At 44.6% G+C, this 119,074-nt stretch overlaps 1 protein-coding gene across 2 annotated transcripts; it reads left to right on the forward strand.

Moving 5' to 3' along the window:
• The first annotated feature begins 2,317 nt into the window (after positions 1 to 2,317).
• KLF7 (KLF transcription factor 7) lies at positions 2,318 to 75,239 on the forward strand. 2 transcript variants are annotated; one of them, XM_054044574.1, is made up of 4 exons: positions 2,318 to 2,839; positions 45,159 to 45,774; positions 62,291 to 62,414; positions 69,401 to 75,239. In XM_054044574.1, the coding sequence occupies exons 1-4, from the start codon at positions 2,669 to 2,671 to the stop codon at positions 69,450 to 69,452; spliced, it is 963 nt and encodes a 320-aa protein (XP_053900549.1). In that variant the 5' UTR covers positions 2,318 to 2,668; the 3' UTR covers positions 69,453 to 75,239. The 2 variants fall into 2 exon arrangements, with proteins under 2 accessions (XP_053900549.1, XP_053900550.1); XM_054044575.1 differs by having other exon boundaries at positions 45,159 to 45,587; positions 69,401 to 69,438.
• The last annotated feature ends 43,835 nt before the right edge of the window (positions 75,240 to 119,074 follow it).

A 119,074-nucleotide genomic window follows, 5' to 3' on the forward strand; every position in this document is an offset into this window, starting at 1 on the left:
ATATGAAGTCAGTGCCAGAAAACAGCATTCCCCATAATTTGGCCCTGATTGTCTCTTTCTGTGCAAAAAAAACTCGGAAGGGGACGAAACACGCGCAAAAATCATTACTGCCAGACAGTTTACTTTATACCTGAACATTACTGTGAGCTACACTTACGGGGCCAGATCCTCAGCTGGGGTAAATCAGCACAGCTCCACTAAAGTCAGTGGAGCTATTCCAATTTACATCAGCTGACAATCTGGCCCAGGAACTCATGTTGGGTTGCAGAAATAGATGGTGGCTAAATGTGTTCATCTTATTCACGTAGGGGCAGAAAAGTGGTGATGCAACTGTTGCAAAACCAGATGGCCTGAGAGCACATGGCAGCATCTGTGGCAAAAACTGTTTATGTTGATAACCATTCCAACTCTCACACTCATGGGTCCCTAGCAAAAGGGCACTGGAGGGAGCTCTGCACGCTGACTGATGGCAGGATATGGCCCTGGCTGCGCATCTGACGGGACTCATGGGCCCTTTGAATTTAAGGGAGACAAAGAGAACGTATTTCTTCTATTACTGGAAAAAAACCATCATCTTTAAATTAGCACAGTCCCACTTCTGCAATCATTCCAAAAGCAGAAATGCAACTCTGCCCAGCTCCAAGAGCAATTTGGGGAAGCTGCCATCACACTAACCATTTACGGTCAAACAGCTCACTAGCTAACCCAAACTAGTATGCAGGAGGATCAGGTAACAGCTAAGCCTGGTTAAATGCTTTGATGAATCTCTATTGACTTAATAAATACATGTACATTTATGGAGGTATTCCAGCCTTATTAACATTCAGCACTTCTTGCTTCTCAGAGGCTGCATTATCCTTCTTTGGGCTAGATACCCACAATATACACAAGTATCAGAGGGGTAGCCATGTTAGTCTGAATCTGTAAAAAGCAACAGAGGGTCCTGTGGCACCTTTGAGACTAACAGAAGTGAGGTTCTTACCCACGAAAGCTTATGCTCCCAATACTGCTGTTAGTCTCAAAGGTGCCACAGGACCCTCTGTTGCTTTTTACAATATACACAGACACTGGGCACGTGTCTAAAACTCACTCCCAAATCCTTCATATTCCAACAGATTTCACACACCTGCTGTAACGCTATTTAGTCTTCCCCTCTCACCCCTTACAATTTACACATCAGTCTGACGTGCCCTCTCTCAATCAACTGTTGACTGGGAATCGGAATTTTTCTACAGATCCTCCCCCTTCAGTGAGCAACATGGGAAGAAAACAAGCAGGGGCGCTCACATGGTACTCCGGGCAGAGCTGAGTTAGGGAGCTGGCGAGCAGAAGACTGGCTGTAGCTAAGTCTGCAGAACAGGGTTAAATCAGAGAGCCTGGATTTAACTATCTGCTTTCCTTCTCTGATTACACTGAATGTCTTTCTTCCACTACCTCTGCACCACGTTCTCCCCTTGTTCCAGTCAAAGATTTTTTCCCGGTGGCACGTTCCAGAGAAGGGCTGATACTCTCTCCTGGGGCGGAACAAACAGCTAAATGAAAGAAACCAGCAGCCAGATCCTACTTCTTTCGGAATAGGAGTTTTGCCCTCCCCTCCCGGCTGTGCCTTGTATTTTAAGAGTGGCGTTTTTCTCCTTACACTGGTAAATAACGAGCAAGTCCTTCTCCCCGAAACATTTGGCTTTTGCAATTAAGATGCCACCGGAGGCTGCAGCTTTCAGAGCCCTGGTGCACCCTTGGTGGGATAGGGAGGGGGTGATGTTGTGGGTCCTTTTGTGTGCACGCTGCTGGCCCAGCTCGGCGTGGGAGCCGGGCACGGGGAGAGCTCCTACCTGCCGTGTCTCTTTACGGGGCTCTCTTTGCAAACCTCCCCACACTGCTCGCCCACAGCCAGAGCCCGTGTCTCTCCATCACCCCCTCTCCCATCCCCAGGCAGGCGCGCGCAGCCGTGCGCCCCTTATATAGCCCTCTAAAAATAGCTCGCCTTACACTGCCTTGTAAGGCAGCGGGGAGATCAACCCCCATCCAATCCGCACGGCCCTTCCGTGCCAGGCTCCGCCTCCGACCCCTTCTCTTTGGCCCTCATTGGGCTTCAGTGACTTCATGGGCTCCCCCCACCACCTCCTCTTCGCCTTACATGGTCACGCGTTGTCTTAATGGACAGCTTCCTTCAAGAGCTGACGGCTGCGCGGAGAAAAGATGGGAGGGGGACGAAGCGAAGGGGGGGCTCTGAGCTTGCAGGATTGAGGCGGGGGGGGGGGGGGGGATTGGCTTTGAAAGGGGGGGACAATGGGGGCTGAGAAAAAAAGCGATCGCGAGAAAAAAAAATGCAACCTCCCAAAAATAAAGAGCAAAGATTGCACTGAGCAGCGAGCAGCAATGCAGAAATAGATGGCAGTTTCGTGTCAGTGAGTTTGCATTCCCCCTTCCTGGTCCAAGAAGTGGAGTGATTAGAGCCCTGGAAGGGAATTGCATTTACTACAAGTGGAAGAGTCCCCCCTCTTTTGCTGGCTGCTGTTTGCACTGTACATATTGGGTGCATCTAGCCAGTCTCACTGGGTTGTTTTTTTTCCCTCCCCTCTCTTTCCTGAATTGATTTTTTTGGGGGTACAGTGTGACAGAAACAAAACAAAACAAAAAAGGGACATTGGATCTATTGTTGTTTTTTATGCTCAAAAACAAAACCCCACCACAAACAAACACAAAACAAAACAAAAGGGTTTTGTTCAGCAGCAGCATGGATGTGTTGGCTAGTTATAGTATATTCCAGGAACTACAGCTTGTCCACGACACCGGCTACTTCTCGGCTTTGCCATCCTTGGAGGAAAACTGGCAGCAGGTGAACCATTTAAATTACTCCTGTCAATCTTTTAAGTGCAGACAGTCGGTGCGTCGAGGCTGCATTTCTGATTTTATTTTATTTTTCTTTCATACTTAATTTGGAGGTTTTTTTGTGTGCGGGGCTAACACCTTAATATATTTTTTTGCAGTTAGAAACAGAGCAGTCCATTCAAAGCTGTCTGCATTCAATAGGGTGACCAGATGTCTCGATTTTATAGGGACAGTCCCGATTTTGGGGTCTTTTTCTTATACAGGATCCTATTACCCCCACTCCCTGTCCCGATTTTTCACACTTGCTGTCTGGTCACCCTAGCATTCAATCATATAAACACACCAGGCAGTATCTGAGATCCGGTGAAATTCTTTGGGTTTTGTTTTTTATTATTATTCATAAAGCTTAGTGATTTTTTTTGTTCTTTGAAACAAGGCTGATCACTTGTTCCAGCCAGTGTTGACAACTGGCAGCTGGTGGAAACTGAACAGATCATTCTTTTTTTTTCAGGTAATTAGTATGTGTCAATAAAAATCCTACCTTAATTTAGAGATGTGGTGGGGGTGGGAATGGTATCAATAGCAAAAGACAGCAAGTGAAATCTGGAATAAGAAAGATGATTTATTTTTGAATTGTTCTGAACAGATGAAACTTCTTTTTGTATCTTAAACTGGCTTAAGACAATAACACTTCAGGCTGGTTTCAACCACCAGGGTGTATTGAGACACTATAGGGTTAATATGCAGAAGGAACTGGAGTACTTCTAAAGGTGGAAATCTGGTATTGTGAATGCATTAAAAATGATGGGTGACGTGACTAAATAATATCAAGGGGAAGAGTAGTTTATAGAGAAATGGGCACGGTGGGTAAAAGTCATGACCAGCCCAAATACAAACTGACCATAAATAACTATCAACTGGGATACTGGAGGAAAAACCAGGGGACTCCTCATTATAGCAGGATACAAACTAAGCTACTGTGTTGCTTGACGTGATTACAGGTTTGTCAGATTGTCAACATTCTGTAAATTAGTGTCTCTTAAAAAAATCGACAAGTCTATAAGAATAGTCAGGTGTGGGTAGAATGGCATGTGGCACTCATGTAACTTACATACCCCGTGACAGAAGCAGGTTAAGACTAATGAGGGCTGGATTTCATTTTGCATTGATCCAATGCAATATTTGCCAGCGCAAGGCTAGCATGTGTTAGTTCTCTAGTAAGTGGGCGGTAGGATTTTTTGTTTTTGTTTCTGGGTGGATGATAGGACTCCAGGACAATCTGTGGCATTGTTACCTACTTGGGCTGTGCTTGGATACTTGGAGATTTACCCAGTAAAATTATATTGACTTCAGCTTTCTTTTATGAAAGGCTTACTGGAAGCCACAGGGCAAACATTTTCAGATTTCATTTGCAACTGGACAGTCCAACTTTGCTTAATACTCCAAAGGGGGAAACACTTTTTGTTATTAATATTCAGTCTGCACCTCAGTGACGGTCACATCTGGTTTCCTTTAGACTTTTAACATGCTAAATTAAACTGAAGCGGTTAATATGATTTCATTTTAGAATCCCCATTTAATTCTGCATTGTCCTTGCTGTTGAATCAGTTGCATATTAATAACAGTCTAGACAGTTCAATGTGAGATAATCTGTTGACATAGCCAGCATGCCTAAGGCAGATACTGTATGTGATACTTTGTCTACTGCTGCCTGACTTCATACAAGAAAGGGAAGCAGTTCACTTTCTGCAATAGTGTATCAAAGCAATCCTATTGTAACAGCTACATTTTAAAGGAACACCATCACTTAAAAAATCTAGCTAATTTTTAGAAAAGGAGCTAAGACCATTTTCACAGGCTACCTCTTCCCCTCAGTCCCCTGGCCAATCCTTGTTGTTTTATAATACATCCTATTTTTATAACGTTTTTCCTCCCCTGTTGCTGTGTGAAGTTTCCACGCAAGCAACTGGGGGAAAACTGGCTGACACAGGGAACAGTAAATCTGACTGGTGCACAAGGTGCTGTCAAATGTACAAAATAAACCAACTGAAAAAGAGAGGTGTTTTTTTCCTCCTAATCTCTTTCAGTTGTCATAATCTTAGGTTAAAAAGCTTTCAGGGATGTGTGTGTTTTCCATTTGTTTCCCTTTAAAAGTGGTAATCTGGAGACCATGCTTTTGGGAGACAGCTAACTAGTAAAGTCTGTCTTTGCCTCTCCTCTTCCCGGGCAGTAATCCATTACATGGAGCCCCCAAAAGAATGTAAAGTAGCCACCTTAATTTTAAGTGAAAGCACTTGAACTGATCATTCTAACATCTCTTCAAATGAAAACCCTGTGCAATATAAATACTACAGTAATGATCCAGAATACTACCTCTTCCACCAGCAATGCAGCAGTGTTTTGGAAGATAATTCTAGTATCTTTTAAGTTGGCAACAGTATAGTTGTGAGGATGAAGGGTAAGATTCTTTATCACATTGTCAGTAAAAGTTGTTTCTTGTTTAACATGCTTATAACACTCGGGGTAGAGAGGTTAGTGTATGCCACTTTAAAAACTCCTTGTGAGTGATATCTCCTTCTATACTATAAAGACACATCTGGGCTGTTGATAGTTTTACCCTAAAGCTACATGAAATTGTTGACACAACCTTCTTCCTTTTGTCCCTAGTTTGGCCTACTGTTTTGTGACTGCTTGGTGAAGTGTGTAGTAGGGACAGTTGCATGCAACTGCTAGTGTTTCCGATTATGAAATGTGCATCACTAATTGCAGTGATGGCTCAGGCTGGTTGCTAAACACTTGCATGCACTCAACTGATCTCTCCTCCCCTCCCCCGCAACAGAAGTGAGAGGAAGTGCTCTGGTCAAGTGTAGTATCTGTTCTTATTAGTTTAATATCTGTGCTTCTCTTAATTAGTGTTGGAAGTTAAATAAGACCGTCATTAGACAGCCCAACCTGTAAGTGCAAAGTGAACAGATTTTTGGTAGGAGGAGATTAAAAATGTATTTATATGTGTGGATTTCAAGGGGGAGGGGGAGAACATAGCTTAAATTGTAAACATGGGAATGCTTGTGTGTTTGAAATTTAAGATGGAATCTGAAGGCACTGTGTGTTTAGATTATTTTCATGTACATTTTTATGTGGGGGTATAATCTTTGGTGCCTAATTCTTGTTAACTAATGTTGCAGTTCCTTAAGGCCTGATTTTTTGTCAGGCAAAACTCCCCTCAGATCAGTGGGAATTTTGCCTGAGCAAGGAATGCAGGATCTGGACCACAATTCACCACGATATTGCTATTTCATTGACAATAGATGTGGTAGGGACTCAGAATGTTTAAAAATCAGGCCCAGGGTGTATTTCGACTGCCCGGTAGCTCAGACAGATTCTGGAGATGGCCCTCCAGTGCATCACTGTGGCTCTCATTTGAACCATCTTCATTGGTATCCATTCCTATGAGCTGACTACATGTTAGGAGCCTGTTCAGAGGGGGAAGCCCGAGCCGGCATGAATCCTCCCTGCCTGACCTATGCTGTAAAGAACCCCGGGTTCACGTGCCCTGTTATTGTGAGGTATTCACCAGATGTGGCACTCTGGGAATATCGAATGAGACCTGTAGAGGGTGTGAAAAGCGGGTTTCAACCAATAAAAGGCCAGGAGGTCCCTTTGATCCACAGCATGTTACCCCCAGTGGAGGGAAGGGATTCGGAGGGATCTGCCTGATCCTCTGCAGACACCGGACTAGGTGAGCTGTGTGCAGAGGGGATCATCCACTTGAAGATGTGCAGCTCCATAGGAGGGAGGCATCCGGTGCCCCATGACAACCACCCCTCCCTTCGTTGGGCTTTAGGAAGGACTTCCCAGGGCGCAGGATCCACCAGTGGGAACGGGTCAGGGAACAGCCTGGGGCTGCATTCCTTTTTCTACAAGGCCCCTCATCTCCTTAAAGGAGGACCCCAAGGGATAGCCTCTGGCATGGAAGACTTTGGTAGTGCGACTAAAGTGGACCCCTGCTGTCAGAGTAGGGGAGCCTGCCCTGGAGGATGGGCCAAGGCACAGGGTCTCCATGCTTATGGCCTCAGTCTTCCAGGTATCAGAGGGGTAGCCGTATTAGTCTGGATCTGTAAAAAGCAACAAAGAGTCCTGTGGCACCTTATAGACTAACAGACGTATTGGAGCATAAGCTTTCGTGGGTGAATACCCACTTCGTCAGACGCATGTGACGACGAAGTGGGTATTCACCCACAAAAACTTATGCTCCAATACATTTGTTAGTCTTTAAGGTGCCACAGGACTCTTTGTTGCTTTTTACTCTTCCAGGGGAACTCTGAAATTAGCAGAGTTTGGGTGTCAAGCCCTTCCCATTCTCCCAAGTTTTGTCAGGGGTGGGGTCATAGGTCCTATTGGCCGGGAGGACTGGAAACAGGATCTCTTCTTCTGATAAAAAGAAATATGATTCCAAACATAGGGGCTGATGCTTATAGTCTGATTTGAATTCCTTCTCTCTGGGATGATTCATTAGTTCTTAGATGAACTAAGCTTTGGTTCCTCTTACACTAGAACAGGAAGAAAGGATGAGTTGAGACATTGGACTGGGACTCGAGAGATCGGGGTGGGGGAGGGGTTGGCTCTGCTGTAAATGCCCTTCCTCTGCCCCCCAGTGTGTCCTTGAGCAAATCTTTGTGCAAATGTTTTCCTCTCTGTTAAATGAGTGATTATAATACTTAATAATACTTACTGAGGCATTGTGAGGCTAAATAGTTTAATGCCAGGAAAGTGCTTTGAGATCCTTGTGCAGTGTAAGTGCAGCATGTTATTATGATGTGACTAATCTAGAAGAACTCTGTTAGTTGATTCTGATTTATAGTTGGCAGATGGGGTCAGTTTCAGGCCTGAAGGAAAAATTTCCACTGCCACTGGAAAGGAATAAATTACATTGTAGAATGTTCCTATCTCCTCACTGTCCTCAGTGTTCTAGTTTAATGGCATACTTGGCCACAACATAAACTAAACCATCTCTTCTAATATTGCTATTTCATCTTGGTTCCAGTCACAGTGAAACACATTTCTACGTGCTTATAGTACATCAGGCCTCCTGAGGATAACGTGCAGAAATGGTTGACTTCCAAGAACAGCCACATGTGTGATGCAATGTACTGGGACTGGGAGCCATGTTCAATACCCGCGTACAGGCTCGCTGTCTGCTAAAGGAACTGAAAGCAGGCTCCTGGCACCCCCCAAAAATAAATTTAAAAAAATCAAATCAGGAAACTGGAGCCACTGTTCATATCATATTTTACTTACAGAAAACCTTGTTTATGTTAAAAGAACAGGAGTACTTGTGGCACCTTACTCCTGTTCTTTTTGCAGTTACAGACTAACACGGCTGCTACTCTGAAACTTGTTTATGTTATCACTTCTTGGCACTTAGTATTGCTGGTATAAATGTGTAGACCCGAAGGAGACCTGCAAACTCCATTATAAGGGTAAAATAGCTGATTTAATGTGTGACTTGTGTGTGATCTTCAGATTGGGTACATGTATTTCTTTTAATAGTGTTGGTACTAAATGGGAAAACATTCTCTATTATTTAGTATAGTTAAAAAGATACAATTACCAAATGCATCTTTTTTAGAGTGGAAGCTCATGGTCATGAAATCAAATGGGTATTTGTGCTTTAAAAAAAATAATATGGAGTCCACACACACACACACACACACACACACACACACACACACACACACAAAAACTATTCTAATGTGAGATTGTGCATGTGTGTATATATACAGCCCGCCCGCCATATACATACCCCTGTCTCTTTCTCTCTCTCTCAATACACACATGCGTGCACACACACAGAATATACACAGACTACATAGAGGTACTATCATGTTGAAATGTCAGGAGGTTTTCAGTTCCATGCAGTTATAGCTTCACATTTTGGCTTTTCAGGGTGGAGGTGAATTGTCTTTAATATTTTTTGTATATTGTTGAATCCTTTGAGGCCTCATTACATGGTTCTCCATTGAGGGGAACCCTATTCTCTATTAGCACATATTTCACAGGGCATGGGGAGGAAGCAGCTTCCATTTAAATCTGTAACTATATTAAGTTATTTTCAATTCTTTGTTATAGAGAAGAAGGCAGCTTGTTCATCTTCTCAGGGTCATTCAAAGCCAATTGGCATCCGTGAGAGTTTTTCCATTGACTGCAATGCATACTGACTTAGGACCATAAAGCCAAACCAAGCAGGTGATAATGGAGTTTTGTAAGAATGGTGCTGCACTCTCTCTCTCTCATTCACATGCATCGTCTGTCCCCCTCCCCCCGGTACTTTCAGGTGCCTATGACTATCATCCTATGCTACAGCTTCTTCTAGAAACCTGCAAAACTTACCCCCTCCATCCTTTCTAATAGGAGTGGGCAGGCACGGCCCAGGAACGACGAGCGTCATTTCTGTGATTTCTACCCCCTGCCTTCAAACTTCAAGTGCCCCCAGAAAGTGTCCATTTCCTAGGCCTCCATTAGTGCATTAGTGTCTGCTAATGATATCAGCCATCATCTTGGTTAGAATGAGTGCGTATTTGGGGTCAGGACTAAGGAGCTCAATTGGCCCAGTAACTAGAATCTGTTGAGGAAAGAGCTCCTTCTCTCCTCCTCCCTCTCCTGATTTTGACTTGGCTGGAGAATGTGTGTGAGAGCCTGTGTTCAATTTCTGCTCCACCATGGGCTTTGTATGTGACCTTGGGCAAGTCACTTAATCTCTCTGTTCCCCATCTGTACCATGGGGATAACAGCACTGCTCTAGCGCCCAGGGGTGTTGTGAGGATAAAGACTGGGAGATGCTCAGACACTGCAGTGATGCAGACCTAAGAAAGCTAGCTCCTTCTGAGACTTACTACACTATATTCCCGGTGTTTAAGTTCCCACATCCGTTGGACTGATATCTGCTGAAACTGTGGGACAGCTCCCCGTCTCTAATAGCTCTCAGCAGTGCTCACACTCTTGCCTCTGGTTAAAACAATTGTTCTTACATGTAAACTTAATCCCTACCTTCACTGCTCCACCTCCCAGAATGTATGTAATTAGTTTATGACATCTTAGAGGAAACAGCAGGTAGAACTAACTTGACCTAAATTTTGCAGAGAGGTAGAGGTATAAAGGAAGGTGGTGAGTAGGAAACTTATGTCAGACCCCAAAAGAAAACAATCTATTGATCTTTCAACATGCTGTGGCATTTAAAGTTTTTGATTGGGATGGGTGCTTACTTTTCCCTTTTCTGTAAGTCTAAGGTACCCCCTTCTAATCCAGAACGGTTCCACACCTCGACACTCTTGTATGTAATTGTCTGTGCACTGCATATATTGCTTTAGAGCGGGGGTCAGCAACCTTTCAGAAGTGGTGTGCCAAATCTTCATTTATTCACTCTGATTTAAGGTTTCGCGTGCCAGTAATACATTGTAACGTTTTTAGGTCTCCTTCTATAAATCTATAATATATAACTAAATTATTGTTGTATGTAAAGTAAATAAGGGTTAAGAAGCTTCATTTAAAATTAAATTAAAATGCAGAGTCCCCCGGACTGGTGGCCAGGCCCTGGGCAGTGTGAGTGCCGCCTTTGGCACACATGCCATAGGTTGCCTACCCCTGCTTTAGAGAGAGCCATAAGGGCACATATGGCATTCTCTAAAACATGCAAAAAGATAAGGATATAATTTTCAAAAGCGCTTACGTCACTAAATCTCATTGAAAGTCAACAGTAATTAAGCACCTAAATGCCAAAGTCGTTTTTAAAAGATAGGACTTTGGGTAAATACTTACATCACCGAAGTCAGAGATTCCGAGGCCAGAAGGGACCACTGTGATCACTTAATCTGCCCTCCTCTCTAACACAGGCCACAGAACTTCCCTGAAATAATTCCTGTTTGAATAGAGCTTCTCTCTTAGAAAAACATCCCATCTTGATGTAGAAATTCCATGCTTTGAGGAGTTTAAAGCTTCAATCCCACAGCTGAATCGCCAAAGCTCTGGGCATTTGTGGATCCAACTGAAGAACTGGGGCCTAAAAATCATATCTATATCTATCTATCTTTCTATCTGATATACAGGGGAACAGTTCCGACACAAAACGAATTGAAGCACAGTGGCAGAGCATAGGAACAAAGTGGATTTTCAGGAGGGGTCTGAAAGAAAAGGACATTGGCGCACAGAAAATTGTTCCAAGATGTTCCAATAACTATCCAGATTTATAAATTCTTCTCTTATGTACAAGTATCTCAAGGTCAGCATCAAAGGGGCAATGCCGTCAAGTCTGTTTAGCCACAAATTTAGACCTTGCAAATAAGTATAGCTCTTACAAAGCCTACTATCGATAGAAATATTTCCACGGGAAGCAGAATTTTAAAGAAAAAAAACAAAACAAAACAATGAACCCAGCCCAGCTGCTGTTTTCGCAGGGCCAATGCTACAGCATTCCAGCGCTGTTAACTGAAAGTGAAAGTGACTAGTAATGAAAGTGAAAGTGCCTTTGTTGGTTTTGATTGCCCTGCTGGGAGAAATGCACGGAGCATGACAAATAAATTAGATTTTCAAAAATGCTTTTGCTTCTAATAAGCTAATGCGCTGTTAGTCATTTGGTTTTAATAATGTGAAATTTAAATGGGCAGAGTCCCTTTCCAAGTGCAAGCAACCACTTGGAGCTCTGCTCTTTTGGGCTCCCCGTCCCTTCCAGGTTCTGCAGTTCACTGACTGTTCCTCACCCCCACGCTAGATAGCCAGGAATCAACTCCCCATCAGATTTTCTTCTGCTGGTGGGAATGAAGAGAGAGGCTGCTGATTGTATCACTTGACCCTCTACCCCTTTTCCTGGAAGCTTGGGCCCAGTTGTCTGTTGCCCTGTGAAGTGTAAGGCTTGGCTCTGCATGAGGCTTTCACTTTCGTGCCAGTTCCTTCTTGTCCCTAACTTAGGAACCTGCTGTCCCTGAATGGTTTGAGGTTACTTAGAACCTTCATGCTGGTTCCTCTTTCAACTGTACGGGGGGAGATGAAAAGCTCCCTGTTTTTGTTCTTCTCCTGCAATTGCACAGTGGTTTTACCAATGCATTGCCCGAAGCATAGCTGACCCTACAAGGCTTAATTCTGCCAATGAACTGGTTGAAACTTTTTTGTAGCCATATATTGCCTTCCTTGTCAGGCTGGAAAACGCACACTGCTCTGCAAAACCAGCCCCCTCAACTGCAGCTACTAAGAGCTGCCATGTGAGTAAGGAAGTATGAACAAGGGTGGTTGGGGGGTGAGGGAAGGAAGATGAGCTGGTGCTTCATATGGAAAGCAACAAACTAGAAACTGCTTCGTCTCTGACTTGTTACCAGTGGAGAGGCTGCCTGCACTGTCTAATGGAATTCCTATGTAGTGCCTGTTTGGCGAAACCTTTTGTATTGTTGTGCGGATTGGATGGGTAGAAAGGTGTGGCGTGAGTGGCTTTTATTCTCTTTTTGTGCATTTGAAAACAAGTAATTGGGGAAGCAAAGTGCAGTGCATAAGATTGAATAAGATTGCTTTAGGGGGTATAAAAACCGAGCAAGTCAAGACAGGTTACACCACCGTCCCTGCCTAGGGCCTAGAAGAGATTAATACCAGTTTAGATAATTCTATACCCCTCTACTCTTACCAGAAACTCACCTCCCACTCCAATACTGTATCACATGTCAGGGCCCCACAAAATCATGAGTTTAAAAATGGGAGGTTCTTCTGGTTCTGAGCCCTTTGTGTGTAACTAGGTCATGTTTGCAGGCTTTTCTGCACAGCCATGAAAGCTAGAATTGTATTCATTTCTTAGAAACATGAAAGCTGAGATTCTCACATAACCACGTACCTCTAAGAGCTGGCATTTTAAGGGAAATATCATGTATTGTGAGATTGGCAATAAAATTGCCAGTGTTGGCAATACTGCATGTCTGCTCAGTATGAGAGCAATGAGGCAGCGATGCAGCTTAGAGGTTGCCTGTGTCTCAGGGTGGGGAGAAGAGAGGTGGATGGGTATGGGGTTAGTGTGACAATGATGTATGTGCTGACTGAAATAGCTTATAAAAGCCCTTTTAATGGCTTCTGTGGCTGGGAGCTTTGGGATAAGTGGATGTCACATGGTTCTGTACAAACTAAATCTAAAGAGGAATCTACCTAGTTTCCTGTGAAAAATAGGGCATATGGGAAAGTTCTATAGAATAGGAAGTGACAAGCTTTCTATAGGTTCTCTTTAAACCATGCTGTCGAATTTAAGTGTCTCATTCTTTCTCTAGAAGTTCTTTTTTTAAAGGTGATCACTCTGTAGGCTTTTCGAGTAATATCTATAGAAACCTACAGGTTTCACCTCTGTGTGGTTCTACGGGATCTTTCCATACAGAGAAAGGCCTGGTCTACACTGGGGAGAGGGAGAGGGGGAGGGGGAATCTATCTGAAGTCTAAGTCGAAGTACTTAGATCTGTTTACCACAGTGTCTTCACTGTGGTAAGTCGATTGCTGACGCTCCCCCATCGACTCTGACTGCACTTCTTGCTCTTGTGGAGTACCGGAGAGTGCTCGGCAGTCGATTTATCGAGACTAGACGCGATAAATCGACCCCCGCTGGATCGATCGCTACCCATCAATCCAGCTCGTAATGTAGACATGCCCTCAGTCACTTAAGTACTGATCCTGCACAAAGTTAATGGCAGCTTTGCCATTGACCTCAGTGAATGTATGATCAACCCTGTAGGTCCCAATTCAGTAAAACACTTAAACATTTGCTTAACTTCACTGACTTCAGTGGGAGTTAAAGCATGTGCTTAAGTGCTTTCCTGAATAGAGATGTTTCCCTGAATTGGAGCCCCAGGAATTATGATACTTCTAGGTTAAAGAATTCTGTCCACATAGAGCCATCTGAGGAAGCTATGCTAATTGCCTCAAATTCAGTTTGGGCTATTCTACAGCAATGCTCTCTAGTCCTCCTTTGTCATTCAGCCCTGATTTTCCACTTTCACAAGACGACTTTATGGTTTCAAAGAGTGACTCCTGTATTGATCTTTCTTGAAAGATATCAGATAGGTTTTAGGGTACCCTGATTAAATATTCTGTGTTAGATGTGCCGGCTTGCAGTAGGTTTTTCTATTTTGTTTTTATATCTGATATAAGCCCCAAGTGTTTTGAGAAAGAGCAGAGAAATCAAAATGCCAAGTTGAATCCTGAAGTGAGGAGTTCACCACTCCAAATATATAGTCTCTAGGTACTGAAGGAAAGGCAAAGCGTGCTTGCTGATCTACATAAAATGGTATTTGAAATATTTTTGTCCTACTACTGGCAAATGAAGAAGAGCATTACAAATGCCTTTTTCTTTTTAAAGATAAGAATTTGGGGGTAGAATGATGGGAAGATGGGCTGAGATTTTCATCTTGAAACACCTCAAAGGTCCATTGTTTTCATAAAGGGCTGAACCACCCACCCACTTTCTGAAAGCAGGAGCCATTTTTAAGTTGTCTCCAGTTGGGTATTAACAAAAATCACTAATGTCTTTGGAAAACCACAGTCATAATATTTAGGAGCTGACTGAGTGTGAAAAGCCCATTGCAGCATTAGACAGAAATTATTGATAACTTCATTGCAAAATGTTGCTGCCTGAGCTTCTTGTCCAGTCAACCTCAACCTTGATTTGCAGGGATCCTCCACTCAAACTCCATTTACCTTTTCAGCTCATCTGTATTTTCTCCTGAATCAATCTAGAGTGCAAATCTAGCTAGTTACACAGGTGGGACCATTAAACTGAATGCATATTCAGTTTTACACTTGGCTTTTGACTACAGTGGCCCAAGGTGCAGGCTGAATGCCATGAAGCTAAATTATCTATTGAGTTACCTAACCTCCCTACTGTAATCTTGTAAACTATTCTACTGTGGTTTAGCAGGAGAGTACATCTTGTAGTAAAACTCCATTTTTTGCTATTCTTGAAAGTACATGCTTAGTGTTGAGACCATATCCTTTTCTAATGTCCACTGCCACCATTGGGACATTTCATCTTAGTGTCTTGAACACTGCTTTCAAAGAGTGAATAGGATGTTGTCATTTGGAGACCCTCAACTTTGGGACACTCTTTCTTGCTGACTCTCCATCTTCATCTGGAGCTCCGCCCCAATTGCACATCCTTTTGTTTGTTCAGGTTTTTGCCTCTACATACTTGTTTCAGTTTGTTCAACATTTTAGGCCAGAAAAGACTTTAATAAAGGGTGGCACATTTTCATCTCTTTTTGCCTTCTATATATTTGAGGGGAAAGTAGTCTCATGCAGTCAAGAGACCTTGGGCTGGTCAGTTATGCATCATCCCCCCTCCCCCCCCAATAACATGAGAATAGTAATGCCTGCTCTGCAGAAGGGTGTTACTTCTAAAGTGCACCAAGCATGCTGCGGGTGAGCTGGCCCATGCAGACCATGCTCATTGTTGCCCCACATAGACAAGCCCTGATAGACGTCTGTGACTCTACATCAATTTCCATGGGCCTAGGCTGATTTACATTAGTTGAGGATCTGGCCTAACGTCTGTCAAGGCATTTGAGCCCTCTGTGTAGAAGGTTCTACAGACAAACAAAGTATAACTAATCACAGCACAGCAACTAGGTGCTTTCATTCTACACACTATGCAAGATACGGAGTAAACAGAAACAGGACAAAAATAATATGCTCACTTTAATGATTGTTGATAAAGAATATAGCTGTTCCTGGTCTTCCATAACTATTATTTCCAGTGGCATTTTGGCAGGAAATAGAGAATAACTTAACACTGTCCCTTGACCTTTAAGTCACATCTGACTGTTTGGGCTTATTTCTAGTGAGTATGGCCTTAGGAATTCTATAAACATCATTCGCACCCTTTTAGGTAACAAATAATGGGGAAGAAATACATACAAGCAAGGAATTTTCTTTCCGGGAAAAAGTGGTAGCTCTTCTTCCTGTGACGAAAATGTGTGTGGGGGTGAAGGGGCAGCGTACACACAGCCTAACCACATCCTTCTCCCACGTTGGAAGGGTGGGGAGCTATCCGGGGTGTACATTGCATCCCTTTGGAAAGGGATACATTTTTGTGCAATCAAAACCAAACCCCAGACTGCAGAACTTGTTTCCTCTCGCTCCCTATGGCCCTTCTAATCGGTGATGCCTTTCTCCACAGTTCTCACCAGCTCCTTTCCCAGCTGGGTTTCAACTTTATTTAAACCTGGCCCACTGTCCAGATGCGGCCAGGTAGCATAACAATATGCTAACAATGATATAGCTATAAAACCTTAACCCTTTCCTTGCCAGTGTGGGGTACACACCTCATCATGGGTCTTACTACAATTCTCCAGCAGGATATGCAGGACAGTCGGTGAGTCAGGCCCACGTGGAGGCACCTCTGCACTGCGAGTGTGGTGCAAAGGGGCCTTAGTGTAAATGAGAATCAGGATTTGGATTTATTCCAGGGTGGATAAAAATCAATGGTTTAAAAAAAGAAAAAAAATCGGATTTTTTGGGTTGTTTTTTTTTTAAATGCATCCAGCAATCATCCCTCCTTAATGCCAACTATAATAAATTTCAGAGCTAAGGGTGAACCATTTAAGAAATATATGTTTGCTGATGATGTTTTAAAGAAAGTCACACTAGTGAACTGGTGGAAGTCACTTAAGCACTTGGATTCAGAGACTGTTGAAGTGATAATCTCACTTTTAACAGCAGTAGCTTCTTCTGCCAGTGTAGAAAGAATATTTTCTTCCTTTGGACTAATTCATTCCAAATTGAGAAATGGTTTGGGACCTGAAAAAGCAGGAATGCTTGTTTTTCTTTTCCAGATTATGAACAAACAGGAAAATGGAGATGAAGACAACTGAGTTAGCTGCAGAAGCCAATATTTTAAATTTCTTATGTTGACCTGGCTGACATAGATTTAATTTTTTTAAAATATTTCATTTAACTATTTTTTAGTTAAAACATTAACAAAAACAAACCTAATTTAAAAAAACTTGAATGTTTAACTAAATTCAAAAATTCATATGCTTGTTTTGTTAAAATATTATATGTTTGCTGTTGAAGAAAAAAATCCAGAATACATAACATTAACTAAAACAACAAATAAAACAATTTAAATGTTTGTCTGGTGATGTTCTCCTCCTAATACAGCATGGCAAGAAAATCCTCCAAATATTAATAATTAACTTGTTGAATTGGAGATATTTATGAAGTCATTGGGGGGTGAACTATCTGCTTCAATTACCTTTGGTCAATGAAATAACCAAACAATCATTCATTTTCTGATATAGATATAAAACTCATCTGAAAAGTTTTCAAAATAAATCACTTAAAAATGTATAGTGTGTACCTTCTAAAAATGAAACCTACATCTATCTCTGAGTGGTGAAGAATATGTATTAAGGTTATAACAACCAACAAGAATGCACTTTTATGTAGAAATCTATGATTAAATCAAGTCTTCCTGACTAGTGATTTAAATCAAATCCACCCTGATTTATTCTCAGAAGATGTAGGGGATGCTGGGTGTGTGCACGTGCGGGTCCACACACAATGTTTCAGTTATAAAATCAGTGTCAAGAGAGTACATTGTATATAGCATCTGAAGTGGATCTAGAAGAAAACCTTTTAAGGAAAGCCCATGTTTATACACAATGGGTTTTGGATTAAATCAAAATTCTTTAAAGTCAATAAGGAATCTTGCCATTGATCACAAAAACAACAAGGAGTCCGGTGGCACCTTAAAGGCTAACAGATTTATTTGGGCATAAGCTTTTGTGGGTAAAAAACTTCACTTCTTCAGATGCATGGAGTGAAAATTACAGATTCAGGCATTATATAATCACATGAGAAGGGAGTTACCTCACAAGTGGAGAATCGTTCCTTGTTGTTTTTGTGATACAAACTAACACGGCTACCCCCTGATACTTGACGCCGTTGATCACAGTGAGCTTTGGTTCAGGCCCGAGGGCCTCTTCTGCCTATGGTTAGAGTTTGGCCCAGACGACCAATAAGTATCTGGAAAAGGCGAGGGTTCAGTCTGAGAATCCACCTGGCTGATTCTGAAGGCAAATGAGCTGGGAGCATGCAATGTGAAGGCCATATTGTCCACTGCCTTCAGCCAACAATAGTGAACAGCATAACCATCCGTAGGTCTTGTGTGTCAGTGCTGCAGAATTGGGCCCATAAACAGTGGTGCACATGTATAATTTTTTTATTCAGATAATAGAAATTGAACTGGAAAATCCCTGTTACAATCATCTAGTCTTCCTGCCAACGTGCCATTCCTTACTGTACACTGACAATACTTCATCCGGTCTAATAGACCTCATTGTTACAGGCTGAATATCAGAAAAGACTACTTCCCTTTCCTTAATTGAATCAAATTTCTCCTATTTATATTTCCTTTTACTTCTCTAAATAATTCCACTGCCTCCTTGCAGTTCAGACCATTCAAATGGATCTAGACGGTTCTCAGTGGTGGCAGATGACAGAACAAGGAGTAATGGTCTCAAGTTGCAGTGGGGGAGGTTTCGGTTGGATATTAGGAAAAACTTTTTCCCTAGGATGCTGGTGAAGCACTGGAATGAGTTACCTAGGGAGGTGGTGGAATCTCCTTCCTTAGAGGTTTTTAAGGTCAGGCTTGATGAAGCCCGGCTGGGATGATTTAGTTGGGGATTGGTCCTGCTTTGAGCAGGGGATTGGACTAGATGACATCCTGAGGTCCCTTCCAACCCTGATATTCTATGAAATCTTTATAGACTTATGTCTCCATTCTATTAGCTGTTGCTATACATAAATTAGCTCTCTCAGAGACAGGGCCGGCTTTAGGAAGTGCGGGGCCCGATTCGAACAGTTTCGACGGGGCCCCGACAGGGATGACTAAAAAAAAAAAAAAACACACCACCTTAAAAAAAACACGTGGGGCTTGTACTCACCGGGCCGCACTCCTAGTCTTTGGCGGCGGGTCCTTCACTCGCTCCGGGTCTTCGGCAGCACTGAAGGACCCACCGCCAAAGTGCCGCCAAAGACCCGGAGCGAGTGAAGGACCCGCTGCCAAAGACCTGGAGCACCGCCGGGTGAGTAAAAATTAAAAAGGTGCCTCTAGCCAGGGAAGGGATTCTCTGCCACTTGCCCCCCACTCTGGGCCACCCTGCCACTGGGCGCGGGGCCCGATTCGGGGGAATTGGTGGAATTGGCCTAAAGCCGGCCCTGCTCAGAGACCATCTTGTTAAAGGAGTGTGCTGTTCCTAACACCATTGGGACCCTGATCCCTGACTGGTGAAGTAGCTATTGCAATACAAAAGAATAAAGTGTTCTCCCCAGCTTCCTAATAATTCCTGTTGCACTTTTCTGGGCTCCTGCAATTTGTCTATATACCGGCCTTGTAGTGAGGTTCACAGAAGTGAATCTAATATTTCTAGGTGACATTGTCCTAGAGGTGGATCCTGCTCCATAACGTGTATGAGAATGCATCCCAAAAATTAAACTGGCCTTTTTATTGCCATCTCCCATTGTAATCTCACGTCTTTTCGGTGTTTAGGTCCCTTTCAGCATCTGACTGGCTCTCTCCTTCCCCTTGAGTATGCATGGCTCAGATTCGCCGAGTCTCCTAGATGTATTAGTCTGCATTTTTCATAATTGAATCACACCTACTCATTTTCTGCTCATGTCTCTGCTCACGCTGTGGGTCCCTTTATATAATCCCTTCACTGGCATTGTTTAAAGACAACACTTTGCCCTTTTAAGATTTTTCTCTGCTTTCTTTTTTTTCAAAGAGAGCTTTATATTACCTTCCTTGGGTTTTTAATTTGTGTTGAGTATTAGACTCACACGTGTTCTCTGTTTGTTTGTTGTTAAATTTAATGATGTAGATTAAAGTAACTAAATTGTTTTTAAATGTCAATTGCCCCCCCCCCCCTTAAGACAGAAAAGATCATAAGGAGAGCAAAGTCAAATCTAGTACAGATGATATCTCTTGTAACGTCCTTGCAAATAGCCAGTTCTGAATGCTGACCACTGATGGCAGATAGTGGAAAATCTCAGGGTCTAAAAATGTGACTTGTGTCTGGTTGACAGTCACAGTGTGTAGAGGAGCAGGGTTCCTGGTGCTAGAATTTTTGTTCCTTCCATACCAACATCAGCAAGTTGACACTGGACCTACCCCACTGTTTTGCATGTTTCTGCTTGGCCTTTTTGACAGGTGCAATATATATATTTAAACTAGACCATTGAGTAGGATACCTGAATCTCCCTGCCAGGATTGAGCGGATCTGCTTTTTTACTTTATCTAGAGGGTGGAGGTGGAGTGCAGTTTTTAATTCGGCTAAAGTGCTCTCCTAGCTGACCAGAGGAGAAAATCCAGACCCAGGAGTTGAGGATGTTGTATAACCTTTGCCTGAATATTAAACCTCCAGAGTTCTAGACCAGTAAGGCCCCAAGAAAGCATTGGGCTACTGTTGTTTCCGAGAGTGCTGCTCCTGCATGGACTACTAAAGGCTCCCCGCATGGCACTGCTAAGCCTAAAATACAAACAGAATACTATAAAGACGCAGTTTCAAGCTAGCGCTTTGGATGTTATTGCCAGATAGGCACTATGGACCTGTTCCAGAGGCTGCTGATAGGGTGACCAGATGTCCCGATATTTGGGGCTTTTTCTTATATAGACTCCTATTACCCTCCATCCCCATCCCGATTTTTCACACTTGCTGTCTGGTCCCCCTAGCTGCTGAAGTCAGTGGAAATCATGGGCTTTGGATCAGGCCTGACAGAGATGAGACTAATCCTGATCCAGCAGCCCTAAGGAAACGTCTGAGCCTGCTGACAGCATAAAGTGCCAGATGTTTTGAGCTTTGAGCCACTCTTTGTTGAGGCTGGCTACTAACTGCAGGCAGTAGAATCTCCTGTCACGCTCGTCTGTCTGTTTTTCTCTCTCTCTCTCTCTCGAGGAATTGGGGCTGGTTGCTATGGAGGCTTGCAAAAAAGATCTTCCCTGTTTTTAGGAAGACGTGTAGTACCAGTCTATCCTGTGTGAGGTGCAACCAGATAACACAGGGTTTGGCATCTTATGCTTGTAACAAAGCAGCAGGACCTCACTGGAAAATTAGTGCACACCTTTGGCTAGATCAGAGGAGCGATGCAGATTTACATTAGCTAAGAATCTGGCCCTATATAATTTGGACACACAAACTGTGGCCTGTTCCCTCTTCTCAGCAAAGCTTCGAGAGTGAGTCCTCTATTCTAGGGAGATCTCAAGGATACCGGTGTATTGGGAAGTATTATCAGAATCAAAGCTAAAGTACATCCTGCAACGGATTATCCTTTTGGGTTTGTTTTGTTTGCATTCCCCTACTAACCTGCAAACTTCAGCGGGTCTCCTGGTGATGAGGGCAAATTAATGCAGGTCTAATGTGAAATACTTATACTTGAGATGTTAATCTAACAGAAAGCTCTTTCAGGGAATGATCTTGTAATCACGTAGAGCATCTACATTGGATTTTTATCTGTGCCAGGCACAGGGATTCTGTGAATACACTTCGTGAACGACATGCCATGTGTCGGAATTACTTAACAGTCACAGCTACCGTTCCTATAGACCAGGACCATCGTGCAAACAATGCAAAATGATTTGTTAGCATTGAGGATGCCAAACAAAGAAAGTGGCTTAAACACAGAGGGAGCATGTGTCATCCTCAGAACTGATTGGCATGACTGCCCTGTTCCAAATACTGGGTGTTTCTTACTATTTCACTACTGACTGGGAGAGATGAAGACCCAAGGAGATTCTATAGGTCCAATAATCCAGCCAGTCAGTAACTACTAAGAAAGGCCAGATCCAAAAGGTAAAATGCGAAGAACATAATTGTGGTTGAAAGTTAAGATGCACGTTGGCTTGGATAGGTAGCTTAGTTTACAGCAGTTTAGGACTAGTAGCAAAGCAGAATTTCATCATCACTGTTCCATTAGATTTATAGTTTGGTTCAACAATGCAAAGCAAGGAAATCATGTGATTGCCTCATGTGACAATCTAGTACCTGATTACCACAGAGAGCACCCCGGGGTGCTGGAGCAATTTGTATAGTGGGGGTGCTGAGAGCCATTGAACCAAACTGTAAACCCTGGTCAATGATGGGATATTAAGTTACTACAGAGAACTTTTTCCAGAGGGTCTGGCTAGAGAATCTTGCCCGCATGCTCGGGGTTCAGCTGATTGCCATATTTGGGGTCAGGAAGGAATTTTCCTCCAGGGTAGATTGGAGGTTTTTCGCCTTCCTCCGCAGCATGGGGCAGGGATCGCTTGCTGGAGGATTCTCAGCGATTTGAAGTCTTTAAATCATGGATTTGGGGACTTCAACAGCTGAGTTAAGGGAGGGAATTATTCCAGGAGTGGGTGGGTCAGCTTTTGTGGCCCGCATCATGCGGGAGGTCAGACTAGATGATCATAATGGTCCCTTCTGACCTTAGAGTCTATGAGGCTATGATATAATGGAAACCACTTCAAGCCAGGGGATGTGGCAGCTCCCCCAGCACCTGTAGTTCCAGCACCTATACCTTTTATCTTGTAATCTTGCAAATCAAGCTTGGCTGGAATGCTCTTGCTGTCAGTTTTGGAATCAAACTTTGCAGGACCAGTAACAGCTGTCTCAGTAGCGAGACCCTTCCCCTCCCCGCTTCCCCCACTGCACCCACTTTTGAAAATGGCTCCTCCTCAGATGCCAGGCATTCTTGTTCGATCTAGTGGTCATGCTTAGCATTCACATCATGCCTTTTATTCATGGATCTCAAAGCATTGGGAAAGCTTCATTTTGCCTATTTTAGAGGTGGGGACACTGGGGCAACTCATGAATCTCTATGTTCTGTTGTCACACAGTGAGTCAGTGATACAGCTGGGAACAGATCAGTCTCCTGACTCCCAATTGTAATTAAATTATTTTTGTAATGGTCATTCTTGGCAATTTTGTGGCTGAAGCATGGGCTAGCGGATGAAATTGTGGCTGCAGTTTTGGCAGTAGGTTATGGGCCAGATCCCCAGGCAGCAGAAATCAACATAGCTTCATTGACTTCCGTGGAGCTCTGCTGATTCACACCAGCTAAGGATCCGGCCCTAATTTATAAACTGGGGGCAGCTTCGTATCATTTGTGTTTAATTTTTGTCCATCTAGACACTTCTGAAGCCCCCCCATCGCTGGAGTAACCAGCAGCAGCATGAAAGTACCATGCGGGTCTGGTGAAAGGTGCTTAATGAACGTGTTGCATAGAGGCAGGGCTAGGCATGTATGTGTGCACACACTAGCTAGACTTTTTACTTTCTCATTTGGGTTTTGAAAGTCTTCTCTGGGGAGGGATCTCTGGGTGTGATTCATTTGCCTCCTGTAGGGAACTGGTTATCACAGCCCCCTTGTAGTTTTTATCCAAGTTAGTCTGAAGCAAGGAGGGCAAAGGTGACCAGATGTCCCGATTTTATAGGGACAGTCCCGATTTTTGGGTCTTTTTCTTATATAGGCTCCTATTACCTCCCACCCCCGTCCCGATTTTTCACATTTGCTGTCTGGTCACCCTAGGGCTGGTGCACAGCTAGCGATTTCAGACATCTGCCGTGATGCCTCCTTCCAGCAGCAGATGAAATACCTTTCCTGTTTTGGGCTTTAAGGCTCTTCACACCTTGCTGATCTGATAATTTACCATGACCCTGACCCCTACCTTTACGCCACCAACAGTCTGACTACTCTCCACCTACCAGTCAGCTTCTCCTTTAAACACCATGAGTGTTTCCTCCTACCCTGACCCTTGTGTATTCGGGGAGGTGCAAGAGAAGGGAGATTCCCTGGTATAATCCCTACAGCCACTTCCTTATCCTCCTTCAGAGACTTGCCAGGGCCCTGAAGCCTACAAAACCTTTATGCCTGCTGCCGATTATGAAGGATCGTCTCTCTTCCCTTGCCATACTCTTACTAATTTCTCCATTCCTCTCCCTACCTGCAGTTACGAAGTGTAAAAACAACAAGACATGTAACTTACAAAGCTGTGCTGTTTTTCCAACATATTCATTTGCTTGTATGATGTCACCATCAGCTGTTTTGTGTCTTTTAGGCTGTAAGCCCTCTCTGACAGGGCTTGTCTCTTATCTTTGTTTGTGCAGTGCCCACCACAGTCCAGGCTGGCACTATTTGAGTGCTACCATAATATGCTTACTGCTAATAATAATCCCTGTTGCATTTGACCCAAGCCCTCCAGCATAATGGGAGTGGTTGCCAACTGTCATGATCTTATTTTGAGTCTAGTGATATTTGCTATGTCGTAAAGCCCCAGCTCCTGGAATCATGTGATTCCCCAAGACTCTCAGTCTTACACATTTCCTCCACACCTACAAAAAGTAAATTCTTAGCGCTCATGGTTGCAAAAAAAAAAAAAAAAAAAAAAAAAAAAAAAAAAAACACAAACAAAAAAAAACAAAAAAAACAAAAAAAACACCCCACAGAACTCCCCCCCCCCAATGTTATTATTTACAGTGTTGTGATAGCCGTGTTGGTCCCCACATATGCCGAAAGAACCTGCTTCAATACAGGAATAAAACCCTCTGCATACCCCTAGTTGCCACTTACCACCCCACGTTGGAACCCATTAAACAGTTACAACCAATATTCAATGGGAGCCACATCCTGAAGGAAATCTTTCCCTCTCTGGCTTTAGAACAACCCCTCCCCCCAACTCATTTTCAGATGCAAGCTCCCTACGGACCGAGACACACCATGTCAAAGCAGCACCAGCCTGCGCCATAACATGTAAAGCCTGCAGACATATCTTCCCTGCTACAGTGATCAATACTCCCTCCCTGTCAATATCCCTGGGTCCTAAACCTGCCTGTCACACATGGGGTACCTCATCCAATGCTCTAAATGCCCAAACAACAACGATGGGAGTGGCAGACAATCACTACGCTTTCGCATGAATTCATACAGATAAGAACACCAGGTCACCCATGGGTAAACACTTTTCACAAAGCGATCACTCTGTATCTGACCTCTTAGCCCTTGTCCTCAAAGGAAACCTGCAAACCACCATCCGGTATGAGCCTGGGCGCTTAAATTCATAATTTTGCTAGACATTCAAAGTCAGGGACTCAAAGACACTAGATTTATGGGTTATTACACCAATCTGTATCCCACTAATCCCCCCCACCCCCTCTTTTTTTGCCCTACAACTGCAGAAGTGTTAACTGCCCATTCCACCTTGAATGGTCTTTTGCAATATGTGTTAACTCCTTATGCTAAACAGTCTGTTCCACCTTGTATTTAGCTGTGACACACTGATTAAAATCCTAGAATCATAGGACTGAAAGGGACCTTAAGAGGTCATCTAGTCCAGTCCTCTGCACTCATGGCAGGACTTAGTATTATCTAGATCAGTGCTTCTCAAAGCCGGTCAGCCGCTTGTTCAGGGAAAGCCCTGGTGGGCCAGGCCGGTTTGTTTACCTGCCGCGTCCACGGGTTCGGCGGATCATGGCTCTCACTGGCTGCGGTTCGCTGTCCCAGGCCAATGGGGGCTGCGGGAAGCGGCGCGGGCCGAGGGATGTGCTGGCCGCCCTTCCCGCAGCCCCCATTGGCCTGGAGCAGCGAACCACGGCCAGTGGGAGCTGCGATCGGCCGAAACTGCGGACGTGGCAGGTAAACAAACTGGCCCAGCCCGCCAGGGGCTTTCCCTGAACAAGCGGCGGCCCCACTTTGAGAAGCACTGAGCTAGACCATCCCTGACATTAGTACATTTGCCAGACCTGAAGAGCTCTGTGTAGCTCAAAAGCTTGATGTTGATCCAATACAAGGTATTACCTCTCCCAGCTTGTCTCTCTGATAATATAATTTTTAAAGCCCTGGTGATTTTTAAGCCAATGTTGTGATATTTGGTGGACCTGACTCGGGATTTCGGAACCCTTGGGGCTTAGCAGTACTGGCAAAATTGGGCTCTCTCAAAAAGGAACTTGCGTATGGAGGAGGGGAGGGAAATGTTGTCATTATGAAAAACCTAACAATTTAAAAATGCTTTTTCCTTGGAGAATAGCCATAGTAATTTTCTTCCCCTCCTCCCAGGTTCAGTAGACACCAGCAAGCACTCCTGTCCTCTCTCCTAGTATTGCAGTGTTAATGTTGCTGCTGTATTGATTGAGTCAGGCTTCGCTGCCACTGGGGACTGTTGGGGGAGGGAGGGGGGAATTGTTTTTAGTCTTAGCCCTGTGCTTCCTCAAATGCATTTTTTAGCCTTTTCTTGGTAAAGGGGCATTTTGAGCTTTTATTTTTTAATTGGGTGGGGGTGCGGAGGACTTCGGGGTGCCCCATTGCTCATTGGCCTTCTCAGCCACACTTTCAGGTAACTCCTGAGGCTGCTCCGACTTGAATTGGCCACGTCTCAACTCGAGGAACGCTTGAAAACCAACTCTGATTCTGTGCCCTTGAGAAGCTCCTCAAGGAGCCTGTTAGCGAGCACTGTCAGCTGCTGGAATATGGATAAACACCGAGTTACGGGAACAGGAGAGGTTTCCTCTTTGTTGTTTTGCTCCCTTTCTAAGCAGTCAGAAAAGCAGAGTGCAAGAAAAACATGCCCAGGGTGGGGCTTTCCCGCCTCTCCCCAAGCTGCTATTCATGACCTTGTTAAGCAGCTTGGTCTGCCTCAGACAGCGTAAGTGGTAGTTTTAAGTGTAGGGAGAAACCAAATGTGGCTTTTATTTTTCCATATGACAAATTGCCAATCGCCGGTTTTACTTACAGTACATTTTGAGTTGTCTCTGGAGAACGCAGTCACCTTGAGGGGGTATTTATGAGGAAAAATGACATGAGAATTAAAGTTCTTAACACTCACATAAAAATAGCTTTATTGCAGATTTTTGTCTCCAGCCAGGATCTTGCTTCCAGGAATGGATGATTTTGTAAGGGGAGGCTGGCACTAAACAACTCTTGATGCTGCTTTGGCAGATGAAGTGAGGGGCGGGGGTGGAAGGGAAGGGAAAGTATGGCTGAGACATTAAAAATGAAGGCAATGCACTCTGCATGCACATTACAGCTTCCATGGCACTTCTCATATGAGCAGATGTTTGCTCTCCTACCCTTTGGCCAAAATCCTCCCCCGGACTACCTGTTTCCTTCCCATAAAAGATACGCAACTTCCCAGCAAGGGAATGTATTTGTCCCCTGCTCATATATTAATAATTATATATTTCTGGGGTTTGCCTTAGCTAAGTACATCATGATGCTGTTTGCCTCACATTTGGTCTTAGGGAAGTCACTTAAGCCAATATTTAAGTCTGGGCACCCAACTTGAGGCACTTGGGCCCGGACTTTCATAGGTGCTGAGCACCCACCATTCCAGTTGTAATTAAGGTGCAGGTGCTCATTGCTTGTGAAAAAAAATCAAGCTCTTTTGGGTGCCCCAAGCTAGCCACCTAAAACTAGAGGCACCCAAAATTAGGCTCACGTCAAACATTCCAAAAATGGCCATTATCCGTGTCTCAGTTTACCCATCTGTAAAATGGGGATAATTACAATTGTTCCACCCTGGAAAGTCCTTGATGTCTACGGAGAGACAGTGTTGTAAGTTATGGTTGCTGCGACTTTTAACGTGCTGCCTCCGGGAGCCTGAGAACAGATATGAAGTCTCTTGTGACACACAGGAGGGCTGGATAGTGACTGATCTTTATTTCTGGCCCCTGTTATATGAGGTAGGCGAGTTATGAGTCTAGTGACTACTGTGGCATCTCTTACCTTAGAAGAGCAGAGATAAATGGAGCAAGGCAAGCTAGTTGCAGTCCTAACTAGGCCTATGGTCTGGTTTGTGCCTCCTGCCCCTAATATGAGCTGTCAGCTGTTCCGTAGCCAATCTAACAGCTATGAACAGTGACATTCATGTTGACACGCTCTGGGTGAAATCCTGGCCCACTGCAGTCACTGGCAAAACTCCCATGGACTCAATGGGTCCCGGATTTCATGCTCTGACTCCTACTGGATTCAGTGCGGATTCAGGCTAAATTCATTGCTGATCCCTGCCGTGAGTTAGGGACAGCTTGTGCCTGGCTCTTGTGTGTGATGGCCACCATGGCTTGAACTGGGACCTCCAGAGCAGGAAGCCTGAGCCACTACAGCTTGAGCTAGAGAGCCAGACTCACATCCTCCGTGGATCAGGCACAAAGGTATGTATGTTTATATCCAAAATAAAATTGCAGCTCTTGAAAGCTGCAATTTGTACTTGGAGAAAATAATGTTTGTGTTTAGCTACTGCAGGGGCTGTACAACAGCACACTACCAGGAGTCTGAAAACTTTTGTGATGACAACAGAGTCTGCTTTGGGGGCTACTAAAAATGGCTTTAATTGGGCAGTACTGGTGATAAACAGAGTGTCAGAGAAATATACCTTGCCGAAGAGGTCCCCCTCCCCAAACTATAGACTAGATCTGCTGAGAGAGAGAGAGAATGCTCTTCCACTCTTCCCCTTGTAGCCTTCTCACAACTACATCGGGGCTTTGGCTCGGTCTCAGAAAGACAAAGAGGGGAGGGGTAAGCAAAACCAAAAGAGGGAAAAGCAGGCTTCGTGTAGTGGAGAAATAAAGAGAGGTAAATGGAAAACTAGGGGGAAATGCAGAATTTAGATAGGAAGTTTACAACAATTGGAAGGACTAGAACTATTTAAAAAGGGTGGCTGGCAGGAGGACATCAAATCATACATTAATTCTCATAGTACAATTATAAAATCCTGCTCCTACATCTATAGAGTATGATATATGTATACGGGATATTAACATATACAACACACTCTCCCTCTTTCCCTTGATCGTAAGTAAGAGAAGTGGGTTGCATAGGTTTGCTTTCTGGGGAGCGGTGAGGGAGCACCGTGGACAGTAGAACAAGGCAGCCATCCCCATCTGTACAGGGTCAACGGTTAGCGACGATGCTCTTGCACATAAAAATGAATTCAGTACCAGAGGGGAAGATTTAATTGCCTAAGCAGCAAACTGAAAGATTTTGGATTCCCAAGAGCAACATGTTCAAATTCCAGCAGCATCAGCCCAGCCTTTTGTCCCTGAAAGAGACACACTGAGTTCCAGGCCGTTTGCTGGGAGCAGGTTTCTTCGGGACCTTAGTGACCGAGCATCTTTGTGCTCTGCATGGACATTAAAGAGCCTGTGAGATTGATCTAAGAGTTGAGGTTTGCCTTTGGCCAGACCCTCCTCCCCATGCTGTCTCCGTGCTATCCAGTGGCTGCGTTTCTGTTTTCAGAGATGTTTTGTGACGTATTCTGGGATCATTTGGGATGAACGGCACTATTGTGCGCAGCTATGTCATTTTGTAATATATTTTGCAAGGATAGTCTGCAATAAGCATAAGAACAAGCAGAGGTGGCAGGGTTTAAGAGATGCAGTGACCCTCACCTAGATGTACGACTTCCAGTAGAGCAGCATTTGAGATATGGTCATTCCTAGAAGTGAAGATTCATGATGGGAGCGGCGAGTGGGAAGGGGGAGGAGGTGGCAAATAAGATCAGAGAGGTAGAATGGAGCAAGACTTTTTTTTGGCGGGGGTGGGGAGGTGTCATGAAAACACAGAGGAAAAGCTTGTGACTTGGAGACAGACAGGTCCCCTCATTGACATGGCTGTGCTCATTAGGAGAGAAGTCTCTAAAATCTTAGTGTCAGAGCCAGGGCCGGTGCAAGGATGTTTCGCGCCCTAGGCAAAACTTCCACCTTGCGCCCTCCCCAAGCCCTGCAGCAGCTCCCTGCCCTGAGGCGCCCCCCTCCCGCGGCAGCTCCTCATCCCCGCCCCTGCCCTGAGGCACCCCCCTGCGGCAGCTCCCCACCCCAACTCACCTCTGCACCACCTCCTCCCCGAGCACGCCGTTGCTGCTCCACTTCTCCCGACTCCCAGGCTTGCGGCGCCAATCAGCTGTTTGGCGCCGCAAGCCTCTAGGAGGGAGAGAAGCAGAGCGGGGCGGCATGCTCAGGGGAGGAGTGGAGCAGAGGTGAGCTGGGCAGGGAGTTCCCCTGCGTGCCACCCCCCTCCCCCTTACTTGCTGCAGGCGGCCCTCCCCGCGCCCCCCTGCCCCAGCTCCCTCCGCCTAAATGCTGACGACAACCGGGGCGGCCGAAGATCCGGCCACTGTGGTCGCCGCCGAAGAAAATGCCGCCCCCGCAAATGCTAGCGCCCTAGGCGACCGCCTAGGTTGCCTAATAGGTTGCACCGGCCCTGGTCAGAGCTCCATTGATCCTGGATATGCCACCACCTGGCCTCTCTCCTAGGCATCCTGCTTCCAATAAACCCAAGGACTCCGTGCACTAGTCTGCTGCCTCTTGTATTGTATTTCTTATAGGGGCAGAGAAAGTGGGGAGCGTTTTTGGGGAAGGCATGTAATAATGGATTTATCACAATTACACGACCTAACAAAACACCAGCACATCGAGATGTCTTGTCATAACCGTGGTAGGATATGCAACATGGGCACCGTGAAGTGCTGGCTTCCAGCAACAAGACGTTGCATCCCTTCTAGGTTTTGTTTTTACTGACTGCTGCTATTCACGTTGCACTTAAATAGCACTCACTCTTTGGTAGATCTCAAAATGCTTTATGAACCTGGGTAAGGCCCCACAGGCCCATCTCACCAATAGCAGTGTCACATGGCATACGGAGCTGCACTAATTTACATCAGCTGATGATATGGCCCAGATTGCTGAAGTGGCTTGTTCAAAGTCATCCAGAAAATGAGTGGCAGAGCTGGCAATGGAACGTGGGTCTCCGGACTCCAAGTCCCATGCTTTAGCCACTGGCTGCAGTGCCTGCTAGACAGTACATTAACAGAATAGTGATGAGGTACAACTGAGAATTAAGCAATCCCTAGTCAAATGCTTGGCAGGCCAATCCTGCACTGTGGGTGCACCACCGCCAGGATTTAATAATTGGGCTGTATTCACAGAGGCCTGGAACTCAGGGGCAAATTCTTTATAAAGCAATTTTAAAAGAGAACTACTTGAAAAACAAACCTGTGCAACAACTAGCATCAGATGCCATACAAAGAGAAGGAAGAATCAGTTAGACGGTGACCATGCACAAGTGATTAAATCGATGACTGGCAAGTGACAGTGTGTGATGTGCATGTGCAGGTCACCTTGTGAAATCAGGACGTGCAAACTGGTCCCTGTGCCTGTAGTAGTTGTGAGGGTGGATAGAAAGGAGCCATAACATTCAAAACCAGTGTGTGGGTGCTTTTATGGATTTCCTGTTTTCCCTTTTTGGTAACACTGGTATTAGTAAAATATGGGAGATTTATCATCAAGTAGAATCATTCTTTTACAGAACATGCCAAATTCTGCCCTCACTTAGATCCACCTAACCACAGTGACTCTGTCTGGGTCTAACCAAAGGCAGGATCTGGTTTGGAATGACTAGAGGCCAGATGCTTAGCTGGTGTAGGTGGGAGCAACTGGAGGCAGTGGGGTGTTGCCAAGTTACACCAGCTACGGATATGGCTACCTTTTCCATCCTTTAGAAAACAAAATCTGGTTTTTTTGCTGAGCGTAAGCAAGTTAGAAGCTTGAAACTAATCTGCTTTTTCTTCACTGAGATTTGTGTTTTATCCCCATGGAAACACATTGTCTTGCATTTGTGAGATAGCTAATGGCTTTCAAAAAAATTACCACCACAAATTACCCAACAGATAAAACAAAAAGGGCAAATAATTTCCTTTTTTATTGATTTTGATGTAAGAGTTGTTGGGCTGTTTGAACCTCTCAGCTGAATTCAGACCATTGATCTTAGTGTAACTGGGGTTTTGCTCCCCTGTGTTTGTTATGATTTAGAAATGGTATAAATGCTCTTCATTCTATTTGTCCTGACTGTGTTCCACAACACATTCCTCTCCTTCCCCCTGCTTCCTGTTTCCCAGGCAGGTCCCCTCACCTCTTCCTCTCAGCAGCCAAAAATAATACAGAAGTGAACAATTTTTTGAGCCGTAAGATTTAACAGTGAATGGGTATTGTGGAAGAGACGACTCACCTGGTGGCAAAGTTGGTGTAGCAGCTCTGTCTGCTCTAGCGCCCCCTGCTGACAGTAATGTCATCCTGCAGTAGGTTGCCTCATCTTGCAACTCAGCCCTCCAGTCGGGTCACATTTTAGTTCCATGCCCCGTTCATGGTAACAGAAAGTCCAAACAACTCCATAAGACTTTGTGTCAGGTCTCTGGCCCCTGACTCTGGGTGCAGCAGTCCTTACACCCTTCTCTCTCCAGGCTCTGAATTGTCCTTGTCCCCATTACATCAGGGGGCTTCATACTTCCTTCCCAATGGCTGGTGAGGGAACCCAGGCCCACCTTCTGGGTTCCAGTCCAGGGACGCTAAGAAAGCAGCAAAGGTCTGCACAATCAGACACCTTGCTGCTGCCTCCCTGGACTCCTTCCTACCATTCATCTTTCCCTAGGCCTTTCCCCTCAGTCCCTTCCAGGGTGCTTGGTAAGAAGCAGCATCTTCCAGGGTACTCCTCAAGGGTCCAGTTCCTACCCTTGCAACAGGATCAGCCAGAGGCACTTGCTGCAATCTGAGTCTTCCAGACAGCTCCAATTTCTAGTGCTCGGAGAGGGACTGTAAAGTTCTTCCCTCTCCCTCTGCAGCCCCTCAAACTCCAGTCCAAATGCTCTTCAGGTTTTACTGTTCCAGCCTCTTTGGATTCCTCACAGTTCAGTACAACCCACCTCTAGCCCCAGGCTTCACTATTCCTAGTTTCAGACTTCTCTTGGCCTTTAGCTACCTTTCCCCTGGGCCTCCCTAGCCTTTTTCATTCCACTGCCCTCTGCTTCTGCCTTTCTGAAGCCCCAGCTGGGTTTGATCACCAATTGTGCCTGACACCCCTCCAGGTGCCACCCAGTGGCTTAATTGGGCTCAGGCTCCTGTTAAATCAGAATTCAGATTGAGAAATCAAACCTTTGGGTTAGGAATTTCAATTTAATGCTGCTCCTTGTTGATACACCTTAAAACTAGAGCAGAGGAAATGATTCATAACTAATAACTTACTTCAGTAACGCTTCATATTTTGAGTTTATTCATCAAACATCTTCAGTTTTTAGTTTATGGCTTGAGTTTGACTATTCGCAATTTTGAATACAGTACAGAGTGAAATCTTAATTCGCATATGTATGTCAGTTGATGGGGAGGAAATTTAAGCTACTCATGGATGTTAATTAACCAGCTCTAAATAGTACATTATGAGTCTGTGAGCCAGTCCAGAGCTATCCACCAGCATGGATTCTTGCCCCACTGCCATGCTCCATGTGGGTAAATCCTATTGTGGGATCAGGACCTGGAAGACGGTGCCACTTTCTAAAGTTCTCAGCCATCAGCACCATTTAATTAATTAATTAATTTATTTATTTGCAAATCCACTTCTTATGGCATTTTTACTGTGCTCTCTGGGAGCTCTGGCAACCTGATCCATTGAGTACAGTGGGAGCTGGATTGAGCAAGTGTTAGAAGCTAACTGTCTTTTCTGACTATTTATAACGCTAAACGAGAGATGGGCCCGAACAGGAAACAACACTGAAATCTAAAAATTAACAAATGTAGGTGAAAGTTTGCAGCTAGGCCCAACTTTGCAGCTTAAGGCCATGTCTTCTACTGGGTCCCAACCATCCTGGTTTGTTACGCAAATAAGAGGACTCGTCATAAAAAGTCTAACACTGTATTTCCTATCTCTTATATTATCCTTATCTAGCTACCTGCAATCTATATTACCCAGTTGTGCTGGTATGTAAGATTGTGTAGGAAACTCTCGTTTGTATGATATGATATTTCTTTGCTGCTATTTGATGGTTTTTCTGGCTTATGCAGAAGGTTAGCATTAAGTTGGAATGCTCAGGTGTAACTTTTGGAAGTTCTTTACTTCTGAATGCTTGTTGTACTAACATTACTGGTATTTTTTTGTTTAATTTTTGTTTTTTGCATGGTTGGTTTTGCATGGAATTTTTCTTGGTTTCTTTAAAAAAAAAAATCAACAAAAATACTCTCCTCTGTTCTGTTTGGAGTCTGACCATTTCTTTAATACAAAGCTGTTTATCCAGATAACTTTGGAATTCAGCCATCCTTAACCAAAGCATCTTCTATGCTTGGTCACACCCCAAATGTTATATATATTTTAATGAGCAAAACTGGCGTAGCCATTTGGGTCCAGGTTTGTTAGACTGAGTTAACAATGACCAGGTTTGGATATGGCTTGATTTGGGATGGTCTGCATTTGGTAGGATCTAGGTTCTGAGTGGTTTCTAACTGAGACACTTGGAGCATCCCGGGCTTAGGACTCATTGGCCAGATTCTTCCCTGGTATAAGTTGGTGTAGCTCCATTGAAATCAGTGGAACTTTCCCAACTTGTGACAGCAGAATATCTGGTCCTTTGAGTTTATTAGGATCCTTGGAACCTGGGATATCCTTGGTTACATCCTGAAATTATGTCCCCACAAGAGACAGAAAAACTGTATTGTGAATGTGTAAAATGGTGACTCTCTGTGCATTAATTAAAGCTGCAGGACTGTTTTTATTACAATTTATCTTGACTGCCTTAAGTCTCAAGGAGATCTACAAAACAAGCCAAGTTTGAAGTTTCTAGTTTCAGCCTCTTTATGTTCTCATAGATGCCAAAAATTCTGTTTGTAATACCTGGGAAAAGTATAGTATTTTAATTGTGATGGGAACAGATCAGTAAAAAATGTGTTTTTGCAGTTGAATTACACAGTGGCTATTTTTGCCAAATACATTTCCTTGAAAGTTCGCCTTTGGGGTGGAGACCACGCAGGGGAAATTTTCAGCACAAAAGGAATTTATTGTGAGCAATAAGCCCTGTATCCTGTGTGACACATTAGATCTAAATTATGCAGCAGAGATCACAGACGTATGCAGCACTGCTTCCCCCCCTTTGTTCCCATCTAGCCCAGTCCAATTCAATCAGTGTCATGCACTCCGGGTAGCTTATTTTGATATTAAATTCAATTTATTTTATGCCCTCTCAAATGTTAAACTTTCAATGGGCTGCAGATTTTTGCATTGATAATTAACAACTGCACTATAGGAGCTGCCAAGCAGAAAAGCTGGAGGTTTTGGCAGCTGGGTGAGGGACAGATGATGGTTTTTGGAACCCAGGAAGTCATGATAGCTGGTATTGGCTTATATTATTCAGGAGGTGGTGACGCCTTTGGTAATAGGGAGGAGATGCATCTTTTTAACTCCCTCTTTTGGACAGCAGCAGAGGGAGATTTGCATTTTGGGGATGGGGGCTTTGCCTAGAATTCCTGATCCCCCCACTCCACCCACTGGCTGCCCCACTGTACTCCATTCCAATATCTACCGTTGTGGCCAAAAATGAGAGAGCTACATTAGCTCGATGCTACTGCCAATCTGATCAGCAGTGAACTAGAGTATGTGGGCACTTTATGCTGTTGTGTCAGACTGCAGGGGAGGTGGCAGGGATTTTACAGGTCTACGAATTATTGTTTCAGGCTGTCTGCAGATTCAGGCAGATGTCTCGGTTTTCACGTTCTGAAGGCTTTCTTTGCAATCATGAGACTTGTGCAGTAGTTTATAGACGAGGCCTTTTTTACATGCTACTGGAAAACAGGAATTAGAAGGAGAGTTGGAAATCGACCTTAACTAGAGCAGGTGCTACCCAGACGTGCTCTACTAAACTTCCCTACAGGAAGAATCCTTGTAACTAGTGTAAACTGAGTCTGTAGTTCAGACCCGCATATACAGCACGTTCAACATTTTCATTTTCTGTGTCAGCCTAATCCAAGTACCAAATTTATTAATTAGGTTTTGGATAACTTCCAGGTTCAGTGCTTAATGTTCCATTATATGTGCAGTAAAATAGCACTTAAAAGTAACTAACTAGCACATTCCAGATGAGAGAATGGCCCATGGTCTGCTAGAAAAATTCAAAATCAAGATGTAATAAAATATCATAGTATCAATAAAACAGAAGAATCAGCTGAACAGAGCGAGTAGGTCCCTTCTTGATTTTCTGTCCTAAATTCCTTATAGATATTTGGGCTCTTGTTAACCCAGTACTGACCTTTACCCACCCCACCTCCCTTGTGGCTCCCATTCCCAAAACAACTCAGAAATTTTTAAGTATTATGAAGATTCCACAGAGAAACTAGATGCTTCTGAACTGAACTCACTTTCTTTGAGGGCTCACATGTATGGGCCAAATTCTAATGCGTTACCCAGCTGTAAATGTGGAGGAACTCCATTGCCTTCATTGGCATTATCTGAGATATACGCTGTTGTCACTGAGGTTGTGTCTACACATGAGAGTTAATCCGGAGTAAGAAGGGGTATGAATTTAAAGTGGACTAACTCTTCATAATTTAACTCCAGGTGTGGTTGCTCTTATTATGGAATAAAGATGTCCACGATCAAGAATAGCTCTTCTGGAATAACTGCCCATGTAAACAAACCTGTAGAGTGCTATTGGGGCAATAGGACGGGATTTGACCGTGTTCTGTGTTGACCTTACTCTGCTCCCGTTGATGTCAGGGGTAAAACTCCCTTTAACTTCAACAGGAGCAGAGTTAGGCTGGTGTGGAGCACACTTGAAAATGGCACCCCATAATATCTCATGTAAGTTCCAACTCAGAGAGACAAGCACCATGGCTTTTCTGGCTTTATGCTGTACAGGGCAGAGTATACTGACGTGTTTCAAGCAATAATAATTGTTCTGTACTGAATGAGAGCCAGAGGTAAGGCAGAACATAAACTAGACAGCATATGTTTCTGGATTGATATTGGATCAGTGCTAATACAGCATCGTTAGGTAGAATCACAAAATACAGGCCAGGTCCTCCGCTGGTGTAAAATGGCGTAGTGAAGTAACTGGAGCTGCATTGGTTTACACCATCTGAGGATCTAGCCCTGTACGTTTAAATTGAATTCCAAAGTATGCAACATCTGCATTCACTTGGGTGCTATATAGGCCACACAGTATTTTAGGATATGTTGTAATTTAAGAAACCAATTGGCACTGGTAGGCATCTGTGTGGGGGGCACGCAGGGTTCTGTCTCTGTGCGGGTTCCTAGCATGTGATGTTCAGAAAGCACTTCTCTTGCAATTGTATTTCAATGGAGAAATCGGGCTGAGGTATTTTAGGAAATGGCCACACGCAAGATTGCCATTCTCTGTTAGCTAGCTCCTTGCGTGAGTATGGAGCCTAGTACAATCACATCCTGTTTGTCGCCCATGAATCATCCTTACTTTGAGCTGGCTGAACTGTGAAGCAAGGTGCAAAGAAAATGATCCCTTGTTCATTGGGGCAGGTGGATTGAAGCCTTGGGTCACTTTTTATCCCTAGCCTGAAAAATCACTCTGATGGCAACCACTGGTCTCCTGTATGTTCGTATTGCATACCTGATGGGAGCTATTTTCCTCTTCGAGTGGGAATCTTCAGAGTCTTTATTGCTGTAAATCTTACAGATACTTGCTGATGTTGGCTGCTGAGGTCCAGTAGATTTCCTGCCCCTCAGAAACCTGAAGTACACCAGACAAATCTCTCAGTGGACCGTGATAATGGACTGAGTTATTCAGTCAGGACCTGAATTCCCCTCTGTCCCATAAAAGCACATTCTTGCCATTTGGAGACAGTCTGGTTGTCTTAAGGGATTGGCCATCAAAGAGAGGACACTTCACCCATATCCTGTCCAACCAAGGTTCAAAATCAGCCCAGCTTGACAGTGAATGAAAGCCGCCCTCTGATGGCTCTTCAGAAGATGAGTCTGGTAGTCAGTCCAATTCTCAATGGACGGGTCAACATCACACCAGCCACCACCACAAACGACAGTAGCGGGTGCACTTGCTGGCAGGGCAGCCAAGGACTCAGTGGGCATGGAGACAGAGGTGCCTTCTGACCTCAAGAACCGGTCAATAGGATCGGAGCTCGGCATCTGACTCCCTTCAGTCCCTTGGACAATCCCACTGTGTTTCTCCAGGTCAGGGCTGAAGGCAGAGGCTGGACTTCTTGAGCCTAGCAATTAACAACAACAATGCATTGTGAGGGGGGTGAAGGAAAGTAGCTTGTTGTTTAACAATACAACAAGCGAGCCCAGCAGCCAGAGCCCTACCTCCCCCAGTGACGCGGGGTAGAGAGGAAAGTCAGGTAAGGTTTTCAGCCTGAGCAGAAAAGGGCGAGCGGAGGGTAAAGAAACTTTGTTCCTGCACCCAAGTGCTAGCTCTTAGCAAAGGCAACAGCAGGTAGGACTGTGGTTGGGGGTACAGGAAGGAGGGTGCTGGAGCTCTCTCTCTCTCTCTCTCTCTCTCTCTCTCTCTCCCTTTTGCTAACGGCTTTGTCTCTAATGCTGAATAGAGGGAGGCCTTTCTTGGCTCAATGTTTTTTTTCCCTATTGCCTTGATGGAAGGATGAGGGTTGGAGTTGGGTTCCCCCCTTTCCTGCCCATTATATTGTTTCTTTTTCTTGTGGTTGTTTTCTTTCCCTCTGTGGGGAGATGGGCTCCTTCGGCTGGTTTTGGATTTCAGAGGCAGAAGGCAAGACATGACCAGCTGGTGTCTTGAACTGACACAGGTGCAAAGACGGCGGGGGGTGGGGAGCCAAGAATAATTACAGGTTTCTGAAGCGTCAGGCCTTGCCTGAAAAGGGCTCACCGAGAAACTGCTCTTTATGGAAAATTAATGGTGAAGCTGAAAATCTGTCAGGACCACTATTGTTGTCATGGGGGGGGGAGGGGGGACTTAAAGGGACAGTGCCTCTCTGTTCCTTCTGTGGGAAATGAGGAGAGAGGACACAGCCTCTCTAATGTCAACGCAATTGAAATTTCATGTGACTGTCATTGGATTTAATGGCCTGGTGTCTCTGTCAATGTCTCTTTGCTGGAACCTAAGATTATGCTCTGTCTCTCTCTCCGGAGCTTTTTATTTATTAACCCCTGAATCTCTGTGTCTCTCCCAAGAGACAGTGGGTAGCTGGAAGAGAAAGAGAAAATGAAACAAGCAGCAGGCGAGCTGACAAACTTGTTTCTTTTTTTTTTTTCTAAGGGGGGGAGATTTTCAAAGGAGCCCACCTCATTCAAAGTCCATGGGAGCTGGGTGCCTGACTCCCACGTGTGCCTTTTGAAAATCTGCCCCCACTACCTGTTATCATGCATCTGGAGAGATTTGGGATCCCAAGTTGGATCCACTGCTGGCAGTTCCAGGATCCTAGTTTAAATAGAAAACAGGTCTCTTCTTTTCTGAAGGGTGCTCTGCCTTCTTATTGTCTAGCAAATGCACGAATAGCCCAGGGACAGTGGCTTTTGTGGTCCAGTGCCGCGGATTCTCCCTGTGATTCTTGATGCCTCTGATTTCAGTTTGCTGAGAGAAGTGGCAGAGTAGGACTGTGAATGACAGGCTTATAAAATTGTTACTAGTGCCCACAACAGCAGTATCCATGGGATCTGTAACTGGTTCAAGAACCAGTTGTTCATCTTGCAGCTGATCAATGCTCTCTCACTAGTAGCGCACATTTCTGCTGTGGCTTGTATGATTTGTCAGTGAGGGGGAGGGGAAGAGTATGTGAATATCGACAGACTGGGCCTTTCCCTCAAAAGAAATCCTCAGCATTCATGTAAAGGGGGAAGGCCTCAGCAAAAAGCATGTCCGACAATCACATGTCGTCAGGGAAGTTAGGTAACAGCAACATGTGACGCTGTTACAACTTGCCCAAGTGTTTAATGCCGACTCCAGGAGTTTCAAGCTTCCTCTTCTGTGCCACAAGCAGGGAAACCTCAGAGGATGAAATGGGCGGATGTTCCAGGGGCTGATTTGCATTGTGCAGCAGGAAATGGGAACCCTTCCAAAGAAACTAACTGAAGGGGGTCAGAGAGGGGGAAAGACAAATAAGCAATTTCTCGACTCCTGAAACAGGACCGTCAGCGGAGCCACACATCAGAAAGATCTGACAGAAGTCTCAGGTTCTTAGCATCTGTCTTATACCAGATTAGCTTTCGTAACCTCATTCTTGGATTTTGCAAACTATCAAACTTGAGGGCCTGGTTTCAGCGCTTGCCGGCCACTTAGGGTGACCAGACAGCAAGTGTGAAAAATCGGACGGGGGTGGGAGGGAGGTAATAGGATCCTATATAAGAAAAAGGCCCAAATATCAGGACTGTCCCTATAAAATCGGGACATCTGGTCACCCTACAGCCACTGTACTTGAAATGCTAACTGAAAAATAAAGGGATCAGCTGCTGGTTGCCGTCTCTTCAGTTCCTTGTGGAATATAGCACCTCCAGTGGCAATACAAACAGAGACCCCCAGTGTATGCCAGGAGCTACCCTTCCAGTATCTCCAGAGACAGGTGCTCTGAGGTGAGGGCAGTAGCTTGGGACTCGGGAGATTTGAATTCAATCTTCTGCTGCAGTCATTTGGGGTCTCAGCTGCCCATGTGATAAATAGGGATAATAGCGCTTCCCTAACGAAGAGGATAGTTGTGAGGATAAATACATTAAAGATTATGAAGCACTCACATACTAGTGTAATGCAGGCTATGGAAGCAGATAAACAGACGTGTAGAAATAGCCTGTGTCTGCACAGGGAATTAGCCCCCGTTTCAGCAGCCAAGGTAGCTGTACCAATGTAGACAAGGAAAGCCTTTGCATGGGTGCATGAAATGATTTGTATGGGTCCAACTGCAATAGTTGCTCCGATTGGTGCTAATTCCTATAGACAAGGCCTGAGAGAGCTTTATGAATAACTGTGCTTTATCCTCTTCTTTTGACCTCTCCCCCTTCCCATCATACCGGGTGGCAACCAAAGTCAACAGAAGTTAGGGTTACCATATTTTGTGCCTCCAAATGGAGGACACTCCACGGGGCCCCGGCCCCGCCCCGCCCACGCCCCCACCCCAACTCCGCCCCTTCCCCAAAATCTCCGCCCCCTCCCCTGCTTCCCGCGAACATTTGATTCGTGGGAAGCCTGAAGCAGGTAAGGGGGTGTGTGGGGGGAGGAGGCGCGGCCCAGGCTGGCCCCCCCGGCGGCTCCAGCCTGGGTCGGCTCGGGCCCTGGGGTGCCGGCCCCGGCCCCCGGCCGACCACCCCTGGCCCGCCCAGCACTGCCGGCCCCCGGGTCCCCGGCCGAGCACCCCCGGCCCGCCCAGCACCCCCGGTCCCCGGCCGAGCACCCCCGGCCCGCCCAGCACCCCCGGTCCCCGGCCCGCCCAGCACCGCCTGGCACTGCCGGTCCCCGGTGGCCCGGCGCACCCCCCGGCCGCCTGGCACTGCCGGCCCGGCGCACCCGCCGGCCCCCGGCGGCCCGGCGCACCCCCCGGCCGCCCAGCTCACCCCCCGGCACCGCCGGCCCCCATCGGCCCGGTGCCCCCCCCGGCCGCCCAGCACCGCTGGCCCGGCGCACCCCCCGGCCGCCCAGCACCGCCGGCCCCGGGCCAGCCCCCGGCCCAGCGGCGCCGGATTTTCCCGGACATGTTCAGCTTTTTGGGATTTCCTTTTTGGGATTTGAGTCCCAAAAAGCCGGACATGTCCGGGAAAATCCGGACGTATGGTAACCCTACAGAAGTACAATCATCTCTGTGAAAAGGGCGTGTGCTCTTTTTGGAGCAATCCTATGGGATCAGACGTTTACTCGGGGTCCAGGACTCGGCTCAGGGACATGGTGTGCGCTACTCAAGCTCCACATACGATTAGCCAGGCCTCTCTGCAGTCAGCAATGAAACAATTGACAATATTGCTATCTGAACAGTCACTAGAATCAGCATCCCAGTAAGAAGACAGCACTGGGGTCAGGTCCTTGGCTCATGTAGATAAGTACACATCCATTGACTGCAGTGGAATTACACTGATTGGGGTCAGCCGAGTGTCTGGCTCAGCATTTCTGTTTATTTGCTGATTCAGTGATTGTGTCTACACTAGGCATAATTACAAAGCAGTTCCAGTCAGGGCTACTGGTGGGAGCCTGACAGTGGACAAGGCTCTGGAGGGCAACCTCCTTTTTATAGTCATTTTTTGTTAGACTTTCTTCGAGGCAGGTTCTGCTAAATGGGGGTGTTGACTAGAAATGTATCCAGCTGCGAGAGCCTCATTATGCCAGGGTCCTGTTGGTGCCAAAACCAATTGAAATATTTTGTTGTAAACCTTGCCCAATATAGACAGGGCTGTAAAGACAGCATTGGATTAGATTCCCTTTGGAAGATGTGATTTTGAACCATTAGACTCTAAACTGTTTGGGCCAGTGCCCAGCACCAGAGGGTTCTGGTTCATGACCAGGCTTCTAGGCACTATGATAATACAAATAATAATAATAAGATAGCTGAAAACCCACATTTTAAAAAATGGAAGCTCTACCTTGTGCCAAAGCCCCTGATGGGGCTGCAGGGAAAGTGTTAGGTACTGGCTCAAACCTTCCTCTATCCTATTGTACACGGCCACTACAAAATACAGAGTAAGGCCAAGATTTTCAAAAGCAACTAGTGATTCTGGGGTGTCTCAGTTTTTGGGTGCCCAGCTTGACACAAGGATCCCAATTTGCAGAAAGGACTGAGCACCCGGCCTTTCTGACGTGTCTCAAAATCATTAGTCACTTCTGAAAATCCTGGCCCTCTGTTATTAGTGGCGGACCACACCGTGTTCAAAACTGGGAGAATCAGTGCTTAGCACTTTATTCTTCAAAGTGCTTTACAAACCCGGTTACTCAGAACACCAGAGTGGTGGATAACGAAGTAACACCTCCATTTTATAGGCTGCAAAACTGAGGCAGAGAGAGAAACGATTTGTTCAAGACTGGGGGAATAGAGGTCAGAACCAACTAAGATTTGATCTGCAGAGCTCCTGGCTCCAGCCCTGTGCACAGAAAGGTGACACATAACACACATCCATGTGATACACTGCAGCGCTATGTTACTAACTACTTATTGTGCAGTTTTGACTGGCTGACCTGCACTATGCCCATGGCTCCATCTCTCTACTTCAGGCCTCTAATCTGCTTCAAACAGCTACCATTTAAAAACAAATTAAAAATGAATTGCCTGCAAAATCTTTCCTCCTTTCCCTAGCCATGATATTTCTCCTGCAAAATTACATGTGGAATAGGCCATATGCATTCCTAGATCCATGATGGGTTAAAAGTAACTCAGACACTTCCCAGAACTATCAGTGGGAGCCCTTTATACCCCTGCTGATGGGACCTTTATACCATCAAGCCAAGAATCTCTCACCTCTCTTCCTGTTTTGGATGGTTTGAAGCTTTTGTTTCTGGCCCAGGTGTTGAAAGGTACTGGATTTACAGGCTTAGATTTAATTGGGCATCTCACCCTAATAGCCCAACCTTACCATCTGTGGTAAGAAAGGATGTGGACAAATTGGAGAGAGTCCAGCAGAGGGCCACGAAAATGATCAGGGGGCTGGGGCACATGACTTATGAGGAGAGGCTGAGGGAACTGGGCTCGTTTAGTCTGCAGAAGAGAAGAGTGAGGGGGGATTGTTCCCTGAGTGTAATGGCTAATTAACCCACCCCTTTTGCCCCATAACACTGTGCTCTGCACACTGCCATCTCAGGCAGGAGAAGCACCCTGTAAAACAGCAAGGGGAGAGGGATGTAGTCCCAGTGCACCTTGTATCTGAGCATTGGGGTGATGGAATACCACTGAGCAGAGAGAGCAAACACTAATCAGATGCTCTGGTTCTTTTCAGATTTTGGTGGGAGGGATAGCTCAGTGGTTTGAGCATTGGCCTGCTAAACCCAGGATTGTGAGTTCAATCCTTGAGGGGGCCATTTAGGGAACTGGGGTAAAAATCTGTCTGGGGATTGGTCCTGCCTTGAGCAGGGGGTTGGACTAGATGACCTCCTGAGGTCCCTTCCAGCCCTGATATTCTATGATTCTATACCTGAAGGGGGTTTTCCAAAGAGGATGGAGCTCGGCTGTTCTCAATGGTGGTGGATGACAGAACAAGGATCAATGGTCTCAAGTTACAGTGTGGGAGGTCTAGGTTGGATATTAGGAAACACTATTTCACTAGGAGGGTGGTGAAGCACTGGAATGAGTTACCTAGGTAGGTGGTGGAATCTCCATCCTTAGAGGTTTTTAAGGCCTGGCTTGACAAAGCCCTGGCTGGGGTGATTTAGTTGGTGTTGGTCCTGCTTTGAGCAGGGGGTTGGACTAAATGACCTCCTGCGGTCTCTTCCAACCCTAATCTTCTATGGTTCTATAATATGGAAACACTCTCTCAGGGATAATTTGTAGAGGTTTCAAAAATGAATCAGATAGATGATTTGTCTCATGCCAACTCTTGTAGATTTAGAATCAAGATGCGAACACGGCCAGACTTTTCAGGCTGAGGGGTGTGAAAAATAGCACTAATTAAACTCTGTAAAACTTCCCAAACGATTTCTAACTATTTTCTGTAAAAATAAGGAGAATACCTGATGATGTGATGTGCTGAAAGGCTTTACTGGCCCTCATTTGGCCACTTTTAAGTCAGGTGGTCATCGCGACCTTAGGCTGGGAAAGTCTTTGCACCACAGCATTGCGTCCATGCTCGTAGTTTGTTACAGAGAGGTGGTGGCAATCTTTGTGTGGTGGCCACGTTAACTCCACCATAATCATGTCTTTTGTAAGTAGTGTGTGTGTGTGTGTGTGTTTAAGTAAAAGCCAGGTGTGCGCCACTGTACAGGGAGCCAGAAAAACCTCTAAAAATGACCCAAAGTTGCTTTTCTGTGCCTACGTGTCACATCTTCCATTGGGTCAGGACCTTCCAGGGTTGAACAGCAAATGTTGGGTCCCATTGGGAATCTCTCTCTTCTAGTCACCTGCTTCTAGCCCTGCAGAGTTTTAGGATCAGACTGGGTCCTAGCTGAGCAATGCTTTGGACTGGGGTAATTTTGGGGGTGAAATCCCACATTTGTGTAGAGAAAGAATAAACAATTCTCTGGAAATGTTACTTTTTAAAAAACTGATGGCTATCTGAAGCTGCTCAGAGGTTTGGCTTGTTAGAATAATTCCATGTGGAGACAGATCAGTGGGCAGAGTGCAGGTGAGGTGATCAAAAAGTGCATTGGACACTTTTCCTATGGCTCTGCAGTTTATCACATGCATCACAACGTAGTTCCAAAGCTGGTCTGTACCATAAACCTACTCCTATCGTGTTTCTTTCTGCATGACTCCTTTGGTGTGTATAAATGCTATCTCTGAACTGTTCTGGACACAGAGAGATTACCACGCCTCGCCTCCTGCTCCAGCTGGGGGTTAATGCTGAGATGGGTTTCTAATGATGGTTTCTTTCCCTCCCTCCCCGTCTCCCCTGCAGACATGCCTTGAGTTGGAACGTTATCTTCAGACAGAGCCAAGGAAGATCTCAGAGAACTTTGGTGAGGATTTGGACTGTTTCCTTCACACCTCCTCTCCTCCAGGCTCAGAGGACAGTATCCGACGGCTGGACCCCATCCTGTTGCCAGTAGAGACGAGTACATGCGACAAAAGCACCAACATGGACCTTATCCTCTCACGGGACAAGCTGCTGTCTGAGACCTGCCTCAGCTTGCAGCCCACCGGCTCTTCCATAGAGGGTTACGCCGCTGTCAACCAGGCCCAACTCAACGCAGTGACCTCATTAACGCCCCCTTCCTCTCCTGAGCTCAGCCGCCATCTGGTAAAAACCCCACAAACTCTCGCCGCAGTGGACGGCACGGTGACGTTGAAATTGGTGGCCAAGAAGGCGTCGCTCACCTCAGTCAAGGTGGGAGTGGCGGCGGTGGCAGCAGGAGGCACGATAAGGAGCGGGCAGAATGACAGCGAGCAAGGAGGGGCAGGGGCCGAGGCATCCCCGGAAAACAAGAAGAGGGTTCATCGCTGTCAGTTTAATGGGTGCCGGAAGGTTTATACAAAGAGCTCCCACTTAAAGGCTCATCAGAGGACTCACACAGGTACTGGTGTAGGATGCCTCTCTCTCTCCTTGTTCTCCTGCCACCTAGCCATTACGGTCTCCTTTTAGTTCTCTTTTTATAAAGGCTTCCTCTCTTCCTAAAAGTCAAAGCCTCTAGCTATGAAATGGGGACCGAGGTGGAAAAATGTTGTAGGCCTGCATCTGTGTCTGAAGGGAAGGGGGAATACATGATTTACCTGTTGTTGTCTTATGTGTCACAGAGATCTGCTTACTGGGTTTTGGTGCAGAATCAATGCAGGTTGCCTAAGGGAATGGGACGCCCAATTCCCATTCAAATGGTTGTTACTGAAATATGGGATTTGGATGCCTCGTTCCCACAGGTGCCTTTTAAAATTTTAATTTTAGTCAAGTCTTATTTGGTTGAAATGGAAAATATTGTAGGTAACTGTAAAAAAAAATCAAAAGATTGTATTCTAAATCTGAAATATATATTTATGTGTGTGTGTGTGTGTGTGTGTGTGTGTGTGTGTGTGTGTGTGTATGAGAGAGAGAGAGAGAGAGAAACACTCATAAATTCTGGCTCTGTTTGGCTGCTCTAGTGATGCAAAGCAGCCAGATACTGGTGAATCTATCTCAGCTCTGTGTGTGTGGGTATGGGGAGAAGGGAACAGGAGATTAGGCTGTAAAGAGGGAGATTAGGTGGTTGTTTTGGGTAATATTTAATAATGGTGTGTGTGAGTTTCATTCTCTAAGCTACTTTCAGCATACCAAATTGCCTTCGATTTGGCGATTCAGAACCCCCAATTCCCTGTCATCTGTTTATAGTCCCCAGAAGCTTTTTGGTTGGAATGTTCATTGTCGATTTCACAGTTGTTACTGTCTAGTGTCACTGCTTTGTTCTAAGCTTCACATGTGATGGGGATGATAAATTCCCATTAGCACTATCTTATCATGTGATTATTCTCGTTTCCAGAGGGATTGCTGTAATCAGTTTCTTCAATTTTACATTAAAATGTGTGGTCTCTTATGAGAACTACACATTTAATTCACGATCTTGTCATACAAGCGGATTCCTAGACGCTAGGTTGATCCTGCAAGGTGAAAACAGCACGTAGGACCAGTGCAGTAAATCAAACAAATCTGTGGATTGTTAAGAGAGCTGCATCCCTCTCGCTCCCAACAGCATTTAAGAAGTTACATGGTGTAAAACATAAATCGTAATGTAAAAATGGAATTGTTTTTTATCATGAATATGGTCATTCTAAATGCTCCCAGTGGTGGGAGCCATCTTGCCAAAAGTAACCTCACTTGTGACCTAGCCAATCTCCACTTGAGCAGGAGGATAAATGTTTTACCGCCTCTGGCATTAGGCTCCATTTTGAGAATACTTTGCAGTATGATAGACACTGTCAGACTACATATATCGGTCAAAACGCTTAAACTGGAGAGAGTGCCCACACCAGAACCACGAAAGTTGAGCAGGTGTGTTTCAGATTTGAAACCCTGATCTCTCCGGAGCCAACGCCACTGTAGCTTCTGCTCTAAAACCAGAAGTGACCTATTTTCTGGATCCACTTCAGATGTCACACAGGTTAGCAGAGAATGTGACACATTTCACAAGGGCTGCCCTCATGAAATGTTCATTATTTAAGATTGCGGGGGATGGGGAGGAGGGGGGTTGCAAAAGCTACCGATCTTGTGAAAATTCCACTGTTTGGAGTCAAAATCTTGCAAGAACAGCCCACCATGTTTTTGATGCTTTTGAACTCCAAGCCCTCAGCCTGGTTCAACATTAAGCCTGAACTCCAACCTGTAGCCAACCAAAATCTTAACATCATTGCCTTAGCCCATCTGTATTTCAAATGTTTTATAGTTTATAGGTGGGGAGACATGTTTCTCACTATGGCCCTGAATCTGGAGAGCCTTTTTCTGATACCTTTACCTGTACTGAATAGAGGTCCTAGCCCACAAATAGTCCCATTGGCTTCAGTGGGTTTACTCATGGACTGAAGTGCCAATTGGTGTAAACAAAGATATCAGAATAAGATCACAGATTATTTCTTGGCTTTTGGAAGAGGTCCTACTGGGCATTCACAGAGAAAGGCCGATGACAGAGGTGGTTCTGAAAGCATGAAGAATACCTAGCTGTGGAACTTTCTCCATGAAGGTCCTGCCTGTGCTACAGATACAGCCCTCGTGGTGGACTCAGTTACATCATGGCTATCCCCAGGAACAGTTTTAAAGCACGGTTCCGTTGTGCCATCGCGACGGGACACCTCACCTCATTTTAAGAGCAGTGTGAAAGCCTGGGCATGGTTTGAACCTTCGGTGCATTGTAACAGGATCTCCTTGCATGACTGCATGTGTAGTATGAACAAGAACTTAAATCTGATCACTCTGAACAACAAAGCTAGTGGTTCTAACACAAGGAGAGAGTCAAACTGCCTCCAAAACAGAGACCGTAAATGTTAGAGGGGAGTGAGCTGGGAAATTCTGGGCTATATATTGTACACGGCTCAAGCTGTCTCCTCCCAGCCCCCACACCCAGATTATAGACAAGAAGCACTCATCTTGCTTGGTTCTTTGTTTTCGCATGCAGCCTGCTTGGATCTGTCTTCAGTATAACGTTGCTGTCGATTGTGAATGCGTCCGACAGTGCCAATAGCCACTAGCCACTTGGCTCAGTCGGTAGCTGAACTAGAGGGTCTGAAGTGACTGCAAGATATTTTACTTTGGCAGGTAGCTCGCTCGTGTGTAATACAAGAGCCATTTGCCAGTTACTGCTCTGTGCAGAAAGGGCAGGATGGCGCTTACAGACAAAGAGCTCGCAGTATGGGGTTCAGACAGAGCAGAAGGAGGATCACCCAACTCATGTATAAAGACAACATGCCAGATCAAAATGATTCACTCCTTTCCCTGAAAATTAAAACCATGTCTGTTGGAGGAAGGCTTGCATTCCTTTTTGTTTGTATGTAACACTGACGGACACTTGGCTGGCTTTCTTTAGTGTGTGATGATCCAAACTGAGCTAGGCATGCTACAAAATAATAGCAACCCACTAGATCTGATTTTTTCTTATATAGTGTGTTTATATAAGCAATAACGCTTAGAGGTTTCCGGTCAGGATCAGGGTCGCAACATGCTAGGTGCTGTACAAACTCCTATTATACTGCTGCACCCTATGTAAGAGATTCAGGAGATTATTATATGGCACACTTGAGGCAACATTTTCACTATGAAATCATCAGCCTTTGGAAAGGGATGAACAAATATCTGTATGGAAGAGAATTTAATTTGGAAGGGACAGAATAATCTGAAGAAAACAGAAGGGAATGGGGAATACGGAGTAAATGGGGAAATTAAAATGGAGGTTATACAGACTGAAATGGGGGAAGCCAAGCAGTGGATAGAAAGACATGTGTGACAGAGAACTTTAAATGGCAGAAAAAGGTGAGCTGTGTGTCGGGGAAAGACGTGCAGCTAATGTGGGAGTGAGGTGTGGAATCTAAATGGCATAAATGGAGTCGGGCTGGCTGCAGATGTAATCCAGCCTTAACACATTCACTTGCACTTAATCACATAGCAGACATCAGCGCAAGCAACGACAGTTTGTCTCTTTGGGAGACAGGGATTTTAGCCCAGTCTTAACAAATGCATGGAGCTGAATTACCAATATAGCGGGGAGCAGAGGGGGAGCTAATTGGAATGCGCCAAAAAAAAAAAAAGAAAAAAGTACAGTCATCCGCTGCCTCCTAAATTAGAAGACAGGATATTGCTGGCGAGGGTCTGGATGCAAACACATCTAGAAATGAACTGGCACCTGACCTAAAGAAGGGTTAGTGACCCCGATTCATTTTGTCCCTAAGCTCAGAGGCCAGTGGAACAGATAAGGCTTGTCATATTGGACTTCCTTGTACTAATATGGGCGGGGGGGAGGGGAGGAAGTATAATGATGGGATGGAGTCTTTATGGCCAAAAATAAACACCACTGATGGACTTGCAAGGAAGATCCTTAAGTAGGGGATTTTATTCAAGATGTCCCTCTGATAGATCCTGCTCAGGATTCCTTTGTGTGTCTTTTGGGATGTTCTGGGGACTTCAGGTTTTTTTTTTTTTTTAAATTAGGATCTGGTGAGATCTAACTTCCCAGTGCTTTCATTTCCCCAGGTATCTTAAGGGCTTTAAGCAGTAGCCTGTCTCACATTGTCTTCCCATTTTACTATATAGTGTCTTTTATCCAAAGTGCTGGGTAAGAATAATAAACCCAAACAAACCAACCACTAGTGGTACTGCATGAGAACAAATTATTAGAGTTACAAGAAGAAGAAAAGGGAGACATCAGATCATTAGAAGCAGCATTAAACAATAGGAAGGGAGAAAGGCTTCGAGATGGGCTTGAAGATGACAGTGGGGAAGAGATTTCCAAAAAGTAGGGGATAGAAGAGGAAAAGTATAGTATTTAGAAAGGGCAAGAGAAGAAGGAATAGTGGTAAGAAGAGTGAGAGATAACGGGAAGGAATAGGAAGTCAAGGAATAATTGGGGAAATAAGATGATTTGATAGCATGAGACAGCAAGACCAGTGATAGCATTAGCTTGTGAAGTAATATCTACATTGTATTAATGAGATAGCACAAGTGGGTAGAAAGCCAGCCAAGCAAGAGGAGAAAGATATGAATAGCCAAGCAAAGCAAATTGGGGAAAGAAATTTGGAAGAGCTGCACTGGCAGCATGGAAGAAATCAAGACAGGAGGTTGCCTGCCTTTGGCCCAGGATTACTGCTGTGCCAAAAGAAAGATCCACAGCTTTATGTGATGTTTAGAAGATAATCTGCAGGGGTTAGCAACATGAGAAGTGGGAGGGCTGGAAGGGAGACCTTGGTCACAGATAATTCCAAGCTTCCCTATGTGTGACAACAGAAACAGTGGGAATACTTAGTGAGATGAAATCCTTTCTTGGTTATGTTTACTTTGGAGTAGTTGGCTGTACTTTTGCATTGCTAAACTTGAAGGGGTTTTTTGTTTTTGTTTTTTTGTAATTTGAATAGAAGTGAAACTAGAATTCATCTAAACTGATTTAAACGAGCCTAGTTTGAGTTTTCCCTTCCTGAGTCTGTTTAATGTTCAGCTAGTTTTGGAAAAAACTTGCCATTTCACTTTTGAAAGTGCCCAAGTCTTATGCCAGTGAGAGCTGTGACTGTGGAAATGGGCCCTTCAAAGGTACTAGATCATAGGAGACTATCTACATAGACCTAAATTACCAATAGACAGAAAAAGTTTTAAAGCGTAAGTACTTTCTCTACAGACCAGCTGCAGCACCATGCAAGGTCCCCCATGTGACATGCCAATCTGCTTCAGGGTACAGGAGCCACCTCTAGTGTCCCTGGGTAGCTATCTCCATACCCATTCAGTCCTTGGTCTCTGCTGAGGCAGAGCAGACAAAGGGGTCAATTACATGGACAACATCTCATTTCACATAGATCTCGATATGACCATTGGCTCATAGTTGCTTTTGGTCACCGCTGTCCTGAGCTGGATTAGAAATAGTGGCTGAGGGGAGAAAGACTTTCTCCTGAGCAAGTGACTTCTCTGAAACACATGTTCATTCTGATAAGACCAAATCCGGTCGTGGTACAGATGGGCGGTGGGAGGAGCCTTGTGATGAGTTTTTTTCCATAGAAGTCTGGCGACTGGGTGTAGGGAGGTCACTCCCTAGGTTGTGCTTATTGCAATGCCATGGGGGCTCCTTGTTTGCTGTCATGCAGGGCGGCTTGGGACCAGGACCTAAACAAGGAAGATAATTCCCTTGCCCTTCCCTGTGAGCTGAGGGGGCATGGTACCGCTGGAGATGCTGACTCTTGGAATAGATGACCTCCAGTGGTAATCTAAGGTCCCATGGCACTTTCTGTAAAGGTAGAGATGCTAACCCTGTGTTCCCAGCCATAATGAAGTTCAGGTAATTGCTTTCTGCTTACCTAAGTTCTCCCTGCAGTTTCAATTCACCTCCCGTTGTGTCGTGGGATTATGCATTGTTAAAGAGTTGTCGTGTTTCTCCTGCAGTGTAACTGCATTTCAGTTTGTGGTGCCTCTGTGTTCACATACCCAACTCACGGAGGTGATGGGAAGCTTAACCTGTGAGATCATTGGATTCAAAGGCTCTACGGACACAAAACGTAGTTGTGAACTGTTAAGGTTTCACAAGATTCTCTTATATAGGAGCTAGGGGACAGAGCATGATATCTACTAAGGAGACAAGGAGCATTTAAAAAAGTATGTGACCAGTTGTAGGGGATAACTTTGGCTTTGGCAAAAGAAGAGCTGGGGCTGGAGAAGCAGGAGCAATCCTTTGAAGAAGCATCAGCAAAAACAAGGTCACGGAACCAGGAACATCATCACAAATGGAAAATACAGATACCAACACCAGCAACTTAAAAACAGAAGAGATGAGCAAGAGTGATCTGGCCAGGAGACAAGGCCTAGCCTAGATAGCAACAACATTCCTGAACCTAGTAGGAGAAGAGTAATGGGGTACAATAACTTCTGCCTAGACAATCAAATACCTAGCAAAGGGAAGTAATGCACTGTGCAGCAAAGCTAAGGGGGAGATTCTGATACCTGTATTCCCTTTGGGTGTCACCTTACTCCTTGAGCCATCCCATTGAAATCAATGGCACTTTCTGCAGAGTCAGGCGCCATTCAGCAGGAGTAAGGATATTTGAGTCTGGCCCTAAACTGTTTCTCTGCATCGTTTTTTCAACAGAGGATGATGGAGAAATCTCTACTCTGGGAATGCTTTTCACACCTAGCAAAGGTGAGAACCAGTCAGAGATGGAAACATCTGAAGTTGTTAAAATGCAGTCGCAGTTACATCACTGACTGGATGTGACTGATCTGAGCATTTCAGAGGAAACCAAGGTTGAAGCATCTGAGCCACTAACAAAACAATGTGCTTGAAAGTGAAGTGCCTGGGTAGTGGATGGTGCCCCATGTATTGCGTCCACACTGAAACAGAAGCCTGAGGGTAACAGAGAACTGTGAACCTTACGTTAGCACCCATTGGGAAAATTAATTTAAAGACAGATAAAGGACCTGGATAGGATGGGGATAACCCAGCATTGTTTTTGTAAGTTATAATTGTGCCTTTCTAACCTGCTGCAGCTGTTGGAGCGTGTGGTCAGGACAGGGTCTAGAACCAGTGGGGATCATTTTATTTACTTTTCAAGAAGCTGTTGCTTAAGGCCATGTGCAAGGAATGTTGGTAACCGAAGAGTAAGCGATCATGTGCTGTAATGGATTAAAAACGATTAAGAGACAGGGGCTTCCATCTAAGGAGAGTTTAAATAATAGGCTAGTCAGTTTGGAATGGAGAAGGTAGAAGCATACAGTACAACCCAAATTATCCAGACTTCTTAGAGGGCATGCAAAAACCTTTGTATGACTGGGGAATCAAACCTAGCAGGCTTAAGTCTTTCTCTGCTCACAGCCATCTTTATACATTACAAAGAAGCCCAAAAGGGCATAAACCCAATTGTTTTGCTTTGCAAATCAATTTTAAAACAGAAGAGAATACTCTTTTTTTTGGTACATCTGATTAACTCATGCCACTTATTGCTACAAGATCTTGAGGCAAATGGCTGAGTACAAATTTAAAAAATTAGATATTTATGAGCTAGAGTTTTACAGTTCAATGCCTAAATCTGTGTTTAGGCATGCAAGTGCTACTTTAGACATCTAAACCTTTAGTTAGGCACCTAACTGTTGAACTCAGATTTGAAGGTTGGGCCCACAGTGGAAAACATCTGCAGTTCTACTAGCTAAGATAACCCTTATAAGGGCTCATGTTTCAAGATAAAAGCTGATCACCAGCTGGGCACCGAATGAACTGTCTCCTCACAGTATAATATTGCACAATCAGAAGTATAATAGGGATTTTACACCTTTCCCTGAAGCATCTGCTCCTTTACCTCTGACAGAAGCAGCAGGATATTGGGATAGCTGGACAATTGAGCAGTCATAGTAGGCCAATTCCCATGTCCATACATGATTATTAATGCAGTAGAGACTTCTGGAAGCAAAATGTTATTTAAAGGTGGATGGTTGTATATAAATGCTTGTGTAATTAATAGAACGTGTATATTTTTGTTTAGTATATTATATGTTGAGCTAGCAGTAGACATTATGGCTTCTTGCATAAGCTTTCAGTCACCTTTTAGTTTGCAAAACGTTCACCTTTTCAGGTGCTTGGTCTTTACCCAGTGGGAGTGGTTGGTTGTTTTGTTTTAAAGTTTGAGCAAAAAATGTTGTTTTTGTAAAAGAGGCAGAAGTATTGGGGAGGGACAGGACAGGAAAACACTTTCCCATTAGAAAACAGTTTTTAAAAATTGTAACACTGTAAGGACTGGGGTTGGAAAGTTGGTATTGGTCATGGCAATAGCCCTTATGTAGAAGACATACCTTGAAGCATACCTGGTGAAAACTGGTTTGGATTGACTGAGTTATGATTCATTGAAAATTGCTCTTCACACATGTGCAATACAATTAGTACAATTTTATTAGCACTTTTAAGTGTTGTTCAGAGTATCCTGAATGGCATAGTCTTTTCATTGACTGTGGGCTTTGGATCAGGCCTAGCAAATGGGTATTATCATTATAAATAAATCTCTCCCCCCCCCCCATATCATAAGGTCACTAACCTGGTAAAGTTTCTAAGTCATCAAATGATGCACATTCTTAGTGCATTTGTGTCATTATTTATCACAACATAATTAATTACACTTGATGGAGTTAATTACTCCAGATGATTTATGAGCTGGGGTTCTCATCTCCCTTAGAACTGAAGAGACTTAACCATGCCTGTTTCCAAAATCCAGATGAAATAATGCAATTCCTGATATAAACTTCCCAGCCAAGAGTTCATGCATGTTGAACTAAACCATCTTAAATTGGCTTGCACAATACACCGTAGCAAAAGACTACAGCCTGGCATCATAGTAGAAATGATTCAACATTTTTAACCACATCTTTTTGTTCATTCAAAAATGGCCTTTTTACTTTTTAAAAATCAGATTTTTTTTTATAAAACTGGAAAATGAGAAATTCTAGGAAGTTTTTGATTTTTCCCTGTCTCCTTTTTCCCCTCTCCTCCTTTTTTCCTCCCTATTTTTCAGAGGCAAATGGAAAAAAGGGGGTACAAATGAATACAAAAGAATTTCAAACAAAAATATGTTCCCTTTTCAAAACTTGCAGCACTAAAAAGAATTTAAAATGTTAGCATATTTTTGTGAAAATATTTAACCATTTTTCCACCAGCTCTAATCACTGATAAGTCTTCCTGTGTTGCCTGGAATTTCTCAGAGAATCTATATGCACAAAACGAAAGTCCACGCACTATAGATCTTTGCCACAGAGTTGTGCATTGTGGAAATTTATGGTGTGTTATAAATAGCCCTTTTCATTACTGGCTCTTCAGTGTAACTTGCAAACAATATATATCTATTGTAGGGTCCTGGAAAAATCTTTCACAGTGAATTGAAATCTTTGAGGTTTTGCCCCCCTCCCCCTTCATCTGTTTATTTTGCTGTGGTCACCTCATCTTGCATCTTGAGCTTTTAGAGCTAAACTGAATTTGAAACTAAAAGCTCTTATTAGAGGAGATTTTTTTTTTAAGTTCTTCCAACCTCTCTGGGGACAAAAATAATGGCAGCTTGAAGCAGCAGAGAATCAGTAATTAGGGCAAACAGCAATACCTAGCATGACTGGGGGAAAATATGAGGAAAGGAGGAGGAGAGTGCAACAGACAGATTTGTACAGCCTGTTACCAGGAAACCACATCAGCATTAAATGCAGTCTGCTAATTGGCTAGCAGTCACTGCCAGGGTACCAACCTTGGCCTGCTACACAGCTGTTTCTGCTCTCTGGTTGCTAGGCAACTGAATCCGCTCCCCCCTTCCCCCACACACACTTATTCTAGAGGCTAATTGGCTACTTTTGCTGCTGGTGTTGCTGCTGGGTACCAGTCTGGGCCTGCTGCTCTGCTGTTCTCCCGAGGGGTCGGGGAGTGGGGGGAGGATATGTTGGCAATTAATGGAGCATAAGTGCAAATTCTACACAACGTCTGGCACCTGTGTCCCCAGTCCTGCTCTTTAAACTAAATCCTTCTGCTCTGAGCACACATCAGAATCCTGGAGCATCTTCCTTGGCTAAGCTTATTAGACTATATTTAAAAGAAAATCAGAATTTAGAAGGCTTTATGGGAGAATAAACGTGGTATTCCTCAGGCTGCTTTGTGTTCAGCGTACGTGTCGATGGACTATGGATATTTAATAAATGCTTCTTTGCAAGGAGGGTAGAAAATGGAATGTTTTCCTTTCTTTGAAATTAGTTACATGCTTTGAACCTTGTTGGTTATACACCTGTATGTGTGTAGTGGGGGGGGGGGGTGTATGTATATAGGAAATAAGGTAGAATCCAAATAATATATTTTCATTGCATTGAATGACTACGTGCAGAAAACTGCTGTGTGTGTGAAAGACTCTTATTGGGCCTTTAATTTCTCTTTCCCCACTTCTAAAATGGGCATGAATATAGCCACCTTTATACAGGCACTTTTGGGATGAAAAAATCTATACCATGTATATGCAAATCAGCTCTAATTTTAACACGTAATCATCCCTGTTGACCTAAAAAGAGTCACAACCTTGTCTCATGGTGTATTTGACACTCCTGTCACATTCTGCCTAATGTCCGTTTGCTTTGTACTGTCACCTTTGAGGCAGTAGTTATCTTTCTGGCTGGTGCCAAAATGGTACTGAATAAAACAATTCTTGTATAGGCAGAAAAGAATGATGAAACAGTTAAATACTGTCCAGTACTCTCTAGTCCTTTGTATATTAAATAAAAAAGTCATTTTCCATTTCTCAGTGAAAATCAATTAGAAGAATGAAAGGACCTTAAGAGAAGCTGAAATTGATTTTATAAGTAGTTTCACTTTTACTTAGTTGAGGAGAGGCACACAAGTTGCAGGACACAGAGGTTGTATATTTAACCTCTAGAGTGTGTGTCTATGTGTCTTTTCAGGAGACTTTTCCATCTCAGCTGTGTGAGCCATACAATTGCAACTTGTGTCCTCACCTGAAACTTTGTCTGGGCAGCCAGCAAAGGATCTTGGACTACTCCAAATCTGTCTCTAGAGAGACTGGGGTTCACAAAACCCCATGCGCCATGATGGAGTAGAATGTGCACAGTGAAATGAGAGGTGGGTAGTGGTGGTGCATAGGGCACAAATAGGCTTATTATTAAGGTATGAGTCTTTTGGAGGCGTCCTTGAAATCTGTCATCCTTTCTGCAACATGCTGATGCTGAAGATCACTTGGCATCTTTCATAGAAATAAAGGTTTGATCTAGTGTTCTTGACCAACAACATTTCCTGTTGTGCAGTGTGCTGGGTATTCTGCCAGTTTACTACCCATGCTCCAGCAAAGGCTCTGGTTCACTGGTACGCTGTAAAGCTCTCTGGGATGAAAGGTAAATGTAAGATACATATAATGTGATTATTGTATTAGGCTTCTTATTGTGATACAATAGGGTTTTGTTATTAAGACAAACGGCGAGCAAAACCAAATTCATGTATTACACATCTCCTCAAGGCAGTGTGGGTTGGGAATCATTCACCACTGAAATCCCAACCCCACCCCATCCCCATCTGGAATTCTCTTGTTACTTCCTGTTTCACTAAAGCAATCCCAGAATGTGTTACTCTGTGACCTATGCCTTGGATTGCATGGGTTTCAGTGACACTGGCACTTCTGCTGTGTGTGATGGCCCCTTCCAGGCTACTCTCCGTGAAACAGCAGGTACTAAGGATTTTGCAGAAGGGGTGGGAAGGAGAACTATTACAAGGTTCTCTAAAAAGTTAGGGAGGCTGCTCTGGTCCTGATCCTACTGACATAGCTTCCTGCTGCTCGGCCCCCCCCTCCCCCCCCCAGTTTGCTTAGGGGAGGAGTTCAGGAGAAAGAGCCTGCATTTAACTCCATATTCAGTTTTGCTTTGCAGTTCACCTTTGACTATCTCTACACGGAAGCCAGTGGAACACAAATTTCTAGCAGTGACTCTCAGCCCACACAATGTCTTAGCAGCTCAGGCTTTTGAAATTGTTTTTCTCACAAATAATCTGATTTTATCTCCAATTTTTAAAAAGGGAAAGAAAGAGAATTTCCAGTTTTGTACCAGTTAGAAAAATACACAATTGTGGGTCCTGAAACTGTGTGAAAATAAGTTACAGTGGAAGAGCATATGCTGACTTTTTATGGAGGTTTTCTAATTTTATGTTTTAAAGGTGCCTTTACATAGTATTGAAGAATAAAAGTGATCATTTTTTAATTTAAATGAAGTTCAAAATGTACGTCATCAAGGATCTATTTCCCCCTCCCCCCCACTCTTAAAATATTTTGGCAGACTCCACAACACTTGAAGAGAGTCTCCTTTCTGTCTCACAGGGGCGAATTGAGAGAGATCATAAGGGACTTATGCCTGCATGTTGAAAAGAGCTCAGTGTGCATGTGGACCCCATGAACGCAAGGATCTTCCTGCACAAATCAGGGTCTAATACTACTTCAAATAAACATCATGATTTCACAAAAGACGTTGCAACCAAAATATTTTGACTGTTGTGGGTGGGTGTGTTTGTGTGTGTGTGTGTGCACTCATTCCTGGCCTATTCATTTATTGTTATTTTAGAAGTCATTGGGAGTTTTGCTGTTGACTCCAGTAGAGCCAGGATTTCTCCATGTACTTTCTTACTGAAACAGAAGAGCACATGGAATTCATCCCTCACCATTCTTTTCTACCATTGCCACTAATGAGATCAGAGGGACACCCCACTCCCAGACATCCTTTGTGGGACCAGTAGCCAAGAGGGGCATTTAATTTTATCTACAATGGGTAAGACCAAAGCAGCAATGAAAAGATACAGTTAGTTTTTATCCTTTGTGCACAGAGATTCTCATGGAACTCTCTCCCTACCCCCACACTCTCCTTTTCAAAATTGCTATGTGGGGGTGGGGGAAGCTAATCTCTTTTAGGTCTGTGGGGCAAGGAGCCCTTTTTGACATGGCTTTAAAGGTCACAGGCTCTTTTGCCTTTCTGTTATGCCACACAGCTGACTGTAAGCAAGCAGGCTGCCTGGGAGCACAAAGGAGCGCTGTCTGACATTTGGCAGAACACGGTTAATGTTACAGAGGAAGGGAATCTGAAAACAAAACCGGACTCTATGCTATGCAAAGACACATCGGGGACAGAGCCCCAGAGCACAGACAACAGAGATACATAGCATCCCACCCAAACGTGTATTCTAGACAAGCCTAACAGAATTACTGCTGGGCTCTAATAAGCTAAATACAGCACACTACATTATGAAAGCACTTGGCAAATGTTAATTAGACAAATCCTGCTTCAGTCATAATGCTCGCTGATTTCAGGCAAAGACCACAGTATTTGTTAACAACCCTTCTGTTCTGTAGACAATTGTACGTTAGGCTGTCTGTAGCTGCCAGTTTTGAATAAGCGTTAGCGTCTCTCACTCTCTCCATAACGTATGCAACAAAGGCACAGCCACGCAGAAACACATCTGTCTTGCTGTCTCCATTGCGAGCGAGGCATTTCTTCTCTTGCAGCCACACAAACTAAATGATTTTCACCATGCAAATTACCTCTCCCCACACACAATTTGTTACTGTGGTGTATTGCTTTTAAAAACAACGTGTTAGTTGTCCCAGTAGAGCAGCAGCTGAAGGTTCCACCATCAGGGGCAAGTCCAGAATATGGGGCGTCATTTCTGGGTGTCCACTTTCTATGCCAGTGGAGACACAGGGCCGCCCTGGATCTCTAGGGGAGAGCATGTGGGCTGTAGCACACTTGAGGGCAGTGTTTGGGTGGGTCAGCATTGGGGGCAGCATCCGAGCCACGGCTGAGATGGGCATGGGAAGCACCACCAGGCCCGTGATCTAGGCGCTGATGGAAATGAAAACTTTGAATGGCTTTTTGAACGGAAAACTCCTTTTCAACAAATTTGTCTCAGTAGAGCTAGCTTGTTCCAATCCAGCCTGTGCTATGTTTGTTCTATTTTCTCATTGTTACCAGCCAGCGGTTTCTTTAGGATTTCTTTTATTTTTACGGTCTAACCCAAAAATGGCCAGGACAAGCACACCGATCAGAAGAGAATTAGGGCATCCTAAATACTACAGCATCTACAAATGTAGGCGTCTTTCATTGGCCTCTTTTGCCTAGGTCTTGCAGCGCATGAGGGACCTGCTGTTCTAAGATCATGTGCTCTAGAGCTGTAGAGGAATGTTACCTGTACAATGTGGTGAATGTTCATAATTGGCTTAAAATATTTGGGCTCTGTTTGATACACTCTCATATGGTATTCTGAAAAAAAAAAAAAAAAAACAGCACCTGCCTAGATTGAGCTTCAGGGAGAATGTGATTTGAAATGAAAATCCCGCTGCCTCTTTTTTGTTTTTCCTCGAACCCTCCCCCATCCACTACCTTTTATTCTTTAGGGCCTGTAGACTGTGATTGCTTGACTGATGGATCGATCTGTGCCTGGCATTTCTCCACCTGCTGCAGCCTCGTGTAGGGTTTCCTCTTCTAATAGGACCGATGCAATGCATCTTTTTATGGATTTTGCTTTTCAAACCTGAGTTGAGGATAAAAGGCTTGAATTGCTGAACTCCAGTAGATATCCCAGCCCATTCTCCTCTTCTCTCCGTGGCAGCTTTCCACTTTATCTTTGGAGCTGCAGAGCCTAGCTTGTAATCAATAATGTTTGGTAAATGACTAGTCACAGAGAAGCTTTTCCTACACGTACTGGGCCAAATCAGTTCCTGGGGCAACTCTGTTGCAGTCAGTGGAGTTACACCAGCAATGAATTTGATCCTCACACTCTTCTGACTTGTCCCGTTTGCTTACTGTGGCGCTCCCAGTTTCGGACTATAACGTATTCAGATCTCTCTCTAGTACCTGCTGAATATACTCTGTGGTCAATACATGACACGTGGAGACCTGACATGCTATATTTGGTATTTAAATCTGCTGAGAGTGAGAGAGAGAGATTTAAAGAAGCGCCTTCTTAGCAAGTTTCAGAATTAAAAAAAAAAAAAAAAAAAACTTTCCCTCCCTGCTAATAATCCCCCCTTTGAAGCTTAACAATGAAATCTGTTTCCTCAATGTGTTCTCACTGATCCCCACCTCCCCTAATGCATCCAGCCTCTTGTTATTGCTGGGCTGCTCAGGAGGGCTGGGCATAGTGCCATGGCTGCAATGTAGTAGAAGAGCATTCACACATTTGTTCTGAGGTGATGTGGTAAGTCTGTGCACACGCACGCACTTTGCAGGCCTATAGAGAAAGGGGTCATGAGGAGGGGGGGGGGGGGTTTGGACCTTGACAACGTCCATTCTAAAATGGAGAGTACCGTCCTTGAGGTCATGGGTGCTACACCAGAGCTGCATTTGACCCCCAGAACCTGGTTTGTGGTATCAAATGGGGAAAGTGAACACAGAGGAGCGGATTCTGCACTGACTTCCAACCCCTGCAGCCCCACTGACTTCAAGGGAATTGCATGAGAGAGAGTTCCATGCGGGATAACAGCTGATAAACATATGGTCGGAAAGGTGCTAATCAGTCACAATCGCCTGTGGGATTAACTGATTTAAAGAGAACCCTTCTCCTCTTGTGCTTGCAGCACCAAAAACATCATTTGCACTTTATAATCAACTAAGCAGGTGCATCTAAGTGGGGATACAAGATGTGGGGTCTGGGTGGAAGGAGATGCGAGTGCTACCAGTGCGGGGGGTGAAAGGCAACTCCTGAAAGCCAGAACTAGAGCAATACCTTTTCGTTAAGTGGCATTTTAAGCACTGTGGGTTTAATTACATGTGCAGTTGTACACCTATTTGCCTGATACGCATGGGCAATCATGATATCTGTGCACAGGAATACTCACTTGCATGGGTAATAACCAAATTTGTGCACACAACGCTGACCCAAGGAATTGAAAACAAGCCTATGGCAACACAGCTGTGGGGGTGTTTTGGTTCTTTTTTTTTAAAAAAAAAGAACCAAAACATTCTGACGGTTTTGAAATATTTCTTTCACCAAGGAAGGGTAAGAATTTAAGATGTAATGAAGTTGGGGCCTGATCCAAAGACTATTCAAGTTGATGGAAAGTTTCCTATTGACTTCCGCAGGCCTTGAAACAGGTTCAGAATGGTCAATTGCTTTTGGGAGTCTGCCATAGATTTGAAGAATCTGAGTGAATGTAAGTCATTGGTGCTTGCGTGCTAGGCAACAAGGTGTGGGGAAAAATCAGTGGTGCTCGTGCCCTATGTGGCTAGTTGGGAGGCAACGGCCTGGCTGGCTGGGGCAAAGGAATGGGTGCTGGTGGGCAGTACAGCTGGATATGGGGAATAGGGCTGGCTGGCCAGGTATGGGGCAAAGGGCGGGAAGGTTTAGACAGCAGTAATTTCATTGCAGTGCTGATTGATCTCTCATCCCCCTGCAGGTGAGAAGCCTTACAAGTGCTCGTGGGAAGGGTGCGAGTGGCGTTTTGCACGAAGCGACGAGCTCACAAGGCACTACAGGAAACACACAGGGGCAAAACCCTTTAAATGCAACCATTGTGACAGGTAATGCAGCCTTCTAAATCTAGTGTTCAAGCAAATGTACTGCTGGTAAAAGACAGCGCACTGCCCGACCCCAGGGACCAAAGCCTCTGGCTTTCCACATAGCATACACCGCAGCAGTGCATGTTTCCTTACAGCATATCGCCAATGTTTTTTTCTGCCCTGAAACCCCTCTCTTCCTCAGTGGCCAGCAGGAGTGTCAGGAGTGGTGGGGGGTTTGGGGAAGTTTGTCCGCTAGCAACTGGGCTGAGACCAGCAACTAATTTCTGTACCTTTTTTTCTTCTGGATACCTAAAGCAGAAGCATGGAGTCAAGGCCAGATTGTGGTCCGAGCAAAGTCAGTGGGAGTTTTGCCATTGACTCTGACTGGAGCAGGGTCTGGCCCAATGCACAGCTTTATTTAGCAAAATCTCGCTTTAATGTGCATAAACTCTACCCAACCTGCTAGCTGCAACAACATCTTGGCTTTCCCTCTCCATGATCCCATGTGACTTGGGCAACAAACAAAAGACTGAATTTGCAGCTGCCCTTCCTTGCTTACAAAATTGTGATTGGGCTCCACCTCTTGGCTTCCTATCCCTGTAAAGAAGTCACCTGAGGATTGTCGAACCTCACAAACCAGTGGGTCAAGCGAGTCAACACAGCCTAAGATGGGGAGTGTGGGACACTCACAGGTTCTCAGGGGAATGGCGAAGGCACCCAAGATCTAGAACCAACCCGAGGGGACTGACAGCATTTTCCCTTTTCTGCATGTTAAATCTATCATTGATCTTCTGGTTCAGTTAACTGAGCACACAGACCTATGTTTGCCTCTCTTCCTATAGGCAGTTGGACAGACAGTTCCTGGGGAAACAAAGGGCAACATTTTCAAAAGTGCCTACGTGATTTAGGCACATGTGAAAATGTTACCACAAAGATTTTGGGTGAAATCAAAGAAGCCATGATTATTCACACTGACTGAGAATCTAGTCCTCTTGTCTTTAAATCACACACTTGACGACCTCCATTTTATGTGATACTGTAGATTTAATATTTTGTCATCTGTCTTTTTAAGCACCAAGATCCACGGATAGGTACCCAAAGCAGGTTTTCCAAAGAACCCTCATCCAACAGCTCTCATTGGGGCAGCTAAAAAATGAGGTGACTGGGTTTGCCTACAGAGCTGTCTGCTCAGCATCTGTCATCCAGAACAATGGGAGCTGCTGGCCGCTGATTCCTCTTGAAAATCTGGCCTCTTCATTTAGGTGCCTGAATGGAAGCAGAGCTCTTTTGAGTATCTGGTCCCAGTTGTGGTTGCTGAGCATTTTGGAAAATCTGGCTCTTTAAAATAAATACATAATTGGGGTGGAGCAAGAGAGACACTACACAAGGAATCACATCTGACAGTACTGACGTTATCAGACAATAACACCCCCCTCCCAAACTGGAGGATGGCAATGCCCACGGTGAAGGCTGGATCCAGGATAGGCATAATCAAATAATGTGCTTGCATCTGAACATGTTATCCGGCTAATCCTATTTATATATATTTTTAAGAGGCTTAAGAAAATTACCCGTCTTTTTAATGCAGCACTAAGGTTCTCCGTTATGATAAGAAAATGGTTTGTAATACAATATAGAGGTTATAAAGCCTGTGGGCACACCAGACTGGCCAAGAGCATGCACAGAAAAATGATACATAGAACATAAACAGGGACACATCCTTTGATGGGAAGGAAATTTGATCATTTGCACATCCTGTCTTTCCAAGATCCTCATCCTCCTCTGTCCCCTGCCCCCAACCAAGGGCTTCCTCTGTCTTTTATCCCTGGATTATCTCTTGTTTGCTCAGAGTGATAAAGAATAAACCAAGCACAAACCCTCTGGATTGTTGCCTTTTTATAAGCATTTCTGATGTTCTTTTATTTTTATTGTAAGAGGCTGCTTTCTGCTGGTCTTTGCTCTTTAAGAACCAAACAAGCCCCCCCAATTCCTTAACCCCCAAACAAACAAACCACCCTTTTTGGTTTCTGTTACAAAAAGACAACAGTTGTGATCATTCAGATCCAAGGAAATCTCACCACTTACTATTAACACCACAATCTCCTTTAGTCATTTGTCACATTTTGAGTTAGAAGAATACCACCTCTCTAAGTGTTTTTTTTATTGCAGCCCCCATCACAGTGTCTCTTTGCTGTTTTATTCTATGAATTTGTTCCCTTAAAATTGTCAGTTTTTCCTCCTTTGACCACATTGATGGCTAGGTAAAAAGTATTCACCAGTTTAAACTGATCATATGTGGTGTAATCTGTCTATCAATTTCCCACCACCCTTTCACTGGGTCTAGTTTGGGAAGTTCAGGGACTTGCTGTGTTCAAAGTGGTTCAGAGTGATGGCTCCTTTACTTCGCTGGGCCTGCTTTGACTTCACACTTTCTTTCCTTTCTCTTCCTCTTTCCCGCTTCCCAAGTGTGCTAACCGCCCCCTACTCTAGGCCTGGATTCAGGCATGCCCTTAAGCACATACTTCAGTCCAGCCATATTCAGGAAAGCATTTAAGCACGTGCTTCTGGTTAAACAGGTGCTTTCCCAAATTAAGGTCCCAGATAGTGAGAATCCCATTTCTCCATCTCTAAACTGCTGCCTCTTAGATTTCTTTTTAACTTCTTCCTTTTCACCCGCTATTAATGACAGAAGGGTCCTTGCCTACAGTCAACATCCTGGCTTTCTGAGCTTTAAGTAGCCTTAGGTACATCTTTCAGCAGTGTCGATGTAGTGTAAACTAACTGCACACCACTCTTCAGAGGTGAAGGCGAGTACTTTGGCCAGCAGAGCATGAAAATGGTGATTGAACTACCAGTAGGGGGAGTGTTTATGTGTGTGATCCATCAACGAGTCCATTAAAAACCCCTCTTTCAGGGCTGTGGGTTTACACCACTAGCCTTTTGGATTGTATTCATGCTATTAGCCTAGAGGACAATTTTAAAAACAACACATATAGGTCAATTCAGGTGTTATAACTTTTAGTGAGAAAAGGAAGTGGGGGTGGGGAGACAAGAAGCTAGAAGTCTGTCACTTTGTTTTCTCCCTCCCCAAGTGCACACGCACACACACTTTCTCTCTTTTTCAAACAACGTTGGTGACATCTTTTTAAAGCACCAAAATTTCAGGTGCACACAGTCTTTGATGTAAACGGGGGTGCCGAGGGTTTTGTGGTGGACCTTTGGCCTTGGGTGTAAACACAACTCTCCTTGTCATGAAAGGGGATTAACAGCTGAAGTTTCTTCTGGAAAAACAGGATCCTTTAAAATGAAGTATTTAGTTTTGCCCCCCCGTCTTACAGGACACAGATCGTATTGTAAATTTTGGTTGGCAAACTACCACCGATGGGAGGAGCAGCATATGTACAGCGAGTGGTGTGTGCTTTGGAGGCGGCAGGGGAGAAAGCAGAGGGAGCTGAAGTAGCCCAGAAGGAGATGAAAGAGGCCCCAGGGTGGCTGAGGCACCATAAACGTGTGGGTTATTAGCATTGCCGAAGAATTAGTTGAGAAGCTTTTCAGAACCAGGGGTGACTTTACATACCCTATGTCGAGACACCCATGGCCACAGCTGTCACAGGTGTTCAACTGAGGGAAACGTGATGTAAAACTCTTCAACTTTATTTTAATATATATAAATGGGTATTCTCCTTCACTGCAAGCGAAGAGCCATGTGCTCCCCTCCACACAGCTGGAGGGGTAGGTAGATTGCTCAGAGGACCAAATCCCACTGGGCAGGATCTGGGCAGAGGAAAAAGATGGCTGAACATTATAGTTTCTTCCATCCCAGCTGCCTCCTCTTGTTGCCCTGCAGATGCGGAGATGAAACCCAGCAGCATGTTTGGGAGTAGGCAGTTTATGTCCATGCAAGCCCATCAGGAATTATGATATTTTTATGCTTTGCAAGCTGTCCCTGCTAGGAACAATGCAGAGACACATACAGCCTTTCTGAATCCTGGAGGGGGTACGTGCTGGGCGTGGGTACAACATGCAGCAATGCTACAGAGGTGGCAAAGTTGTGGAGACAGAGACCTGTCCTGTGGAAGACCAGAGATCCACAGGATTTTCCTTCATGGATCCCTATCTCAGAACCTATTTAGGACAACTGCCCATTCTGGGCCAACTCTACTGCCAGCACCAGTTCCAAGAAGGGAAAATGTGGCTGGACCTCAGCAACTTAATAGCTGCAGATGTGTCTTGGGCTTTTTGAGGGTAGGATTTAGCTGTAAAATTTTGTGGGGACTTAGCTAAGAACGGCCATACTGGGTCAGACAAAAGGTCCATCTAGCCCAGTATCCTGTCTTCCAACAGTGGCCAATGCCAGGTGCCTCAGAAGGGATTACCTGTTCTGTTCATTATCAAGTGATCCATCCCGTCGCCCATTCCCAACTTCTGGCAAACAGAGGCTAGGGACACCATCCCTGCCCATCCTGGCTAATAGCCATTGATGGATCTATCCTCCATGAAGTTATCTAATTCTTTTTTGACTTTTTTTTCCAGTTGAAACTGTCGTCCTCCTCTAGGAGCCTCCCCAGTAGATGAAGTTAACTGAATTACTAGCCGGGAAAGAGCCTGCAGGATTAGTTATGTATCATTTTATTAGGTGTAAAAATATATTGGACCAGAACATAAGGTTATTGATACAAAACAAAGTTTTGGTTCTGTTATTAACATTAACAAATCTTGCCATGTCAGTGAGTCAGCAAACTTTTAATCAGTATTGCTTCTGGTTATTAGCAGGCAGCTGAGAGAAGCAGTGGTCAGGTGGTGGTCTTGTGGCTGGTCATAGTCTAAAATGCCAGCTGGTGCCTGTCTTCCTGGCACCCAGACTTGTTTTGGCAGGTGTAATATCCATAGCATGCTGCTTTCTCCATTATCCTGATGAGAGGAATGGCTGTCCAAGGACATATTTGGTACCCTGCAGCTGGACAATACTAGCTGTGGTGAGCCCACTCTCCATTGTAAGGCTTTCCTCTCTGTGTGTCTCTCTCTCCAGATTTAATGCACATACTTCACCCTGGAAATTAAAAGAATGCAGGATTCCCACTCCATACCATTCTAAAATTGTTCTTTTTATTTTTTTCCTACTCTGCTTTGTAAAGAAGCATGGACCAGATCCTCAGCTGGTATGAATCAACATAGCATCATTGATTACACTGGAGCTATGCCGATATACGCCCGTTGAGGATCTGGCCATGTAGGTGAAGGTAGTCTTCTTGCAGATTTTCTGCTCTTACAAACATTTATCATATTTGCTCACCCCTGCATACAAGTAGTAGGAGGCACACAGAGAATCAGAGAATAATGGCAAAAGGACAGACTAAGTGCACTACCAGGTCTTTCCCCTCTGATTTTCATGATTCTTTCTTTGCTTTATGCTGAAGGCACCTATGGGACCTGTTTAACTTTTTTTTTAAACAATGACTGAGTTAATTTCCTTACCTGCTTTTTTACTGAGAAATGCAGATAATTCAATTATTGCTTTGATCATAATTTATTCAGCATAAATCTGTTTGCGTGCACGACAAATTCTAGCAACAAGCTTTTTAAAAAAAAAAAAATAGCGTGTGCCAGTGTTTATTTTGTAATGTAGCTGTGTGTGGCAGTGCATGAATTTTCAAAGCATCACTGACAGGTTAATTCTGTAAGTGGCCTGCCACAACGTACACTGCGCTAAGATTCCGGCAACAAGCAGCAAATGTAATTTGTGGTAGATTCTTTTTATTATTACTAAATATAACTTAGAAAGTGTCTTACAGGTTAGAGTGACAAGAGTGAAGGCCAAGATTTTCAAAAGTTCCAAGCGATTTTGGGCATCTCAGGTTTTGAGTGCCCAGTCTGAGGCATCTGAAAGGGGCCTTATTTTTCAGAAAGTGCCAAGGACCTGGAAGCAGTCCTCTTTAAAAGGTCTCACTAGGCACTTCTGAAAATCTTGGCTTAAGGCTGCTTTGTATATAGTGGCATTTGGGTGGCCAGTGTGAAATGAGTTGCTGCTCTCAGTCCAATTCCTAGCATATCACATTTAGCATTAATGTTCTCTCTTCCTTTTGGAAATGTTAGCAGAAGGGTCAAGGATCGAATGGCCATGAAGAAAGAATTGCCCATTGTCCTCAGAAGTTCAGTCACAGTGAATACAATTCGGTGGAGCAAAGCACTGTGTTAATGTTGTGATTGGAGAGAGGTTTTCATTCTCTAGGGCTCTCATTCTGAGAACCTTTCATAAGCATGAACATGCATCTACATTTGTACCAGTGCCAGCATGTTTTGCACGTGGACTAAAAATAAGATGGCCTTGGGGGATAAAGCCCAGAACTGGGAAGTGAAAGACCTGGATTCTGTTGCTGGGTTTGCCAGACTTCCTGTGGGACCTCAAGCAAATTCCTTATCTCGCTGTGCCTCACTGTCCTCATCTATAAAATGGGAATAATGCCTAGCTTCCTCTCAGGGATGTTGTGGGACTACCTTCATCAATATCTGTATCGTACTCATTCTCAGAGAGAAGGCTCTATGGGCCTTATTTTCAACAGAGCTCTGCTTCGATTTAGGTACCAAAATGAGCAGCTCAGCCCTCAAATCTGGCCTCTTATTTTGATGCCCAAGTGGGTGCCGAGGTCTTTTGAAGATATGCCCACACCTAAGGGTGCTGAGCACTTGAAAAATCTGACCCTATAAAATATGCAAAATTATTTAATTTTATCACTTCAGCTACTTGCTTAATGAGTTAGCTTGCCCATTCCCCAGTTTCTAACAGTATGAATCTGGTGGGGTTGGAGTGAGGGGAGCATAATCTACTAACGAAGAGCCAGCATAGCTACTTATCTTGAATGGTGGAGGGGAAGTCACCTTGACTTTGTGACCACAGGTGGCATGTTCAAGGGAGCTGCTGTAAACCTGGGTGAACATTGTTCTGGTGCATGATGGTGGAGGAGCAGAAAGGCCTGTTTTGTAAAATCCTTATTTTGTTTGTTTCGCAGGTGTTTTTCCAGGTCTGACCATCTTGCCCTCCACATGAAGAGACACATCTAAGTACCTAAAATCAGTCAGCATGGCATAGATGTCAGCTGAGCTAAAAGACATGGCATGAAGGGTGGAACTCGGTTATAACCCGCTGCCTTGCAGAAGAAGAGAACTTGATCACATGTAAACCTCTGTACACAGACCACACACTCACACTGTCATGCACCCAACTATACTTAAATACATACATCTGTTCTTTATGCCTTGCCCCAGCTGGATGGAAGAAGGTGCAGGAGAGGAGATGGGGTAGAGGTGAAGTCAGTAAGATAGAACAATTGCTTACAGTACTTCATCACCCTTGGATTTGTTTCCAGCTATTGCCAGTAGAAATCAAAGTAAATGGAAGAGGCTTCTCTGCAGATGGACAGCAAGTAGGAGGGGCTTATTTAACTCGCTTCTCAATGCAACTCCATAGGAGAATATGTCGTCTTCAAGTTGCATATTTGTAGCACTAACTTTTCTTTTTAAATAGATGGGGGGGAATAATGACCTAGAAAACCAAATCCCAGTTTGGTAGCCAAAATTAACCTCTTGGTTCCTTTATTCTTTGTCTGAGAATTCCTAATGCTCGACACATCAAACTTCTCACAGACACTTTGATCTGTCTTGGTTTTGGTTCTTCCTAGAACTGAGCTATTAAGATCCTTTTAAGTCAATACCAATGGCCTTAATGGCAGTTGACTGTGGAGTGACACCTGTGACATATACATCATCTGTTTGGCCTGAGTTTATGTAGACTTCATGGAGGATGATATTTTTGTTTGGGTATTTTTGTGTTAACTTTTTTTTAAGCTATTGCATGCCCTATGCACTGGTAGGGATTATGGAAGCTGCTGGCATGACTGGAAAGCAGCCAAAGAAAGAATCCCTGAAACACCACGTTATATCTCCATAGGCATCACCTTATTGCCATAGCTAGGACTTCTTGTTTTGTCTAATGAAAACTTGAAAAGCTCATGTGGAAGCTTAGACATTTTATCTTTTCTCCATGAACAAGTGATCTTCAGAACTTCTTTTCTTCACCTGCTTATCTGTCTTGGACTGGCCAATCAGGCATGACTACAGATTTCCTTCAGCACCATGTGAGCATGTTGGCTACAATCCACAGTGATTGACAAATTGTGTTGCGTGTTCTTGTTATTCTATTGACCAGTTTAAAACATTGACTTTTATTTGTTGAAAGAGCACCTGCAAACATTTATTTTCTAAGCCTAACTTTTGGTTAAGCATCTTACAAAAAATAAAAAGCCAAAAATACTACTCCGGTCCCAGAGTGGGAAAGTGAGACCCTCTTCCAAATAAAGTGGCTTCATTCAGCATTAATCTTCTAAAGTAAAGATCACAGTCCTCCTTTCCCATTCATCAAGGTGATGGTATAGCCCACTGATATAAAAAAAGTGTAAGAATATTTAAAGGGTGAATGAAGGGTTGGCTTTTGTGCACAGCACTGAGGATTTTCCAAGTGATCGGTCTAAAGTATTGGTAGCATGGGTCCTATTCGACCTTCAGTCTGTACCATCCAGGATCAATGGAAGCCTCATGCTCACCCTTGAATCCTGTAGATAATTTGACCATCTTGGCTCAAAGTGGACTAAATTTCTTGTTTAAAAAAAATAATATATATAGTATATAAATACAACTTGCATTTATAGCAAGTTGGCACTGGCCCTAACTCCAAAGACTGCCTTTAGGACCATATAAAATGGCCTATGCAAGCAGGTGGGGTGGTCATTAGGACAGGTTGTATATTTTGTATATTCTGGGACCCTCCCTACAAGACATGTCTAGAAATGAAACAAAATGGCATGTGGTTCACAAATGGTTGCTGCTCTTTTATACTGTACTAGCCAACTGCCCTCCTTTGACTGTTTTGACTCATTGACTGTTAAATATTTCCCTTTTGGGATACAAAACTGAACTTTTAAAAAAAATCCATAGCTGTAAAACGTAAGAGCAATCACTGGAATCATTGGTACTTGCGTTCTCAGCGTTTGCGCAACCTTTATTCCAGTCAGAGATTGAATCTACCTGAAAGATGTTTATTTTGCTCACAGTTTTTACAAACACTGACTGTCAGTTGGACACTTTGGTGGGGAATATGATACGGCCCATACGGCATGAGATATGGACCAAAATCTAACCATCTTTTTGGGGGGCAATGATGTAACAGTGAAAAAAGTAAGAGAAAATTGAGTTTTAATCCAAAGATTTAAAACTAACTGTACTATTAAAAAAAAAAAATTACTGGAGCACTGCTTGCTGACAATCTCGTAGTTCTCAACTTCTGTATTTGCATACTTCTTATGGCCATTCCATCCAGGAGTTCAATTGGGTTCTGAGGGCCCTACAACCCAACTTGTGTTTGAATATGTGGAGCATCTTACCAGGATGTCTCATGGGAGCTTGAGGATACTTGAACCTCAGTTGCGTGAAACTATAGAGCATCCATTCAGTGAATTAGATAAAAATATAGAAAACTCTAGAAGAAGTTCATTCCCATAATATCCTACAGTACATGTGCACATACCCACCACTACATTAGTCATTGGCTATGAACCTGTATAAATATTCTCTTCAGAACTCTAGGTACTCCTGCCTCTAGAAATGTTACTAATAGTCCAGAAGACTTAATATTAAAGGCAATTAAAGTACAAGGCTCTATTTTAAAAATGAAAAAAAAATTGGAGAGAAAATATTTGCTTCCTCTTGTCACTTGAGGTCTTGTTGACATCTCATTTAAAATATAGCAGAACAAGGGCCTTTTGATAAATATCAAAAATTTCTGAAATATTTGGAAACTCTTGTCTCTACAGATAGGTCTAGAGGTGTTCTACAGACCTCTATTAGTTTCCTCCATATTAAATTCTATAGGACTTTTCTATTAGGAGAGAAGTCTTCGAAAAGAAAAAAGTTATGGAAGTCCCAGTATGACTCTGTCAGCAGACATTACTGTACCATGCAGCCTATCCCTATGTCTTGGGTCCTTACCCGACACATTGGAGTTAAATTCCATTAGATCTAAAGTAATTTACATCACTGTGCATACGCACATTAGAATACTATCTTTCTTCTCATTGGCAGCAGGCTTCCCCGGAATCTGATTTTTTTTTTTTTAAAGGCAAGCACCATTTTGCTTGATACCCTGAAACCATTGACCAAATATGGGAGAAGAGGGTGAATTGGAATGTAAAAGTGGGATCCGCTCGTTGCTTTCAGGACTCTGTGTTTAGTTTAAATAAAAGCAACAACTAACCTTTGATGTCCTGCCTAAAACTGAGACAATGGATGAATATGGTGGCTAGTGTGACTGAATGTACCTTCTCTGTGACTTGATCACTATTTGCGAACTCAGAAGCGCTCTCTCTCTCTCTCTCTCTCATTGTTCCCCATTTTTGGGCATTTTCGTTTCTTTAGCAGTTTTCAATACAAAGATTGCCCCCCTATTTAAGCTGTTGGTATCTTTGCTTCTCTATGTACTGAAGAGATCATAACTGATGCTTGCAATATAAGAAACAAATCAAGCTTGTTTAATTGTTTCCTTTTTTTCCTCCACCTTACATGTGTCAACGTATAAAAAAATATGAGGGGAAAAAGTTTGTAAATAATTTCACTTTCACAAGGCCAACCGCCAGTGGCTCCAGGGTTTTTAAATCACGCTTTTATTCATGCCTCAACACATCTGGGCATCCCATGCAGTAGGATTTTGTATGTTTAAGCTTTCATATTTGTGGGCAAAACCTCTAACCCAACACTCCCTTAAAATACATTTTGTTGGTTTCTGGTAGATCATATATTTTAAAAAGAATGTGAAAATAACTCTATTCAGTATTGACTTGAAAAACAAAAACATGAAAATCCTCTTCTTCATAAGATTTTACACCCCTTGATCGAAGAGTCTTGCCTTCTCTTACTAGCATTATTTCTAGTCCCTTGGAATGATGATTTCACAATGAAGCTAATGTGGTTAATCTTCCAAGTGTTGCATTAATAATAACCTGGACAAATTCTGCAATCTTACTCAGCCACAACATCTCAGTGGCAAGTTTTGCCCAGGTAAGAACTGCAGCAGTTGGCCCCCACACACTAAGGTCTCTCTTATGTAGTGAAACTTTTCTCCCTTCTTTGAGAAAGAGGTCAGTTATATTCAAAAATGTGGTGACCGGCTGCCTTCTGTACCACCTCAAAAGTGGACTTACCTAACCGAAAAGATTCAGAAGCAGGTGTTTTCAAACAGGGTTTTGGGTTTTTTCCCCCCTTAAAGCTTATTAGTAGCATTTTTATGTAAAAATTAAAGTTGGACTGTTCATAATTTTCAAAATGAAAGCATTTACTTTTAAGTGTTTTGATTCCAACTTCTGAATACTGCCAGAAAACAGGTTCTACCCCCTCCCTCTGGGTGTGTATGTACAGCACATACTTACATGGAAGGAGAAATTGAGCTACTGACATTTTCAGTGTGGTAGCCAACTGTGCCTATTACCTTTGGTTTGGGGAGGGTGCTTACTGTTGCCAGTGCATTTTAGAAATACCGTGGGCTTACATAGGAAGTTTTCAACCGTATTTGTTGCTATGTATTGTGAACTAGGCGGCTGCAAACTAGGGGGCGGGGGAAAGGAGGGCTCAGACTATATACCCTGAGAGTGAAACAATGGAGAGAGATGGCATTTTTAGCCTTTATCTTTGGACTGTAGAGAAAAATAAAAACCAACACAGTCCCAGAAAGGCCTGTTGGCTGCGGGGGCTGATCCTTAGCTTATATTTTAACCCCTCTCTCCTGTAGTTTAGAACACGAGCCCTACAGGCCCTGAGAGTAGCTTGAAACACTGGTTTAAACACTACTTTGTTATTGGGGCCTTGTCTCTACCGGACAAGTTGCACCAGTTTTATTAAATCAAGCTTGTTAAACTAATACAAAAAGCCACTACATAGGTGCACTTAACCTTTGCTCAAGTCTGTTTAGTTTGCATTGGTAACTTTTAATTAATCTTAACTGATGTAAGAAACAGCTAAGCTATTTTAGGTGCCTTTCTATTGGAGGCTGGCACTGGTTTAACTAGATTGATTTTTAAAATCAATCCAGATGAAATGCTGTAACTTTTCTCACATAAAACAAGGCCTTAGTATTTCCGCTCATTTAAACAGGAAGTAAAAAATAAGGCCAAGATATTTTTCTTTTATAGCAAAGTTTACTTTCTGCCCCTCCCCACGCCCCTTCCTTGTTTAAGCTCTTTCTTGCTTTCTACCATATCAGTCTTTCCTTTAACAAAAACAAAAATAAATATGAGTGCTCCCCATTTGAAACAAAAACAACCCTCCCCCCCCCACACACACAAACAACATAGCTTGAAGGATGTTCATTTTGCACTATAATTTTTCTTTTGCCAGATGTGTCTAACAAGTGCATTTGGAGATGCCCTCGGTCACATTCTCTCAGGCCTACTCTGGTATTTCTAATATATCACAGAAGTACCCAAATCTTGTAGCCCTCAGTTCTGCCTTTTTTTGACATTTTATTTTTTTTAAGCTTTTTATAAATATATATATATATAAATATAAATATATTACTTTGTCAGTTTTTTTGCTGTACAAAAAGTCTTAAGATTTAAAAAATATTATTTGTATTATATGATGGTGGTATGTTAATGTTACAAAATTATTAATGAAGAAAAAATTTATTTTTGTTACTGGTCTGTTTCATAATTCTTTTTTAAATTGGTATATTGTAAGATATCTATGCAAAAATGTTATGTGATGCATTTTTATTTAAGAATGTAATATGTGTAATAAACAGTAGAATGTGTTTGGCCTGAAAACGGTCAGTGTGTCCTGAATGTTATTTCTTTATCGGAACTTCTCTGAATGAAACCTCTTCATATAATACGGCCTTAACACTGCAAACACATACATAGAATCATAGAACCATAGGGTTAGAAGGGACTGCAAGGGTCATCTAGTCTAGCCACCTGCCAAGATGCAGGATTTGTTGTGTCTAAATCAGGGATCGGCAGCCTTTGGCACACGGCCCGCCAGCTCATTTAAACAGGAAGTTAAAAAGTCGTGGAATCTCCTTCACTGGTGTTTTCAAAAAGAGGCTGGGAAGCGGCGCGGGTCGAGGGATGTGCTGGCCCTTCCCGCAGCCCCTATTGGCCTGGGACGGCGAACCGCAGCCAGTGGGAGCTGTGATCGGCCGAACCTGCGGACGCAGCAGGTAAACAAACTGGCCCGGCCCATCAACGGCTTTCCCTGGCAGGCCACGTGCCAAAGGTTGCCGACCCCGGTCTAAATTATCCAAGACAGATGGCTATCCAGCCTCTTTTTGAAAACCTCCAGTGAAGGAGATCCCACGACTTCCCTAGGCAGTCTGTTCGATTGTCCTACTGTTCTCACAGTTTGGAAGTTTTTTTGTGAGATTTAATCTAAATCTGCCATGCTGTAGTTTGAACCCATTCTCTCTTACCCCAGAGGGCAGGACAAGAGGCAACAATTTTTCTCCATTTTTTTTATGGCAGCCTTAAAGTATATGAATGGTCCCATTGAAATCAGGATCAGGAACTAAATTATCTACTTTGTTTTTACCTTAGACCAGCTGAGTGTCATTTACATACATGTCCTCTACATGCCTGGTTTGGGAGAGACACCCTAAAGATATTCCCTTGATTAAAAATGTTACTGATCCTCAACTGGTATAAATCAGCATTACTCTGCTGGAGCTAAGCCAGTTGACACCAGCTGAGGATCTGGCCCATGGCATTTTTATAACAACATACAGCACTTGCATAGCTCTTTACATCTGTAGCGGTCCAAACACTTTATCAAGTTAAGTAAATATGATGATACTCTTTTACAAGGAGATTCAGTGACTTGCTAAAGGTTGAACAGCTCAGTGGCAGAGGTGGGGATAGCATTGAGGTCTCCCGACTTCCAGGCCTATGCTCCTGTCTATGGAGCACATTCCATCTCAAGGTACTATAGAGCAAAATGTCCATCTCCACTCTCACTTAGTCTCCCTCTTTTTGTGGCTGCAATTTTGCAGACACAAGTTAGTTCACTTGGATGTCCCAGCCCCGACTGTACCAACAAATCAAGTACTTGGCTGGCCAATGACAGTAATTGTGGACAACACAAATAATGATTGGCATAAAATAAAGAGATCAACTTAAAATCTGTCTTGAACCCCTTTACGTTTATGCTGGTGGAAGTACATATTCAAACCCACCTGCTTCATTAGGAATTGCATGCACTCATCTGATGGACTGGTTGGGCCCCTATGATGCAATCTATCGTTTTTTCCTCCCTGGGACAGCATAGCTCATTACCCCAGAGAATTACTAATAGAACTATTAGTGTTAGACACTTGGGAACTGATCATCCAGTCAGTTGCATGTGAACAACTCCCAGTGACTTCTATGAGATCCCCATTGGGCTTTGATGCTGGTAGTACATCCATTGCTTGGTTTTGATCTCAGTGATATTGATCAAAACTGATGTAAGTCTACTACAGTCATATCTGGGGGAAGACTAAAGAGGGTACCCACAGTATTTCCAATACCCGTGGGTGGCATACTACAGTGCTCATTCAGTAGTTAAGCGTACATTTTTAATAAGGGCTTCTGGTGAAATATAAAAATGGTGGGTGCTTTGTGTTTTCGGTAAGAGAAAAGCTGTCGTTTTAAAGTTCCACATAGACTTACGGGGCTTGTGAAAAGAGGCATTTGGGGGTGGGAACGTCATAAGCACTCAGCACTGATTTAACTCTTTTTCCCATTTAGGTCAATGGTGAAACTCCCAACGAGTATCATGGAAGAAGAGCTCGGCCAATACTGAGCACTTCTGAAAATCCCGCCATAGGTTAGGCGACAAAGATTCCAGCTGGGTGGATAATCAGCAGGGCTTACTTCGTAATGAAAGAGGTGCCAGGGCTCAAGCAATTTTTTTCCATTCATAACTGATGCAGCAAGCCAAAAGACAGTGGGGCTATGAACTGCCAAGCCTAGAGGTGCCGGGGCTCAGTCCTACCACAAATTAAGGACTGGTAATCAATATGATGGCACAAGTCAATGTTTCATATTTAATGGTGACCACTACATGTCCTATCTGGGAGTATATTATTAGTTACACTTGTTTCAACAAAGAATGCAACACTTGTTTAAGTGTTGAGGTTGCATTCCTTTCTCTCTGCTGATCAAATAATAATCATAGAATATCAGGGTTGGAAGGGACCTCAGGATCTAGTCCAAACCTGATGTTGCTTTTAAAATGCAATGGTTTTTTTTAATGAAATATTTTCGTACAGTATGTGTGAAATATAGTCTTAGTAGTTTGACATCATGCCACAAAAATACAAGGCTGAAACACTTGTCCATTTATTATAGGTGGAAATACTTGTATTATGTGGCTATAATTATAGCAGTGTACATAATTATTTCAAATGTTTACAATATATGGAATTATAACCATATAATAAGCATTTTATAGCGTCTTTCATACAAACCTTATGCCCAAATCCTTAACCTCTCTCTCCCCCTGGGTGCTGTGGAAGTTTTGGATTAAGTAAGTGTAGCCATCATCACTAAAACCTTTGGTGCAATTTGACTGACTTCTGCCTGCTTAGCCTGTGATCAAGGACTGAGCCAAGCCTTTGACTAGTGTATCAGATGCATAACTCTCACTTACAGGTAAACATTTTAATAATTTTGTTCTCTAGGAACTGTCAGAAAATCCTATCCTTTACCTTATCATATTTTGTTTCCTCTTAGGAGCCGCTACCTACTTAGTCTACAAGAATAACAGTCACATGCTTCCCTGGGCTTAAGGCCAGGAAAGCTGATCATATAAAGAAACATCTTTCCCCTCAAACTGCTCAACTAACAGAAAGAGAACAAGCTCCTTCAACAGCTTCCACTACCAGTGCTCTTCCTGCCGTAGGGCAAATTCCAGTACTGCATTCGCTCCATTTAAAACAAAAAAATCTGCATCCATTGATCCTATGGTCAGTCCCCCCTTGTTTCCCACCCAGATTAGAAGTGATACCCTCCCTCCAAATACTCCTCCAAGGCACATCAGCTGGAGGAGGGTGTGGCGAGAGCAGAACTGGTAAGGCTGTTCCTTCAGGCTAAAGGAATCCAATCATCTCCTGAATGAACTCAGCCTCTACCTAGCCATGACTCCAAGAGTATAAGGCTATCTGGTGGACAGTACAAAGTGTCATAGAAGGCTGCCAGCTTGCATTTGTTTTCTAGTCAGAAATTCATCTAGATCTGGTCGAAACAAAATGCGGGGATGGTTTGGCAAAAGAAAACATGAAGAAACTATAAAAATGAGAGAGAGAGAGAGAGAGAGAGAGTTACTTTTTCCTCATTTTCTCTCACCTTTTTCCAGTCGAAGGCTTCCCACCAAAACTAAAGAAAACGTTTTGAAGTATTTTGATTTTTTTTAAATCGTTTTTAAATTGTTGGCAAAAATGAAGATAAAAAAACCAAAAACCCTTTTCAATGAAAATTTGACCAGCTTTCTCCCCCGTCTTTCCAAAGACCCTCCACATCGCTGAGTTAAGTCAGTTCTTTCTCCAGCCATGTCTGCTGACCCAGCATTGGCCTGTGTGTCTTCACCACAGTGTAGGGAGACAATCAGAGTCATCAAAGCGGAAAGTCACGGGGGCTCTTTAGGGCAAGGGGTTGCCGATTTGCTTTGTTTCCTGATAACGCTATTTTGCTTCAAACCACGTAGGAGGTTTCCTGTGTTCAAAGACCCTTCCTTGGCATTCAACTGAGCGGATTCAAATTCTTTTATTGCTTACATTGCTTGGCTAGTGGCCAAATTATAGAGGTACCAGCGCAGGTTGTAGTGGGTCTAATCATGTGGATTCACAGCTCCTCAGCAGTTGTTTTTTCTTCCCCCAAATGCACTCAGAAACTTGACGAAACTCACCAGAAGCTGCTGCATTTCATCTGGAAACTATCCCAAACCATAAATCTCTACCTACCCTGGGGGGCGGGGAGGAATAGCCTCAAACTCAGCCCGCGTTCCCAAAGCAGCAGAGTGTTGGCTTCAGGCTGAAAGCCCAAACCAGGCCGATTTCATCTGGTCTGGGGCTCATTATGAAGTTTCTGAACATTACTAGAGTACTTCAGTATTCATGATACATCCCCAACTTAGTATCCAGTGGTTCAGAGAGAAATAATTAGGAAACATTAGGAAATTCTCCCCAATACAAGGACACTGATGGAAATGTGCTTAATGACAGGGCCTACATTTGGTGGCATGATTCTCCTGTCACTCACCCAAGCGTAAATCAGGGGTAATCCCTTTAAGTCACTGGAGTTACAGTGGTGTAAAACTGGTCTAAGCTGGAAAAGATTCAGCTATGGTGATTTCAGCCCAGTCCTCACTAGACTGAACAATAGTCCAGGGCAGAGTATGTACTCGAAGGGAAGTATGGCCAGTGGTTAGAGTAGAAGCCTGAGAGTCAGGAGACCAAGGTTTAGTTTCCTACGCTCTCTCCCCTACCCCTCCCCACCCCCGTGACAGACCCTTCCCCTGGGAACTTAGAAAGTTATGAAAGCCTCTCTGTGCCTCATTTTCTCTGCTGTAAAATGGGGATAATAGCACTGCCCTACCTCACAAGGTGTTGTGAGGACAAATTCACTAAAGACTGTGAGGTGCTCGAACACTATGGTAATAGGGTCACATAAGTACTGGAGATGGAGGTGCTAAATGGAGCACTATTTCAAAACTGAGGTGTAAAAGTATGTTTGGATGCTCAGGAAGGATTTCTGAAAATAGGCGGCTTCTTACTCTCCAAAAAACTCCACTTATCTTAGGAAATAGAAAGCTGTGGCACAGCTGGGAGTCAAAATCTTAGCAAAAAGAGCCTTGAGTAACAGAATCTCTCTGAAAGGTCAAATACAAATCTCTCTCCAATGCCTTCCTCAGACCCTGCAATGATATGGTTAGCAGAGGACACAGGAAGAGATCTGTGATAGTTGAGCTCATCTGAAAAGGGGAAGATAAAGCAGTCCTGGTAATCAGAGCAACGACGCGTAGCACTGTGGGAAATGTTTATGAACAGTGCTTATGTGTTCATGAACTTTCCGAGCACTATTGGAGAGGAGAAAGGGTTCCTTTTACCTCTCCATATAAATTCAAGATAGTAGCTCCTAACAACTCCATCAACTCACATAAAGCCCAGATCATCTCAGTCATCACTGTAATCCTCAGGTGAATAGATTATAATGCTTTGCTTGTCTACATCTGTTCCAAACGTTTCTCAGCTTCACATTAGCTGTGTTGGTCTCAGGATATTAGAGAGAGACAAGGTGGGCTAGGTACTCTCTCTTAGTGGACCAACTTCTATTGGTGAGAGGACAAGCCTTTGAGCTCCACAGAGCTCTGGATAGCTTGAAAGCTTGTCACTTTCACCAGCAGAAGTTGGCCCAATAAGTTTTATTAACTCACGTAACTTGTCTCTCGAATTCATCTCAATCTCACTTGGAAGTGTCTCATCCCTTGCTGCCATGGAGTGAATTTCAGGTTTTTAATATTGCCTGGAGAAAGAACACATTGGTACTTCTGCCAGACCTCTTCAATAGGCTGTTTCCTTCAAGTTTAAGAGGCTCTACTTACAGGGAGCACATGGGCCACCAAGAAACAATGGGCACAGTGACCTGGTCACAGTCTCCACAGCTCAGTGAAGAGAACGATGCGTTGCTGAGTCAGTGTGAAGAAAGCCTAAGTGTGTGTGTGTCAGGTAAAGCAGAAAACTTAGCTGCTTTGACCTAAAAATAAAGAATGAAGGAGAGGCAGATTTTCACTATACGTGCACTGTATCAATGGGCCATTAATGAATGGTGAGTTCTTCTAAGTGCCTGGGAAATTCGACATCACTAGAAGGAACTTCCCTAGGAGGACGCAGCTACACTGTCCATCTATGTATTTATATGGCCTTCATCCTCATCATAGTATCTGATTACCTCACAGTCACTAATGGATGTTATCCTCCCTACCTGAAACTGATGTTGTGAAGTATCATCCCCCCCTTTATAAAATGGGAAACCGAGGCACAGTGTAGATTAAGTGAACTGTTCAAGGTCGCACAGGAAACCCATGGCTGAGCTAGAAATTGAACCCTGGTATCAGTCCAGTGTTTTATCCACAGGACCAGCCTTGCTCCGCTGTGGTATTTGTGATACAGCTGTCAATCTTCTCTCCCCTCCTCAGCATTCCTCCCTCTCTCCACACTGAAGTGTACACACTGTCCTTAATTCCCACAATAACTAGCGCTCAGTGTAGTGAGTTAAAATTCTTTTGTTGCTCAGAGATCCCTTCTCTATAAAGTTAATTGTTTTCTCAGCAAGCCAAATAGCATTACCTCTCCTAGGTGGACATGTTTACAATTTTCTTTGCTAAGTGCTGGGGTTATTTTTTCCACATTAGAAACCTAATTTCCTGTGATTCTTGGAGAGTACAGGCAGGAAGAGGGGGCAGGAAGCTCAGCACAGAGTGAGGCAGTGATTAAGAGAGAGGGCTCATTTGCTTTCTCTTCCACCACAACTGTTGGAAGGAGTTTTGTATGTTCCTGACCAGATAGCATTTAGAATCTCCCCAGTTACGGGCACCATCTTGTAGCACCTCACATAGCAGGGCCCGGGCAAAGGCAGAGAAAACAAAATACTAAATTGCACCCCTCAAAATATAAAAGACAAGAGGTGGGAGAGGGCACGTATCACCCCCATTTCACAGACAGGGAACTGAGGCACCAAGACCCAGATCCTCAAATTTATTTAGGCACGTATCTGCCTCTTTAGGAAGCAAAGTCCACCATTTAGGCCACACTAACATTTTCAAAACCACCCCCTCACGCTACCTAACCTGAAAGTTTCTGCTGGTGAGCTTTTGCAAAGGCTGCTAAACCCCCATGCCGTCCCACAGCTAACGAGCAGCTCTAAGCCATCACTCGCCCTGAACAGGGCCGGCTCTAACTTTTTCGCCGCCCCAAGCAGCAAAAAAAAGCGCCGCCCCGCCGTAACACTCTCCCACCGAGTGCCGCGCCGCCGACCCCCCCCCCGAGCGCTGCCGAACAACCGCCGCCCTCCCTGCCACGCTGCCGAACATCCCCCCACCCCCCGCCGCGCTGCTGAACCCCCCCGCGCAGAGTGCCACCGAACACCCCCGGCCGAGCGCCGCACCGCCAAACAGCCCCTGCCCCCTGCCGCACTGTCGAACACCCCCCGCGCCGCACTGCTGAACCTCCCACCGCACGGAGCGCCGCCGAACAGCCCCCGCCCCCGGCCGCGCTGCCAAACACCCCTCGCCCCCCGCCGAGCACCGTGCTGCCGAACACCCCCGCCCCCCGCGGAGTACCACACCTCCGAAACCCCTGCCGAGCGCCTCGCTGCCGAACAGCCCCCGCCCCCCCCTGCCCCGCTGCCGAACACCCCCGCCCCCAGTGGAGCGCCGCCAAACACCTCCACTCCCCGCGCAGCACTGCACTCCTGAAGCCCCGCCCCCCGCGCGGAGCACCGCCAAACACCCCCCGCCGAGCACCGCGCCGCATTGCCCCCCGCCACCCCAAGATTGGCCGCCCCTTACCAGGTGCCGCCCCAAGCACGTGCTTGGTTGCCTGGTGCCTGGAGCCGGCCCTGGCCCTGAAGCAGGGTTCTCAAACTAGGCGGGGGGAACACCTATCTCGCCCAGCAGCAGGAGGGCTAGATGTAGCCAGGGTAGAAGGAGTAGGCAACAGCACAGCACGGACACAAAAGAGACAGTTGGAAAATGCAGGGAGAGAGCGAGACAGGTATCGAGCAGGAGCCGGAGGCTGTTTCAGATGCTAGGACATGGGCTTCCTAAGTAGCTCACCTGGCTTAGGTGGCTAACTCGAGGAGAGTGTTTGTGGCGGAGGATTCCAAGTGAAAGAAGGTGCCTCTCCCTGTCCCATCAGACGGGCACCCAAGGTCGGCTGCTGAGGCGCCTCTTCCCACCCCTCTCCTCGCCACCTCGGGCAACTCCCCACTCAGCTTTCTGATTTCTGAGGATCCCTTTCTTGGGCACCTAATTCTCCCCACATATTCTATGGGGAGCCTGGGCACCTGGCTGAGGATTCCACTATGGGTTAGGTGTTGCAATGCTGCGCAGAACAATCCCTCGGTACCTTTGGGGATCTGGGCTCAAGAGATTAAACGACCTGCCCAATGCCAGGGAAGTTTGTAGCAGAACTGGATGGATTGAACCCAAGGTCAATGCCTTAACCACCAGGCCTCTCTTCCTCCGGCAGGAAAGCTATTGAATTTGAGGGTGGAGGGAAATTACTACATGGTACATGAGTCCTGGGGCTCAGATCGTGCCTCTCTTTTACAACCAACACTCCCTGACTTCAAACGCAAGAGCTGGCCCTGATCCTGAGGGCTGGTTTTGAGGAAAGCCTGAACACTTCTTTAACTAGCTGGAAATCGCCGCAGAGGTAGCAAGACCTGTGATGGCGAAGGGGAAACTGAACAGGAAACACAGGTGAAGCCAATCTTTTCACAGAATGTGGAAATCATGCCGTTCTCTCCCTGAGCAGCCATTTGATGACCTTCCCCACCCTTTCAGTTTCTTGTGGTCTGTTCCCGCTGCAAAGCCAGCTGCGCTTGTTGCTGAGTCTCGAGTTTCTCTCGCAGGGTCGGTTACTAAATAAATTATAAAAATGCTGCAGTTGGAAATATTCTTCTCGGCCTCGATTGTTATCAACCCCTTCGCTGCTGGTCTCTTTGCCATGCTGACATGCTGGCACTTTACAATGGACACAGCTAGTATACACAGCAACACAGCCTGGTGCACCAGTTACAGTAGTTGCTACTGAAAGGCTGGGCTCACACAGACACTGGCGGACTGCAAGGCTCCACAGGCTTGCCATTATTCTTAGAATTGTAAGCAATTGTTGGCCTTTTAATGGTGACCACTGCATGTGAGGGAGGACACAAGGGGTGTATGGGGAGCCGAGCCATGGTGAACAGGTGTTACTCTCAGTACCTGTTGCCCCAGGGTTGAAAGGTGACCGGTCAGTGCCCCAGATACAGCCTTGTACAATACTCAGCAATGCTGTTATGGCATCCAGGCACATGCCAGACCCCAGCAGTCAGGCTTGGGATCGCCGAATTCTTTGTCTTGCGGTACTTTGAGTTAACAGGCAAAGAGGAGGGAGATCCAGAAGGAGGTGTGGGAAAGAGTGGGGCAACGACAATGGGAGGGCAAACAAAACATCCGGAGGCAGAGCAATATGTTATCAAGAGACAGAAGCAGCCCCTGGGCAGCTGCTGCTCAGCCAGCCTAAGGGGGCTCTTCTCCCTTTGACGTTAGTGGGAATTGCATCACGCACATACCAAGGGGAGAACATACCCCTAAGCAATCCGTAATCGCTGGCAGCAAGTCTGTATGTCAACAGGGGTTTGGCCACCCCCCTCTAAAAGGCTTAATTTCCAGTTGGAAAAGAAACCAGGAGGAAGCTGGTATGAATAGATGAAAAAGAAGTCAACAGCTACAAGTACATTGCTTATATGTTTGTGTCCAGCATGCTTTCAACATGGGGCACTCTACTTTAATAGAGAAATAGACACACCTCAGACTTCGGGATTTTTTGCAGCTGTTGGCCCAGGGAGAGGAACGAAGCGAAAGTTAAAGAGAAAAGATCATGCACAGATTTAGAGACAGTGAGACCCCAGCAGAATTTTGTGGTGAGAGAGTGGATTAGGACTCTGGAGATGTGAGGTCAGTTCCTAGCTCTGCCACAGATATCCTGTGTGACCTTTGGCAAGTCTCTTAATTTTCATTGCCTCAGTTCCCCATGCCCGCCTCCATTTACATGCTCATACTCAACTAAATGAAATCATTCCCCTCATATTTAACAACTCCAAAGTCACAAGCTGGTAATATTTGCCTGAGACACCTCATCTGCTAGCAGATAAGTGGGTTCTGCTGCTTCACTAAAGTAGGTGGCTTGTCACCTAACTGGAATATAAGGAAGGTGGAAATGACTTGCTAGAACAAGAAGATCTAGGGTGAGGGCTGAGCAATTGAGAGGGAGGAACCCTAGGAGCAACCATGCCTGGAAGAAGTTTTGAGCTCTTATTTGTTCTAATTTATTTCCGTGTTAACGAATCCAAAATTCCAGAAAGGGTAAGTTTGGAGTCTACATGGCATGTGAGTTGTGTTTGACAGCAGCTTGGGAAAGGCACCTCTCACTACCTAGTCCACAACATGTATTACAATGCGATTCATTGTTTATATAGCAGCCTCTGACACGGTTTTGGAGGAGAGATTTCAGTCATTCCTGTATGGTTTTTCTGAAGAGATCTTGTAAATAATCACAGAGAACTCAATGTTCCAATTGAAGGATGTTTTCCTTCATGCACCTCTGCTATTCTTCTTTCTCTGATTACACTGCCAACTCTCTTATGATGAAGTAACATTGAAAACAAGAGCTGCCTGTTGCCCACACACCCTCCCCTCTTGTAAGGGTTTGGTTTGATTTTGTTGTGTGTGTGAATTTATTGCTGGTGAAAATGCTAAGATTCCCTGTCCAGAGAAAAGAACCTTCCTGATACCTCACCACCGATGTGCCTCTACCCTGACCCAGAGCGACCTCCTCTAGGATTGAAAGGATAATTTAATCTCCATTCCTATTCAGTCATTGCCTTTGCTGCTTTGGCTGCCTACAACTGTGCCAAGCAATGCCAATTGTGAAGGTAGATACATGTCCAGTAAGGGAAGGTCTACTCCAGGGGTAGGCAACCTATGGCACGCGTGCCGAAGGTGGCACGTGAGCTGATTTTCAGCGGCACTCACACTGCCCGGGTCCTGGCCACCAGTCTGGGGCGCTCTGCATTTTCATTTAATTTTAAATGAAGTTTCTTAAACATTTTAAAAACCTTATTTACTTTCCATACAACAATAGTTTAGTTATATATTATAGACTTATAGAAAGAGACCTTCTAAAAACGTTACAATGTATTACTGGCACGCGAAACCTTAAATTAGAGTGAATAAATGAAGACTTGGCATGCCACTTCTGAAAGGTTGCCGACCCCTGGTCTATTTTTTTGGTGGTGTGTAGAGTACTTATACTAGACATCCGGCTAGCTCAGGTATAAACAACAGTGTAGGCGGTGAGGCACTGCCTAGGTGGGTAGAGTGCACTACACACCTGAACCCCCAGGGTGTGTACCCTACATGGCTCTCTACATTCTCAGGCAGTACCTTGGACGGCCATACTGCTGTTTTTAGCAGTGTAGCGTTCTATTGCCGACTCACGGCCAGAGCCTTTCCCCACTGCCTCTCCTCTGCCAGAGTCTTTCCTTGCCAGAAGTAAAAGGCTCCAGCAGCAGGAAGCTGCCATAGCTTTTCTACTCTGCCTCCCTGAGCCAGAGCCTTTCACTGCCGCTTGTGTCCACAAGTGAGCGTGGACACAGCCTGACTTTCACTGTGGCATGTAGCTAAATGTACCGTACACACCGCCACAAGTATAGGCGAACGTAGACAAGGTCTAAGAAATGGACTGGAGTTACCAATCCATTTGATGGGTGTAGGACACCAATCAGCTATCAGATAGTTTACAGATGGTCACTACATTCCAACTCTAGATTCAGACTGGAGACGTGGTTGTGAAAATCCCTATATCCTTTTACCTCTCCTCTGGCGCTGCCATCGGTCCTAACATTTACAGGACAGGACAGATAATCTTATGAACTCATGCATCATCATGGACTCATCGTGCAATGTCACAGCATCAAAATGTTGCCCTGGAAGATATCAAGACAGGTAAGATGGCAACACCATCTCTAGTCTGGTTTCCGGTCTCATTCTCCCACCCCCATTCCTACTTGCAGTAAATGAAGAAGGATGATCCAGTGGTTATGTTAGTCTAGGACTTATGAGTTAGATTCAATTTTCTGCTATACCAGAGACTTCCCACATGACCTTGGGAAAGTCAGCTGCCTCAGTTTCCCACCAGTACAATGGGGATAATATCATGAGGACAAATACCTTACAACATGAGGTGTTCACATGCTATAGCAAGAGGAGCTATATAAATATACTAGACAAAATGACACCTCACTCACCTCTGACTTTTTCCCTGGCCTGCAACACCCTCCCCCAAGCCCTGGCTTCATTCATATCCCTCCTAAACACCTACTCCTTTGTTGACTAGAGAAACTACTTAATTTACCATAAAATAAGATTAAAGTTAATGGAAACATCAGGGTATGCAAATACCGCAACTCAACAACCCTATTCCTTCCCCATTTCATGCTCGCTATTGTTTGTTACTGTCACTTGTTGCATCACATCTAAAAGCTTTGCTGGGCAGTGACAGTATCTTCGTGTGTGTTCTGTGAAGTGCCTAGCACGCTTTCACAAACTCTATACACAATAATAAACCTGCTTGTACACCATGAATTGTACACCAAACTTGTACTTGTGCACCATCCTCTCATGTGAAAGCTACAAACAGCAGGGAGCAGTGGATCGATTTTGAGGCCGGGAGCTCTCGAGTTTCAATCCCAGCTCCTGCCACCAATCTACTGCATGGTCTTGGGCCAGTCATGTGGCCTCTAAACCTCATCTACAACATGGGGACGAATATCTGCTTAAGAGGGGTCCTAATGTCTATACAATGCTTAGAGGATGCTTTACAAGTGTAGAATCATTATTCCTAAACCTAGCTTCGATGCCTATTTGTTTGTAGCTGTAATCTAGAAGTAGATCTTTGCAGAATTCACAAATCTCAATCTGCACCAGAAACAAAACATGAACCCGGCTGCTTCCATGAAAAGCTTTGAGATCCACTGATGCATCTTGTCCCTCCTAGGTAACAAAGAAGATACATATGTGAGGAGCGATGAGTCGCTTTCTGCAGCATGTGTGCGCTACATACTTGCCTCAGGAGTGCTTGAGCACATCAGTGTATGCTTCAATCTTTCTCTTTTCTAGAGCATCCTGGGTAACAAGTAATTAAAGCTCATGGGCATTCCACACGTATGGGCGAGGAAGAGGGAGACGGAATACTTTTGCAGCTATTACTTTGTTGGGTTATTTGTGGGGGGGGGGAGGGAGGAGTGTAACCATCTGCAAGGAGAGGGAGAGAGAAGCTCAGTTATTGCATCTCTGAGCAGCTAGACACAGTGTGCAGTTTTCAGGTGCGAATCAGATGCAGCACTCCCATGTGTAAGAATTGTTGCTAACCTGGAGCCTGATCCAAAGCCCATTGGGGGGAAAAAAAACCAATGGAAAGTCTCCAATTTACTTCAATTGATTTTTGATCAGGCCCTTAATTCTTGGTGCTGAATACTGAGACTTTCCTTCCCCATACCAAGCTTTTCCAGCTCTTTTGGGGTCATAAAATAGAAACAAAGAGCAGATAATTTGACTTGACTCTCTCTGTATGCACCCATGAGCCTGGTCCCCCAAGCAGCAAGGTCTTGTGAAGACTCTGCTCTTCTGCACAATTCTGATTTTAATAAGCACAGCTGGAGACAGAAAGCAATGTTTTCTACAGGGACCACGCCAGGGCTCAGCATTAATAATGTAACAAATTAACAACATCCGCCAAGGACGTCTCCCTCGGGTGATGGTGACCCAGTGTGCTCAATTTCCTACAAAATTATGGTTTATGGCAAGAGTTAGATTCCTTCCAAGTGCATTTGTAGCAAATGCTCCAAAATGGTGCTGAACGTACTTTTTTTTATTCCACATATTTCCATGTGGCAATAATGAAGGACATCTTTTCCAAGCATTACAATGACGGTGACATGTTTTTTAATTCACTCTACTTTGAGTGGTTTTCTTCTCAGTGAAGCTGTGTGAAATCTTTCCGGCAAAACCTGAAGCCCTGTGATAGTCTCCTGGAATTCATGTTTCATATAGATTCTCAAGCTGAGAGAGGCCTTGGGTCAGAGCAGTGGTTCTCAACCAGTGGCCCAATCAACACAGAGCTGCGGCCCATGTGACATCCTCAGGGCCATAGAGGTAGTATTGGATGCAGCCGACGTAACACATTGTGGGCCTCATATGGCCCACAATGGTAAATGGGTTGAGAACCACTGGGTTGGAGTGAGGCAGTGACAGAGTGACCTGAGCTTGGCGCGCGTGGGCATTCAGATCTGAGGGAATGGGACTGCTCAATTAGTTGCTAAGGGAACTAAGGAAACTGCCACTTTTTGTGTGAAATTAAAAAATAAAACCTGTTTTTCAATTAAAAAAAAATCAAAACCAAAAACTGAAAAATGTTAGTTTTTAGAAACCATTCTGGTTAAAAAAAAAAAAAGTTTATTTTAAAAATGTTTGAATTTCAGCTTCAGCTCAGGGCTGATAGGCTCCCGTTCTGTGAAATGCTTTCAGTTTCACCCACAGAGTCAGCTTAGATACAGGGAAAATGAGAGGTGAAGTGCATGGATGAGATGATAATGCAATTTCCCCCTCCACCTTTTCACTGAAAAGGTGAAAAAAGGAGAAGGGGGGGGGACTAAAGAGACCCCCCCCACACACACACACTTTCAAAATTCCTTATTTGATGAAAAATGTTGAATACAATGAAAACTCATTCCTTTTGGCAGGAAAAAAATAATGTCAATGTTTTCCAGATTTTTTTCCACAAAGACTACCACTTTCCAATCAGCTTCACGGAGACGTCAATAATAGCATTAGTCAAAACGTTTCACATCTGAAAAATTTTCAATTTTCATTTTAAAAAGTCCTATATTTTGACCAGCTCTAGGATATCACTGCTCAAAAAATGGTTTCAAAATTCATTGATGATAAAGGGAAAGCATTATTGTGTGTCCCCTGTTTGACCAGCTTTAGTCAGTAATATAAAGGCAACTGTGTACCCAGTAATGAGGGATAGGAACAAGAATGGCAGCTGATCTTGAAAAGGGAGAGGTGGACTGAGACCATGTTGTGGAAAAGTAATAAGGAGTCAGGCAAACATAGTTGTTTAAAAATAGATACATAGTCAAAAACAAATATTGTACATGTCTATAAATCAGAAACATAAAACTGCTAACAGGTTAAGTAGTGTGCCTCGCAATGGAAGAAGAATTTGACATAACGGGCATTTCTGAAAAATGGTGAAATGACAAAAATCAATAAGCTATTGTAATACTTGTCTAAACTGGACAGCAAGGACAGATTAGGTCACAGAGGTGGGAGAATAACGCTAGAACTGAAAGATGCCATAGGAGATAGCATTTCTGAGTGGTAAGACCAGACAGTTGAATGTGTATCTGAATCCTGTTCAAAGTACTAACTCTCACTGAGCCACTAAATAAAACAACAGCGTAACTCTGTTTGACATCCACTGGGGAAGAGTCATGCCAAGATCTAGCATGGTGTTACTCAACTTCGGTAAGAGGAATCTAAAAACGTAGATGCTAGTCAGAAAGATCTTACAGTCTCAAGTGCGGACATTCATTTCCATAGGCTCAAGGTGGAGTACCCCCAAAAGTCATAGGCCACAGGGGAAAAAAAATAAATAAATCAAGAGTGCAAGGCCTGTCTTTTCAGAGCTCTAGATCTATCCCCACTGATTCCCTCCAGACATGGGGAGCCTTACTTATATCTGCATCAAGGGCAGCACATAGCGTCTTGTATTAACTTGGGCAGTAGAGGGTTAAAGTGAGCAGTCGTTAGGCTCCCACCCCAGCGTTACAAATGAGATTTTGTTAGAAGGGATTCTTCCTACCTGCGTTCCCATTATGTGGCCCCTGAACCAGAACGCTATCCTGTTAGTGATAGTCCAGCTGTCTCCCAGATGCTGGCAGTGTGTGTATGAGAGTCCCATGCCATCAGGAGGTACATACAAACGACATCCCCCGTCCTACAAAACCTCACTCATGATTAACTCACTCTGAGCAATCCTACTGCAGCCAATGAGTCCTTCCTACTGAAGTCAGTGGGGCTACTCACAATGAGTCTGGTTAAGCCTTTACAGGACCGGGGCCTATAAGGGTATGTCCGCACTGCAACAACTCCACCCCTCCCCACCCACATGGCACCGAGTCTCAGAGCCTGGGTCGGGTGACTCTGGCTCTCAGGGCTTGGGCTGTGGGGCTAAAAATGGCAGAGCCTGGGCTCTAGCCTCAGTTTCTACACTAAGACCTACCACCTCCCCTTGCAGGTTCTCAGAGCCTGGGCTCCTGCCCTGAGCCTGAATGTGAACACCACCAATTTTATAGCCCCCAGCCCCAGACCGAGCGGGCTAACCTGGGCTCTCAGACTTGGTACAACAGGTTTTATTATTGCAGTGTAGACATTCTGGTAGAGCACATACAATAATCAATGGGATTAGTCACCTAGGTCAGTGCTTGACAGCTGTGCAATATGGCCCCAAATGTTCACATTAAACTAAAAGAACATCAAGTAAAATCCCACAGCATCAGCTTCTCCCTGCTTAGCCCCTGAGTAAACAGATGCACTGGGCACGCTCCGGCAGGTGGTCAGCAGACTTGGGCTCTATCAGGCCACATGGGGAAGCAAATTGCAGCGTTAAGGTCATTGTAGCCAAAGGAGTGAGTAATGAACGCAGGTTATAGTCCCCACTTGGTTTGTGTATCGCGAGTGCTTGTGCTATGTATAGACTGTTCCAGGAAGTTTAATATCTTTTAAAAAAAAGAAAGTAATAGAAATTGTGAAAGCAGAGAAAGAACTGTCATGCATTGCATCCCCTTCCTGTCAGTTCTTTCTCTGCTTCCACAAAATATTCAGGAAGAACAGAAATAGAAGTAGCAAAAATTTAAATTAAAAAATCCCTTAAGATTACTTTTCCCCATTCTAGAGGTTCAGCTATTAGTTTCTATCAAAGTGACACACAGACAGGGGCAATATTTTCAAGAGTGACTAGTGTTCTGGACGTCTCAAGTTTTGGGTTCCAAGCATAAGTGCTGGAACTAGGGGTGGGGGTGGGGCTGCACCCCTGGCTTGAAGTGGTTTCCATCATATACAATTTGGTTCAATGGCTCTCAGCACCCCCACTATATAAATTGTCCCTGGTTCCAAGTGAGATTCTCTTGGATTCATGTGGATTCTCAAGCCACGTGCCCAGCGGGTAAACCACTATCTCTAACCTGAGACACCCCGAAGAGTGACTTTTACGAAGAGCAGAGCACCTGCCCTTTCCTAATCAGTCTCCTTTAAGGTGGCTCAAGTTGGGCACTTAAAAAAAAACAAAAACAAAAACAAAAACACCTAAGGAACTCAAAATCACTAGTCATTTTTTAAAATCTTGGGCCCAGAAATCTGAATCTAAAATGGTCATTTTCCTCCACTGATTGTAGGGGCTGATCATGATTCTTTGAAAATCAGAGGCAAATCTTACCGTGACTCATTGTCAATAGGAGCAGGCTCTTGAGGTGCAATTAAAGAAAAAAGCCTTCCTTTTTATTAAGTGTATTAAAAAGCACTGGAAACATTTTCCCACACATTAAAAATGTCCAGAAGAAATGCACTGTGGCAAGTGTCCAAAAGATGGCCAAAACCACCCAGAGATGACTCAACTTAAAAAAAAAATACCATGCAAGAACTTATTATTTGTTAGTCTCTTTGGTGCTAATTTATGGCTTTCTAAAACATACTAAACTGGTGTATTTATAGAAAAAGAACATCCATACAAAACTCAGATCCTGGGTCAGTATGTATGTATATTTAGTTCTCAAGCTTACAGTGAACTTGAAATGATTTAGAAACACAAATTCCTCTTTAAAAAGCTGGGAATGTGCTGTTGTTTTTATAACCTATTCCCTAACTTACTATTTGAATAAGTTGCCTCCCAGGGTGATCCACCATCCCACCATATTTAGCAATGTGAAAAGAGAAACTTTTCAGAGATCCATTGTACACAATGGGGCCGGGGGGAAGAAGCTCTATAGAGCTAGAGAATGGAAAAAGCACTTAGGGCTCCACTTCAGGAACGCATTCCTATTCTCAAAGGGCACTTAGACACATGCTTAAAATTAAGCACATGCTTAGAGGCTTCCCACATTCAGGGCCTTAAATGGGATCTAGGAGGAAATGGCATCCCTAGTAGATAATCCTGTTTCTATTTTCTGAAGTTTCTTCTTGTTAATTTCCTCCTTTTGTCTTTTCTATTAGACTACAAAGCCCATATCTATAGGAAAGGACAGAGCTAGGCTCTGGTAGCCAACTGTTAGTAGCGCATCTGAAATTTTCCTGCAGCTGGGTAGCTTTTTGCTACAATTCCCCTGTTACTGAGGAATCCAGCAGTCTTTGTCGCACAGGAGTTGTTCTTTATGTTCCTGATTTTATAAATGCAATGGAAGAGATTAAGAACAGACCATCATTTTATGCAGTCATTTTTGCTTACAAGCATTTGGTGCTACAAAATAGTCATTAAGGGCCTGATTCTCATTTACATAAAGGCCTTTGTACATTGCTCTAGTAGTATAAAGGGCCTTAAAGTGGGTATAAATGACAAATTATATCAATTTACTGATTCCATCAAATTATGGAGCGGTGTAAAGGGACCTTAGTGGCAATGACAACCAGGCCATGGATCGTTTATATTAGGGCTGCTAGAGTTAAAGAACAGCACATTAAAATAATAAAGGTGGCGCAGGATTCGTCTTCAGTATTCAAGTCAGAGTCTAGAGAAAAGTCAACAAGGAAGACCAACCAGTTGATTTTGACAATCAATCTGGACCTTATTCTGATCTCATTTATCCTGGTGTAAACCAAAAATAACTCCATCCAAGTCCATGCAATTACACTAGTGTAAACCTGGGGTCAGATCAGAATTTGTCCCAGAGACAAATCTGCAAGGGTTGCTACTGGAAGCATTATCAGCTGCAGCAAGGTCCAGGTGAACACGTAGCAGAAAAAGACATGACAGGGAGGAGGGCTGAGAGGGAGAATGCTTGATGACTCAAACAAATAGTTTATCGGCTGGGTAGCTGTCTTTATTTTGAAATTCAAGTTATTTTGTTGGTTAATGCTGGACCATCAACTTGACTGTCAGAGGAAGCTTTGGCAGAAATGAAGAACAAAAAGCAAGGTGTCTGGTGCAGCTATGATCTTGGCTGACATATTGGGGACCGAACCGGGGACCCCCAGAGCTAAAAGTGTGAGCAGCTACAACTTAAACTAATGCTCTCCAGTTGGGGCTCTATAAGACTCATAGCCTCAGTGGATTGGGCACAGAGGGGGACCTGTAGCCCACATGGACCAGTGTGTCACAATGATCATCATTTTAATTGGCAAGATGAGTTCTTGGTCAGCAGGATCTTGGTAACTTCTCATATCAATTTAAGTTTTTGCACAGATCTGGCAAAACTCTTCTCAGATCCTCACTTTGGATTTTGACTCCAATATTCTGGATGGGGTTTCATTCATGCAATTTGAATTTCCATGCATGTAAGGAGAAATGAATATTGGACTCTGGGCTTCCTCTCAAGTCGGCTTGCAGAGGAGTGACCTATTTTAGTTGCCCATGGAAAAATGCTTTTCTCCTCCCCCCCCTTTTACACACACAAGACCAAATTCTGCCCTTTGGAACACAGAACAGGGTGAAAAATGAACATGACAGTAAGCAAAGCAAAGCAGCAATTATGAATAACCTGTAGTAAGCCCTATCCTATCCGAATTGCAGCTTCTACGGTCAGATCTGGCTGTGAGAAGACCTTGGTATGGATGTCTTGCTCTGTACATCTGAAATAGATGAACACTGTTCAGTCAATACCTAGTCCTATATTGGGGTCTAACACCCAGGCACTTATTTCTCACAATGTTCCTTAGCTCTGGCTTCCTTCCAGACACAGAAGGGACTCCCTAGCCATTTCATTACCATAAATTATAGTGATCATCTGTCAAACTGGGAATAGTATGATCTGAAACACAATTACGTATATGCAAAAGACCAAGGGACCAATGGAATAATCTGAAGTACTATTCCATGGTGGTGCATCCTAGACAACATATCAAAAATACCCTTATTGCAAGTAGGATAAATACCATGAGGATCCCGTGCTGTGGTTTGCATGACGTTTAGGGTCAATTCAGACAACTTGGCCAAACTTGCAGTCATAGGAAGTCTCCAAGGACCCACCAGCAGTAGCGGGAGGTTTACTGCTCATGCTCTAGGGTTACATGGCAGAGCCATGTAGTAATTAAAAAGATAAGCCCTTTAGGAATTGGTAAGTCTCATTTATCTCTGGCTAGAGCAGAATATAGCTTCTCGCTCCTCCTGTTCAATCCACTATCCTCCTCATTCCCTCCACAATAAAATCAGACCAGATCTGGGTGTATTGCTTATTCCTTCTCTTGCAGGCAACGGAACCCCCACAGCCAGCATAAAAGTTTGGGGCACATTTATCATCTATTTGTTTATGTTACAATAGTGCCAGGCGAGACAAACCAGGATGGAGGTCCTTGTTGCGCAAGGTGCCGTGCAAACACATAGTAAGAGACAGTGCCTACCCTAAAGAGCTCACCAGAGTCAAGACAAAAATGCCACAAGCGGGTGGAACAATCAGAGCAGATGGAGATGGGGCATGGGAAGATGAAGGACCAACATGGTGACGCAGCCTCTCTCTGGCAGTGTAAAAGGGCCTTAAAGTGGGTATGAATTCTGAGCCCCCACCCTTTGAAAATCCAGGCCCCTCTAAAGGTACACCTCTTCCCTGATCGAACACTGTCCTCGGGAGCCAAAAAATTTTACCGCGTTATAGGTGAAACTGCATTATATCAAACTTGCTTTGATCCGCCGGAGTGCGTGGCCCCGCCCTCCCAGAGTGCTACTTTACCACGTTATATCTGAATTCGTGTTATATCGGGTCGCGTTATATCAGGGTAGAGGTGTATCTTCAATAGGGTAAAAATAAAAAAAAGAGGCACCCAAAATCAATAGTCACTTTTGAACATCTTGGCCTTCAATCTTAGCAATGAAGTTACAACTGTTTTCACTGCAAATGGGGGGGGGGTGTGACAGTGTACCCCATAAGGCTTTATGGGGAGGGGGTGCTTATAAATGTATGTATGACATAACTGGAATATGTTTTGTGCTGGCTGTGCCATGTAACATATCTCCGTAAAGGTTATGGTCTACTATATCTATTCATCCTATTTGTACATATATATCATTTTCTACTCGAGGTTAAGAATATGGGCTGTATGCTTGCCTGATTTCTAAGTAAGCTTTGTGAGACATTTGGTCAGCTTCTTTAGGAAGGAATTCACCAGGTTAAGTACCTGATCAGGAGACACTTAGGGAACAATGCATCTTGGAATGCTCCAATCCACATGAGAAGTCTTCCTGGAGACATGCAAGACGCCATGTGGACAATGGCGTCAGCCTGCAAAGACTGAGTCATGCAGGGGCATGTGACTTGCCCAGGTGTCTCCAAAACTCCATCTTAGAGATGGACTTTGCAGAGGAGGGAGGAGGGGGGTCTCCACCCACAAGAGAGAGTCTATTTAAACCCAGGGGAGACCCCTCCATTTTGTCTTCAGCTGGCTAAAGAAGGAGCCTCTCCACCCCCCCCCAGGATACTTGAAGGAGACTGAAACAAAGGACAGTAACTGCAGGGGGTGTGAGTGATTGCTGGACCCAGGCTAAAAGGAGATTAGCCTGTAAAAGGGAGCACTCTGGAACTGGTGAGGAAATTATCTGTATTCAGTTTGATTAGGCATAGATTCGCGCATTTTATTTTATTTTGCTTGGTGACTTACTTTGTTCTGTCTGTTACTACTTTGAACCACTTAAATCCTACCGTCTGTATTTAATAAAATCACTTTTTATTTAGTAATTTACTCAGAGTATGTATTAATACCTGGGGGAGCAAACAACTGTGCATATCTCTCTATCAGTGTTATAGAGGGCGAACAATTTATGAGTTTGCCCTGCATAAACTTTATGCAGGGCAAAACGGATTTATCTGGGTTTAGACCCCATTGGGAGTTGGGCATCTGAGTGCTAAAGACAAGCACGCTACTGCGAGCTGTTTTCAGGTAAACTTGCAGCTTTGGGACAAGTGATTCAGACCCTGGGTCTGTGTCTGGAGCCAGACGGGAGTGTCTGGCTCAGCAAGACAGGGTGCTGGAGTCCTGAGCTGGCAGGGAAAACAGAAGCAGGGGTAGTCTTGGCACATTGGGTGGCAGCTCCCAAGGGGGTTTCTGTGATCCAACCCGTCACAGTGGCGTAGTCGAGCAGGATCTGTGCACAGCTGATTGCTTTGAGATACTGGTAGTGATTTTAAGTGAGTTTTAAGTGTGGTGGCTGGAGAACAGACAAAGTGGTTACTGGTTTGTTATTTTCTGTTTGCTTATTTCGGGCAAGGGAAGTAGGGACAGAAAAGGAAGCTCTCTGTTAACTAAGAATCCCCTGAGCTGAGTGCATCTCAGTTTCAGTGAACTGCAGAGGGGTTGTGGCCCAGCACAAGAAAGCAGGACAATGAGTACTAGTGATCTCAGTTCCAGTGAACTGCAGAGTGGTTGTAGCCCAGCACGAGAAAGCAGGACAATGAGTACCAGTGACGCTGCTATTAAACTAAAGCTGGCCAGGTTGGAAGCAAAAGAGAGAGAAAGTGAACATAAGAGACGGCTGGAACTAAGACAATTAGAAATTAGTGCCATGGAGGCAGAACAGGCAAGGGAAGAGGCTGCCCACAAGAGAGCTATGGAGGTCGAGGCAGCGAGGGCGGAGGCAGAGGCAGCGAGGGCGGCAGCGAGAGTGGAGGCAGAGGCAGCTGCCCACGAGAGGGCTATGGAGGCCCAGAGGGAGGCCCGGAAGCATGAACTGGCTGTTATGGAGTCAAAGAGACGAAACCCTCCCCCTGCTGGCTCCACTTCCCCAAAAATCCATAAATGGGAGCGGCTATGTCCACAGTATGATGAGTCCAGCGATATTGCCGAATATTTCATCACCTTTGAGAGACTGTGCACCCTCCATGCCATCCCTGAAGATCAGAAGATGACCACATTGATAGCAAAATTGACTGGCAGAGCTCTGGACATATTCAATAAGATGCCTATTGATGATGCTTCAAACTATGGTAAATTTAAGGAACTGGTTTTGAAACAGTTTCAGGTTACACCTGAAACCTACAGGGTTAAATTCAGGAGCCTTAAGAGGGGATCTGGATTAAGTAATGTGGCTTATGCCAATGAAATGAGAGATTTGGTAGATAAATGGGTGCGGGGGAGAGGCATTACCAGCTTTGAAGGGATGTGTGATCTAGTTACTCAGGAACATTTCCTGAATATGTGCAGTGATGAGGTAAAACAGTATTTGTGGGACAAAAAGGTAAATGCAGTGGGTGAATTAGCTGAGTATGCTGACTCTTATGAACAAGCCCAAGCTGCAATCAAACACAAACCACTGGCAGAAGGGTATAAGGTTGGGGGAAAGCAGAATCACCGTTTTACCCCTGGGTCTGGGAAAAAAGAGGCTGGGCGGTCACCTCCCCATTCCCCTGGTACTCGACCCAAATTTCCTGTGCAAGCAGAGGAGCCCAAGAGGTGCTATCATTGTAAGTCCACTGAGCACCTGAGGAATAAGTGTCCCTTACTGAGTGAAGCTGCGGCTTCTCAGAGCCAGGCTGTGGCCTCTTTCCACACAGGATTTGTAAAGCTTGCTTCCACACAACCCAGCAATGAGCATATGCATGCTGTTAAATTGAATGGTCAAATGCTTCTTGGATTAAGGGACACGGGTGCTGAGATTTCTGTGGTCAGGAGGGACCTGATCCAAGAAAAGGATTTGTTGCCAGGTAAAATGGCAGAATTAGAGCTGGTCGGGGGTTATAAAGTCTTTGCACCTTTAGCTAAAGTACACATGCAAACTCGGGATTTGCAGGCTGAGCTGACTGTTGCAACGGTGGCACACAATTTTGCACCGTTTCTACTGGGGAATGATTTCTTTAGTGTGGCAGAATCTGTCCCAGGGTTGGTTAGCAGTGAGAAGGAATCTTGTGCTAAAAGCCCCAGAGGGGGGGGCGAAGTCACACGGACTGCTGGGGGAATAGGAGAGTGTCTCTTAGATTCCTCTGCAGCAGTAAAGGATGCAGCTTCGGGGGCAGGGCTGGTTGTGGCCAGTTCCTGTAGCCCTGGGTCTCAAGGGAAGTTCCAGAGGGGGGAGCTGGATGAAGCCAGCTCCTGTCCCGTAATCATCTCCCCGGGGGAGGGGGATGTACCACCTTGTAGCAAGGAGGCCACTACAGCCGCTGACTGCCAGGAAGTTGCAGGTCAGCAGGGGGCCAGGCCTGCCCTGGGGTGCACAGAGGCGTGTGTCCCAAAGGTGGAAGTTGGGGTCCTGGGGACTGCTGTGGTGGGAACAGGCCCCAAGGACCCTATAGCTGAGTGCCAGCCCAACCCGAGTGGAAGGGGAGGGATTTTGCTGGCCAGTGAGAGGTCTGTCGTAGCTGGTAGCTGTGAGTCCACAGCTGGGGCAGGATCACCTTCCCTTTCAGGGGACACAAGAGTGTCGGACCCAGAGGGGAGACCAAAGAGGGAAGCCCAGATGGAAGGTCAGGGGGGGCCAGAGAGTCCACCCACCTTTTGTGGGGAGGGGCTTTCCCAGGAGGAGGGTGAAAAGTCTGCATTCGAAATGCCAGCCCGCTCTCCTGTGGATCAGGTTTTAAGGGAAACCTGGGGGTCAGGTCTCCAGGATGAGGGGGTCTATCCAGCTGACCCATTGGAAACAGCAAGTGGGGTGCCCAAAGGGGTCCAGAGCACCCCAGGGAAAGCTGCTGTTCTTGCTACACTTGCAAGAGATAAAACTCTCTCTCCAAGACAGGGGGGGGAAAATCTCTTCATGGGAGGAACTTCACAAGGGAGTGGGGCCCAGCCCAGAGAAACTCCAGAGGGAGGGGCCGAGGACAAGCACATGCCCGAACTAGAAGTCTTCCCCAAAGAGGCAGAGGAATCTGCATCAGAAGGTCTACCAGAGGGCACAGAGAACTGGGAAAACGCAATAGATGCTAAACAAGTCAAATTGAGTGAACGAAGCCTGTCCACTGTAGATTTGCTGTTAACCTTGTGTCTTTTGCTAATTCACCTATGGGATAAAACAAAAGAATTCACACTAGTGGTAAACCCTTTAAAGATGTGGAACATATCTGATTTGTGGAATAAGCTGTTATACATGCTGGGGATGGTGACAGGACAGCCCCACCAGCATGTTACTTTACAGCCCATACCTGTAAAAAGCAGCAAAAGCATAACAGGCCTATGCTGCTGTGTAGAAGGGGAAACTGAGGCACACCGCCTCATGGCATTGGTGGCTAAATGCCAAGATACCTCCACGTTAACGAGTATTGCTGCCTGCATTCTGTTAGCAATACTACATCCCTACCTGTTTGCAAGCATCTGGGGACCAGGAACCCCAAAACGGGCTAGAACCCCCAGGAGTGACATCATATGGTTTCAAGGTACTGAAAGGAAGTGTGACCAGAAACAAACAGAAATTTTACAGGTACTGCCTCCGCCATGGACAGTGTCCAAGTCTCTGGCAGTAAGTTCAGGGGGAGGGTGTGACAGTGTACCCCATAAGGCTTTATGGGGAGGGGGTGCTTATAAATGTATGTATGACATAACTGGAATATGTTTTGTGCTGGCTGTGCCATGTAACATATCTCCGTAAAGGTTATGGTCTACTATATCTATTCATCCTATTTGTACATATATATCATTTTCTACTCGAGGTTAAGAATATGGGCTGTATGCTTGCCTGATTTCTAAGTAAGCTTTGTGAGACATTTGGTCAGCTTCTTTAGGAAGGAATTCACCAGGTTAAGTACCTGATCAGGAGACACTTAGGGAACAATGCATCTTGGAATGCTCCAATCCACATGAGAAGTCTTCCTGGAGACATGCAAGACGCCATGTGGACAATGGCGTCAGCCTGCAAAGACTGAGTCATGCAGGGGCATGTGACTTGCCCAGGTGTCTCCAAAACTCCATCTTAGAGATGGACTTTGCAGAGGAGGGAGGAGGGGGGTCTCCACCCACAAGAGAGAGTCTATTTAAACCCAGGGGAGACCCCTCCATTTTGTCTTCAGCTGGCTAAAGAAGGAGCCTCTCCACCCCCCCCCAGGATACTTGAAGGAGACTGAAACAAAGGACAGTAACTGCAGGGGGTGTGAGTGATTGCTGGACCCAGGCTAAAAGGAGATTAGCCTGTAAAAGGGAGCACTCTGGAACTGGTGAGGAAATTATCTGTATTCAGTTTGATTAGGCATAGATTCGCGCATTTTATTTTATTTTGCTTGGTGACTTACTTTGTTCTGTCTGTTACTACTTTGAACCACTTAAATCCTACCGTCTGTATTTAATAAAATCACTTTTTATTTAGTAATTTACTCAGAGTATGTATTAATACCTGGGGGAGCAAACAACTGTGCATATCTCTCTATCAGTGTTATAGAGGGCGAACAATTTATGAGTTTGCCCTGCATAAACTTTATGCAGGGCAAAACGGATTTATCTGGGTTTAGACCCCATTGGGAGTTGGGCATCTGAGTGCTAAAGACAAGCACGCTACTGCGAGCTGTTTTCAGGTAAACTTGCAGCTTTGGGACAAGTGATTCAGACCCTGGGTCTGTGTCTGGAGCCAGACGGGAGTGTCTGGCTCAGCAAGACAGGGTGCTGGAGTCCTGAGCTGGCAGGGAAAACAGAAGCAGGGGTAGTCTTGGCACATTGGGTGGCAGCTCCCAAGGGGGTTTCTGTGATCCAACCCGTCACAGGGGGGAAGTAGGTTAATTTGCCAGATACTTTCCATGTGTATTAAATACAAAACTACTAGAGCATTGTCCCAAATGAATTATAGCCTCTCAGACAATGATAGCTCTAGGAAAAAAGAGCAAATATTGACACTGCAATAATGTTTGCCCAGCAATCAGAGAGCTGTATACAGCACTCAGGGCATCTTTGTTACAGGAATCAATTAGGAAAATGGAGAATTTATATCCTCCAATTAGAAATATATAGTAAATGCTGCCATTACTGAAAATGTCCACTCTGCACCTCATTTTGAAGCCACTCATTTATTGATGCTTAGATAGATCTCTGGGTTAATAACTGTCTATTCTACAGCATCTCCACACCCAGACCTTATATCTGAATGTGTTCTCCAAGTCTGAACATAGAAATTACCATACTGGGCCAAACCCACTAGTTCAGTATCCTGCCTTCCACGGGGCCAATACCAGCTTCTCCAGAGGGAGAAATCCTGCATTAGGAAGATTTGGAATCACCTGCCCCGAGGAGTTGTTTCCTTGTATCCCCAATAGCTAGCGATTGACACATGAAATGGGCTCTCACATACTTTGAATAGGCCACAATCATTCTCCTCCTTCCAACTATGATTTCCCTCTCTGGGTACTTGCTAACTAGTGTAAAAGGATCCATTCCATAGACAAGAATTTTGCCATTTAAAAATTAAGGGCTAGATTCATGAACACATGCCAGCTGTTTTATACTGCTCTGGCAATGCAAAGTCGTTACTCACAAGCTCACTTTAACGAACCAGGAAACTGGGTTTATGACTGGTTTGTGTTCCTGGAGTGGCTCAAAGCACTAGAGCGAGCTGGTGAATTTGACTCCAAATATCCAATGAATGAAACCTGGTTACAGTAGTTCACACCTGGTCTGGTAGATTGCTCATTATAGACTAGATGAGATTCAAATTCCTCTCCGTTTCACCTGCATACAGTAGCTACTCTGGATTTATAGTGGTGGATCTGAGAGAAGACTTTGGCCAAATGAGAACTGCTGAGCGAAACGGAGCCATTTTTAACAGGTCAAATCTTAGGCTTGGTCTACACTACCCCCCCTAATTCGAACTAAGGTACGCAACTTCAGCTACGTGAATAACGTAGCTGAAGTCGAAGTACCTTAGTTCGAACTTACCTTGGTCCACACGCGGCAGGCAGGCTCCCCCGTCGACTCCGCGGTACTCCTCTCGCCGAGCTGGAGTACCGCAGTCGACGGCAAGCACTTCCGGGTTCGACTTATCGCGTCCAGACTAGACGCGATAAGTCGAACCCAGAACTTCGATTTCCAGCCGTCGAACTAGCTGGTAAGTGTAGCCAAGGCCCTAGTGACACAGGAGTCCATTGACTTCAGCAGGACTAGAATTTTGATCTATTGACTGTATATTGCTGATTGATTCTTTCAGTATCCTCAGGTATCATGACGTCTATAATTCTTCTATTACATCTTCTGTAGTTTGTCTCTACTCTTCATAGGGCAAACCTTTACTGAGAAAAATGAATCTAGTTGGGCTGTTTTTTAGACCATAGTTCTTTACTGATAGCATCGTTATTGTTTTTGGCAGCTGATTCACTGGAAGATGTTACACCAGGGGTATTTACAGTATAATGAGGTTCAATGGAGTTGAAAGATAAAGTTCATTAGCCTCACATTTAAGACTATTAGAGCAGAGAGGCTGTAGAGAAACGTTCGGTCTGTCATTTACACGCTGTGTCTGGAAAGCAAACAGCCTGGGTTCTCTGGCCAGTTAATGGCTGCCTTGTGAGCCTCCCAGCTTGCTTTCATTTGCAATGAGGTCCGACTTTGCAGAATGGAGATTGATGGGATCATTTGGCGGCGTGTCAGCAAGTGTGCATAACCTCTGCTCTGACCAAAGTTACTATGAGAATGACTAAGAAAGGATTTGAGCTAGGGATGGTGCCAGTACCGTAGTGACCAAGCAGTTGCTAAGGATGTGATTAGCATTCTGATTGCAGGAACTGGAGAGTTAATTGCTATGTCCTCATTCCATTTCTCAGGGGTTGGGGGGGGAAAGATACCTGTTTGCCAATTATACAATGGTGGGGGGAGGGGAAGGGAGATTTTATTAATGGCATCTGAAGCCAGCAGTACAACATTGAACATCCCATTTGTGAAAGCTAAAATATGTTATTTATCCAGCGACAGCAGTGCACAAAGTGTTAATGAGCATCTATGATTTTAAAATTGTCATTGCTCTCTCTCTCTCTTTCACACACACACACACACACACACACACACACACTTCCCTTTAGATGTCTGAGGGGTTTATTGTTAAATCTGGAATTCAGCCATTAAGATGAAGAAGGCTCACAGAAATGAACTGAGATGTCTAGTAAGAAGAAAAATGGTAACACAAAGATGAGGAGGTGGGGGGGGGGGGGAGAGAGAGCCCAGGGTAATGGAGATAGATTGAGTGATCAATCTATGGCCTCAAATAAAACTGATTGAATTTAACATGTTAGGTTACAGTTAAAAAGCCAAGTTGTTTCAGCCAGTGTAATACAGTTTCAGATTATCATGGGGAGCCATTTATTTATTTTTGCATTTGTGAGTCATTTAGTCAGTCCCTTATGTGAGTGAGAATACATTGATTTTCCCACTCCCTGCTGTTGTGTGTTCTATTAATATCACGCTAGTTGAAATAGACGGGGGCACTAGAAACTATTTGGTGCTGAATTTGTTTTTCAGATTTTTGATGCATCTATTTTTATGAACCAGTCCAAAAACCCTCAGGCAATTTTAATACAAGCTCTAGTTCTCCTCCCCCACTTTTAACATGTTGGGCTTAACTCAGCAAACAACAACCTCAAGGATACAAGTGTCCATGTAACTCATAGGATGCCTTTTAGACTTTATGTGAAATGAAGGTGATGTATTTCAGAAACCTGCCTAATCAAATAATAGGATGCTCAGAAATGACCCAGTTCATACTGCTCTTCTCATAAACGCAGAAACGAGGAACAATTTTAAGACAATCTAGATAGACAGACTCTGAAGGGGAAGTGAGTCTAAAATAATAATATCATTTATTGTTTGTACTGCAGTCAGGAACCAGGGCTCTATAAACACAATACATTAAATTAAAAAACAAAACAAAACAGGCCCTACCCCAAAATGCTGGCAGTCTAACCAAACGAGAGACACTATGTCAGGAAAACACAAACAGGCAGGAGGTCAAAGTACCCATGAAATGATCCTACTTGGTATAGTAAAGGGAGGCAGCACCATTTAGCAGATATAGCACTGGACTGAATACCTGGCTCTACCATTGGTCTCCTGGATGACCTTGGCTACATTAAGTAACCAAGCCTCAGGCCCATTTCTGGGTGTCTAGGAGCAACACAAAGGAGAAAACCTGGAATCGTGTCTGCACCCAGAAGAACTCCAGCCTATACTATTTGTGTCCCTCTTTTGTCAACACTAAATTTACACATGCTTATGTTTAACCGACAAAAGCACGTGCCCCTCCCCGCTCCCTGCCTGCCCAGCAGAGATGCTGAAAAGCCACTAAAGGCGGGGAAGGACTGATACCGGAGGACTGCCTCCCAACTCTTCAGTCGGAGCTGTTAGAGATATTGGGGCAGATTTTAGGGATATTCACGCACTGGGGAAAATCCGGCTGTGCCGTATGTTCTATGCTTATCTGAGGTGAGGGTGTTCTATTGGTAACCAATTGCTGTACAAGCTACCTAATGTAAATCACCCAATAGTGAATACTTCTAAGGGGCTTGAACTCACACGAGTTGCTCTATGCCAAAGACTCCAATGGGAGCAGGACTGAGTCCAAAAGGAGCACCTTTTCATCCCAGTAGCAGAACTAGCAGGCACAACCCTATCAGCTCTAAGGCTACGTCTACACTACGAGGGGATGGGGGAAATCTATTTCAGATACGCAAATTCAGCCACGGGAATAGCGTAGCTGAATTCGACGTAGCTGATCCGACTTACCCCGCTGTGAGGACAGCGGCAAATTGACCGCCGTGGCTCCCCCATCGACGGCGCTTACTCCTACTTGGGCTGGTGAAGTACGCGCGTCGATTCGGGGATCGATTGTCGTGTCCCGACGAGATGCGATAAATCGATCCGCAAGAGATCGATTTTCTACTGCCAATCCTGGCGGGTAGTGAAGACCAGCCCTTAGAATACGTACACAAAAATAAAAAAAAATGTGGTCCTCTATCTGTGACTGACTCCATAGCTCACTAGGACTTTGACTCTGTTCAGCGAACCCGTCTCTGCTATTACCTTACCTTCCCATCCCTCTCCCCACCACAGGTCGGCTTATTCTCCAGCTGCGTATTGTCTGTATCCTAGGCTGTGAGCTCTCTGGGACATGGACTGGCTGTGTGTTATATGTTTGTATATGCCTTGTACAACGGGGCCCTGACTTCTGTGAGGAGCCCTCAGGAGCTACTCAGTAGATCCACACACCCATCTACCATCTATCTAGCCACTCCAGAACCCACCACCTTTCCATTTAAAAAGAAGAGAACAGCAGGATGGTCACAACTTCACAACAGTTAAGTGCAACACCCAGGTTGACAATCCACAATGTAACACACTGCTGTCTTTTCAATACATTATACCATTATATGCATTAGCCCTGTTGGAAAGTGCTTTCTATCTTTCTGTTTTTGCTTGATCATCTTATTGGATACCTACTGTTTTCGTGTGCTCTCTACCAATAGAATGGAAGCATTTTTGGAAGTACAATAATAACTATTTTACACCTGATTCGGACAAATCAATAAAAGCGTTGGTTGTTTTCAAAGATGCGGACGACTACTGGACTGTAAGCAGATGTTCTATAAAGGGTAACTACAGATAAAAAGCCACCGAGACTTTTGTGCTGGCTTAAGCAAATAGATAAGCAGACACAGACTTCCTGGAGAGAGGAAATAAAAAAAGAACAATCACAGGTGGCAAAAGATAGCAGCTAGAGATTTGCGGGGAAAGCAGGAAATTAGGGACAGATATGCTGGGATCAATCCTATTTCCCTTAAAGTCAATGGGAGTTTTGTCACCGCTTATAATGAGGGCAGGATCAAAACCATAAAACATATACCTATACAGCATACACGCACATCACAAGTATTATCTGGTTTCTTCAGTGCTTTATTGAAGTCTAGAAAGTGAGGCCGGTAGATTATTTCATAGCTCTTCACTGGAAATTTAGTGGGAATGTGCTATTAGCAAAATCACAAACATCACCTTACTGAATTATTTGGTTGAGGGGGCCAATATTTTTTAAAGAAGTTCTACTTCCTAATGCCACGTGTCTTGTTCTTAAAGCCTCCTCCCTCGTTCTCAGGGGGATTAAAATTAGGTACCTAAACCCTTAGCTAGCTGCCTAAATGAGTGATTTTCAACTACCAAACACCCAAGAGCTCCCATTGAAGTCGATGTATTTGGACCTTTCGAAACAATCAGGCCTCAGTAAGAAACACCATCACTGTAGAGGAGGAAGCTTCAAGTGATGGGGCGGGGAGGGTATTTTTACACTGCATAATGTTTGGTTTTGTCTTTCTGACAATCTCAGGGTTTTACTCTTGGTTTCTCTTCAGAGAAGTGTAGTCCAGTGGATAAGGCAACGGACGGACTCAGAAGTTGTATTCCCAGCTCTGGCACTAGACTACTGGGTAAGCTTGGGCAAGTCAGGGCACCTCTTTGCCTCAGTTTCTCCATCTGTAAAATGGGGATACAAAGGAGGTTGTACTGACCTCCTTTCTAAAGCACTTTTAGATCCATTGTTGAAAAGTCCTACTGTAAGTGTTAGGTATTACTTATTAATTACTATATTATACTTTGATGTTAACACTGGATGCCAAATTCAGAGGTGATGGTGAGTATGGGTAAGATAGATTCATGCCATTCTCCCCCATACAGTAACTTAGAGGGTGTGTAAAGAGAGTCTAACATCAGGAGTGGGTGTAAGTAGTGCTAAGCTGATGTTTGTTACAAGCCAAGCAGTTGAAAGAAGATGTCAATTAAATTAGGCTCCATCCCACCTTAACTCACACCTTCCTCTAGCTCCTCAATGCATATGTTATACCAGATTAGACTCCCTTACACGGGGTAGAGTGGCTCTCAATATGCCTAAGGGAGTTTCACTGTGAGTGAGTGTGCCTACATTACCGTCAGGGCTTTTAACATACAGGTCATCTATGAATTTGGCCATGGGTCTGTAGGTAGAGTGACTGTTACAAGACAGCTCTGGCTGTACATATATACAAATATTTAACAAACAAACTGCCATATGTGGCATAGTTCCTGGGTTTTGTAGACCAACATATCTGTACGCACAGGAAATGGCTTTCTTCACGCAGCTCTGCACCGTAACGAGGGATGTTCTTTCCGAAAGGCTGGCTTGTAGGAAGTGCTGAGTGCTCTCACCTCCCCCTGAGAGAGTTCAGCACTTTACGACTCAGACCCATGCTGACAGGATTGGATCTTTTTTTAATTCCGTGTTATAATGAGCAATCTCCTAGCAGCAAAGCAGGTAGGAAAGAAAAAAAAAATCCAGCAAGGCTAATACTGAAACAAGGGGAAATCCCTGCGTGAGTCATTATCGAAAAGGGAGTTTTCTATCCCCTTAAGCCATATGATACTTACTCGACCAAATAAGCTGATCAAGACTATTAGGTATGATCCTGTAATCTACTGTAGGCCAAGGATATAGGACTGGTGTAGCTCTCCATGACTCTATAGCAAAGCACCCTTTATGCTTTCATCTCAAGGCAGTTTCATGGGTGCAATGGGATGGCTCTGTTTTTAAGGCCTGGCAGATACACGCTCAGACCTGATTCAGATTTTACGCTGCAGTAACTCCAAGGACATTTGCAGCCTTACTCCTGCTTTACAATGGGTGTAAAGAGGATCAGAATCAGGCCTACAACATTTTAGTCATTCTATAATTGCAGCAGCTGTTTGGTTCATTGTCCCCTATTTGTTCATTATGGTTTCCTGTTGTCTCTCCCCCCATGCTAAGACTGTGAGCTCCTCTTTATTACACAGAGTAATAATGCCTAGCACAATGAGGGCCTGAGCTCTGGTTGGAGCTCCGTTGTGTTACTGCAATACAAACTAATAATGTAGTGTAACAACGTAATAAACAGCCTACGAGTGTTAAGTTTCCATGAACACAGACTGCTGGAGGGTCATTATGCTAGTGCAAGGGTGGAAAAACTTTTTGGCCCGAGGGCCACATCTGGGTATGGAAATTGTATGGCGGGCCATGAATGCTCATGAAATTGGGGGGTGGGGTGAGGGTTCCGGCTGGGGATGGGGAGTTGGGGGTGCATGAGTGTGCTCCAGTCTGGGACTGAGGGGTTTGGAGGAAGGGGGAGCAGGAGGTTGGGGTGCAGGAGGGTAGGGTTACCATACGTCTGGATTTTCCCGGACATGTCCGGCTTTTTGGTCGTCAAATCCGCCCAGGGGGAAATTCCAAAAAGCCAGACATGTTCGGGAAAATAGGGAGGGGTCGTGGGGCTTGGATCTGCGCTGGGGCCGGAGCCGGAGGCGCTGGGGCTGGCGGGGCTCGGCCGCCGGCCGGCGACGCTCAGCCGGGGCCGGTGCTGGGGCCAGTGCCAGTGACCCGGGGCCCGATCCGAGATGGAGTTGCCAGGGCCGGAGCTGCTCGGCTGGTGCCCCGAGCTGGAGCTGCCGGGGCAGGCCGGAGCCACTCGGCCGGGGTCAGCGCACTCAGCCAGAACCAGGGCCGGTGCCCGAGCCGGGCCGGAGCCAGCAGGGCCGGGGCCGGTGCCCGTGTCCCAGGGCCCGAGGCGGGCTGGGGCCGGTGTGCTCCGCCGGAACCGGGGCCGGTGCCCCAGGGCCCGAGCCGCTCGCCCGGGGCCTGTGCCCCAGGGCCCGAGCCAAGCTGGAACCGCCAGGGCCAGTCCGGCCCCCTGGCAAGGGGGCCGGACTGGGCCGCGCTTCCTCGTGCTCCCCAGCCCCAGGTTACCTGCTGCCTGCCTCCCTGCCTGTTTCAGGCTTCCCGCGAACATTTGATTCGCGGGAAGCAGGGGAGGGGGCGGAGTTGGGGCGGGGGCAGAGCGGGGAAGGGGGCGGAGTTGGGGTGGGGCAGGGCCCCTTGGAGTGTCCTCTTTTTGTTATTTTAAAAAATGGTAACCCTACAGGAGGAGGACAGGGGGGCAGGCTCCGGGTGGCGCTTACCTCAAGCAGCTCCCAGAAGCAGTAGCATGTCCCCCGCTCCGGCTCCTATTTGGAGGCGCGGTCAGGTGGCTCTGCACGCTACCCTGTCCGCAGGCGCTGCCCCTGCAGCTCCCAAGAGCCACGGTTCCCAGCCTATAGAAGCTGCAGGGGCAGCATGCAGAGCCCCTTGGCTGCCCCTAAGTGTAGGAGCCGGAGCGGGGACATGCCACAGCTTCTGGGAGCCCTGGACCCCACTCCCCAGCTGGAGCTCAAGGGCTGGATTAAAACGTCTGGAGGACCGGCTGTGGCCCCCAGGCCATAGTTTGCCCACCCCTGTGCTAGTGGCTGGATGACTGTATGGAAGAACCATCAGGTACACTCCAATGCACACAGCATCTCTTTCACTACATTTTTGTGTCAGTTGCCTTCCATGGATGACATATCTTCACAGCCAAACCATTATCTAAATTATCATCCGAAGGACTGAGACCCTATGTTGTTATGCTGAGAAAGATGTGTGTGGCACAGAAGATTGTGTCTTTGTTGAAAAAGCTTAGAGCAATTTGTCTGCACTGAACTGGGGGGACATAAAACAACATTCAGATTACAATCTGTTTGTCCTGGCATCCTTTAGAGCCTTGCCAAAGACCTAAGGATCTTCACAAAGGGCTCAGTCTAATGCCCACTGAAATGAATGGGAGACTTTCCCTTGACTTCTGTGGGCATTGGCCAGGCCTTGATTCCCCTGTTCCCTCCACTCTAAACTGGCATGTGTGGTAATCATTCCCTACTGCCTGAGAAATGGATGGGAAGAGCCTCCTGTCAGTCTGCTGGCCTAGTTCCTTTCCTTCAGTCAGGGGATTAACTAGTGATAGAAGGCACTCTCCCTCAAATGGCTTTCTGATTGGATGGTCCACACAGTGTCCCCAGCCTGCACTGAGAAACTGGGTAGTAAAGTATTTGAAATCAAACTCAGCAGCACTCTGAATAGTAGATTAATATTCTGAGTTTGTCGTTATAATAGGTTTAACATATCCGCATTGCCTGTTCTAGTTACAATCATTATCCTGCTTTCGCTATTTTTTTTTTTTTAAATCTTGACTTAGGTATTTGATTACCACTTACTCAATACTCAAAGTACATTTGCTTTCAAAACAACAACAAAAACCACTAAAAAACAAAATCAAGCACACCTGTCCAGTTTTTAAAAAAATATTAGCATTTGATAAATTTGCCTGGCTTGATAAATATCAAAAGTTTCACTTAATTTAATAAAATCTCCAGAAAACAACATGTTCTGGGGAGTGTAAAGAGACTCACTCTACAATATAACTCCCTTTTAAATAGACAGAGCTGACAATTATATTACTGTATAAATATTTCTCTAAACAAAAGTCCTCTGTTGTAATTATCATCATTTTGTCCATGATATGCACATTGCAATGTTTTGTAAGCCTGTGAATACTTCCTAAATATATAAATAGGTTAAAACAATGTTAGAAAGAGCCGCCTGGTACCTTTTTTTAAAAAAAAGAGGTTTCTTTCTTTTTTTCAAATAAAAACCTGAATTTTCATCTTAAACTTAGTAGACAATATCCCTTAAAGCAGTTTCCATGTCACAGCTCATCTTGGTGTTTGGAAAACACTGTTCTTCAGAGAAGACCCTGCTGAGACGCTAGCCTTCTGTGAGGTCAAACCTCCTTCACGGCTTGTTGCGGTCTGTTCCTGGCCCATGAGGATATTAAAGTTCATTGTGGATTTTGCTGAACTCTGTGTGTTTTGAAGCTGGGTATTAAGTATCAGTGGAGATTTTACAGAGAGGGGTCCGGATTTCATATAGCACTCTACCAGGACATCATTTTTTGGAATCCCGAGACTAAGGCAAAAACTATGTGAATAATGCTACATACAGATGTGAGTATAAGACCTGCCTCACTTTTTGTCTGGAAATCTAAGATCTTGATTTGGAAATGTCACCTTTAAATAGTATTTATTTACTACAGTCCCTCTCACAGTTATTGTGAGAGCTTGTCATGGTTTTCTTTGTAACAATGAGATGAGAAGTGATTAAAAATACCAAGTAAGAGAACTGTGCTATACAAAAAAAAAAAAAAAAAAAAAAAAAATAGATTCAAAGTGGAATGCTGTGATATTCAGAAAGTACATCTGGTGCTGGAAAGCTAGTATTTGCTCCTAAATGCTAGTGTAAAAATCTGAAGTTGTAAAGATTTGTTTTAAGCTTTGTTTGTGACTAAATATTAATATTGTTACTACTAATGTTAGCGAGGCAGAGTCATCTAGAGGATTGAGCCCTGGAATGAGATTCAGGAGACCTGTATTCTAGTCCAAGCTCTAACAGTCGTCTGTGGGCAAGCCACTTTCCCCGTTTGTTTCTTCTCCCACCCTTTGTCTGTCTTGCTCATTTTGATATTCTCTTGCTATGTGTTGGCACAATGCCTGGCACAAGGCTGCCCCAATCTAGGTGCTCTTGTAATGCAACTACTACTGTTGGTGCTCCAAAATATGTACTAGAAAATGTATAAATAGCTTTTTGTGCCTGAAATCAACTGTAGGCAGGTTACATTTTTCAAAGTTGTTATTGGCATGACTGCAGGGCCTCAGAACCCTATTCATGAGCCACGCCTCCATTGCGCTAGGTGCTGTACAAATGCAGAAGAAAACGATGCTCGTCCCAAAGACCTTACAGGCTAAGAAAATACCAGGCTTTCAGCCTTTCTAGAGCACAGGTGGTATTAGCTATCCCAGCTACATTGCATCTAAACAGCTTCTCGGTGCAGGCCCTTATGCATGAGCTACCCAGGAATGAAACGGCCAGATCTGCAAGATTTACAAGCCTGTCAGCATTCTACTCCGGGGCTTCCTGTGCACAGCACAGAGTGAAGGACAATACCAGCTTAGCCCCAGCCATGCTGTTGGGCTACAGGTCCGAGGGGGCGTTTCCAATCTTCCAAGCAGCACTATAGACTTGAGGAGCCAAAGCCTCAGCTAATGCAATCAGCACATTTAGGATGAATATCAAGGAAAACGTCCTCACCGTGAATGGATTACGCCAGTGATTTACCACCTTTCACATCCCATGAGCCCTTGTTACAACAGAAGGCAGCTCTGGGACCTCCCAATTCCTATCCATCCAGCCACAAGGAAAGGGAAGACGGTCCCGACCTTGAAAACCTGTTCACCAGCCTTCCTTCCCAGGGGTAGTTATGACCTCCAGACTGAGAACCCATGGACTGAGCTATAAGAACAGCCACCAACTGGGGGAGGTCATTGAAGAAGAAAACGCATCACTTGGGGATTTTATGACTCAACTGGACATTAAATATGCAATAGGGAGAAATACGGGACGCGGTGAGGATGTTTTCCTTGATGAGCATCTCCCATCTCTGATTCTGCATCCTGGCTGTGGAGTCCTTTAAATAGAACAGAGGTCTCGCAAATCTCTGGGTGTGTTCTCATGGAGCGCACAATGGCAATCTGCTGTATACCTGGTGTCAGATAAGTTTTATTGCCTGTTTTAACAAGTACAAGCTGCTTTTGGATTCAGCGCTCCCCAACACCCCCGTTCCATATATTCAGCCATTTCTTAATTGCTTATATTTCATGCCTTTCCCCCTTGCAAGATATATGTTTTAATTTTATAATGTTTCTCATGCACTAAAACAAGTACTAAGTCAAGCAGTTACCAGGGCTAGAGGATCTAACCCTCCTCCAGTCAGCATGGCTGTGGTATAATAGCCATCATGTTAACTTTAAGTATAGATTATTATTATTGAGCTTGTATTACCCTTGGCTGTTTGCCCAGCATGTCCTTGATAACTCAGGGTCACACACACACACACACACACACACAAATGAGTAATACTCTGGTCCTACTCAATAAGACACAGGATAAACATGATTCAAATGGCTTTAGTATTCAAGAATCCTTAAATATTGGACTTCAAATTAAATTTTAAATGATTTAGATTGCTTTCCATGAATAATTACTATTAACTCTTACTACTGTTTTTGCCCCTTTCCAGAGCCCTTATTGATTCCCTATTGCTCACACACTAAAGACATCCTTGGGTAATGTTTTGGAGATTGAAGGTACTAACAAGAGTTTGTAAAATTAATGGGATTCTGAAGTACGAGGCAAAAGAAAATTGGATTGATTTCTTTTGTGTGACTAATTGGATACCTGCCTGGTGAGCTGGAAGCAATGCCAAACGATGCATTTCAGTAGCAAAGCTATGATGCAATCATTTGCTCCATGGGATCATATCCTGTCGGCACTGGGGGTTGTTACCCGGGCCCATTCTGAGCACTTCCCAATTAAAAGTTTGACAGGGAACTGGCCCTCCCTGTCATTCACCTCCATGAAGCGCTAGCCCATGTTGTTCATGCTAATAATTAAATCTCCCTTTAAAATGGGTGTGCAATCATTGTCGCAGGTCCGTATCACAAGCAGTTGCTGAAGAGAGTAAGGCTGCCTTCAGTACTGAATCGCATTTCACAACTCTTTCATTACTTCGCCTGGATGCTGTTAAGGACCATGCTGAGCACAGGCGGGTCCAGCTTTTAGATTAATTAAGCTGCAGACATTTCGTTAAATTGTAAAAATCCTAGAAAAAATACCCCACTTTCCTCTCCCTGGGATAGTTACTGAAAAAAACCTTGAAAGCCTGAACTCTGTGCAGTAGATGAATGGAATGAGGAGGAGAATCAAGATACTGGATTGTTAATTATGGACCGGATATGGTGATATTTTTCCTATATTCTGGATTCTCCATTAGATTTTAGAGCCTCTCTCTCTTGCTTACCACAAACCTCCTGGTAGGAACAGAGACATCAGGTGACCATTTCTTTTTTTGAGTGCCAATCACCTGCAACCTAATGTTGCAGCTTGTGAGAGTGCTAGGCAGTCAATTGTAACATGAGTGATCTACCTTGGCATTGGCTTTAAATGCCATCAAACCTACTCTGCTTTCTCAAGATGGGCACTGATACAAGACTCACCGTCTCAGAGCGTCCCATCACAGCAAGACTCAGCATTGCAGCACTCTGCCTCAGTTTCCCCACAAATATCTTCAGCAGCCAACCCATTTTAAATTATTCTACTCTCTGCAGGGTTACAGGGTAACAGAGTCCCTTAGTCCAAGTCTAACACAACATCATAGCAAAAGAGTCTTCAGCCCCACTGGGTTCAGCCTTTAGCTCCCTTCCTTACAGGTGGGCTCCCAGCAGCAACGGCCCGCCTCACTGTCTAACCATCAACTTCTTCCTGGGCTCCAATCACCTGGATCAGGACTACCCCTTACCTCAGGCCTCTAGCAGGTCACAGCCCTCAGCCAGTTCCTAGCCAGAGCCCAGCATCCTCCCCTCTCCAGCCAGCTCTCTGGCTGCCTCTCCTCTCTGGGCCTGGCAAGGAGACTCCCCCTACATCTCTTTTTCCTCAGCTGGTCTAGACCCCCCACCAGGGGATTCCAGCTGCTTTTCTCCATGGACCTCCCCCACCTGCTTCCTCTTCCTCCTTTTAAGTCACACCCCCTGCCCAAGTGCAGTGGGGCAGAGCTAACTGAACAGGGCTGGCTGGCCCAAGACCTCCTGGCCCTTAAAGGAGTGGGCTGTCCTGTTAGAGACTTTTTGTTACATGGATCTGGACACTGGTCTTTTATAGCTAATCATCACCAGGGATGTCACCCAAACGCATCTTTGATGCTGGGTGATTCTTCTCATGTTCAGTCTCTCCTTCACTGGTTCCATTCATTTTTCATTCTTTTATATCCCAGCAATATCACCAGTTCCCCAGTAAGGGTTCATGGTCATTTTAGGCCCAGGACAGGTAAGGTTTCCCTACACAAAAGTCTGCTGTTTTAACATATTTACACACTGACCCCTAATGCTAGACATGACGATTATGAACTTGGATATGACACGTTTCCTCTTTCCCACTGGACAATCCAGTGTTTACCTCTTCTTCTTAAACTCGATAAACATCCTTCCCCTTCCTGAATTATATACTTCCTCTGAGCACCTTCTGGAAGTGTTGCCAAATTTATACCAGTGTGATACCCAAACAACCTCTTGCAAGAATCCATGATTTGTCAAGGTCTTCCCCAGGGTACATCATTTGCTCATTCTGATTACCCATCGCAGCCTTGGTAATAGCACCATCAGGTTCTTTAATGTTTTTTGAGAGAGAAGCCAGTAGCAGGGATGGCTGCTGTGCATACATTGCATATCATGAAAGCTGGTATATACAAGATAGCCCTGTCCATATATTTTATACCAGCAGCCATGCAATAATCATTCAGCTGATATAGGGATCATGCATGAAACATGCAAGAATGTCTTTAACTGGGCATGACCTTTACATGTTCCTTGCACTGAACTTTGAATAATGGATCTTTGCATGCCTTGATTCATCCAGGAGTGCTCCTTGCCCTTCTGTCTATATGGGATGAAGATACTTCTGTTTCTTACAATACTGTGGGATTGGAATTATGTAATGCACTTTAATAATGAGCATCCCTGTTGTTCCACTCTGGCGTTCCCTGCTCGGGAGAATTCTCGATCATGTCAAATTAAGTGGGGAGCTGCTGCTGAGGACAAACATCCAGGAAGGAGGATGCTGAGGTTAACAAAGTTGTCCTGTCGTGGCTCATTGCATGGCAAAGGCCCATTCACTTTTGACTACTGAGACATCATCCTAAACTTACATAGGAATGACAAGGTGGGTTAGCAAACAGGGTGTGGGCGGGGAGGAGAAGAGAGTATAACAAAAACAAAGGAAATAGAAACATATTTTGATACCAGATGCAAACTGGAGATATCAGAGCAACAGAGAATCAACAGCAGAGCTTATGAAGAGCACCATTAGCGACCTAGAGGCTAGGCCCCCATAGCCAGCCCAAAATCTCACAAGACAATGGTGGTTATTTGGATACAACATGATATAGCAGAGAAATAGAAAACAAATACAGGAAATAAAATACCCACTTATTAAACTGACTCCTGCAATGTGAAGAATATTCAAAACTAATATCGGAGTAAGTAGGAGAGACCTATGCATGGGACATGCTAGCATGGCTGGGAACACACCAGCTCTATCCAGAAACTTCCAGATTCCACATATCGCTCAGCTGCAATCCTCCTCACATCATGCCTTCAGAGTTTACCACCGAGAACAACAGTCCCTTTTTACTAGCTTTTAAGATATCTTTCCCCAAGCAACTCTGCAGCAAATTTTGCTTCCCATTTCCCCCCCTAGTCCCCTATTTCACTTACTTCCCCAATTCTGGGGAGGACCTGTAAACAGGGGAACTTAAATCAACTGGTGCTGCCTGAGGCTTGCTTCCTACCGCAGAGCTTGAAGGTTTGCCAGTGTATTATTACTGATCATGTTTATTACAGGAGAGACTATGGGCTAGGCCAGAATAGGGCCCCATTATACTAGGCACCGTACAAACACAGAATAATAAAGGGTCCCTGCATTTGTAAAGAAACTGCTCAGTTCAACAAAAATAACACTCTACTCACAAGTACTGCAGGCTGGGAACTTGCTGCTTTATTCACCTGCATCACAACAGAGTTTGTAGGGTGTAGTGGGGAACTCCTACTTACAAAACAAGCAATAAGGAAGGGGTGGAACATGGCTCCATCCCATAATACTTTGGGTAACCAAATTAACCCTATAATGACCACTTTACTACACCTGCCCCAAAAAGCATAGTTTAGGAGTTAGGGACTAAAAGCCTTTGAGGATCTGGGTCTTACTACTTCTAGAGGATAATGTCACATGTCAGGGCTATCTAGGGAGGTTGCTAGAGATCTGAAAGACATACCCTATTTTAAGAGGAAACAAAGGATTAAAGAAATCAGCCACCTCAAGAAAGAAAGAAATACTAATAGGAAAGACTCAACCACTCTTCCCTGAGGCCAGGAATCTAAAAGATTTGTGGTCCAGTCTGTCTACTGGCTATGGTTTTTACCATGAGTACAGTCCATATGCTACCAGTGGAAGCATCTTTGTTTTGACACTTATGCACACATGAATACTAAAGAGTGTTCTCGGCACATGACTTAACCTAGGTCTCCAGAAATGAGAGACTGGTGCAAAAACTCATTGACTCCCAACCTAATGCAAATCCCAGATCCAAACATTCAGAGGTGTCTTGAGAACTTTGTAACCTAGCTGGGTTTAGTAGCAATTCAAGAGCCTCCATTTTGGATGTGATCTCCATTTCTTTCCCTCTATCACTGTTCCCTCCCCAGCTTTGTGGCAATGAAAATAAATTGGCTTTGGCCTGGCATATCCATAGAAGGAAATCAGGGGCACAGCATGTCTTGTAGAAGCAATATGCTCCCTTTTATTTTCTCTTTATGTTAGAATTGGACTCCCCATCTGGTCAAGAAAAGCACTAAGCTCCAAAGAAGCCAAAAGAAAGCAAAGGGGAGGAGACGAGACAGTGCTCTCGAGTTGTGCTATTGGCTACAAGCACCAGGAGAACCCAAAATTGACTCAGAGCAGTTTAGTCTCCAGGTCCATTCAGCCCTTTGCCATTCTGTCCGGAATTCCAAGAGCATATCACTCAAGCAGCTTAGGGGAGGGAGAATTTGAACTAGATGGGGCTGAGACACAAAGAACCAGATTCTCAACTAGTGTAAATCCACATAGTTCCATTGAAATCAATGCAGCTACGCTGACT

Source organism: Malaclemys terrapin, chromosome 11 (genome assembly GCF_027887155.1).
Source record: "Malaclemys terrapin pileata isolate rMalTer1 chromosome 11, rMalTer1.hap1, whole genome shotgun sequence".
In the NCBI taxonomy this organism is placed as follows: domain Eukaryota; kingdom Metazoa; phylum Chordata; order Testudines; family Emydidae; genus Malaclemys; species Malaclemys terrapin.

Coding starts and splice junctions, on each gene's coding strand:
- KLF7 (XM_054044574.1), top strand. CDS start 2,669: ATGCTCAAAAACAAAACCCCACCACAAACAAACACAAAACAAAACAAA. Junction 45,775..62,290: donor TCATCAGAGGACTCACACAG/GTACTGGTGTAG, acceptor ATCCCCCTGCAG/GTGAGAAGCCTTACAAGTGC. Junction 62,415..69,400: donor AAATGCAACCATTGTGACAG/GTAATGCAGCCT, acceptor TTTGTTTCGCAG/GTGTTTTTCCAGGTCTGACC.